Consider the following 121,557-nt stretch of genomic DNA (forward strand, 5'->3'; position numbering starts at 1 on the left):
AGTTTGACATTTTTATTTTGGTTATGGGGCCTATATGTAATTCTTGCCAAGATTGCATCAAACCCAGTGCTTGTAACAGAATTTATTAATGTGTCAGGAGAAAAAAAAACCCAGCATGGAAAGTCTACGAAAAGTTTGTGCCTTCAAGAATTAGTGGATAAGCCTGCAGTGGTGGCACACGCCTTTAATCCCACCACTTGGGAGGCAGAGGCAGGTGTATCTGTGTGAGTTCAATGCCAGCCTGGTCTACAGAGCTAGTACCTGGAAAGCCATAGTTGTTACACAGAGAAACTCTGTCTAACCCCCAGCCCCAAAAAGTAGGATAAACAAAACCATTTACAGTAACAAGAAAGAGTTATAGATTGGGATATTGGAAAGTAACCACAAGCTATGAGACACATGGAGAAAGGAATACAGAGGTGAACAAATATTTTCTTCTAAATGTGGACAAAGTGTCTTGTGATATCCTCAGAAGACCAGATGACCATCTGATGGGGGTCTGAGAGGACAGCCTATCAGTCTCTTTCTGGTAAGTCACTCTTGCCTGGGTCATGGGATTCCATCACTATTACACCTGGGAAGGGTCATCTCTCAGTCAAATGGCCTTTCTTTCTCTGTACTTTGGGAAAGAAAGATGAACAGAATCCAAACTGGCCATAATGTGGGGCTCTGGGTATCATTTTCTGAATCCCAGCAAAATATCAATAGACTAACAAAATGGCAAAATATGATATCAAAGAGCAAGGCTTTCTTCATTTATTTATTAAAATATTTATTTATTTATTTATTTATTTATTATGTACACAGTGTTCTGCCTGCATGTACTCCTGCAGGCCAGAAGAGGGCACCACATCTCATTATAGATGGTTGTGAGTCAGTATGTTGTTGCTGGGAACTGAACTAAGGACGTTTGGAAAAGCAGACACTGCTCCTTAACTTCTGAGCCATCTGCCCAACTCCACCTTCCTAGTTTTCGTACCTGGTTGTGAGAAGTCATGATATGGGGTCTTGATACAACTGGTCTATATAGCAAATACCAGGCCAGCCAGGGCCACATAGTAAGACCCTACCTCAACAACCAAAAGTTAAATAAAAATAATGTGCGCACTTGAACAAATCAAAATAAATTCAGTTTATCAGTCAGTAGTGTATGCTCAATTTTCTTAACCAATATATTTTATTAACAACTTAGTGACCAAGCATATGTCACTTATAACCTGACTAACCAAAACAATAGGAAATGAGGATTAATGGACACAATAACAAAACCGTAAGAATATCAGTTCCGAGGAAGGATTCTCCTGGCACAATCTGCAGGATTTCTTCTGCTGAAACCTAGAGTAACCAGAACCCGGAACCTCAGCAGGAGCCAGAGCCCCAAAGCCTTCCCTCGAGCAGTTCTCTCTAGGAGCGTCGTGAACTGCAGCGATGAACAGCCAAAACTATCCCAAGTCTCCAAAAAGCCCCGCCTCCAGTTCTGGGCTCATTTATATATCTCCTCCCAGAGTCTGGTCACAGGATCTTTTCAGCCGGCAACAATCAAGCTCCCGCATGTGGTGGTTGGTCTTCTAGTGGATTAACCTCACCTGTTCTCTCACAAGACCCTTCCAATCCTGCACTTGGGATCCTAAAACACAGGTTTATCTCTCCTTCACTGTAGTATTTTCAAATGTCAAAACACAAGGTATAGACAGAGAGAATTCTGTCTGTGGTGGAGCAGACACCATACTAACATCAACAACACTTGAAAAATGAAACTCACAAATCATTAAGAGGCAAAATCATGAGTAAGTACTTTAGCTATGGAAACAAATAGTCTGTGAGCATGTGCAAAGTTTTCTCTCAGTAGCATCAGAGGCACATATATTAAGAAAATATATCATTTCACTAGAAGACCCCCTCTCCAAAAAAGGTTTTCATTGCAACTGACAGGAAGGCACTTAAGTTTCCTATCTCCTTGCCATCACTGGGGTATGCTTAGGTACAGGGATGGCTAGCTATGAGGGGAACTACATTTCCCAGAGTCCTTTGTAGCAAGCTGTGACCATGGGACTCATCAGTTTCTTACCAGTTACATCAGTGGAATGTCTGGGTGCTCTGAGTGCTTGGATTTCAACAGCTTGTATCTGCTCTTCCCTTGGGCAAGCCAGAATACAAACTAATTCAAGACTCGGTTTTAGACAGGAAGCCATGTCACAGCTCTAGACTCTGGTAGTACTGTAAAGTAGAAGGAGCCTGAGTAAATGACTGCAGCTAAGGGATCCTAGCAGGGGGACAACACACCTCCACATTTACATGAGCAAGGAAGAGACTTCTCCTGAGGAATGGTGAGAGCACAGTTCTAATCTCAGCCATTCAGGGGCCTAAGGTGGGAGACTGTTGTGAGTCCAAGAGCAGCCTGAGCTACTAAGTGAGATCTAGGCTATCCTGAGCTACACTGAGACTGTCTCAAAATGACAACGACAATGCAAATAGAAGGCTCTATATTTTAGGTCACAGTTTAATATTACTGCTACTACTACTATTACTGTTATTCTCATTTGTAATTAGATATGTGTAAACACAGACATACATATATGTAGGTATGTATGTATAGTCTCATTCTATGGAGCCCTGGCTGTCCTGCAACTTACTATGTAGTGCAGGCTGGCTTCAAATCAGAGTTCTGTCTTCCTCTCTCCTCAGTTGTGAAATTTCATGTATGCACCACCATGTCCAGCGTTTTTCTTTTTCTTGGAACAATCTAGATGGTCCCTTAACTAACACGTTGTTCGATTCTTGTGACTCTTGCATATAGTGTGTTGTGTCCTCATGCTCCTCTGGTAGAAGCATAAAAACCCCAAGTGTAACAGAGGTGTGGAGCGTTGCTATGGTATGACTACTCAGGATTGCAAAACTACAAACAGCTCACATTTCTAGGAAAAGTGGAAGTTCCCTGTGGTGCTTCCATGTCCTGCAATACTACATATCAGAGAATATTTGGTATACTAATGAAATAATGGCTGCTGGTATTAATTAGTTATTGATATGATAAAATTAAGTAAACACCGAAAGTCATAGGAATATATACTGATTATTCCCAGTGCTAGAGATGGAAACTACATTCCTGTCCGTCCTAGACAAACACTTTACCATTATCCTACAGCCTTTGAATTGTTTAACTTTACATTTTGAAAATTTTAAATATATATGTGCATATATGCATATGCAGCTCTGGTTATGAGTATCCATCATTAAAATTAACAACCTTTGATAGACCTTTACATTTCAAATATTACTAGTTACACACTGCGCTCCTGGAGCACAGCGACAAGCCGACACACAAAAGGACCAAGCAGCTGCTCCCATCCTTACCTTCGACTTGACTTTGCTTCTTTGCTACGATCTTCTTCTCATTTTTGAATGTGCTCAGTGTGATCCTTCTCCAGCTGCTCCGGACTTGCTTTCAAAGGACAATTTCTTTCTGCCAGTCCTCCTTGGAGAGCTAAAAGAATCTCCTTTTGGCCTCTGCTCAGACTCCAGCCAGTGCTGGGCTCCTGCCGTGCAGGCCACAGTTGCCTCCCATCCTGCCTGCTAAAAGGAAGGGATGCAGCCCTGGGCTGTCATCCAAAGGGATGGATGGCAGTTACCTTGCGAATTCGCTCAGCGGTTTCGAAGGGCAGCGGGGGTGTTAATGCTCAGAAGCACCTGCTTCAGCAAAGTGGAGTTACTCTGTAAGGAGCCTACTCAGCATCCTCTGCTTCCCAGGTTTCCTGGGCTCTTTGTAGGCTGCAATTTGGCTCCTGCTGCCCCCTAGCGGCCACCATGCTCCTGCCCTCCACCCAATCAGTGCTGTTTGTGCTGGGACTCTGGCAGGGAGAGAATGGCTCTTTCTGGCCTAGACTACCTAGGCCAGGTGTGGCCCTGTGGTGGGAGGAGACAGCACTCATGAGCCTAACCCTGGCCTCTGCTCTTGGGTCATCTTGGAAAATGTCTGCCTTTCGTGGCCAAGCCGAACAAGTCCCTGTCATCCGGAGGTTGATGAAAGCATTTAACTGTGGGACTGTGTACACTGTCAGAAGATGAGGCCACGACCATCCTAAAGGTGAGCAAGGAAACAGGCAGACATATGGCTGGAATAGCAGCTGGGAGCTTTTATCATAAGACAAAAACAAAGAGACTGATAGACACACTCATATAAACACACACACACACACACACACACACACACACACACACACACAGACACACAGACAGAGACAGACAGGGACAGAAGGACAGACAGAGAAGCAGAGACAGAGGGACAGACAGAGAGGCAGAGACAAGAGTGACAGAGAGGCAGAGACAGAGAGAGATGTTAGTGACTGTTTTACAAATGTGTGTGTTCGCAGGATGGCCGACGAAATGGACATCATTAATGTGAACCTGAGCCAGCTAGACAGCAGCTGAGGAGAGGCCGGGGTCACAGGGCAGCCACAGTGGCACAGTGCATTCAACTGCGCGGGTTAACCAAGGCTGCGGGGCCTTGAAACCTGCCTGCCATCGCTCTTGGCGCTATAGACCTTAGCAGAAACCAGCCTGCACCATACAGCAGACCTAAACAGCTCCCTGACAAGTGGCAGCAGGACCTGTTCCACAGAGGCTTCTGGGGTGGAGCCGGCATGGAGATGGGTGAGAAGCTGCTGGTGTCAAATGTCGGAGTGCCAGACGCTGATATTCAGGAACTCTTTGCTGAATTTGGAAAGTTGAAGAGAGCAGCTGTGCACTAAGATCACTCTGGATGAAGTTTAGGGACAGCAGATGAACGGAAGCCCAACGCCCTGAAGGCTATGAGCAGTATAACGGTGTCCCTCCGGATGGCCATCCTATGACATCCAGCTTGTCACATCATAGCGTGATACACAGAGAAGTCCGGCACGAAAGCATTGACAGAGGTATCATGGCAGGAAACCGTGGAACGGTGGTTTTGGTGGCGGCGAGGAGGAAGCCAGGGAAGAGGTAGAGGCATTTGCGGGAACTCAAAGCCACATCTTTCTGCTGAGGAGCTGTATGTACAGCTGGATGCTTAGAAGGCAAGGATGGACACCAGCTACACAGCTGAGCAAATCCGCACGCGTAACTGGACTCAGGAGCCTTGGCCATGATCTCTACAGGGAAGATGGCAACTGCACTGTGTGAGCAATGGTGGGTTTGTTTCTCAGTTTTCCCCCCACTCTTTAAAAATAGGATCTAAAAACTCACGTAAAGGCTTTCCCCTCCCCCTTTTAAAATTCTGAAACAGACTTGTTATGTACTGAGGTATTTTTGAGGTAAGTTTTACTGATTGCAGTTGGGGAGAAGGTATTACTTTCACTTTTGCCATAATAAAATAGAAATGTGTGCAAAAAAATAACAAAATATAAAATGTCTGTTGTTTGCTGTGCTTTCTCTACTCAACTGGCTAGCACCCAAATAATTGAGTCTGGCCTACTATATTTGTGTAGTAAGCTTGACTGCATAAGAACTGAGCAGTGTTAATCTTCTCCTGACACTCTTTGCTAATCTGGCTTCCTCTCAGTGTGAATCCCCAGACACTTGCACTGTATGGATGTCTCTGCTCCAGCTGCTCATTTCTCATGGAGGCTGCTGGACCTCTGCTGTGGCTGAATCCTCTAAGTCCTCTCTCTTCCTTCTCCTTCCCGAGCTGCCAGGAAGTCCATTCCTATCCCCTGCTCGGCTTAGTGATTGGCTGTTAAGCTGTTAATGGTATTAGGAGAGGACAATTGGGGAACAAAGTTTAGACAGCCTGAAGACAGTACATTCTCAAAACAAAGACTGCAACTAGTTTGGGGGAGGGAAGCAGAGAAATAAACATTTGAATCTACACAATACACATTGGACATAGTGTCTATGAGAGAAACAGAGGGTAGTGTCCAATTTTAAATGAGGATATACCATGTGTGTCTCTATGGATCTGGGTTAACTCACTCAGTATGATCATTTCTAGTTCCATCCATTTGCCCACAAATTTCAGGATTTCCTTGTTTTTAATAGCTGAGTAGTATTCCATAGTGTAAATGTGCCAAGTTTCTTTATCCATACTTCCACAGAGAGACATCCAGGTTGGCATTCCAAATAAGGCAGCTATGAACATGATTGAGCTATGGCATCCATCTTAAGGAAAAAAGACACCTAGTTAAAAGAAAACTGATTGTATCATAATGCTAATTTTTAGTTCTTATAAAAGTTGTTGTTTGCTCACATTCTTTGCTCTCTACCAGATAGACGAAAATGCTGCCTTGAGTACACATGAGGTACTTAATGTTCCTTTTTGTTTGTTTGTTTGTTTGTTTTGGTTTTTCGAGACAGGGTCTTTCTGTGTAGCCTTGGCTGTCCTGGATGCCCTTTGTAGAGCAAGCTGGCCTCGAACTCACAGCGATCCCCCTGCCTCTGCCTCCTGGGTGCTGGGATTAAAGGTTTGCGCCACCACGCCCGGCTCTACTTAATGTTTCTTATATTCTCTTCTAATAATCATTTCAACGTTAATATTGTTAAATGTGTTGACAAAACAGGACACATTGGGAGTACACCTCCTACTCCTGGTCTTGTAGTAAGGAGGCTGACCCATGAGAATCAAGAGGTCCAATGGAGCCTTGACTAATAACTGACATGCAAACCAGGCTGGATAACAAACAACATCTCAAGGGAATTGTGAAAATATGAAAACTAAAACCAGGACAACTACCCACCACCTTTTCACAGACATCACTACAGGAAAAGTATGATCACAACCTGACTTATACATAAATGAACAATGGACCACTTAGGTGATGGGATCCCATTCTATACACTACGGCAGGAGAATACCTGTCACCACGGGACAGTGCAGTGCAAACAGAAGATGAACAGAAGACACAGGAAGCATGTAAGGATGTTCTAATAAAGTCTGTAAATGGATTTGCCATGTAATATCTAAAGTCTTTCTCAAAGCATTCATACAAATAGGGTTTTTCTCATATATGAGTTCTTTCCTACTGCCTGACATCAAAGGTGTTAAAATACTTCAGAGCTAGGGACATGACTGAGCAAGTTCATTCCCAGGGCCAAGATGAGGTTTTTGATAACTTCCTGTAACTCCTGCTACAAGAAGATTAAAAGGATTAATCCTCTTGGAAACCAGCACACAGGTACACACATGCTCAGGCTCTCTCTCTCTCTCTCTCTCTCTCTCTCTCTCTCTCTCTCTCTCTCTCTCTCTCTCTCTCTCTCCGTCTCCTTCTCTGTCTCTTTTCCCCTCTCCCTAACACACACATACACTCACATGCACACTGACATAATTAAATTAAAACAAGTAGTTATGCAAATATTTTTACCCATGAATGTTTTTCTCATTCGTTCTTGTAACTCAGGTGTTGAGGCACCTAAAGGCTTGCTTACCTACAGAGTTTTCCTCTATCATGAATTGGTTCATGTAACAGAGAGCAAGCATGTAGGCTTGGAGTCAAGGAAATCAATCCTTCTCAGTTGGTGGTATCATTTGGGAAGACTTAGAAAATGCTGTCCTGCTGGAGGAAATACAGCACTTGGCATACACAACTTTCTCAGTTCCCACTCTCTGCTTCATGCTGCAGGTGGAAGGTGTGAGCTCTGAGCTTCCTGCTTGGACCCCCAATATATCACACTTGTTGCATTGCTGCTTTCATAATGATCCCATATCCCACGAACCATAAGCTGAATTAAACTTATAAATTAACCTTACAAGGCAACTTATAAGTTACCTTAGACATTATGTTTGGTCACAACAACAGAAAAGGCACTAACACACAACATAAAGTTTTACACCTGGATGCGTTATTTTAGGTAATTGAAGGGAACTGTGAAAGCTAAATGAGTTACCTTATTGTTAAATTCACCGGGTGCTGTCCATAGGAGTTTGTAGTCCAAAGATAACAGAGAGGACCTCATACTGTTAGAATAGGTTGTTGATGCATATCCCATTCTTTTCTCCAAAATTAATATTCTATGTAATTCAATGGAAGTCTGTACGCTGAAGATCTTACCAAATACGTTCTAGTCATAGACTCTTGACAGTAGGAATCTTTTCAGGTCCTCAAAAAAATTGTGATATCCAAAGACTTTAACACACTAATTACACACTAAAGGTTTTGTGTTTGTTTCTGCTTTTGGTTTTTTGAGACAGGTTTTCTCTGTGTAGTTTGGCTATCGGAGACTCATTTTGTAGTCCAGAGTGGCCTCAAATTCACAATGATCTACCTGATTCTGCCTCCCAAGTGCTGGGATTAAAGGTGTGAGCACACTAAAGAATTTTCTCTTGTGTACAGAAACCATGATGTGCAAAATATTATCACACCGACAACAATTATGGGTTTTCTCTGCAGCACAGCCTCTTCTCAATATTGCCAAGACTACTGCTACATGCAAAGACTTTATCACATCGCTTATTCCTATGCACACAGCTCCACTACATGTTCTTTCTGCATTAGTAGGTAAGGGTGCTGTGAAAAGGCTTTACCGCATTGTTTACATTTGTATGGTTTCTCTCCAATGTATGTTCTTTTATTTATTTGAAGACGACAGTGGTTTACAAATGTTGGGAACAAGGAGGGGAAACGTATTGCTTTTTAAGCTGGGCGTGGTGGCGCACGCCTTTAATCCCAGCACTTGGGAGGCAGAGGCAGGTGGATCGCTGTGAGTTCAAGGCCAGCCTGGTCTACAAAGCGAGTCCAGGACAGCCAAGGCCACTCAGAGAAACCCTGTCTCAAAAAACAAAACAAAACAAAAAAAGTACTGCTTTTTTGTTGTCAGCCTATGTCTTCCCTAGTGTTACTATTGCTGCAAAGAAATATGACCAAAAGGCAAGTTGTAAGAAAAGTTTATTCAGGATACACTTCCAGATTGTATTCTATCACTGGGGCAAGCAGGCATTGAAGTCAAGCAGGGCTGGAAACTCGAGCCAGGAGCTGATGTAAAGGACATGGAGAGAAGCTGCTTAGTTTCTTGCTCTCCTTGGCTTGCTCAGCCAACCTTCTTTGAGAAGCCAGGACCACCAGCCAAAAGGGGGCAACAGCAACAATGGACCTTCCCCCATGGATCACTAACAGAGAAAATGCCTTACAGCTGGATCTCATGGAGGCATTTTCTCAACTGAGGTTCTCCACGCCTGATGACTCTAGCTTGTGACAAGTTGAAACACAAAACCAACCAACACAGCCTCCATTTAATCATAGGTTGAAACTAAGCTCAAGTTCCCAGGTCCTAGGAGAGCTGTGGACTTCACAATAGCGGACCAGATTTCATTAGTCATCTTTGTGCCTCAGTGCGGTACAAAGCGGCTCTGTTGAGGAGAGATCCTTGGGAATGGGAGGTCTTGAAGCATTGGTGAACATAGATAAGCAAGTTACAAACAGAGCAACTCAAAATTGAGTGTAGTATGCAGCTAAGTAGTCTCAGTTGTTAAACATACATCTCAAAAGCAGGGGGGCTTGTGGTTACATTTTCCCACAGAGCAGATGCAAGGAAGTCAGTGAGCAATCAGGCACACACAGTTCAGGTGCAGAATGCAAAGTTGTTGTGTTGTCATCTTTTGAAGTACAACTCTGAATGAAACAATACAAGGTACAGAACACACAGCAAAGACATCATCACTTCTACGTTATTGGCCTGGGATCAATATGTATGTGTTCCCTTTGTCCAGGGTCAACGTTCTACCCCTAACGAAACCTGAGCCTAGAATGGTGTGCCCAGACAGTTTTTTCCTTTTCTTTAGTTCCATCACCTCACATCTGAGGATCATGATTTGGAATTTTTGAAATACACTCTTTCTTTGTAGGCCATAATATAACTTATTAACTAATGATTAATGTCTACTTACGCCTCTTTCAATAAGAGGAGGTGAAGCAGAACTACTCTGGATGTGGGCAGGACCTGGTTGCAATCCTGAGTCAGTGTCGGGTCATCTCAAAGGAACCCTCCTGGTAAAATGCCCAGATTTGGGAATGAAGTAGAGGTAATATGAAACAATAGATTGGGGGCTGGAGAGTTGGCTCAGTGGTTAAGAGCACCATCTGCTCTTCCAAAGGTCCCCAGTTCAATTCCCAGCACCCACATAGCAGCTCACAACTGTCTGTAAATCCAGGATCTAACACCCTCACACAAATGCATGTAAATTTAAAAATAAAAAAAAATAAAAGAAAAGAAAGAATAGATTCCAGCACAATGAGGAAAAAGAACTACAGGTTTTTTCCAGGCAGAAATGTAAGCACCAGTCCAGGACACTTTCCCCTTTTGAGAGGTCATAGCCTCAGGCCTGTGTAGTATTTGTAATACAGATTCCACTGGAGGGAGGAGTAATGACTTCTCCTAAGCACAGCTTTTCTTACTTTTATTCCTCAAAACATAATGCCTCTTGTTAATCAGACACACACACACAGACACACACACACACAAACAAATCAAAACAAAACAAATGGGTATGATTGGTTAGAGTGTAAACCCTATATTTGGTTTCAGTTGACATAGATCACCTGCATAAGGAAAGCCCCTATCCAAAAATCCTGATGGGTGGCAAAATGTAGCTGTAACTTGCCTCAGATGATTATGGTTTTCAAGTTTAAAAGCTCTGTAACGTTCTGGCTCAGCGGTGGAGGTCTGTGTGTTGTAGTTCAGCTCCCATGTATGTTCAGTGGCCCTGATCGATCAGTAGTGCCTTGATTACTATACACTCTTGTGTGTTTCATTGACTTGAGCTGTGAGGATCGATCAGTAGTGCCTTGATTACTATACACTCTTCTGTGTTTCATTGACTTGAGCTGTGAGTTGTGTTGGATCTCAGTAGACCCCACAACACAAAGGCCTTACCTCATTCTTTCCATTCACAGAACTTCTCTCCAGTACAACTTCCTTCATGATGATGAGCACTATAGAAATGTACAGCGGCATCACCATGTAAATACTTTCATTAGGTTGTTCTTCCTTATGAATTCTTTCATGATGGAATGTACAAAAGCTTCATCATATTCATTGCACTCATGTTTCTCTCCTGTATGAATTCCTTCATGTTTTTGAAGATGTCTGCGACATGCAATGGCTTTACCACATTGGTTACATTCATAGGGTTTCTCTCCAGTGTGTGTTCTTTTATGTATTCAGAGACTACTATGACATGCAAAGGGTTTACTGCATTGATAGGCGTTTTCTCCAGTATGTAATCTTTTATGCCTTTGAAAATGACAGTGATATGCAAACTTTCTACCACATTGGATATTTTCATTAGGTTTCTCTCTGGTATGAGTTATTTTATGTATTTGGAGACTATTTTTTTTACTACACAGAACCTGAATTTGAAACTAAATTAAATATATAAATGTACATGAAAGCTAATGGCAAAGCAATTTTGAGCTGAATGCAAGATTTAATCTAAATGAATATAGAAATATGATGAAAAGATGTAATTTTAAATATAGCTAATGCAAAAATATCAAATGCATCACTACTGGAGAAAGAGGTGTATGATCTTATTGCCTGCATTAAGACAGACAGAAGCAGGGCTGGAGAAATGGCTCAGTGGTTAAGAGCACCGCCTGCTCTTCCAAAGGTTCTGAGTTCAATTCCCAGCAACCACATGGTGGCTCACAACCATCTATAATGTAATCTGATGCCCTCTTCTGGCCTGCAGGTGTACATGCAGACGGAGCATTGTATACATAATAATAAATAAATAAAATCGTTAAAAAAAAAGCGCCGGGTGTGGTGCTGCACACCTTTATCCCAGCACTTGGGAGGCAGACGCAGGCGGATCGCTGTGAGTTCGAGGCCAGCCTGGTCTACAAAATGAGTCCAGGATGGCCAAGGCTACACAGAGAAAGCCTGTCTCGAAAAACCAAAACAAAAAAAAATTTAAATTAAATAAAAGAGACAGACAGAAGCAGTTCCAGAGCTAATGAAGAACTCATTATTTACAGAAGGATGGCAACAACATTCACACCATGTGATCTTGCTGACTGCCGACTGCAAGCTCTTGGCTAGAAGCAACAGAGAAAATGCACCAACATGTTACTTTAGAAAATAAAGGGTCACTTTAATAAAGTAATTCTGCCAGAGAAAATAAAGCCCTGAGTGTAAACATGTGAGCTCTACAACACCAAATATCAACCAATCCATTCATAGTACTAAATATACAAAGTCAGCATGGTCTTTTTAACACAGTACTGTTTATAATAGTTCAAACACAATCCTTACCATGCACAATTTCAAATATATAACAAATATTTTTCTTTTGAGACACAGGGTATTTGTTTATGAATTATAAGACCTATATACAATGAAAGTCATACCCACACAATCAAGTATCTTGATATGCTTCTTAAATGCAGTGACCTTATTCACACTTTTCTGAATTGACCACGTCAGTTTTCAAAATGTATTTGGAAACTATTATGATGTGCAATGTCATTACGATATTGGATAAGTTCACAGGATTTGCTTCCAGTGTGTGTTCTCTCATGCCTTTGAAAATCACTGTGACATAAAAGGCTTTAGCACATTGCTTACATTCATGGAGTTTCTCTCCAGTGTGTGCTCTTTTATGTACGTGGAGACTATGAGATATGCAAAGCATTTACAACAGTGCCTATATTAATACGGCTTCGCTCCACTGTGTATTCCTTTATGTATTTGGAAATTACTGTATTGTGCAAAAGCTTTACCACATTGATTACATTCATAGGGTTTCTCTCCTAGTATGTGTTCTTTCATGACTTTGAAGATGACTTTGATGAGTAAAGGCTTTACCACATTGCTTACATTCATAGTGTTTCTCTCCAGTACATCTTTTTTTATGCCTTTGAAGATCACGGTGCTGTGCAAAGGCTTAACCACTTTGTTTACATTCATATGGTTTTCTTCCAGTGTGTTCTTTCATGATTTTGAAGATAACTCTACTGTGCAAAGGCTTTAGCACATTGTTTACATTAATAGGGTTTCTCTGCAGTATGTGTTCTTTCATGATATTTAAGATTACTGTGTTGGGCAAAGGCTTTACCACATTGCTTACATTCATAGGGTTTCTCCCCAGTATGTGTTCTCTCATGATATTTAAGATGACTGTGTTGGACAAAGGCTTTACCACATTGGTTACATTCATAGGGTTTCTCTCCAGTGTGTGTTCTTTTATGTATGTGAAGACTATAGTGATGTGCAAAGGCTTTACCACATTGCTTACATTCATAGGGTTTCTCTCCAGTATGTGTTCTTTCATGACTTTGAAGACTGCTGTGCTGTGCAAAGGCTTTACCACACTGCTTACATTCATAGGGTTTTTCTTCACTGTGTGTTCTTTTATGTATTTGGAGATTACTGTGATATGCAAAGACTTTTCCACATTGCTTACATTCATAGGGTTTCTCTCCATGGTGTATTCTTTCATGAGTTTGAAGATAAGTGTACTGTACAAAGGCTTTACCACATTGCTTACATTCATAGGGTTTCTCTGCAGTATGTGTTCTTTCATGCTTTTTAAGATGACTGTGTTGGCCAAAGGATTTACCACATTGCTTACATTCATAGGGTTTCTCTCCAGTATGCGTTCTTTCATGAGTTTGAAGATTACTGTGATGTGCAAAGGCTTTACCACATTGCTTACACTCATAGGGTTTTTCTCCAGTATGTGCTCTTTTATGTACTTGGAGATTACTGTGTTGTGAAAAGGCTTTACCACACTGGTTACATTCATAGGGTTTCTCTGCAGTGTGTATTCTTTTATGTATGTGAAGACTATAGTGCTGTGTAAAGGCTTTACCACATTGCTTACATTCATAGGGTTTCTCTCCAGTGTGTTTTTTTTTATGCTTTTGGAGACTATTTTGACATGTAAAGGATTTATCACACTGGGTACATTTATACAGTTTCTCTCCAGGATCAACTCTTTCAAGTCTTTTAGGATGACTGTGATATTCAAAGGCTTTATCAAATACAGGATATTCGAAGGGTTTTTCTCCCGTTTGATTTCCCTCGTTCCTGCAAAGATAATGGGCACATTTGAAAATTTATCACTTTCATTACACTTTGAATAGTTTTATCTGTATGAATTAATTTTACAGTTTGGTCTAATGATAAAAAAGAATCAGACCTTATCATTTTGTTTACATTTATGGTGTTCCCCTGTTTTGGGGGTTGTTTTGAGACTTTGAAGATAACTGTGATGATAAGAGCATTTATTAATGGTTCACGTTTGTAGCATCCTTTTTCTATAAGTTTTCATGTACTTAAAGAAAACAAGAAGAACTCAGAGCTTTACCACGTTGATTCCACTCATAAAATTCCCTAAGGTGTGAGTCATACATTTACAAGGTGAACCAGAACAAAAAGAATCTCCACATTCCTAGTACTCATAGGAATTTTCTGCATCGTGAGTCTCTGGATGGTTCTAACGAAGGTGGAAAATCAGTGAACTGAAAACTTGTATCACATTCAGAAAGTCTACTCAAAAGTGGGGACTACTACATAGCTTCGGTTTGTTCTGGGACACAGAGGTACGGAGCTTCTTTTGATACCGCTTTGCTCACATGGCCTGTATCCATTGTGACATAACATATAGCTATTAAAAGAAGAATAACAAGTGAAAGGGCTCCACATTGCAGTCACACACTTTGATGTTTGTTCCTCATAGACATGTGGTGTAAGGATTAAGTTTTCTCCACAACAACCTTCTTGACTCTCACAAAATGTCCCCTCACTAAACTGCTTTACTATTGACTATGTGCTTATTAGGAAGTTTTGAACATATACTTATCACTTATCCCATAGGTGTACTTTCTGTGCACATTGAGATACATGCTACAAATATAACACGCTATGACACTAAGGGACCAGGTGTGGTGGCACACACCTTTAATCCCAGCACTTGGGAGGCAGAGGCAGGCAGAGTGCTGTGAGTTCCAGGCTAGTTTGCTTGGTCTACAAAGTGAGTCTAGGACAGCCAAAGTTACACAGAGAAACCATGTCTTGAAACACCAAAAAAAAAAAAAAAAAAAAACACGTTGAGTGACATGGTTTTATGAGAATGTATTCATCCCCAATACACATAAAGCAGTGCTTTACTTTAAAATATGCAGTACATATTAAATTTTCTTGGGAGGCATATTCATATCAGCTTGCACATGAGAATTACCTTTCATATCTCCTAGATCTTTGACACTGTTCTTCAATAGTGTGGTCTTGCCAATTGTATCCTAAAACATAGTACCAGAAAATATATGATATATCTTTGGAAATTAGGTGAAAATTACGATACTCCCTTCAGTGAATCTGACAACCATGCCTGACTTAATCACCTCATCCCTCCTCAGTTTCAATTCAAATTACAAAACAGCATCAATAGCAAAGAAACAGTTGCCCTGTATTTTAAAAATTGAAAACAAAACTTTTGTCACAGTCTTACCTATAGTGGTGAGATTCCAATAGGTCTCCACCATCACATCTTTGTAGAGATTCTTCTGGGAAGGATCCAGCAAAGCCCACTCTTCCCGAGTGAAGTTCACATGCACATCATCCAAGTTCACTGCACCCTAAAATGTCCCATACATGTGTACGACAGGAAGCATGATAGTGACCACACTGGAAATGTATAATTCTCTGACATAGAATTCATATAACTCTGGGCTTCGTTCACTTATTTCCTGACACAGAATCGCTAATGTCCTCAGCAGGTCACGTTAGGTGACTTAGGTCACCTAGGAAATAGAATAAGATTCTTCTGTATTATTTTTGAACTCTTTGAATAGGATATAGCCTTTCAAGAGAAATGAAAATTAACAGATAAGGAGAGAGAGAGAGAGAGAGAGAGAGAGAGAGAGAGAGAGAGAGAGAGGATTGTGAGAAGCATCAACAGTCCTGAGGCTACATCAGAATAACTGTATGAACTATTACTGAAGACAAAAAAAGAAAAGAAAAAAGGACAAGCTGGTTTACTGGATCATCTCTTTAATAAGAGGGCTCAGGAGGCAGAGGCAGGGTCATCTCATTGAGTTGGATGACAGACTGGTCTATGCCATGAGTTCAGGGACACACAGAGGTAGTTATTAAGACCTTGACTCCTATACAAAACTCAAGGAATGAAACAGAAAGACCCCAGAGGACTTTACTGAAGTTCCTACAAAGAATTGCACACTCACTCTAGTTCTGTATTCATCTTACAGATTCCTGAAGTGCCCAGCTTAAACTGTAACACTGATAAGATCGTACTAACAGGAATTGCATTTTACACATGGACAGATTTTTGGGAACCAGCCAAAGAAACTAATTCTCAGTACTCTCATTTTTGTTTTCAGATTCTAACCATAAGGATGAGGGGCCTAGAGCATCTCCATGCCACCCCCATTCTGTTGGAAGCCCCCTACTGTAGATTTCCCCTAGTTACAAAAAAAAACATTTCTTGGTCAAAACACTTAAAATATAAATTGCTGCATTGTGAATACAGCCTTGAAGAAAAAGCTCACTTCCCTTCCCATGTGTTCCCTCCCTACTATAGCTTCTGCCTACATCCTGGACAAGCCTGTACTCAAGGACAACTTCTCCATCTTGTTGGCAGGGCCAATCAGATTCATATTCCCAGGTCCAGAAGCCACTCCTATCCTGATTGATGGAAACTTCCTGGCTCAACCCTTGAGTCAAAATATGATTGGACAATGTTCCGGCTCCACTTTCTCCAGCTTTTTGTTCCCATCCTTTAAAAATATTGTACAGTCTCTGTTCAAGGATGCGGTTAAGATCCCAATGTGGCCGCCGCCCTGTGCTCAGGAAATAAAGGTTTCATTTTCAGTTGCTCTATCTAAAGTGAGTTTTCTTGGCTTCTATCCCAAACACAACAAGATGAATATATTAGCAATATAAATGTTGACTTCATTTTTGTTCTATTTTTCCCTTTTTTTTCAAGACAGTGTAGGCTTCACTGTCCTGTTCTTCCTTTTTAGACCAGGCTGACCTTGAGCTCACAACAATTCACCTGCCTCTGCCTCCTTGAGGGATGGGATTAAAGGTGTGCTCCACCACACCTGGCTGCAAAAGTTGGTATTAAATGAGTAACAGGGGCAGGAGAAATGTCTCAGCAGTTCAGAGATCTTGATGATCTTGCAAATAATTAGCTTCAATGGCCATACTTACATGGCTGCTCACAACTACCCTTTATTCCAAGTTCACGAGTTCTGAGGCCACCTACTGACTACTGTGAAGTCCAGGCACACATGGGGTGCACTGTAAACATGTTTTGGTTTTGATCCCAAGTGTGGGATGTGAAACTGTCTTGTGTGAAGGTGTTTGGTGTTTGTCTATTACAAAAAGAACTGCCTCATGCGGGGAAATGTTCTTTGCCATTTGAAAAACATCCTGTATGGACTATGGGAGAGAAAATATAGTCCAAATCAGAAAGATCAATCCCATTTGCATCACTTTATTTGCCTGGCTGCTCAGAATTGCTCCTGCCTTGAGATGCTCTTCAACAGAAACGCTTCTGAGAACTCTGCCAGGTTTCCGCTGTTGTCACTGCAGTCACATTTGCTGAACTTTGGGTTTACTATTTAATAGGTCAGCCGAATCCTGATAGCTAAGAGTGGAACCTCCCTCCAAGGAACTGAGTGTAAGAAGGTGACCTCCATAGTCCCTATCAGCCCTTTTCTCTCCCAATGTGAGGTACTGGGTTGAAAGGGTGAGAGAGGCATTAATGAGCCCCAAATAAAGTAGGATTTCAAAAAAATTATTTACTTACTATTATGAATACATTGTTCTACCTGTATGTACACTTGCAAGACAGAAGAGGGCATTACAGATGGTTGTGAGCCACCATGTTGTTGCTGGAAATTGAACACGGGATGTTTGGAAGAGCATGTGGTGCTCTTAACCACTGAGCCATCATCCCTCCAGCTCTAAAGCAGGTTTTAAAAAGATCAAAGCCTACTGTGCATATTCATGCCCATAGCCAAAGACTCATATTCAGTCAAAAAATTTGAAGACAAACACAACAGGTAGGAAAAATGCCACACACCTGCAATTTAACAATTCAGAAGGCTCATCGAGTATTAATGTTAGGAATACACGCTATCCTGAGAAAGAGAATATATAGAATCTGCCAAATTTCAATATCCAAGATGTGGATAAAAGACAGCACAACAGCATGTGCTTGACAAGTACAAGACCCTACGTTCCAGGCACATCAGACACTAATATACATGAAAAGAAACCAAAAGACAGCAAAGTTGGCCCATATCTAATCCCAGCACTCTGGAGAGAGTCAGGTGGACCTCTAAGCTGGAGGTCAGCTTGGTCTACATAATTACTATCAGGACAGCCAGAGCTAAATAGTTTGTCTTCAAAAACAAAAACAACAAAGCTAACATTAGAACTACATTCAGCTAGCAAAATAGCTTAGCACTGAAGAGCACTTGCATCCACTGTATCTCATGTCATTTAGCAAGACTCTACAATGGTGAGCGCTTGACCAGGGTACTGAGTGATCAGTTTCAACCACAGCACAGTAAACACAAAGACAGGAAGTAGGTTGAGTCTACAGACACTCAAGTCACATCCTGAAAGCCACAAATCACAAACAAGTGTTCAAAGACATCATCCTTTCTGGGAGTGTTTGTGTTTTTATTCCATCTGACTCTTGTCACCTTGGGCTCATGGTCATCCCATGATGAAAATGCATTTAGTCAACTTCAATGATCTGAATTGTCTGCAACAGCCTGGACACTGTCCAAATGTCCAAAGTCTCTTCTGACTCTCAAGACAATCTCTTGATGGCCACATCTTGTCAATTCAGAAAACAAGCTACAACTTTCTAATCTTCACTGGCATAGGATAGCCCTTCCCATTCCAAAGAGAGGAATGTGTGCTGAATGAGGGAAGATAGGACCAAGGCGAGAAACCATGATAGAAGGCAAAGAACAAATCCTCTAAGTCTGTCACAGGGCTTCAGTCTCAAAGGGTTTAGATGTCCCTATCCCTGAAACCGGTCACACATCTCTCAGACTGGTTACTTCCACTCCCTACATGCCTCTTTCCATGGCTGACTTCTCATAGCTCAGTTAACTCAACATCTTGTGGTCTCCAAATACAACCCAGGCTTTTTTATCCTATGCCTTCAGGCAATGAACTCTCACAGTCTCCTCACTGGGGCTATGGCTCTGGAAATAGAGAGCAGAAATAGCGCTGAACTGAAACCACAGAGGAAGAAGCCTCTTCCTTCCAGGAACAGTATAGCATGGGTGGGTGGTGCTGTCAATTGGGCTTCTATATTGGGATGGATCATACCTTGCTTGGACCACAGTTAAAGCAGGTGTTGTATGAAGTTGCTTCCTGGGACTAGAAAAAACTTGGCCCACCCTTCCTTTAATTCAAGACTTAAGAGGATCAAGTGTTACCCTTAGGCATCTTCTTAGGTTTCCAACCAGAGCAAGGGCCTGACCTGGAATGGTGACCACCTCCTTGAAAGTTCCTGCCTTGGTTTCAGCATTGGACTGCATCTGATACAACCTACTGCTGTTCTTTTTCTACAAACCACAGACTTTGTGTTTATTTCTACACCATTTGTCACTTTTTTACATTGTAGTCCTTAATGAGCCACTAGTAAAAATCATCCAAAGAGTCAATAGTCCACTTAGGAAATCAGCCCATTATTTAAAAATTCTGCCTTACTCACTTTCTCAGGGTAGGAGAAGATTAACAAAGATTTTGGACCCAAATATCACACAAATGACCACTAGCTGAAGAATTATGGCGTCTATTTTCTACTGAAATCCTCTGGCCTGGACTTCCTCTGTCTGCATTACTCTCAACATTCCTGATCATCCAGGTCCTACAAGAACAGCTGATTAAACTCTGTATACACATTTCTATGCCTTTGCCATCTCTAGTCCTGATGTTTTCCATATTCATCCAAAAGAGACCATCACCAGGTTCTGTCCGGCAGCAGCATCACTATTTGTGTACCACTTTTTTTTTTTTAAACTTGCTACTCTGCTGCTGTGATTGAATCTTCTAACCTAAAGAAACTCAGGTAGCAAACGAGTTATTTGGATGGTTCTGTGCAATCACAGCCCATTGTTTCAGGAGCTTGGGATACAAACTCATGCAAAAAGAAATGAAGTAAATAACTATGGGCAAACACGGCGTCCTCACTTTCTCTCTTCCTTGGCCACTGTCCCATGCTCAGCCAGCTCCCTTATCCAGCCCACGCCCACTTGCTTAGGGACATTGCCATTCTCATTGGAAGAGCCTTGCCACATCAAGGCTCTTCCTAGTTGTCCTCCTAGTTATAGGGTGTGGAGCCCCACTGATGGCTGAGCCTTATCTGCAGGTTGGTCCTGGCTGTAAAGATGTTGGCAGATGCAGTTGTTTGGGCTGCCAGTGGAACCCGCCCCAAGCTGGAGATTAGGTAGGATGCATAGCATGTTTGCTTTGAGATTAACACCTGAGAAGGGGAGGCACAGAAGCTGAACTGACAAAGAAAAAACAGGACTTTGATTCTGCTGCCAAAAGGCCTTCACTGGGGGGCTGGAGAGATGGCTCAGAGGTTGAGAGCACTGACTGCTCTTCCCGAGGTCCTGAGTTCAATTCCCAGTCACCACGTCGTGGCTCTCAACCATCTATAATGTGATCTGATGCCCTCTTCTGGCCTGTAGGTGTACATGCAGGCAGAACACTGTATATGGAATAAATAAATAAATCTAAAAAAACAAAGTCCTTCACTGGACAAGTAGAAGTGTCACCTCATGGCTGCACATGCTTTGATTTAGCTGTCTGTAGCCTGGGCTCAGACTCTTAGTCTGTCCCTCTGCTCATGCCTCAGTCTTCAGATTCTTCTTGGAAGTTCTTTGGTCTTGTTCCAAAGAAAAACTACTCACTGTCAGGCCCTGTCAAGAGCCCACAGTGTTTACTGTATGGCGTATTGTTTTCACATTAGGTGATCTCTCTCAAAGACTGTGTTTACCTCTCCTTTGCCTTTCTGTGTCCCAGCTAAGCACACAACAGGGCCTTAATCAATGTTTACTCAATGAACCAAGACTGCATGATCCCTTCTACTATTTTTTCATACCCTAAAAAAAGGCTATTCCTGAGTCTTCAACAATTGTATTGATGAATCAACACAATTGTTGACAGACAGAGCAAGCAGCCAGTCTGGTAGGGGCACGCCATCAACTGATGACTGTAGACACAGAAATGTTGAGAAATGAAGCTAATAAGGACACAAAGCAATAATATATCAGAAAGTGTGTAAAAACCTCAAAAAATTTGTTAACCATAGCAATCAATTTTACTACCAATCCAGCAAACACTGATTACTGCAAAAACTAGCAAATACAGATGTGCCACGGAAAGAGGAAAGGGGAGGCTCTGAGATCAAGAAAATAAAACTAAAACTGTTTCTCCACAGAAATTCTTCAAACCAACAAAAACTCAAGGAACTCATAACATAATATAGTAAATCTTTAGAAGACAAAGATAAGTGAAGGTGCAAAGGAACATTGATTCCCCAGATGCAATTGTGAGGCTTCCTCCCTCTGTTTGTTAACCTAGGCCAACTATGTTTCCTGAGTCTTACTGCTGAATAAGCTCACCTGAAGAGACCACATTAAGAGCAGTCAGACTCCATTTTGTGACAAGCAGCTAGACTTCCTTGTTAGCACACAGACCTCTACCCTGGTCCTGGGAGAATTCCCTGGACAAGGTCAGGCTCACCAAGAACTACTGATCACAAATAATGTTCCTACTCTAAGAAAATGGTTTGTGTCTTTAGTGCTGGGAGAATTCTCTGTATCGGGTCAGGTTGACCACAAACTATGTTTATGTTCAGCACACTCTGAGACCTTGTTGATCCACAGACATTCCCCAGCCCCCGCTCCCCAAGACCAACCCCAGGAACTGCATAGAGGAGAGAAGAGAGGTAGATCTGCAGTAGGGAGAACTGAGCAGGCAGTTTGCTTAGGGGAAACCAAGCGTTTGAACAACTAGCTAGAGGAACTAGTTGTTGAGATGGTGAGGAATGGAGGAAAAGGAAATACTCAGGTATAAGCGGTAGAAGCTGAAGGTCTTGAAGCCCAGGAGAACTTTTCTTCTGCCTCTCTATCTGTCTCCATCTCTGTCTCCTTTGCTGTCTGTCTGACTTCTCTCTCCTTGCTTGCTTCCTTGCCTTGTGTCCTGCTAACTAACTTCTTTTTTGCTGTTACCCATATATCCATCCCTCTTGCCATTCCCTATCTATCCCCCTCTCTTGCTGTTCCCCATCTCACTCTAGCTTACTCTATCATGTCTCTTACTTGCTTGCCCCAGATTTTATTGAAATGACGTTCAATTATTATGCTGTTACAGATTACATGATGATTTTTTCCTATCATTAACAATCACTAGGGTAATCAAAAATTAACAGAGTAACAAGGAAATATAAAAGTTCTGCAACCTAGAACAAAACATTTAACAAAAATCAATCAATTTTCAAGCAATGGGCAGAATGACCTCATCTTTATTTTTTAAACAATACACAGGAAAGTTTAATCATATATTTCCCCAGGCTACAGCCAATGTGTTTACAAGGTGCTCAGAGGATCAACATACCTTGAGCTAAATATTATTGAAAGAAACACTTGACCTACTTCCAGTCTCAGACCAACAGCTGTGCTATCCAAGCCTAGGCTAATTGCCAAGGGATCCTCTTTCGTAAAATATCTGTAAAGCATGATGATCCAAACCCCATTCTAGGGCTCTCAAAACATATTCTAACAAATATTTCTACAGGTGACAGTATCTAGCCAGGTACTGTTATGTCAAGGTCTTAACTTTCTTTCCTGCAGGCTCTGCTTGGGTGCTCACAGTCAGAGCAAAAATCTCTATCATTATCTCAAGACTTTTGCAAGATGCCCTTTCAGCATTCTCTGTGGGAAAGTTTTCCCTGTATGAACTTTCTAAGGGAAAAAACAGTTTTAGGAGAAACAGCAGATTTCTAAACAGCTTTACACTTAGACCATGCATAATATTCAGAGACAGTAGTTATCAGCCAGAGATCCTTGGAACTTTGTTAATCCAAGCCTCAACAGCTGTTCTAGAAGTCTAGAGATCATGTTGGATTGTCAGAGGCCTCTGGAATTTTACCAAGCAAATCTTCTATGACCTATCCTCCTGTCTGCGACACCCAGCTACATATGCAGCTGTCCCTGGCCACAAGCTGGCCAGGACCAATCAAAGATCAGTTAGAAATGCTTTGTCTAGTTACTAAAAGGATCTGGAGTCAGAGCCTACTACCCTGTTGTCCTGACAACCCCCTGACTGAGCTGATTGTGGTAAATAATTGATCCCTGAGAACATGATGGCTCACTATGAAGACATTGTGCATGGGACTAGGTGGGATGCCTCCAGATCTTCCCCATTCTCTGGTACCTGAGACCCAGTCACTACTCAGGGTTGACCCTAGAGACGCTTCTTCCTCTCTTCCTGTCATCAGCACAGACCATCCCCATCTGCCCTTCTCCTCCTACCTCATCTCTTTGCCTGAGCCACTAACTATGGACACACACGCCCTGCTCAACCCCAAGCCCTGATGGACAGATGACCAGGTAGCCTGCCCAAAGAGAGCCCACTATGTGTTTCTGTACACCCAATTCTCACACACTGTATAGAATACCTGAGAAAGCTTCCTCCCCACTTTCCATGTCTCCTGTGGAGAAAACAGACCATACCAACTGCCTCATATCTGAGTCAAGCCCCTATTTGGGCAGACACATTCCTGATCAACCACATTCCGTGCCTGCCCAAAGCCTAGGTAGGCTGTCAACAGATCTACAACCTTATCTTCTCAACTCAAACCTTGATTTTCACAATTGCCCCAAGCACTGGACTGGACACCAGAGGCACCTTCCTCTAGCCCATCCCATCCACACCTCCTGTGTATCCCTAAAGCCCTCTCTCCCTGAACTCCTTTTGCCCAGCCTCTAAGAACAACAAACATTCTCCATGAACACAGCAGCCAAGCAGAATAGTAAAAAATCCAATACTCAGCCAAGACACTCTTAGACTATCCAGGGAGCAAACAGAAACCCGGAAACAATGCTCCCACCTCTACAAGACAAACCCAGAAATCAACACCTACACCAATAATCATGTCAAACCTAGATACCTAGATAGCAGCACAGGAGCATAATCAATAACAGCCAGGAGCTGTGTCTCCAACAAGCACAAGCTATCATGGCACAGTAGGTCCTGAATATTCCAACATAGCTGAAGGCACCAGAAAAAGACCTTCATAGAGATCTTTAAAGGAAATGAATACATCCCTTAAAGAGACCCAAGAAAATACAAATAACTGGAGAAACCCAATAAACCCCTTAAATAAAACCAAGATACATTAACAATGCTTGAATGAAGCCATAAAACAGTTCAAAAATCTAAAAATGGAAATAGAAACAATAAAAAAAGCTGAAAATGGGGGAATTCTGGAAATGAAAGTCTTAGGACTACAAGGAAGGACAGTGGCAGGATTCCCTCTCAGATTGTGTATTAAAGGGAACTCTCAGGCACTGATGATACAATAGTAAAAAATGGAGACATTAGTTTAAAAAAATTGATACAACCTAAATTTCCTGGCACAAAACATCTGGGGACTCTGGGATCTTATGAGGAGACCAAAACTATGACTAACTGCAATAGAGGAAGGAGAAAAATACCACCTCAGAGGTCCAGAAAATAGTTTCAACAAATCTATTAAAAGAAAAATTTCCTAACTTAAAGAGGATGTCTATAAAGGTACAAGAAGCATGCAAGCTAGGAGGTGGTGACCAACGCCTTTAATCTCAGCACTCGGGAGGCAGAGGCAGGCGAATCGCTGTGAGTTCGACGCCAGCCTGGTCTACAAAGTGAGACCAGGACAGCCAAGGCTACACAGAGAAACCCTATCTTGAAAAACAAACAAACAAACAAAAAGAAGCATGCAAAATAACAAAATAGATTGGTCCAGGAAAGAAATACCCTATGCCACATAATAATAAAAACACTAGATATGAGAAAGAATATGAAAAGCTGCAACAAAATATAAAACACAACACCCAAGTAAAATATACAGGCTGACTTCTTAGAATTGTATCTGTCTCTCAATGCAGACTCTAAAAGCAGAAGGGCTTGGACACATGTGCTGCAACCAGGATTACTATACAAGAAAGGTTTCAATCACCATAAATGGATAAAATAAGATATTCTCTGAAAAATTCAATTTTTAACAATATTTATCTACAAACATAGCCTGACACAATGTGGTAGAAGGAAAAATCAAACTCAATGAAGTTAACAATGCCCATGAACACAGTGGACATAAATAACCTCACATTAGCAAGACCAAAAGAACAGAAGGTGTACATACATGCCATACACTTGCGACATACACACACACATATATATACACACTAACACACCACAACCAACAACAACAACAAAACACCAGGAATTAATGATCATTTTTCATTCCTATCTGTCAATATCACGACCTCAACTTACCAATAAAACGACCCCAGCTTCCAGAATGGATGCTAAAACAGAATCCATCCTTCTACTGCCTACAACAAATACAGTTCAACAGCAAGGACAGACATCGCCTCAAGGCAAAGGGCGGCAAAAAGAGACTCTGAGCAAATGGACCTAAGAATCAAGCTGCTATGGCCACTTTAATATGTAAAAAATACACTTCAAACAAAAAGTCATGGAGAGATAAGAAGGACACTACGTATTCAAAGAAAAGAGTATCATGATATCTTTTAAATTCTTAACATCTATGTCCCAACAGCAGAGCACCCAACACTGTTAAAGAAACTGAGGCTTAAATCGCCATAGACCTTCATGCATTAATAGTGGTAGACTTCAGTATCTCACTCTTACCAAGAAACAGGTCCTTTAGGGGAAAAGAAAAAAAAAAACCCGATAACTACCCGAGGTAACCAAAGTTAAAAGCTAAAACAAAGTTATATTTACAGAACATTCTACCCAAACACAAAAGAATATACCCCCGTCTCACAACTCATGCAACACTCTCCAAAAGTAATGATACTCAAACACAGTGCAAGTCTCAACAAATACAAAGACATTGTAGTGACCTTGCAAACTATCAGACCACCAAGGATTAAAGGGGCACACCATCACCAACAGACACAAGACAAAGCTAAGAAACTCATGGAAACTGAACAACTCTCCACAGAATGAAAAAAGGGTGAGGATAGCAGTGTGCAGGGTGTGGTGGTGCACGCCTGCAATTCCAGCACTCTGGGGGGCAGAGGCAGGAGGATGTCTGTGAGCTCCTGGCCAGCCTGATCTACAAAGTGAGTCAAGGACAGCCAGCGCTAAAGAGAGAAATCCTGTCTCAGAAACAGAAAAGAAAAAGAAAAAAGAAGAAATACAGTGTTAGTAAACAGGCAGCAATGGAGCCACCCCTAGAGGCACTGATGACCATGGGAAAACGGAAAATGCAAAGCCGCCCAGGAAGCATGTCTTGTGAAACAAGCCAGCACCAGCAGGCAGGATTCAGGTCAATTAAAGCACGTGGGCACCTTGTGTGCATGCGTGTGCACTTTCTGCACACGAGCGAGATAGACTCGTAGAGGGAATTCCTCCCATCCCTTCCACCACACCTGTACTCCAGCACATGAGCTTGCACCTTCTGCACTAAGAAAACTTGTAGAAGGAATTCCTCCCATTGCCCAAGCCATTTCCTTCTCTAGTCAATCTCCAAAGACTGTCTCGGTATTCCCTTCCCATTAAAAAAAATAATAAAACCAACCAAACAAGCAAACAAAAAACTAGTATGGATCTTCACATGGCGGGATTTCTTTTTCAGCGTACAGCCTGGCTGCATACATGCTAACATAAAGACTATAGAAACCAATGACAATGACTCCTCAATCTATGCAAACTAATAGAACACAATGAGCAGTCCCCATTCAGAGGCCACAGTCTGGTCCAAAGAGTGACTAGGACACCCCAGGAAGGACCCGCTACACCAACTCCCACTGCTCAGCTGCCTGCTCCTCCTGGTTGTGGGCAGTGACCCTGTGCTCACCATGTCTCGGCTTCGGAGCTAGCGGGAGCTCCCCTCACAGCACACAGCATTTGCCTCACCACATCACTCCAAACCATTAAGCCTGCTCAGCTAGAGTGGAACCTGCAGCAGGGGACCAGGAATAACTCTCCTCCTCTTCCTGCTGACAATTCTGCTTCAAGGCTCTGATTGGCTAGTGTGTCTTGAGTGACATGAGCAGAAGGGAACCAGCACAGTGAGCCCTCGCCCAGGCTTCCAGCCCAGGCCCAGTCCTTTTCCGAATCTGCAGAGCTTTTCATTTCCATAGCGCTTGTGCCTGTCCTCCTATACTCAACCCCTTTGTCTTCTCACCCTGCCCCAGGGAGGACCAGCCACTCCAGCTCCTGCTGCTCAGCTGCCTGCTCCTCCCTAGGTGTGCAGTGACCACGCCTTCAACGCCTTGGGACCTTGGAGCTTGTCTCAGCTCCCTTCAAGGCCCCCAGCAGGCACTTGCCCTTCTTCCTCCTGGAAGCAAGGAAGATAACATATATGGCCCATTACTCAGCTGCCATGGACTTAACCCTCTGTGTCCCGGCCCGCCAGTGTTGGACTCACGCTCAGGGGGAGAATTTTCCTGTATGAGGACAGAACACAAGACACGAAGAAGGAGGCAAGTGTAGATTCTGATCAACTCCATTTATTGAAAATTTTCAGAGTTTATATAGGCACAGAGGCATGAGTTTTTGTGTAAGCAAGGGTTGCTATGGATACTTAACTCTGGAGTGCTCCTTCCTTTACCGCTGCTCTAATTGCAGGAGAGAAATTCCAGAGAGAGAAAGCAGTTGGGAAATCTGGTTAGTCAGGAAAAAGTTCCCGGAACTGTTGCTCGCAGGCAGCTGGCCTTTAATCTGATCTCACCAGAGTCTTACTGGAAAAGCTAGTTTATAGCCAGAAAGGAGTAGCTCGGGAGTCTTAGAATGACCAGCCCCCACCATAAACCACGACAGGTCTAACTGCCAAACCACGACAGGGCCAGCTGGCTTCGGATAAATGGCAGACTGCTGGAGAAATAGGAACCTAGACTCCGACAAGATGGCTCAACATTGGCCATATAGCCTGTCCCCTACAAGTCTGCCCCACAACTGCCCAGAATGTTAACACTTAAAGAGAGAATTTAGGAAACAAGATTTTTATTTTGTGGCTGCATGCAGGGTTCAGATAAACTGTAGCTACTTTTCACCTGGTACACATTAGACAATACTGGGGGGGGGTGTGGGAAGCAAGATTCCGTGTATGTATGTCTGTATGTGTGTGTGTAGATACTGTAAGGCTCTCTCTCAGCCAGCCTGAGAACGTGACCCAGACAAGCTTGGAAAAATGACCCAGAGAGAATTAAAGGCCAGCTTAGCTTCAGTTTCTGAGATCAAGGTGGCCAACCGAGATAAACAATTTCAACTAAGGTAAGCAATTACCATCTGGAAATTCTCTGGAAACTCCTCAACACCCTTCTTTGCCAAGAACAGCTCCCGAGGCCAACGTCCCCTGCAATAGCCAATAATAATTAGACAAGCACCCCTAGCGACCACCAGAGCCAATCCTAACATAGGGCAGGCAGCCCTTTCTAACCTTTGCGGGTTTAGCCTTTCAAAGTAGTCTGTAACAGTGACTCGGGGTGCCTGCCTCCCGAGTGAGTGCTGAGGCCCCCTGACATGCGTCAACAATGAACCTTGTGCTTTTACATCAACACTGTGGTCCTCGAGTGGTCTCTCGCGACGACCCCCTACTACCCAAGTAAACTCTAGGGTCCAACAATACGTGTATAGGTAGGCAAATGTATCTCTAGGACACAACAAAACAAAAACACAGCTGTATTATGAAGGTTCTCTGCATGAACAGACCTGATATAATGAATCTACATATGTAGAAAGTGGATTTAAGGGCTGGGCAGTGGTGGCACAAGCCTTTAATCTCAGTACTTGCAAGGCAGAAGCAGGAAGATCTCTGTGAGTTCAAGGCCAGCCTGGGCTACAGAGTGAGTTCCAGGACAGCCAGAGCTGTTACACAGAGAAACTCTGTCTATAAAACAAAACAAAACAAACACACCAAAAAGTGGATTTAAGCTGTGAGGGACAGGGAGGTACCCTGGTCAAGTTCCAGGAATCAGGGTGGGAGATGAGAGGCAGCTATAGACACAGGCTCTCATGTCACCACCCTCTCCCTCCTGCACTAATGCTCTGTTTCTCTGTCATTCATGAAGTAGGGGCTGCTAAACTGAGCTCCCCACCCCCACCCCATGCTCTGTGCACTGTCTGGGTAAGATAAGAACTCTGAAACTGCCATTAAAGAGGTGGATCAGGAGTCCAAGGACAGCTTCTCCTTTGAGACCAGGTTACAATGTGAGACTGTGTCTCAAATAAGCAAACAGACAAAAATCCAGAAAGACAGTGCTTTAAAGAAAATGATACTTTTATTTGCTGAGCAAGGTGTCAAGGTTCAAATAGAGAACATTGTGGAATACTGAGTTTCCTTGTGGGAGAGACTACAGGAACTTTTAAAACAGAAGAAGGAGGAGGAGAAGGAGGAGGAGGAGGAAGAGGAGGAGGAGGAGGAAACAACAACATCATAGTCAATCCATTTCTTAGTCCATTTGTGGCTCCAGGCTTCACACCATCATCTTATTTGCCTGGACTAAAGTGAAGGCAGAGGACAATGCCTCTTCCAGATAAAAACCTCAAGACAAATACTACATCTCTGAAGAGCAGTGGAGGCCCAAGTCAATGTGTCCTGACTGGGACTGGCCTGGCCTCCACAGTCCAGCAATTGCTGTGTCTCTTGCCTCTGTCTTCATCCCTCAGCTGGCTTTCTCTCCTCACTGGTGGCTCCTGCTTCTTCCTGCATGGGGACTTCAGGCAGAAGCAGACCAGTGGCCAGCTCCCTCCATTTTTTATAAAAGATTTTTCTTTCATCTTTCAATGGTTAACTGAGTACCAAGAACACACAGGCAACCAAGCAGAGACCTGATGCTCAAGGACTCTCCTTCCTGGAGTGCACAGGTTGGGAACCGGAGCTCATCTGTCCTTGGATGCCCTTAGTGACTCCAGCCTTTCAGCCTTGTGCTGGGGATAGGTGATGCTGATCTCAGGTTAGTAAGAATGTAACCTCAGAGCTGTAGGGCTCTGCTGGTTAAGGTTGAAATCTGGTCTTCAATGGACATCCAATTCTAAGCTGGGACTATGAGGAATGAACTCCCTTTCTCAGCTGAGGCCCCTCACTCTACCTGATCTGGTGGCCTAAGAAGAATCCAGCTCTTCTCTGTAGTCCCTTAGGTTATTCCTGCCCCAGGATCCCATCAAGGACACAGAATACACTTAATCTTTTCCCTGAGTTCCTCTCTCATAGAGCACTATACAACATTTACTTCCAGGACCAGAGTTCATTAGCTGTGCAAACCAGTCTTATACTCTGTGTACTGAGCCAGTTTGATGATTAACACTATTTCTCACAAGAATACTGTACAGTAGGTGTTATTGTCATCATTTGAATGGCAAGGGAAATGAGACAAGATCAGGGAAGGGACGTTACCCAAGGTTAAACTGCTGCACAGTGGCTGGGCTGGGAGTCTGACTCTAGCAGTCCAATTCCCGAGGCTGTGCTCTGAGGTACCAGACTCCACGAAACATGCATAAACCTTGGTCGGTTTCCTTCCTGTAGACGGTCCTACCATACCTGAACATAGCTCCTGCTGAGGGCAGGATGGCAGAGACATCCCGAAGATGAATGGCCACAGAGACCATGAGAGGAACTAGTGTGTGTCAGCACACAGCACTCTCTGTACATTCCCTCACGGACAACCGAAACTCAAAGAAAATGCTGGCCTAAATATAGAATGGTGCATAATTATTTATGCATTAGGTGTGTAAGGAGCAGAGATTGCTGTGTATAACTAAAACTCCCCAGGAACAATAAATGCAGTCTGGAAATCCATCCCATCCAGACATTTGCTCACACATTTGGAAACAGCCATGAGCACTTCAAAATCAAGTGCACCAGTTTCTCAGGTAATCATGCAGTGACAACAGGAAGGCATTTTCCCTCATCCTAGCAGGACAGTATGGAAACTGTCTTTTGAAGAGACACAAAAACACAGATGTGCTCTCTCCTCCAGCCCAGCAAGATGCCCAAGGGAAAGAAAGCCAAGGGGAAGAAGGTGGCCCCGGCCCCCGCCGTGGTGAAGAAACAGGAGGCCAAGAAGGTGGTCAACCCTCTGTTTGAAAAGCGGCCCAAGAACTTCGGCATCGGGCAGGACATCCAGCCCAAAAGACATCTCACTCGCTTCATCAAATGGCCCCGCTACATCAGACTGCAGCGGCAGAGGGCCATCCTCTACAAGCGGCTCAAGGTACCTCCCGCCATTAACCAGTTCACCCAGGCCCTGGACCAGCAGACAGCTGCCCAGCTGCTTAAGCTCGCGCACAAGTACAGGCCAGACACAAAGCAGGAGAAGAACATAAGGCTGCTGGCGCGAGCGGAGAAGAAAACCGCTGGGAAAGGGGACGTCCCGACTAAGAGACCACCTGTCCTTCGAGCACGGGTCAATACAGTCACTACCTTGGTGGAGAACAAGAAGGCTCAGCTGGTGATGATTGCCCATGACGTAGACCCCATTGAGCTGGTGGTCTTCCTGCCTACCCTATGTCAAAAGATGGGGGTCCCCTACTGCATCATCAAGAGAAAGGCCAGGCGGGGCGGCTGGTCCACAGGAAGACTTGCACCACTGTTGCCTTCACACAAGTTAACTCAGAAGACAAGGGTGCTCTGGCTAAGCTGGTGGAAGCTATCAGGACCAATTATAACGATAGATATGATGAAATCCGTCGCCACTGGGGAGGCAACGTCCTGGCTCCTAAATCTGTGGCTCGAATTGCCAAACTGGAAAAGGCAAAGGCTAAAGAGCTCGCCACTAAGCTGGGCTAAATGTACACTAAGTTTACTGTACATAAATATAATTACGAAATTAAACAAACAAACAAAAAACCACAGATGTTTCTTCTCCACATCTGCAAACATAGCACTTTCTGTGTCACATGACTAGGAAGGAGCCCCCAATCTCTGTAATAGCTGAAGATGGAAAAGAAGGAACAGTCAAACCTAAGCCTGACAGCAGAGTCACCACCCATCCTTGCAAGGGAATCCCGTGAGCTCCATGGATGGGGTACAGAAGGCAAGGGTGTCATAGTGTGGCTGTGTGTCTTGCAAAGAAGGCAGAATGGACAAGCTGAGTGGAGTCTTTGAGTGGGGCCTTCCTTGACTTAGTGTCTGAGAGAGGCTTGACAAAAGGGTAAATCATCACGTCTTTCTGCTTTACTGCCTGTCACTGTGGTTGCTTGTGTTACAGACTCTTCTATCCCCAGAGGTTGATGCCTTCCTAGTGAGTTGTACACGGCGTGATATGAGTCAGATTTCACAACTTTGAGAATAGTAAATCTTTTTTCTACCTAAAATACCAAGCCTGAGACATTTTCTTAGAACAACAAAACATAATACAATTGTGATATTTCTTCAATTTCCTCTAGTCAGTTTAAAATTTTTTTAAATTTATTATAATTTATCGACATTCTGTCCCAATTGTTGTCCCCTTGCTCTTATCTTCCCGTCCAACTCTCCCTCCCTCTTCTACCATATTCCCCTCCCCTAGGTATCAGATGACTTGGGGGACAGCCCCCACCTTCTGAGCTCACCCTATCAGTTTTTATGAGGATGCCTGCATACCCTTTCTCTGTGTCCCCCCAAGGCCACCTTGCCAAGGGTCAGTGATCAAATCACCAGCACCTGAGTTCTTGTCAGAGCCAGTTCCTGCTCTCCTTCCCCTGCCAATGTGGAGAATAAGCTGTCTATCTGCTAGGACTGAACAGGGCTTCTGGTTCTCTGTTTGCAATGTCCTTGGTTGGTGTATCAGTTTGTGCAGCCCACACTCACACCCTGGTCCAGATCTGTGGAGACTGATGGTCTCCTTGTGGGGCGCCTGAGCTCTCTGGGTCCTTCCATCCCCATTTTCCATACCACTCTCAGAGCTCTGTTCAGAGTCCAGCAGCCAGACCCAGCATCTGTCCCAATCCCCTGCAGGGTGGAGTATCTCAGAGGACATCTATTTTGGGCTAGTATCTATTTATAAGTGAGCACATACCATTTGGGTCTTTCAGGGTTGGGTTACCTCATTCAGGATGACTGTGTCTTGATCCATCCATTTGTCTGCAAATTTCAAGATTTCCTTGAGTTTGATAGGTGAATAATATTCCAGTGTGTAAATATACCACAGTTTCTTTATCCATTCTTCAGTTGAGGGACATCTAGGTTGTTTCCAGATTCTGGATATTACAAATAAAACTGCTATCAACATAAGTGAGCAAATGTCCTTGTTGTGTGGTTGGAGTATCGTTTGGGCAGATGCCCAGAAGTCGAATAGATGGGTCTGGAGGTAGCACTATTCCCAATTTTCTGAGAAAAGACAAGATTGATTATCAAAGTAGTTATACAAGTTTGTAATCCCACCAACAGGTGTGTTGCCCTTTCTTCACATCCTTGCCAGCATGTGATGTCACTTGAGTTTTTGATCTTAGCTATTGTAAGATGGAATCTCAAAGTTGCTTGATTTGCATTTCCATGATGACTAGGAATATTGAGCATTTCTTTAACTGTTTCTTGGCCATTCAATATTCCTTTGTTGGGAACTCTCTGTTTAGTTCTGTACCCCATTTTTAATTGTATTGTTTGACTTGGTAGTTTTTAATTTCTTAAATTCTTTATATATAATTTGGATATTAGGGGATATTAGCCGTCTGTCAGAAAGTGGTCATGTTAGTTTTTTGAAGTAATGCTGTTATAAAATGGATCCATTCTCTATTTTTCAAATGTTTTTAAAAATAATATTGGAATCTTCTTCACACAAAAAATCTGTGCACTCTGCATTAAAAGTACAATAATTTGAAATTTTTATTTTGGTTATTGGGGCTATATGTAATTCTTGCCAAGATTGCTTGTAACAGAATTTATTAATGTGTCAGGAGAAAAAACACCCAGCATGGAAAGTACATGAAGAGTTTGTGCCTTCAAGAAATAGTGGATAAGCCTGCAGTGGTGGCACATGCCTTTAATCTCACCACTTGGGAGGCAGAGACAGGTGTATCTGTGTTAGTTCAAGGCCAGCCTGGTCTAGAGATCTAGTTCCTGGACAGCCATAGTTGTTACACAGAGAAACTCTGTCTAACCTCCTCCCAAAAGGTAGGATAAACAAAACCATTTAAAGTAACAAGAAAGAGTTATAGATTGGGATATTGGAAAGTAACCACAAGCTATGAGACACATAGAGAAAGGAATACAGAGGTGAACAAATATTTTCTTCTAAATGTGGACAAAGTGTCTTGTGATATCCCCAGAAGACCAGATGACCATCTGATGGGGGGCTGAGAGGACAGCCTATCAGTCTCTTTCTGGTAAGTCACTCTTGCCTGGGTCATGGGATTCCATCACTATTACACCTGGGAAGGGTAACCTCTCAGTCAAAAGGCCTTTCTTTCTCTGTACTTTGGGAAAGAAAGATGAATAGAATCCAAACTGGCCATAATGTGGGGCTCTGGTTATCATTTTCTGAATCCAAGCAAAATATCAATAGACTAACAAAATGGCAAAATATCATATCAAAGAGCAAGTCTATCTTTCTTTCTTTATTAAAATATTTATTTATTTATTTATTATGTACACAGTGTTCTGCCTGCATGTACTCCTGCAGGCCAGAAGAGGGCACCACATCTCATTGTAGATGGTTGTGAGTCAGTATGTTGTTGCTGGGAACTGAACTCAGGACGCTTGGAAAAGCAGACACTGCTCCTTAACCTCTGAGCCATCTGCCCAACTCCACCAAGTCTCCAAAAAGCCCCGCCTCCAGTTCTGGACTTATTTATATATCTCCTCCCAGAGTCTGGTCACAGGATCTTTTCAGCTGGCAACAATCAAGCTCCCGCATGAGGTGGTTGGTCTTCTAGTGGATTAACCTCACCTGTTCTCTCACAAGACCCTTCCAATCCTGCACTTGGGATCCTAAAACACAGGTTTATCTCTCCTTCACAGTAGTATTTTCAAATGTCAAAACACAAGGTATAGACAGAGAGAATTATGTCTGTGGTGGACCAGACACCATACTAACATCAACAATAAATGAAAAATGGAAACTCAGAAATCATTAAGAGGCAAAATCACGAGTAAGTACTTTAGCTATGGAAACAAATAGCCTGTGAGCATGTGCAAAGTTTTCTCTCAGTAGCATCAGAGGCACATATATTAAGAAAAAATATCATTTCACTAGAAGACCCCCTCTCCAAAAAATGTTTTCATGGCAACTGACAGGAAGGCACTTAAGTTTCCTATCTCCTTGCCATCACTGGGGTATGCTTAGGTACAGGGATGGCTAACTATGAGGGAACTACATTTCCCAGAGTCCTTTGCCGTAAGCTGTGACCATGGGACTCATCAGTTTCTTACCAGTTACATCAGTGGAATGTCTGGGTGCTCTGACTGCATGGATTTCAACAGCTTGTATCTGCTCTTCCCTTGGGCAAGCCAGAATACAAACACATTCAAGACTCGGTTTCAGACAGGAAGTCATGTCACAGCTCTAGACTCTGGTAGTACTGCAAAGTGGGAGGAGCCTGAGTAAATGACTGCAGCTAAGGGATCCTAGCAGGGGGACAACACACCTCCACATTTACATGAGCAAGGAAGAGACTTCTCCTGAGGAATGGTGAGAGCACAGTTCTAATCTCAGCCATTCAGGAGCCTAAGGTGGGAGACTGTTGTGACTCCAAGAGCAGCCTGAGCTACTAAGTGAGATCTAGGCTATCCTGAGCTACACTGAGACTGTCTCAAAATGACAATGACAATGCAAATAGAAGGCTCTATATTTTAGGTCACAGTTTAATATTACTGCTACTGCTACTATTACTGTTATTCTCATTTGTAATTAGATATGTGTAAACACAGACATACATATATGTAGGTCTGTATGTATAGTCTCACTCTAAGGAGCCCTGGCTGTCCTGCAACTTACTATGTAGTGCATGCTGGCTTCAAATCAGAGTTCTGTCTTCCTCTCTCCTCAGTTGTGAAATTTCATGTATGCACCACCATATCCAGCGTTTTTTTTTTTCGTGGAACAATATAGATGGTCCCTTAACTAACACGTTGGTCAATTCCTGTGACTGTTGCATATAGTGTGTTGTGTCCTCATGCTCCCCTGGTAGAAGCATAAAAACCCCAAGTGTGACAGATGCGTGGAACGTTGCTATGATATGGCTACTCAGGATTGCAAAACTACAAACAGCTCACATTTCTAGGAAAAGTGGAAGTTCCCTGTGGTGCTTCCATGTCCTGCAATACATATCAGAGAATATTTGGTATACTAATGAAATAATGGCTGCTGGTATTAATTAATTATTGATATGATGAAATTAAGTAAACACTGAAAGTCATAGGAATATATACTGATTATTCCCAGTGCTAGAGATGGAAACTACATTCCTGTCCCTTCCAGACAAACACTTTACCACTATCCTACAGCCTTTGCATTGTTTAACCTCATATTTTGAAAATTACAAATATATATGTGCATATATACATATGCAGCTCTGGTTATGAGTATCCATCATTAAAATTAACAACCTTTAATAGACCTTTACATTTCAAATATTTCTAGTTACACACTCGCTCCTGGAGCACAGCGACAAGCTGACATACAAAAGGACCAAGCAGCTGCTCCCATCCTTACCTTCGACTTGGCTTTGCTTCTTGGCTACGATCTCTTTCTCATTTTTCAATCTGCTCCGTGTGACCCTTCTCCAGCTGCTCCGGACTTGCATTCAAAGGACAATTTCTTTCTGCCAGTCCTCCTTGGAGAGCCAAAGGAATCTCCTTTTGGTTTCTGCTCAGACTCCTGCCATGCAGGCCACAGTTGCCTCCCGTCCTGCCTGCTAAAAGGAATGGATGCAGCCCTGGGCTGTCGTCCAAAGGGATGGATGGCAGTTACCTTGAGAATTCGCTCAGCGGTTTCGAAGGGCAGCGGGGGTGTTAATGCTCAGAAGCACCTGATTCAGCACAGTGGAGTTACTGTCTAAGGAGCCTACTCAGCATCCTCTGCTTCCCAGGTTTCCAGGCACCTGGGCTCTTTCTAGGTTGCCACTTGGCTCCTGCTGCCCTCTAGCGGCCACAATGATACATTCCCTAGAAACCATGCTCCTGCCCTCCAACCAATCAGTGCTGTTTGTGCTGGTACTCTGGCAGGGAGACAATGGCTGTTTCTGGCCTAGACTACCTAGGCCAGGTGTGGCCCTGTGGTGGGAGGAGACAGCACTCATGAGCCTAACCCTGGCCTCTGCTCTTGGGTCGTCCTGGAAAATGTCTGCTTTTGTGGCCAAGCCCAACATGTCCCTGTCATCCTGAGGTTGATGAAAGCATTTAACTGGGTGACTGTGTACACTGTCAGAAGATGAGGCCGTGACCATCCTGAAGGTGAGCATGGAAACAGGCAGACATATGGCTGGAATAGCAGCTGGGAGCGTATATCATGAGACAAAAACAAAGAGACTGATAGACACACTCACATACACACACACACACACACACACACACACACACACACAGAGACAGAGACAGAGAGACAGAGACAGAGACAGAGACAGAGACAGAGACAGAGACAGAGACAGAGCGACAGACAGAGAACAGAGACAGAGAGAGATGTTAGTGACTGTTTTAAAAATGTGTGTTTCCGGGATGGCCGACGAAATGAACATCATTAATGTGAACCTGAGCCAGCTAGGCACCAGCTGAGGAGGGGCTGGGGTCACAGGGCAGCCACAGTGGCACAGTGGATGCAACTGCGCGGGTGAACCGAGGCTGTGGGCCCTTGAAACCTGCCTGCCATCGCTCTTGGCGCTGTAGACCTTAGCAGAAACCAGCCTGCACCATACAGCAGACCTAAACAGCTCCCTGACAAGTGGCAGCAGTGCCTGTTCCACAGAGGCTTCTGGGGTGGAGCCGGCATGGAGACGGGTGAGAAGCTGCTGGTGTCAAACGTCGGAGTGCCAGACGCTGATATTCAGGAACTCTTTGCTGAATTTGGAACGTTGAAGAGAGCAGCTGTGCACTAACATCACTCTGGATGAAGTTTAGGGACAGCAGATGAACGGAAGCCCAACGCCCTTAAGGCTATGAGCAGTATAACGGTGTCCCTCCGGATGGCCATCCTATGACATCCAGCTTGTCACACCATAACGTGATACACAGAGAAGTCCTGCACGAAAGGATTGACAGAGGTATCATGGCAGGAAACCGTGGATCGGGGGTTTTGATTGCGGTGACACAGGGAAAGGAACCCGTGGAGGCAGCCAGGGAAGAGGTAGAGGCATTTGCGGGAACTCAAAGCAACATCTTTCTGCTGAGGAGCTGAATGTACAGCTGGATGCTTAGAAGGCAAGGATGGACACCAGCTAAAGAGCTGAGCAAATCTCCACGCGTAACTGGACTCAGGAGCCTTGGCCATGATCTCTAGAGGGAAGGATGGCAACTGCACTGTGTGGGCAATGGTGGGTTTGTTTCTCGGTTTTCCCCCCACTCTTTGAAAATAGAGTCTAAAAACTCACGTAGAGGCTTTCCCCTTCCCCTTTTAAAATTCTGAAACAGACCTGTTATGTACTGAGTTATTTTTGAGGTAAGTTCTACTGATTGCAGTCAGGGAGAAGGTGTCACTTTCACTTTTGCCATAATAAAATAGAAATGTGTGCAAAAAATAAAAAATAAAAAAAAATAAAATGTCTCTTGTTTGTTGTGCTTTCTCTATTCAACTGGCTAGCATGCAAATAAGTGAGTCTGGCCTACTATATTTGTGTAGTAAGCTTGACTGCACAAGAACTGAGCAGTGTTAATCTTCTCCTGACACTCTTTGCTAATGTGGCTTCCTCCCAGTGTGAATCCCCAGACACTTGCACTGTATGGATGTCTCTGCTCCAGCTGCTCATTTCTCATGGAGGCTGCTGGACCTCTGCTGTGGCTGAATCCTCTAAGTCCTCTCTCTTCCTTCTCCTTCCCGAGCTGCCAGGAAGTCCATTCCTATTCCCTGCTCGGCTTAGTGATTGGCTGTTAAGCTCTTCAATGGTATTAGGAGAGGACAAATGGGGAACAAAGTTTAGACAGCTGAAGACAGTACATTCTCAGACCAAAGATTGCAACTAGCTTTGGGGGAGGGAAGCAGAGAAATAAACATTTGAATCTTTACACAGTACACATTGACATAATGTCTATGAGAGAAAGAGAGGGAGAGAGGGAGGGAGAAAGAGACAGAGAGAGAGAGAGAGAGAGAGAGAGAGAGAGAGAGAGAGAGAGAGAAAATGAGAGAGAGAGAGAGAGAGAGAGAGAGAGAGAGAGAAAATGAGAGAGAGAGAGAGAGAGAGAGAGAGAGAGAGAAGAGGAGAGGAGAGGAGAGGAGAGGAGAGCAGAGGAGAGGAGAGGAGAGAGGAGGCACGTATGTTAACCGCTGTCATTCAAATTACATCAGTCCTTTACTTGAAGCATCTAGAGGATCGAAAAGGATGACTGCTTCCTCCCAGATGTTGAGACTACTCTGGGTACCACAGTCAGCATCTGCCTGCAACCACAGCAACAGCAGCTCACCAGCTTCTGCACACACCAGTGCACACTGTCATTATTATAATCTAGGCTAGTCAGCTTGGTTCTTGTACTTATAGTTGAGAGTCTTGTTGTATACCCAGCTGCCCTCATGGGAATCCTCCTGCCTGCAACACCATTCCCAGCTTTATTCAATTTTAATAGAAAATAATTAAAAATCAGAGACAGGATCTTACCTATCTTCATCTCATCATGCTATCTGTGTTACACACTTATCTGGCTGTTGTCATAAGATATCCTGACAAAGGCAATGTGAGAGTCATAGGATTTATTCTGACTCCCAGTTGGAAAGGAAGTTCCTCCTGGGGAAGGCATGACATCAGGAGCCTGATGCATTTGGTCTAGGGTCCAGAGGTTCAGAAGGTGAACACACCTCTTCAGCTTTTGTTTGCCTTTGTTCAGTCCAGGACCCCAGCCAATGGGATACAGCCACACACATGGCTAAGGTGGGTTTCCCCATTCCAGTGAACTTAATTTAGGAGATCCCTCACAGGCATGCTTGCCCTAGGCTTGTGTCCGGAATCCCTCTAGATCCCAGCAAGTTGACTACATCAACTAGCACAGTGTCCAATCAACAGTCACTATAATATGTTGACTGATCATGGCTTAACATTACTCATTTTAGTATTAGTACCTACGGTGATCACTTTACACACATTCCCACAAGAACACAGAAGTTGGGCATTACTGCACTAATAATACCAGCGAGAATTAGAAGACAACATGCTTGGTACCTAATGTCTAACAAGAAGAATGTGCAAGGCTCATCTTCATGAATACTTTGGCTTGTGCTATAGCTTCCTGGCAAACACCTCTTTCTTTTTAATTTGAATATTTTTTTATTATTATGTATTCAGTGCTCTGCCTGCATGTACAGAAGAGGGCAGCAGATCACATTATTGATGGTTGTGAGCCTCCATGTGGTTCCTGGGGAGTGAACTCATGACCTCTGGAAGAGCAGTCAGTGTTCTTAACCACTGAGCCATCTCTCCAGCCCATAAACAACTCTTTCAATCTTGAGTTGTTGTTGCTTTTTCTTTGTTTGTTTGTTTGTCCTTTTGTGTTTGTTTGCTTATTTTGGGAGACCGGTTTTAAAAAGAAGAGTAGAGAATATCTTACTCTACACTGAGAGAATGTTGTCTTGTGTGGACAGTGGGGTATTGACTGTACATGGGGAATTCCAGGGGCTTTTAACAACTGCAAACAGGATGATGTAGGTTCTCCTATGGACTCCCAGCCACATTCAGAACCTGCCTTTACCCAGAGTCTCCCACTGTGGACTGCTTGATGTCTAAAGTTGAGATGACAGGTTTGTGTTTTTTAAAACTGTCATCATTTCAGCAGTTTAAAAATTGCTGCTCTGGAAGTACCAGGAAGTTTTACTTACATAGACTTAGTTCCTTGTTTCTGCTCTGTAGGACGTGCTTCTGTTCTTTGCCTATTCTCAGATTGACAGGAGGGGATATGTTCCTGTTGCTGTGGACTAGTGGCTGGGCAGCTTCCTTCGTTTCTTACTAATGAAACTGGAGCAGAGTGAAATGTAGCTTGGGTGTGAAGAATCTGGGAAAGATCAACTATGGAAACCTCAGGAAGAAGATCCAAGACAACTAAAGCAGCAAGTGTGCAAAGACTATCAGGAACTGGGTACGAGGAGGTGAAGTTTGCACATGGGGTGAAAGGTCACGAGTGCCCTAGTACAAGGAAAGTGATCAGTAACACCACAAGAAAAGTCTCTAATGTTGCAACACCTTCAGACTGGTGATCAAGTGCACTCTGACAGTCACAGAGATCACACAAGCCCTGTGGACACCTACAGGAAGATGAGATTCTATATTGCGGTTTCATAGATCAGAAACAACACAATCAAGTGAAAAGAATCTGCCTGTCCTCACACAAGGGCAGGACACTAGCCAGGAAAAAGTGAAACGAGAAATTCTGTGGAGAAAATTTCTTACACAGAGAAGAGTCAAAACAAGTTTTCTGGGACAAACACAGGTACAATGTGCATACACGGCAGCAGCAACGCCATTCTCAACAACTGCATCTCAAGACCAACCCCTGAGGCTGGGAAAAGGATAGTGAAGACCAAGAGATGGGCAGTGAACACCACCAGAGCCCTGATGTCACAGCAGGCATGGAAAAGAATATTAGAAGTGAAGTAGCCCCGTGGACACAAGGTGAGATCCTAAGTGCAGCCTCAAACTTCAAATTCCTGGAGGAGACATGCAGACACCAAAGGACACCCAGAGCTCAAACATGACATCATCAACTTTTAAATGAGCCTTCTCATGGAAAGAAATGAAAACCAGAACCCAAGAGTTCACGTATTTAACATGTGATGTTCTCCTACCATTTCCGGAATGTAATTAAGGTAGGGGTCAAACTGAAACAAGGCTTTATGACAAAGACACAGAGAAGGACATTGTGGCTCAATGAACTGCCTGTCTTCCTGAGGAGAGTTGTCAGACCAGGACTTTTCTGATATTGTAGAAAAACAAAGGACAGACTGCCTTTGCTTAAAAATTGTTTATATAATGCTAAAAAGACTGTACAGTATTTCCAAGGAAAGGATGGTAGTTTTATGTTAAATATAAAAAAGTAAAAGCAAAAGAATATTTAAACAAGAGACTGAGATTAGGGCTTCCATAGAAAGATGAGGTATTTGTAACAGGCTAATTAAATGATGGAGGAAAAGCTTGATAGAACAGGTTGTAGGAAATAACTTCTGACCTATTAACTCTCTGCCAAACTTAAAAAGGGCCAAACTAAACAGAGTCATCTTGTCTAGCACTTCTGTAAACTCAAGGCTTATGGCACCAATCTTTTTGTTTGTTTGATTTTTTTATTTAATTAATTTATTCAGATTCCATCTCAATTGGTATCCCCTCACTTGTATCTTCCTGTTCCTCACTCCCTCCTTCTTTCACCGTATTCTACTCCCCTAGGTCTGTGACAGAAGAGGACCTCCTTCCTCACCATAGGGTCATAGCATATCAAGTCTCACCCTGGTATCCTGTTTATCCTTTCTCTGAGTGCCACCAGGCCTCCCCACCGAGGGGAACTGGCCAAATATGGGGCACCAGAGCTCGTGTCGGATTCATCCCCAATCTCCATACAAATGTGGAGAATGTGCTCTTCATTGGCTAGATCTGAATAGGGTGCTAGGTTTACTGCATGCATTGTCTTGGTTGGTAGAGTAGTTTGAGCAGACCCTCCTAGGTCCAGATCTCCCAGCCTTGATGGTCTTCTTGTAGGTTTCTAGGACACTCTGGTCCTTCTATTTCCCCATTCTCCCATACTTCTGCTACCCAGAGTCCCAATAGGAAATCTCCACATCTATCCCAATCTCCTGCTAAGGGAAGACTTTCAACACAGCCCTTTTGGGGTAGTGTCCAATTTTAAATGAGGATATACCATGTGTGTCTCTATGGATCTGGGTTAACTCACTCAGGACAATCATTTCTATTTCCTTACATTTGCCCACAGATTTCAGAATTTCCTTGTTTTTAATAGCTGAGTAGTATTCCATAGTGTAATGTGCCACAGTTTCTTTATCCATTCTTCCACAGAGTGACATCCAGGTTGGCATTCCAAATAAGGCAGCTATGAACATGATTGAGCTATGACATCCATCTTAAAGAAAAAAGACACCTAATTAAAAGAAAACTGATTGTATCATAATGCTAATTTTTAGTTCTTATAAAAGTTGTTGTTTGCTCACTTTGTTTTGGTTAGTTTAATATGCTTATGTAATCAAGGAAGATATTTTTTCACTGTACTATAAAATGTTTGAAATAAATGATCAAAGTTAATGAGGAAATTGTTTTGTGTATAAAGACACAGGTCATCAGAGAAGGCTGATGTGCTTCCTCTCTGTCCATCTCTCATAGAACAATAGCAAAAGGTGTCCCTTGTCTGATTCCTCCATTGCCACTCTTGCAGCCCTGTCCTCACCCTGAGTTGGACTCCAGCACATATGCATAAACCAAGCTGCATTATGAGATCTACAGCTGATTGCTGATTACCCTGCTTCATTACCTCTCTACCAGATAGACAAAATGCTGCCTTGAGTACACATGAGGTAATTAATGATCCTTTTTTTTTTTTTTTTTTTTTTGGTTTTTCGAGACAGAGTCACTCTGTGTAGCCTTGGCTGTCCTGGACGGGCTTTGTAGAGCAGGCTGGCCTCGAACTCACAGCGATCCACCTGCCTCTGTCTCCCGGGTGCTGGTATTAAAGGCGTGCCCCACCACGCCCGGCTCTACTTAATGTTTCTTATATTCTCTTCTAATAACCATTTTAACGTTAATATTGTTAAATGTATTGACAAAACAGGAGACATTGGGGGTACATCTCCTACTCCTGGTCTTGAAGTAAAGAGGCTGACCCATGAGAATCAAGAGATCCAATGTAGCCTTGACTAATAACTGGCATGCAAACCAGGCTGGATAACAAATAACATCTCAAGGGAATTGTGAAAATATGAAAGATAAAACCAGGACAACTACCCACCACCTTTTCACAGAAACCACTACAGGAAAAGTATGATCACAACCTGACTTATATATAAATGAACAATGGACCACTTAGGTGATGGGATCCCATTCTATACACTGCGGCAGAAAAATATCTGTCACCACGGGACAGTACAGTGCAAACAGAAGATGAACAGAAGGCACAGGAAGCATGAAAGGATGTCCTAATAAAGTCTGTAAATAGATTTGCCACATGATATCTAAAGTCTTTCTAAAGCATTCATACAAATAGGGTTTTTCTCATATATGAGTTCTTTCCTACTGCCGGACATCAAAGGTGTTAAAATACTTCAGAGCTAGGGACTTGACTGAGCAAGTTCATTCCCTGGACCAAGGTGAGGTTTTTGATAACTTCCTGTAACTCCTGTTACAAGAAGATTAAGAGGATTAATCCTCTTGGAAACCAGAACACAGGTATACACATGCTCAGTCTCTCTCTCTCTGTCTCTCTCTCTCCGTCTCCTTCTCTGTCTCTCTCTCCCCCTTCTCTCTAACATACACATACACTCACATGCACACTGACATAATTAAATTAAAACAAGTAGTTAAGCAAATATTTTTTACCCATGAATGTTTTTCTCATTCGTTCCTGTAATTCAGGTGTTGAGGCACCTAAAGGCTTGCTTACCTACAGAGTTTTCCTCTATCATAAATTGGTTCATGTAACAGAGAGAAAGCATGTAGGCTTGAAGTCAGAGAAATCAATCCTTCTCAGTTGGTGGTATCATTTGGGAAGACTTAAGAAATGCTGCCCTGCTGGAGGAAATACAGCACTTGGCATGCTCAGCTTTCTCAGTTCCCACTCTCTGCTTCATGCTGCAGGTGGAAGGTGTGAGCTCTGAGCTTCCTGCTTGGACGCCTGATGTGTCACACTTGTTGCATGCTGCTTTCATGATGATCCCATATCCCACGAACCATACGCCAAATTCAACTTATAAATTAACCTTACAGCCGGGTGTGGTGGTGCATGCCTTTAATCCCAGCACTCGGGAGGCAGAGGCAGGCGGATCGCTGTGAGTTCGAGGCCAGCCTGGTCTACAAAGTAAGTCCAGGACAGCCAAGGCTAACACAGAGAGACCCTGTCTCGAAAAAACCAAAAATAAATAAATAAATTAATTAATTAATTAATTAACCTTACAAGGCAATTTATAAGTTACCATAGACATTATGTTTGGTCACAGCAACAGAAAAGGCACTAATACACAACATAAAGTTTTACACCTGGATGCGTTATTTTAGGTAATTGAAGGGAACTATGAAAGCTAAGTGAGTTACCTTATTGTTAAATTCACGGGCGCTATCCATAGGAGTTTGTAGTCCAAAGATAACCAAGAGGGGCATCATGCTGTTAGAATAGGTTGTTGATGCATGTCCCATTCTTTTCTCCAAAATTAATATTCTATGTAACTGAATGGAAGTCTGTACGCTGAAGATCTTACCAAATACTTTCTAGTCATAGACTCCTGACAGTAGGAATCTTTTCAGGTCCTCAAAAACACTGTGATATGCAAAGGCTTTAACACACTGATTACACACTAAAGGTTTTGTGTTTGTTTCTGCTTTTGGTTTTTCAACACAGCGTTTCTCTGTGTAGCCTTGGCTATGGGAGACTCATTTTGTAGACCAGAGTGGCCTCAAATTCACAATGATCTACCTGCTTCTGCCTCCCAAGTGCTGGGATTAAAGGTGTGAGCACACTAAAGATTTTAATATTGTACACAGAAACCATGATGTGCAAAATATTTTCACACCGACTACAATTATGGGTTTTCTCTGCAGCACGGCCTCTTCTCAATATTGCCAAGACTACTGCTACATGCAAAGACTTTACCACATCGCTTATTCCTATGCACACATCTCCACTACATGTTCTTTCTGCATTAGTAGGTAAGGGTGCTGTGAAAAGGCCTTACCACATTGATTACATTTGTAAGGTTTCTCTCCAATATATGTTCTTTTATTTATTTGAAGAATACAATGGTATACAAATGTTGGGAACAAGGAGGGAAAAGCCTGCTTTAAGTATTGCTTTTTGTTGTCAGCCTCTGTCTTCCCTAATGTTACTATTGCTGAAAAGAAACAACATGAGTAAAAAGCAAGTGGTAAGAAAAGAGTTTATTCAGGGTACACCTCCAGATTATATTCTATCACTGGGGCAATCAGGCATGGAACTCAAGCAGGGCTGGACACTGGAGGCAGGAGCTGATACAAACGACATGGAGGAAAGCTGCTTAGTTGCTTGTTTTCCTCGGCCTGCTCAGCTGCCTTCTTTGAGAAGCCAGGACCACCAGCCCAAAGAGGGCAACACCCACAATGGACTTTCCCTCATTGATCACTAACAGAGAAAATGCCTTACAGCTGGATCCCATGGAGGTATTTTCTCAACTGAGGTTCTTCATGTCTGATGACACTAGCTTGTGACAAGTTGCAACACAATACTAACCAACACAGCCTCCATTTAATCATCGGTTGAAACTAAGCTCAAGTTCCCAGGTCCTAGGAGAGATGTGGACTTCACAATAGCTGAACAGATTCCATTAGTCATCTTTGTGCCTCAGTGAGGCTCTGTCTGGGATCGGACCATGGGAATGGGAGGTCTTGAAGCATTGGTGAACAGAGATGGGCAAGTGACAAACAGAGCAACTCAAAATTGAGTTTGTGTCTGCAGCTATGTAGTCTCAGTTGTTAAACATGCATCTCAAAAGCAGGGAAGCTTCTGGTTACATTTTCCCACAGAGCAGATTCAAGGAAGTCAGTGAGCAATCAGGCACACACAGTTCAAGTGCAGAATGCAAAGTTGTTGTGTTGTCATCTTTTGAACTACAACTTTGAATGAACACACAGCAAAGACATCATCACTTCTATGTTACTGGCTTAGGATCAATATGTATGTGTTCCCTTTGTCTAGGGTCAACGTTCTACCCCTAACGAAACCTGCGCCTAGCACCTGTGTGCCAAGACAGTTTTTTCCTTTTCTTTAGTTCCATCATCTCACATCTGAGCATCATGATTTGGAATTTTTGAAATCCACTCTTTCTTTGTAAGCCATAATATAACTTATTAGGTAATGATTAATGTCTACTTATGCCTCTTTCAATAAGAGGAAGTGAAGCAGAACTACTCTGGACCTGGGCAGCACTTGGGTGCAATCCCGAGTCAGGGCCAGGTAGTCTCAAAGTAATGCTGCTGCTAAAATGTCCAAATTTGGGGGTGCAGTAGAGGTAATAAGAAATAACAGATTCCAGCACAATGAGGGAAAAGAACTTCAGGTTTTCTCCTGGCAGAAACATAAGCGCCAGTCCAGGACTCTCTCACCTTTTGAGGGGTCGTGGCCTCAGGCCTGTGTAGTATTTGTAATACAGACTCCACTGGAGGGAGGAGTAATGACTCTTCCTAACCACAGCGTCTCTTACTCATCTTTTTTAAAAATAAGATTTATTTATGACATATACAGTGTTCTGCCTGCTTGTAACCCTGCAGGCCAGAAGAGGGCATCAGATCACTTTATAGATGGTTGTGAGCCACCATATGGTTGCTGGGAATTGAACTCAGGAACTCTGGAAGAACAGACAGTGTTCTTCCCTCTGAGTCATCTCTCCAGCCCAACTCTTACTCATCTTTTATTCCTCAAAACACAATGCCTCTTGTTAATCACACACACACACACACACACACACACAACAAACAAACAAACAAACAAACAACAACAAAAACCCCAAATGGGTATGATTGTTTAGACTGTAAAACCTCCATTTGGTTTCAGTTGACATAGATCACCTGCATAAGGAAAGACCTTCTCCCTAAATCCTGATGGGTGGCAAAATGTAGCTGTAACTTGCCTCAGATGATTATGGTTTTCAAGTTCAAAAGCTCTCTAACATTCTCACTCAGGGGCGGAGGTCTGTGTGTTGTACTTCAGCTCCCATGTATGTTCAGTGGCCCTGATCAATCAGTAGTGCCTTGATTACTGTACACTCTTGTGTGTTTCATTGACCTGGGGGTGTGAGTTGTGTTGGATCTCAGTAGACCCCATAACACAAAGGCCTTACCTCAGTCTTTCCATTCACAGAACTTCTCTCCAGTACCACTTCCTTCATGATGATGAGCACTATAGAAATGTACAAGGCCGGGCGTGGTGTCGCACGCCTTTAATCCCAGCACTCGGGAGGCAGAGGCAGGCAGATCACTGTGAGTTCGAGGCCAGCCTCGTCTACAAAGTGAATCCAGGATGGCCAAGGCTACACAGAGAAACCCTATCTCGAAAAAAAAAAAAAAAGAAATGTACAGTGGCATCACCATTTAAATACTTTCATTAGGTTGTTCTTCCTTATGAATTCATTCATGATGGAATGTACAAAAACTTCTTCATATTCATTGGACTCATGTTTCTCTCCTGTATGAATTCCTTCATGTTTTTGAAAATGCCTGCGACATGCAAAGGCTTTACCACATTGGTTACATTCATAGGGTTTCTCTCCAGTGTGTGTTCTTTTCTGTATTCAGAGACTACTATGACATGCAAAGGGTTTACCGCATTGATAGGGCGTTTCTCCAGTATGTATTCTTTTATGCCTTTGAAAATGAGAGTGATGCCGGGCGTGGTGGCGCACACCTTTAATCCCAGGACTTGGAGGCAGAGGCAGGTGGATCGCTGTGAGTTCGAGGCCAGCCTGGACTACAAAGTGAGTCCAGGATTGCCAAGAAACTCTGTCTTGAAAAACAAAAACAAAAACAAAAACAAAAAGAAATAGAAAATGACAGTGATATGCAAACTTTCTACCACATTGGAGATTTTCATTAGGTTTCTCTGCTATGAGTTAATTTATGTATTGGGAGACTATTTTTTTTTTTACTACAAAGAACCTGATTTTGAAACTAAATTAAACATATACATGTACATTAAAGCTAATGGCATAGCAATTTGGGAGTTTAAGGCAAGATTTAATCTAAATGAATTAAGAAAAATGATGAAGAGATGTAATTTGAAATATAGATTATGCAAAAATATGAAATGCATCAATAACTTAAAGTAGTTTTCAAAGCCTACACTACTGGGGAAAAGAGGCTTATGATCTTAATGCCAGCATTAAGACAGAAAGAAGCAGTGCACAGCTAATGAACAACTCACTATTCACAGAAGGATGGCAACAACATTCACACCATGTGATCTTGCTCACTGCCGGACTGAAAGCTCTTGGCTAGAAGCAACAGAGAAAATGCACCAACATGTTACTTTAGTAAATAAAGGGTCACTTTAATAAAGTAATTCCGCCAGAGGAAATAAAGCCCTGAGTGTAAACATGTGAGCTCTACAACACCAAATCCCAACCAATCCATTCATAGCACTAAATATACAAGGTCAGCATGGTCTTTTTAACACAGTACTGTTTATAATAGTTCAAACACAATCTTTACCATGCTCAACTTCAAATATGTAACAGATATTTTTCTTTTGAGACACAGGGTATTTGTTTATGAATTATAAGACCTATATAAAATGAAAGACATACCTACACAATCAAGTATTTTAATATGCTTCTTAAATGCAATGATCTTATTCACCCTATTCTGAATTGACCACGTCAGTTTTCAAAATGTATTTGGAAACTATTATGATGTGCAATGTCATTACGATATTGGATATGTTCACAGGATTTGCTTCCAGTGTGTGTTCCCTCATGCCTTTGAAAATCACTGTGACATAAAAGGCTTTAGCACATTGCTTACATTCATGGAGTTTCTCTCCAGTGTGTGCTCTTTTATGTACGTGGAAACTATGAGATATGCAAAGGATTTACAAAACTGCTTATATTAATACGGCTTCTCTCCACTGTGTATTCTTTTATGTATTTGTAAATTGCTGTATTGTGCAAAAGCTTTACCACATTGATTACATTCATAAGGTTTCTCTCCTAGTATGTGTTCTTTCATGACTTTGAAGATGACTTTGTTGAGTAAAGGCTTTACCACATTGTTTACATTCATAGAGTTTCTTTTCACTAAGTGTTCTTTCATGACATTGAAGATAACTGTACTGTGTAAAGGCTTTACCACATTGCTAACATTCATAAGGTTTCTCTTCACTGTGTGTTCTTTTATGTTTTTGAAGATTACTGAGATATACAAAGGCTTTACCACATTGCTTACATTCATAGGGTTTCTCTCCAGTATGTGTTCTTTCATGACTTTGAAGATTATTGTACTGTGCAAAGGCTTTACCACATTGCTTACATTCATATGGTTTCTCCCCAGTATGTGTTCTTTCATGATTTTTAAGATGACTGTGTTGGGCAAAGGCTTTACCACATTCCTTACATTCATAGGGTTTCTCTCCACTGTGTGTTCTTTTATGTTTTTGAAGACTACTGTGATGTGCAAAGGCTTTACCACATTGCTTACATTCATAGGGTTTCTCTCCAGTGTGTGTTCTTTCATGAGATTGAAGATGTCTGTGCTGTGCAAAGACTTTACCACATTGCTTACATTCATAGGGTTTCTCTCCAGTATGTGTTCTTTCATGATTTTTAAGATGAATGTGTTGGGCAAAGGCGTTACCACATTGCTTACATTCATAGGGTTTCTCTCCACTATGTGTTCTTTCATGACTTTGAAGGTAACTGTACTGTGCAAAGGCTTTACCACATTGTTTACATTCATAGGGTTTCTCTCCACTGTGTGTTCTTTTATGTTTTTGAATACTACTCTGATGTGCAAAGGCTTTACCACATTGCTTACATTCATAGGGTTTCTCTCCAGTGTGTGTTCTTTCATGATTCTTAAGATAACTGTGTTGGGCAAAGGCTTTACCACATTTTTTACATTCATAGGGTTTCTCTCCACTGTGTGTTCTTTTATGTTTTTGAAGACTCCTATGATGTGCAAAGGCTTTACCACATTGCTTACATTCATAGGGTTTCTCTCCAGTATGTATTCTTTCATGACTTTGAAGATTATTGTGCTTTGCAAAGGCTTTACCACACTGCTTACATTCATAGGGTTTCTCTCCAGTATGTTTTCTTTCATGAATTTGAAGATGAATGTGCTGTGCAAAGGCTTTACCACATTGCTTACATTCATAGGGTTTCTCTCCAAAGTGTGTTCTTTTATGCTTTCGGAGATTATTTTGATGTGTAAAGGATTTATTACACTGGGTACATTCATACAGTTTCTCTCCAGTACCAACTCTTTCAAGTCTTTGAGGATGACTGTGATATGCAAAGGCTTTATCACATACAGGATATTCGAAGGGTTTTTCTCCCGTTTGATTTCCCTCGTTCCTGCAAAGATAATGGGCACATTTGAAAATTTATCACTTTCAGTACACTTATGAATCATTTTATCTGTATGAATAAATTTTACAGTTTGGACTAATGATAAAAAAGAATCAGATCTTATCACTTTGTTTACATTTATGGTGCTCCCCTTCTTTGTGAGTTGTTTTGAGACTTTGAAGATAACTGTGATGGTAAGAGCATTTATTACATGGTTCATGTTTGTAGCATCCTTTTTCTATAGGTTTTCATGTACTTAAAGAAAACAAAAAGAACTCAGATCTTTCCCACATTGATTCCATTCATTAAATTCCCTAAGGTGTGAGTCATACATTAACAAGGTGAACCAGAACAAAAAGAATCTCCACATTCCTAGTACTCATAGGGATTTGCTGCATCGTGAGTCTCTGGATGGTTCTAACGAAGTTGGAAAACCAGTGAACTGAAAACTTGCATCACATTCAGAAAGTCTACTCAAAGGTGGAGACTACTACATAGCTTCTGTTTGTTCTGGGACACAGAGGTACAGTGCTTCTTTTAATACCGCTTTGCTCACATGGCTTGTATCCATTGTGACATAAGATATAGCTATTAAAAGAAGACTAACAAGAAAAAGGGCTCCACATTGCCGTCACACACTCTGATGTTTGTTCCTCATAGACAGGTGGTGTAGGTATTAAGGTTTCTCCACAACCACCCTCTTGACTCTCACAAACTGTCCCCTCACTAAACTGCTTTACTATGGACTATGTGCTTATTAGAAAGTTTTGAACATATACTTATCACTTATCCTATAGGTGTACTTTCTGTGCACATTGAGATACATGCTACACATATAACATGGTATGACGGTAAGGGAGCCAGGTGTGGTGGCACACACCTTTAATCCCAGCACTTGGGAGGCAGAGGCAGGCAGAGTGCTGTGAGTTCCAGGCTAGTTTGCTTGGTCTACAAAGTGAGTCTAGGACAGCCAAGGATACACAGAGAAACCCAGTCTTGAAACACACACACACACACACACACACACACACACACACACACACACACACACAAAGACGTTCAGGGACATGGTTTTGTGAGAATGTATTCATCCCCAATACACATAAAGCAGTGCTTTCCTTTAAAATACACAGGACATATTAAATTTTCTTGGGAGGCATATTCATATCAGCTTGCACATGAGATTTACCTTTCATATCTCCTAGATCTTTGACACTGCTCTTCAATAGTGGAGTCTCGCCAATTGTATCCTAAAACATAGTACCAGAAAATATATGATATATCTTTGGAAATTAGGTCAAACTTATGATACTCCCTTCAGTGAATCTGACAACCATGCCTGACTTAATCACCTCATCCCTCCTCAGTTTCAATTCAAATTACAAAACAGTATCAATACTAAAGAAACACTTGCCCTGGATTTTAAAAATTGAAAACAAAAAATTTTGTCACAGTCTTACCTATAGTGGTGAGATTCCAATAGGTGTCCAGCATCACATCTTTGTAGAGATTCTTCTGGGAAGGGTCCAGCAAAGCCCACTCTTCCCGAGTGAAGTTCACATGCACATCATGCAAGTTCACTGCACCCTAAAATGTCCCATACATGTGTACAACAGGAAGCATGATAGTGACAACACTGGAAGTGTATAATTCTCTTACATAGAATTCATATAATTCTGGGCTTCATTCACTTATTTTCTGACACAGAAGCTCTAATGTCCTCACCAAGTCATGTTTGGTGACTTAGGTCACCTAGGAAAGTGAATAAGATTCTCCTCTATCATTTCTGAACTCTTTGAATAGGATATAGCCTTTCAAGAGAAATGAAAATTAACAGATAAGGAAACAGAGAGAGAGAGGAGAGAGAGAGAGAGAGAGAGAGAGAGAGAGAGAGAGAGAGAGAGAGAGAGAGAGAGACAGAGAGAGACAGAGAGAGACAGAGACAGAGACAGAGACAGAGAGAGACAGAGACAGAGACAGAGAGAGAGGTAAGAAACATCAACAGTACTGAGCCCACATCAGAGAAACTGTATGAACTGTTACTAAAGACTAAAAACAAAACAAAAGAAAAGAAAAAAGGACAAGCTGGTTGTACTGGCTCATCCCTTTAATAAGAGTACTCAGGAGGCAGAAGCAGGTGCATCTCATTGAGTTGGATGACAGACTGGTCTATGCCATGAGCTCAGGGACACACAGAGGTAGTTATTAAGACCTGACTCCTCTACAAAAATCAAGGAATGAAACAGAAAGACCCCAGAGGACTTTACTGAAGTTCCTACAAAGAATTACACACTCACTCTAGTTCTGTATTCATCTTACAGATTCCTGAAGTGCCCAGCTTAAACTGTAACACTGATAAGATCGTACTAACAGGAATTGCATTTTACACATGCACAGATTTTTGGGAACCAGCCAAAGAAACTAATTCTCAGTACTCTCATTTTTGTTTTCTGATTCTAACCATAAGGATGAGGGGCCTAGAGCATCTCCATGCCACCCCCATTCTGTTGGAAACTCCCTGTTGTAAATTCCTCCTAGTTTCAAGAATAAACGTTTCTTGGCCCAAACACTTAAGACAAAAATTGCTGCATTGTGAATACAGCCTTCAAGAGAAAGCTCACCTCCCTTCCTCTGTGTTCCCTCCCTACTATAGTTTCTGCCTACATCCTGACCAAGCCTGGTACTCAAGGCCAACTTCTCCATCTTGTTGGCAGGGCCAATCAGGTTCATGTTCCCAGGTCCAGAAGGCCACTCCTGTCCTGATTGATGGAAACTTCCTGGCTCAACCCCTGAATCAAAATATGATTGGACAATGTTCTGGTTCCCCTTCCTCCACCTTTTTTCCCCCATCCTTTAAATATATTGTACAGTCTCTGTTCAAGGATGCAGTTCAGATCCCAATGTGGGCACATCCCTGTGCTCAGGAAATAAAGGTTTCATTTTCAGTTGTTCTAGCTATAGTGAGTTTTCTTTGCTTCCACCTCAAACACAACAAGATAAAATATTAGCAATATAAATGTTGTTTTCCTTTTTTTTGTTTCCCTTTTTTTTTTCTTCCGAGACAGGTATTTTCTGTGTAGCCTTCACTGTTCCGTTCTTCCTTCTTTAGACCAGGCTGGCTTCAAACACATAGCAATCCACCTGCCTCTGCATCCTTGAGGGCTGGGATTAAAGGTGTGCTCCACCACGCCTGGCTGCAAGGGTTGGTATTAAATGAGTAACAGGGGCAGGAGAGATGTCTCAGCAGTTCAGAGATCTTGATGATCTTGCAAATAATTAGCTTCAATGGCCAGTACTTACATGGCTGCTCACAACTACCCATTATTCCAAGTTCACGAGTTCTGAGGCCACCTACTGACTACTGTGAAGTCCAGGCACACATGGGGTGCACTGTAAACATGTTTTGGTTTTGATCCCAAGCGTGGAATGTGAAACTGCCTTGTGTGAGGCTGTTTGGTGTTTGTCTATTAGAAAAAGAACTGCCTCATGCGGGGAAATGTTCTTTGCCATATAAAGAACATCCTGCATACACTATGGGAGAGTAAATATAGTCCATATATAAAAGATCAACCCCTTTTGCATCGCTTTATATAGCCTGGCTGCTCAGAGTTGCTCCTGCTTTGAGATGCTCTTAGAGACACACACTTGGGAACCCTCCCAGGTTTCTGCTGTTGCCATTGCACTCACACTTCTTGAATTTTGGGTTTACTGTTTAAGGCACCAGCTGTAATCCTGATAGCTAAGAGTGGAACCTCCCTCCAAGGAACTGAGTGTAAGAAGGTGACCTCCATAGTCCCTATCAGCCCTTTTCTCTCCTAATGTGAGTTGCTGTTTGAAAGGGTGAGAGAGGCATTAATGAGCCCCAAATAAAGTAGGATTTTAAAAAAATTATTTATTTATTATTATGAATACAGTGTTCTGCCTGCATGTACACTTGCAGGACAGAAGAGGGCATTACCTCACATTACAGATGGTTGTGAGCCACCTTGTGGTTGCTGGAAATTGAACACGGGAAGTTTGGAAGAGCAGGTGGTGCTCTTAACTGAGCCATCGCTCCAGGCTTTAAAAAGATCAAAGCCTGCATTGCATAATCATGCTCATAGGCAAAGACTCATATTCATCAAAAAATTTCAAGACAAACAAACATGTAAGAAGAATGCCACACACCTGCAATCTAACAAGTCAGAAGGCTCAGGGTGTATTAATGTCATGAACACATGCCATCCTGAAAAAGAGAATATATAGTCTCTGCCAAATTTCAATATCCAACATATGGATGAAGGTCAACAAACAGCATATGCTTGACAAGTACAAGAACCTACATTCCAGGCACATCAGCCACTAATATAAAATGAAAAGAAACCAAAAGCCAGCAAAATTGCCCTACATCTAATCCCAGCACTCTGGGGAGAGTCAGGTGGACCCCTAAGCTGGAGGCCTGCCTACTCTACATATAGAGAAACTTTGACTTCAAAAACAACAACAACAAAACTAACATTAGAACAACTTTCGGCTAGCAAATTAGCTTAGCATTGAACAGCAATTGCATCTACTCTATTTTAAGTCATTTAGGAATAATTTACAATGGTGAGGGCTTGAGAAGAAAACTGATGAGTTTCAACCACAACACAGTAGACAGGAGGACAGGAAGTGGGTTGAGTCCACACACACTCAAGTCACATCCCCAATAAGGAATCTAGAGAGGGTCCGACTACAAAAACTTCCATAAGCTCCTCCCATAACCCACAAATCACAAACAAGTGTGCAAAGACATCATCCTTTCTGGGAGTGTTTGTGTTTTTATTCCATCTGACTCTTGTCACCTTGGGCTCATGGTCATCCCATGATGAAATGCATTTAGTCAACTTCAATGACCCGAATAGTCTGCAACATCCTGGACACTGTTCAAATGTCCAAAGTCTCTTCTGACTCTCTAGACAATCTCTTGATGGCCACACGATGTCAATTCAGAAAACAAACTACAACTCTCTTATCTTCAGTTGCATAGGATAGATGTTCCCATTCCAAAGAGAGGAATGTGTGCTGAGTGAGTGAAGACAGGACCAAGGCGAGAAACCATGATAGAAGGCAAAGAACAAATCCTCTATCTCTGTCTCAGATACATGCGGCTTCAGTCTCAAAGGGTTTAGATGTCCCTATCCCTGAAACCGGTCACACATCTCTCAGATTGGTTACTTCCACTCCCTACATGCATCTCTCCATGGCTGACTTCTCATAGCTCAGTTGACTCAACATCTTGTGGTCTCCAAATACAAACCAGGCTTTATTATCCTTATGCCTTCAGGCAATGAACTCTCACAGTCTTCTCTCTTGTGCTATGACTCTGGAAATAGACAGCAGGAATAGTGCTAAACTGAAACCACAGAGGAAGAAGTCTCTTCCTTCCAGGAACAGTATAGAATGGGTGAGTGCTCCAGTCAATTTGTCTTCTATATTGGGATGGGTGTTACCTTCCTTGGACCACAGTTAAAGCAGGTTTTGTATGAAGTTCCTCTCTGGGACTAGAAATAACTTGGCCTACCCTTCCTTTAATTCAAGATGTCAGAGGATGAAGTGTCACCCTTAGGGCATCTTCTTAGGCTTTCAATCCAGAGCAAGGGCCTGCCCTGGAATGGTGACCACCTCCTTGAAAGTTCCTGCCTCAGTTTCAGCATTGGACTGCATCTGATACAACCTACTGCTGTTCTTTCCCTACAAACCACAGACGTGTTTATTTCTAAACCATTTGTTACTTTTTTACATTGTGGTCCTTAATGAGCCACTAGTAAAAATCATCCAAAGAGTCAATAGTCCATCTAGGAAATCAGCTCATTATTTAATTATCCTGCCTTACTCAATATCTCAAGGGAGGAGAAGATTAAGAAACATTTTGGACCAAAATATCACACAGATGAGTACTAGCTGCAGAATTATGGAGTCTGTTTTCTACTGAAATCCTATGACCTGGACTTACTTTGTCTGCATTACTCTCAAAACTCCCTACCCTCCATGTCCTACAAGAACAGGTGATTAAACTCTGTAAACACATTTCTGAGCCTTTTACCATTTCAAGTCCTTATGTTTCCCATATTCCTCCAAAAGAGAGCATCATCAGGTCTGTCCAGCAGCAACATCACTATTTGTGTACCACTCTTTTTTTTTTTTAAATAACTTGCTACTCTGCTGGTTTGACTGAATTCTCTAACCTAAAGCAACTCAGGTAACAAACGAGTTTTTGGATGGTTCTTTCGAATCACAGCCCATTGTTTTGGGAGCTTAGGATATAAACTCATGTAAAAAGAAATCTAGTAGGGCTGGAGAGATGGCTAGAGGTTAAGAGCACTGACTGTTCTTCCTTCCAGAAGTCCAGAGTTCAATTCCCAGCTACCACATGGTGGCTCAGAGCCATCTATAATGTGATCTGATGCCCTCTTCTGGCCTGCAGGTGTACATGCAGGTAGAGCACTGTATGCATAATAAATAAATAAATAAAGTAAATAACTATGGGCAAACATGGTGTCCTAGCTTTCTGTCTTGCCTGGCCACTGTCCCATGCTCAGCCAGCTCCCTTATCCAGCCCACGCTCACTTGCTTAGGGACATTGCCATTCTCACCGGAAGAGCCTTGCCACATCAATTGTGTTGATGAATCAATACAATTGTTGACTGAAAGAGCAACCAGCCGTTCTGGTAGGGGCACGCCCTCAACTGATGACTATAGACACTGAAATGTTCTGAAATGAACCTAATTAGGACACACAGGAAGAATATATCAGAAAGTGTTTAAAACCTTCAAAAATGTGTTAACCATAGCAATCAACATTGATTATTGCAAAAACTAGCAAACACAGATGTGCCACGAAAAGAGCAAATTTTGAGGCTCTAAGATCAAGAAGAGAAAACTCTTTGTCTCACAGAAATTCTTCAAACCAACAAAATCTCAAGGAACTCATAACATAATATAGTAAATCTTCAGAAGACAAAGACAGGTGAAGGTGCAAAGGAACATTGATTCCCCAAATGCAATTGTGAGGCTTCCTCCCTCTGTTTGTTAACCTAGGCCAACTATGTTTCCTGAGTCTTACTGCTGAATAAGCTCACCTGAAGACACCACATTAAGAGCAGTCAGACTCCATTTTGTGACAAGCAGCTACACTTCCTTGTTAGCACAAAGACCTCTACCCTTGTCCGGGAGAATTCTCGGGACAAGGTCAGGCTCACCAAGAACTACTGATTAAAATAACATTCCTACTCTATGAAAAGTGTTTGTGCCTTCTGTGCTGGGAAAATTCTCTGTATCAGGTCAGGTTGACCATAAACTATATTTATGTTCAGCACACTCTTAGGCCTTATTAATCCACAGACATTCCCCAGCCCCCGCTCCCTAAGACCAACCCCAGGAACTGCATAGAGGAAAGAAGAGAGGTAGATCTGCAGCAGAAAGAACTGAGCAGGCAGTTTGCTTAAGGGAAACCAAGCGTTGTTTGAACAACTAGCTACAGGAACTAATTATTGAGATGGTGAGGAATGGAGGAAAAGGAAATACTCAGGCATAAGCGGTAGAAGCTGAAGGTCTTGAAGCCCAGGAGAACTTTTCTTCTGCCTCTCTGTCTCCTTTGCTGTCTGTCTGACTCCTGTCATCTTGCTTGCTTGCTGTCCTGCTAACTATTGTCTTTCTTGCTGTTACCCATCTACCTATCCCTCTTGCCATTCCCTATCTATCTCCCTCTCTTGCTGTTCCCCATCTCACTCTAGCTTACTCTCTCATGTCTCTTACTTGCTTGTCCTCTCCTTGGGCCAACCCCAGAATTTTATTGAAATGAAGTTCAATTATTTGTTGTTACTAATTACATCATGATTTTCCCCATCATTTACAGTCACTAGGGCAACCAAAAATAAACAGAGTAACAAGGAAATACAAAAGTTGGGTAACTTACAACAAAAAAAAACCATTTTTTTCGTTTTTCAAGACAGGGTTTCTCTGTGTAGCCTTGGCCATCCTGGACTCACTTTGTAGACCAGGCTGGCCTCGAACTCACAGCAATCCACCTGCCTCTGCCTCCCGAGTGCTGGGATTAAAGGCGTTCGCCACCCCGCCCGGATCAAAAAATCATTTTTAAAGCAATGGGCAGCATCACCTGATCTTTATTTTTGAAACGATACAGAGGAAAGTTTAATCATACATTTCATATCAGCTTGCACATGAGATTTACCTTTCATATCTCCTAGATCTTTGACACTGTTCTTCAATAGTGTGGTCTCGCCAATTGTATCCTAAAACATAGTAACACAAAATATATGATATATCTTTGGAAATTAGGTCAAAATTACGATACTCCCTTCACTGAATCAGACAACCATGCGTGACTTAATCACCTCATCCCTCCTCATTTTCAATTCAAATTACAAAACAGCATCAATACTAAAGAAACACTTGCCCTGTATTTTAAAAATTGAAAACAAAAAATTTTGTCACAGTCTTACCTATAGTGGTGAGATTCCAATAGGTCTCCAGCATCACATCTTTGTAGAGATTCTTCTGGGAAGGATCCAGCAAAGCCCACTCTTCCCGAGTGAAGTTCACATGCACATCATCCAAGTTCACTGCACCCTAAAATGTCCCATACATGTGTACAACAGGAAGCATGATAGTGACCACACTGGAAATGTATAATTCTCTGACATAGAATTCATATAATTCTGGGCTTCGTTCACTTATTTCCTGACACAGAAGCTCTAATGTCCTTACCAAGTCATGTTACGTGACTTAGGTCACCTAGGAAAGTGAATAAGATTCTCCTCTATGATTTCTGAACCCTTTGAATAGGGTATAGCCTTTAAGAGAAATGAAAATTAACAGATAAGGAAACAGAGAAAGAGAGCATGAGAGAGAGAGAGAGAGAGAAAGAGAGAGAGAGAGAGAGAGAGAGAGAGAGAGAGGATTGTGAGAAGCATCAACAGTACTGAAGCCACATCGAAAAACTGTATGAACTATTACTGAAGACAAAAAAGAAAAGGAAAGAAAAGAAAAAAGGACAAGCTGGTTTACTGGATCATCTCTTTAATAAGAGGGCTCAGGAGGCAGAGGCAGGGTCATCTCATTGAGTTGGATGACAGACTAGTCTATACCATGAGTTCAGGGACACACAAAGGTAGTTATTAAAACCTTGACTCCTCTACAAAAATCAAGGAATGAAACAGAAAGACCCCAGAGGACTTTACTGAAGTTCCTACAAAGAATTACACACTCACTCTAGTTCTGTATTCATCTGACAGATTCCTGAAGTGCCCAGCTTAAACTGTAACACTGATAAGATCGTACTAACAGCAAATGCATGTTACACATGGACAGATTTTTGGGAACCAAGGAAAGAAACTAATTCTCAGTATTCTCATTTTTGTTTCCAGGCTCTACTCATAAGGTTGAGGGGCCTAGAGCATCTCCATGCTGCCCCCATTCTGTTGGAAACCTGGCTGCAAGGGTTGGTATTAAATGAGTGACGGGGCAGGAGAGATGTCTCTGCAGTTCAGAGATCTTGATGATCTTGCAAATAATTAGCTTCAATGGCCAGACGTACATGGCTGCTCACAACTACCCATTATTCCAAGTTCACGAGTTGTAAGGCCACCTACTGACTACTGTGAAGTCCCGGCACACATGGGGTGCACTGTAAACATGTCTTTGTTTTGATCCCATGCGTGGAATGTGAAACTGTCCTGTGAAGGTGTGCCTCATGTGAGGAAATGTTCTTTGCCATTTGAAAAACATCCTGCATGGACTATGGGAGAGTAAATATAGTCCAAATACGAAAGATCAATCCCTTTTGCATACCTTTATATTGCCTGTCTGCTCAGAGATGCTCTTGCTTTGAGATGCTCTGAGAGATACAGTCCTGAGAACCCTTCCAGGTTTCCACTGTTGCCATTGCACTCACGTTTGCTGAATGTTGGGTTTGCTGATGAAGGGATCAGCTGGAATCCTGATAGCTAAGAGTGGAACCTCCCTCCAAGGAACTGAGTGTAAGAAGGTGACCTCCATAGTCCCTATCAGCCCTTTTCTCTCCTAATGTGAGTTGCTGCGTTGAAAGGGTGATAGAAGCATTAATGAGCCCCAAATAAAGTAGGCTCTTTAAAAAAGTATTTATTTATTATTATGAATACAATGTTCCGCCTGCATGTACACTTGCAGGACAGAAGAGGGCGTTACCTCACATTACAGATGATTTTGAGCCACCATGTGGTTGCTGGAAATTGGACACGGGAAGTTTGGAAGAGCAGGTGGTGCTCTTAACCACTGAGCCATCCCTCCAGCTCTAAAGCAGGCTTTAAAAAGATCAAAGCCTGCATTGCATACTCATGCTCATAGGCAAAGACTCATATTCATCAAAAAAATTCAAGACAAACACAACATGTAGGAAGAATGCCACACACCTGCAATCTAACAACTCAGAAGGCTCAGGGTGTATTAATGTCATGAACACATGCCATCCTGAGAAAGAGAATATATAGTCTCTGCCAAATTTCAATATCCAATATGTGGATGAAGGTCAGCAAACAGCATATGCTTGACAAGTACAAGAACCTACATTCCAGGCCATCAGACACTAACATAACATGAAAAGAAACCAAAAGCCAGCAAAGTTGGCCTACATCTAATCCCAGCACTCTGGACAGAGTCAGGTGGACCTCTAAGCTGGAGGCCTGCCTGGTCTACGTATACAGAAACTTTGTCTTCAAAAACAACAACAACAAAACTAAAATTAGAACAACATTCGGCTAGCAAATTAGCTTACCACTGAACAGCAATTGCATCTACTGTATGTTCTGTCATTTAGGAATAGTCTACAATGGTGAGGGCTTGAGAAGGAAACTGATGAGTTTCAACCACAACACAGTAGACAGGAAGACAGGAAGTGGGTTGAGTCCACAGACACTCAAGTCACATCCCCAATAAGGAATCTAGAGAGGGTCCGACTACAAAAACTTCCATAAGCTCCTCCCATAACCCACAAATCATAATCAAGTGTACAAAGACATCATCATCAGTTCTGGGAGTGTTTGTGTTTTTCTTCCATCTGACTCTTGTTACCTTGGGCTCATGGTCATCCCATGATGAAAATGCATTTAGTCTAACTTCAATGATACGAATAGTCTGCAACAGCCTGGACACTGTTCAAATGTCCAAAGTCTCTTCTGACTCTCAAGACAATCTCTTGATGGCCACATTTTGTCAATTCAGGAAACAAGCTACAACTTTCTAATCTTCACTGGCATAGGATAGCCCTTCCCATTCCAAAGAGAGGAATGTGTGCTGAGTGAGGGAAGATAGGACCAAGGCAAGAAACCATGATAGAAGGCAAAGAATAAATTCTCTATCTCTGTCTCAGATACATGCAGCTGCAGTCTCAAAGGGTTTAGATTTCCCTATCCCTGAAACCTGTCACACATCTCTCATATTGGTTACTTCCACTCCCTACATGCATCTCTCCATGGCTGACTTCTCATAGCTCAGTTAACTCAACATCTTATGGTCTCCAAATACAAACCAGGCTTTTTTATCCTCATGCCTTTAGGCAATGAACTCTCACAGTCTCCTCACTGGGGCTATGACTCTGGAAATAGAGAGCAGGAATAGTGCTGAACTGAAACCACAGAGGAAGAAGCTTCTTCCTTCCAGGAACAGTATAGCATGGGTGAGGGCTCCTGTCAATTTGGCTTCTATATTGGGATGGCTCATACCTTCCTTGGACCACAGTTAAAGCAGGTTTTGTAGGAAGTTCCTTCCTGGGACTAGAAATAACTTGGCCACCCTTCCCTTAATTCAAGACTTAAGAGGATAAAGTGTCACCCTTAGGGCATCTTCTTAGGCTTCCAATCCAGAGCAAGGCCCTGCCCTGGAATGGTGACCACCTCCTTGAAAGTTCCTGCCTCGGTTTCAGCATTGGACTGCATCTGATACTACCTACTGCTGTTCTTTTTCTACAAACCACAGACTCTGTGTTTATTTCTACACCATTTGTTACTTTTTTACATTGTGGTCCTTAATGAGCCACTAGTAAAAATCATCCAAAGAGTCAATAGTCCATCTAGAAAATCAGCTCATTATTTAATTATCCTGCCTTACTCAATTTCTCAAGGCAGGAGAAGATTAAGAAACATTTTGGACCAAAATATCACACAGATGAGTACTAGCTGCAGAATTATGGAGTCTGTTTTCTACTGGAATCCTATGACCTGGACTTCCTTTGTCTGCATTCCTCTCAAAACTCCTTATCTTCCACATCCTACAAGAACAGCTGATTAAACTCTGTAAACACATTTCTAAGCCTTTTGCCATTTCATGTCCTGACGTTTTCCATATTCCTCCAAAAGAGAGCATCATCAGGTCTGTCCAGCTGCAACATCACTATTTGTGTACCACTATTTTATTTTTAATAACTTGCTACTCTGCTGCTTTGACTGAATTCTCTAACCTAAACCAACTCCGGTAACAAACGAGTTTTTGGATGGTTCTCTCGAATCACAGCCCATTTTTTTCGGGAGCTAAGGATACAAACTCATGTAAAAAGAAATATAGTAGGGCTGGAGAGATGGCTAGAGTTTAAGACCACTGACTGTTTTTCCTTCCAGAAGTCCAGAGTTCAATTCCCAGCTACCACATGGTGGCTCAGAGCCATCTATAATGTGATCTGACGCCCTCTTCTGGTCTGCAAGTGTACATGCAGGTAGAGCACTGTATGCATAATTAATTATGGGCAAACATGGTGTCCTAGCTTTCTCTCTTGCCTGGCCACCGTCCCATGCTCTGCCAGCTCTCTTATCCAGCCCACGCCCACTTGCTTACAGACATAGCCATTCTCATCGGAAGAGCCTTGCCACATCGATTGTGTTGATGAATCAATACAATTGTTGACTGACAGAGCAACCAGCCAGTGTGGTAGGGGCAAGCCCTCAACGGATGACTGTAGATACTACAATGTTCTGAAATGAACCTAATAAGGACACACAGGAATAATATATCAGAAAGTGTTTAAAACCTTAAAATATGTGTTAAACATAGCAATCAACATTGATTATTGCAAAAACTAGCAAATACAGATGTGCCACGAAAAGAGCAAAGGGGAGGCTCTAAGATTAAGAAGAGAAAACTTTTGTCTCACAGAAATTCTTCAACCCAACAAAAACTCAAGGAACTCATAACATAGTATAGTAAATCTTCAGAAGACAAAGACAGGTGAAGGTGCAAAGGAGCATTGATTCCCCAGATGCAATTGTGAGGCTTCCTCCCTCTGTTTGTTAACCTAGGCCAACTATGTTTCCTGAGTCTTACTGCTGAATAAGCTCACCTGAAGAGACCACATTAAGAGCAGTCAGACTCCATTTTGTGACAAGCAGCTACACTTCCTTGTTAGCACACAGACCTTTACCCTGGTCCGGGAGAATTCCCTGGACAAGATCAGGCTCACCAGGAACTACTGATTACAAATAACGTTCCTACTCTAGGAAAAGTGTTTGTGCCTTCAGTGCTGGGAAAAGTCTCTGTATCGGGTCAGGTTGACCACAAACTATGTTTATGTTCAGCATACTCTGAGGCCTTGTTAATCCACAGACATTCCCCAGCCCCCCGCTCCCCAAGACCAACCCCAGGAACTGCATAGAGGAGAGAAGAGAGGTAGATCTGCAGCAGGGAGAACTGAGCAGGCAGTTTGCTTAAGGGAAACCAAGCGTTGTTTGAACAACTAGCTAGAGGAACTAGTTGTTGAGATGGTGAGGAACGGAGGAAAAGGAAATACTCAGGCATAAGCGGTAGAAGCTGAAGGTCTTGAAGCCCAGGAGAACTTTTCTTCTGCCTCTCTGTCTCCTTTGCTGTCTGTCTGACTTCTCTCACCTTGCTTGCTTGCTGTCCTGCTAACTATCTTCTTTCTTGCTGTTCTCCATCTACCCATCCCTCTTGCCATTCCCTATCTATCCCCCTCTCTTGCTGTTCCCCATCTCACTCTAGCTTACTCTCTCATGTCTCTTACTTGCTTGCCCTCTCCTTGGGCCAACCCCAGAATTTTATTGAAATGAAGTTCAATTATTTGTTGTTACTAATTACATCATGATTTTCCCATCATTTACAGTCACTACGGCAATCAAAAATCAACAGAGTAACAAGGAAATATAAAAGTTCTGTAACCTACAACAAAATATCATTTTTAAGGCAATGGGCAGCATCACCTGATCTTTATTTTTTAAACGATACAGAGGAAAGTCTAATCATACATTTCCCCAGGCTACAGCCAATGTGTTTACAAGGTCATAGCATCATCATACCTTGAGCTAAATATTATTGAAAGAAACACTTGACCTACTTCCAGTCTCAGACCAACAGCTGGGCTATCCAAGCCTAGGCTAACTGCCAAGTGGTCCTCTGTCGTAAAATATCTGTAAAACATGATGATCCAAGACCCTTCTAGGGCTCGCAAGGCATTTTCTAAACAAATGTTTCTACAGGAAACAGTGTCTAGCCAAGTACTGTTATGTCAAGGTATTAAGTTTCTTTCATGCAGTTTCTGCTTGGCTTCTCACAGTCAGAGCAAAAAACTATCATTGTCTCAAGGCATTGGCAAGATGCCCTTTCAACATTCTCTATGGGAAAAAGTTTTCCCTGTATGAAGTTGCTAAGGGCTGAAGAATAGAGTGAAAAAAAAACAGTTTTAGGAGAAATGCCAGATTTCTAAAACAGCTTTACACTTGGACCATACCTGATATTTAGGGACAGTAGTGATCAGCCAGAGATCCTTGGAACGTTGTCAATCAAAGCCTCCACAGTTTTCCTAGATGTCTAGAGATCATGTTGGATTGTTGGAGGCCTCTGGAATTTTGCCAAGAAAAACCTTTATGACCTGTCCTCCTGTCTGTGACACCCAGATATATATGCAACTGTCCTTGGCCACAACCTGGCCAGGACCAGTGAAAGGTCAATTAGAACTGCTTTGTCTAGTTACTAAAAGGATCTGGAGTCAGAGCCTACCACCCTGTTCCCTGACAACCCCTGACTGAGCTGATTGTGGTAAATAATTGATCCCTGAGAACATGATGGCTCACTATGAAGACATTGTGCATGGGACTAGGTGGGATGCCTCCAGACCTTCACCACTCTCTGGTACCTGAGACCCAGGACCCAGTCCCTTCTCAGCGTTGCCCCTAGAGATGCATCTCCCCCCTCCATGCTTCCGGTCATCAGCACAGACCATCCCCATCTGCCCCTCTCCTCCTACCTCATCTCTTTCCCTGAGCCACTAACTATGGGTGCACACACCCTGCTCAACCACAAGCCCTGATGGACAGAAGACCACGTCGTCTGTCCAAAGATATCCCACTATCTGTTACCACAGACCCAATTCTCACACACTGTACAGAATACCAGGGAAAGCGTCCTCCCCACTTTCCATGTCTCCTAGAGAACACAGACCATACCCAACTGCCTCATCTCTGTGTCCAAGCCCCTATCTGGGCAGGCACATTCCTGATCAACCACATTCCATGCCTGCCCAAAGCCCAGGTGGGCTGTCAACAGACGTACAAACTTATCTCCTCGGCCCAGACCTTGATTTTGTTTTTTTTTTCTTTGTTTTTTCGAGACAGGGTTTCTCTATGTATCCTTGGCTGTCCTGGACTCACTTTGTAGACCAAGCTAGCCTTGAACTCACAGCGATCTGCCTGCCTCTGCCTCCCAAATGCTGGGATTAAAGGCGTGCACCACCACCACCCGGCCAGACCTTGATTTTCACAATTGCCCCAAGCACTGGACTGGACAACAGAGGCAGCTTCCTCTCCCCCATCCCATCCACACCTCCTGTGGATCCCTAAAGCCATCTCTCCCTGAACTCCTTTTGCCAGCCTCTAAGAACAGTAAGCATTCTCCATGAACACAGCAGCAAAGCAGAACAGTAAAAAGTCCAATACTCAGCCAAGACACTGTCAGGCTACCCAGGGAGCAAACAGAAACACAGAAACAGTACTCCCACATCTACAAGACAAACCCAGAAATCAACACCCACACCAATAATCACGTCAAACCCAGATTCCTAGATACCAGCACAGGAGCATAATCAATAACAGCCAGGAATTATGTCACCAACAAGGACAAGCTATCCTATCACAACAGGTCCTGAATATCCCAACATAGCTGAAGGCACAAGAAACAAGCTTCAGGCCGGGTGTGGTGGCTCACGCCTTTAATCCCAGCACTCAGGAGTCAGGAGGCAGATCGCTGTGAGTTCAAGGCCAGCCTGGTCTACAAAGGGAGTCCAGGACAGCCAAGGCTACACAGAGAAACCCTGTCTCAAAAAAACCAAAAAAGAAAAAAAGAAAAAAACCTTCATCGAGGTCCTTAAAGGAAATTAATACATTCCTTGAAGAGATCCAGGAAAACACAATCAAACAACTGGAGAAACACAATAAACCCCTTGAATAAAGCCAAGATACACTAAACAACGCTTGAATGAAGACATAAAACACTCAAAATCTTAAAATGGAATTAGAAACAATTGGGGAATCCTGGAAATGAAAGTCTTAGGATTACAACGTGAACTACAGTGGCAGGAGTCCCCCACAGATTGTATATGAAAGGGAGAATCTTGGGAATTGATGATTCAATAGAAAAAAAGGATACATCATTAAAAATAAGAGCGGATCCAACCTAAGTTTCCTGGCGCAAAACAACAAGGCACTCTGCCATCTTGTCAGAAGACCAAAACTATGATTAATTGCAATAGAGGAAGGGGTAGAATACCACCTCAGAGGTCCAGAAAATATTTTAACAAATCCATAAAAAGAAAAATTTCCTAACTTAAAGAAGATGTCTCTCAAGGTTCAAGAAGCATGCAAAATAACAAATGAATTGGTCCAAAACAGAAAGTCCCCTTGCCACATAATAATAAAAACACTAGACATGAGAAAGAATATGAAAAGCTGCAACAGAAAGTAAAACACAACAACCAGGTAACACATACAGGCTGACGTATTATAATTGCATCTGTCTCTCAATGCAGACTCTAAAAGCAGAAGGGCTTGGACACATGTGCTGCAGGCTTTAAGAAACTACAGATGACAACCCGGATTACTATACAAGAAAAGTTTCAATCACCATAAATGGATAAAATAAGATATTCTCAGGCCAGGCGGTGGTGGTGCACGCCTTTAATCCTAGCACTTGGTAGGCAGAGGCAGGCGGATCGCTGTGAGTTCAAGGTCAGCCTGGTCTACAAAGTGAGTCCAGGACAACCAAGGCTACACAGAGTCCCTGTCTCGAAAAACCAAAAAAAAAAAAAAAAAAAAAAAAAAAAAAAGATATTCTCTGATAAAGCCAAAATTTAACAATATTTATCTACAAATATAGCTTTACACAGGGTGCTACAAAGAAAAATCCAACTCAAGGAGGTTAACTAAACCCATGAAGACACAGGACATAACTAACCTCACATGAGCAAAACCAAAAGAATGGAAGGTGTACATACATATAATACGCTTGAGACATACACATATATACACACACTAACACACCACAACCACCACCAATAACAACAACACCAGGAATTAATAGGCACTGTTCATTGATATCTGTCAATATCACAACCTCAACTTACCAATAGAAAGACACAGGCTACCAGAATGGATGCTAAAACAGAATCTATCCTTCTACTGCCTACAACAAATACAGTTCAACAGCAAGGACAGACATTGCCTCAAGGCAAAGGGCGGCAAAAAGAGATTCTGAGCAAATGGACCTAAGAATCAAGCTGCTATGGCCAGGTTAATATCTAAAAAATACACTTCAAACGAAAAGTCATTGAGATGGGGAAGGACATTGCACATTCAACAAAGAAAAGTTTACCATGATATCTTTTACATTCTTAACATCTACGCACCAACACCAGAGCACCCAACATTGTAAAAGAAAGTGCAGCTTAAATCACCATAGACCTTCATGCACTAATAGTGGGACACTTCACTATCTCACTCTTAACAAGAAACGGGTCCTTTAGGAAAAAACAAAACAAAACAGAGAACCACCCCAGGTAATCGATGTTAAAAGCCAAAACAATCAAATTGATATTTACAGAACATTCCACCCAAACACAAAAGAATATACCCCCTTCTCAGCAATTCAGGCAACTTTCTCCAAAATTGATGATACCCAAACAAAGCGCAAGTCTCAACAGATACAAAGACGTTGTAGTGACCTTGCAAACTATCAGACCACCCAGGATTAAAGGGGCACACCATCACCAACAGACACAAGAGAAAGCATAGAAACTCATGGAAACTGAACAACTCTCCACAGAATGAAAAAAGGGTGAAGATAGCAGTGTGCAGGGTGTGGTGGTGCATGCCGCAATTCCAGACTTTGGGGGGCAGAGGCAGGAGGAGCTCTGTGAGCTCCTGGCCAGCCTGGTCTACAAAGTGAGTCCAGGACAGCCAGCGCTAACCAGAGAAACTCTGTCTCAGAAACAGAAAAGAAAAAGAAAAAAGAAGAAATACAGTGTTAGTAAACAGGCAGCAATGGAGCCACCCCTAGAGGCACTGATGACCATGGGAAAATGGAAAATACAAAGCCGCCCAGGAAGCATGTCTTGTGAAACAGCCCACCACCAGCAGGCAGGATTCAGGTCTATTAACGCACGTGGGCACCTTGTGTGCATGCGTGTGCACTTTCTGCACTAGAGCAAGGTAGATTGTAGAGGGAATTCCTCCCTTTCCCCAAGCCATCCATGTCCTAACCATCCTCAAAGACTGTCTCGGTATTCCCTTCCCATTAAAAGAAAAAAAAAACAACAATCCTCTAGTATGGATCTGTCTCGTGGCATGATTTCTTTTTCAGCATACAGTCCTGCTGCATACATGCTAACATAAAGAATACAGAAAACATTGAAAATGGCTACTCAGTCTATGCAAACTAATGGAATACAATAAGCAGTCCCCATTAAGAGGCCACAGTCTGGTCCAGAGAGTGACTAGGACCACCCCAGGGAGGACCCGCCACACCAGCAGCTCCCACTGCTCAGCTGCCTGCTCCTCCTGGTTGTGGGCAGTGACCCTGTGCTCACCATGTCTCGGCTTCGGAGCTAGCGGGAGCTCCCCTCACAGCACACAGCAGTTGCCTTCACCACATCACTCCAAACCATTAAAGCCTGCTCAGCTAGAGTGGAACCTGCACCATGGGACCAGGAATAACTCTCCTCCTCTTCCTGCTGACAATTCTGCCTCAAGGCTCTGATTGGCTAGTGTGTCTTGAGTGACATGAACAGAAGGGAATCAGCACAGTGCGCCTTGGCCCAGGCTTCCAGCCCAGGGCCAGTCCTTTTCCGGATCTGCAGAGCTTTTCATTTCCATAGCGCTTGTGCCTGTCCTCCTATACTCAACCCCTTTGTCTTCTCACCCTGCCCCAGGGAGGACCAGCCACTCCAGCTCCTGCTGCTCAGCTGCCTGCTCCTCCCTAGGTGTGCAGTGACCACGCCTTCAACGCCTTGGGACTTTGGAGCTTGTCTCAGCTCCCTTCAAGGCCCTCAGCAGGCACTTGCCCTTCTTCCTCCTGGAAGCAAGGAAGATAACATGTATGGCCCATTACTCAGCTGCCATGGACTTATCCGTCGGCCCCACAACTGCCAAGAAAATTAACTCTTAAAGACACAGTTTAGGAAACAAGATTTTTATTTTGTGATTTCATGCAGGGTTCAGGTAAACTGTAGCTACTTTTCACCTGGTACACTTTGGACAATACTGTGGAGTTATGAGAAGCAAGAAACAGATTTTGTGTGTCTGTGAGTGTGTGAGTGTGTGAGTGTGTGTGTGTGTGTGTGTGTGTGTGTGTGTGTGTGTGTGTGTGTGTGTGTAGATACGTGTATAGGTAGGTATATATCTATATATCCAGCACACACCAAAACAAAAACACAGCTGTATTAGTGAATGTTCTCTACATGAAAAGAACTGATTTGATGAATCTACATATGTAGAAAGTGGGTTTAAGGGCTGGGCAGTGATGGCACACACCTTTAATTCCAGCACTTGCGAGGCAGAGGCAGGCAGATCCATGTGAGTTCAAGGCCAGCCTGGGCTACAGAGTGAGTTCCAGGACAGCCTGAGCTGGTACACAGAGAAACCCTGTCTCTCAAAACAAAACAAAACAAACAAACTAAAAAGTGGATTTAAGCCTGGCTGTGCTGCCACATGCCTTTAATCACTGCAGTCAGGAGGTAGAGGCAGATAGATCCTTGAGTTCAAGGCCAGCCTGGTGTACAGTGTGTCTTCAGAGTAGCTAACAGCCTGCCCAAGGTTATCAAGTTCTGCAGGCTGTTCACACTTGCTAGATTTGCTAAGAGGATGGAAAGAAGTAAAGTAACTAAGAGAGGGCTTGCTTGCCTGCGGGGATTAATGGTTGCTACAGGAGCATCGGGAGGGAAATAACCTCAGTGAGTGTCTTCTTATCTGATCATATGACCTCATCTCATGCTCTCTGGGATGGAGGCACGGCAATTTCCAAACTATCATTCTGCAGTGAGTGAGACAGACCACAGAAGAATGTCATGTATAGGACACATAGTTTGATCACACATGCCCTCAAGCCTGGAATATGGAGGGAAAGGCAAACCTGTGTGAAACATGTTTGTGTGCACTGAAGTGCAGCTGAAGGACCGAGGCTGTGCACTGTCTGGGTAAGATTAGAACTCTGAAACCCCCAATCAGGAGGTGGGTCCGGAGTCGAAGGACAGCTTCACCTTTGAGACCAGCTTACAATGTGAGACTCTGTCTCAAATAAGCAAACAGACAAAAATCCAGAAAGACAGTGCTTTAAAGAAAGTGATACTTTATTTACTGAGCCAAATATGAAGAATCAAGGCTCAAATAGTGAACACTGTGGAATAGTGAGTGTCCTTGTGAGAGATGCTATGGGAACTTTTTAAAACAGAAGAAGAGGAAGAAGAAGAAGAAGAAGAAGAAGAAGAAGAAGAAGAAGAAGAAGAAGAAGAAGAAGAAGAAGAAGGAATAGAAGAATGACGACAGCAACATCATAGTCAATCCATTTCTTAGTCCATTTGTGGCTCCAGGCTTCACACAATCATCTTATTTGCCTGGACTAAAGTGAAGGCAGAGGACAATGCCTCTTCCAGATAAAAACCTCAAGATAAACACTACATCTCTGAAGAGCAGTGGAAGCCCAAGTCAATGTGCCCTGAGTGAAACTGGCCTGGCCTCCAGAGTCCAGCACTGGCTGTGTCTCTTGCCTTTCTGTCTTCAGCCCTCAGCTGGCTTTCTCTCCACACTGGTAGCTCCTGCTTCTTCCTGCATTGGAGCTTCAGGCAGAAGCAGACCAGTGGCCAGCTCCCTCCAATCTTTATAATGGATTTATCTTTCATCTTTCAATGGCAAACTGAGTCCCAAAGAATACGCAGGCAACCAAGCAGAGACCTGATGCTCAAGGACTCTCCTTCCTGGTGTGCACAGATTGGGAATTGGGGCTCATCTGTCCCTGTAAGCCCTTACTGACTCCTGCCTTTCAGCCTTGTCAGCCAGGTGATGCTGATCTCAGGTTAGTAAGAATGTAACCTCAGAGCTGTAAGGCTTTGCATGTTAAGGTTGAAGTCTGGTCTTCTCTGGATATCTGATTTCAAGCTGGCTCCATGAAGAATGGACTCCGTTTCTCAGTGGGGGACCGCTTACTCTACCTGATCTGGTGACCTCAGAATTTTGCAAGGAGCATCACATAGGAAATACAGGCCTGACTTGCCTGATATCAAGCCAAGGGAATTCAAGGAAGTACCCTACCCTGTGCTGAGCTCTGAGCCTCCAACAAATGGTCTTTAATTGTATCTAGGCACCAACCCCATTTCCTAACACCCACGATAATTAAATACTGCCTTCCTTCCTGTGATAAAGGCCCATGTTACTAAGACACAGGATAGTGCATCACTCTATTCTGGCACACAGAGCTCTAGCGAATCAGATACATTCACCCTCACTGCCCAGGGTTATAACTTCCTAGTTCACAAGTAAATTTGCCTTAGTCTCCTCACTTCACATGACTGTTGCAGACTCCTCATTCAGGGAAGGACTTTTAGCTGCTTGCTGATGCTCAGAGTTGGCCCAAGGCCAACAACTTGGAAAACACTGGAGGAGACGATGCCTTGTCCTGACAGCCAGTGAGTCACAGGCATTACAGGTGTCCTTCTGAATCGCCTATTGTTGTACCCTGGTCCAAAATGTTGGACCTTGGGAGTCCAATTCTGGAAGGGGGTTGCCGCGAGAGTCCACTCAAGTCACACCAGCTGAGAGATAGGTAAAATTTATTACTGACACACCAGAAGTCCCAATTGTTGATGTGTCAGGGTCCCTCAGCACTGGGGAGGTGAAGGACCTCGAGTAGCTGTTACAGGCTAGTTTTAAAGGCAAAAACCATAAAGCAGGTGGGGTTGCTTATCACTGGAAACCATATGGACATTAGGACATCTGGCCTGGGGGAACCTCTTGTGCGGACATCTGATATCTGCAAATTTGCATGTAACTATTCTGGGAATTAGGGTGGAACTCTTGAGGTTAGCACCACTGGGAGAGCACTGGAGGAGAGGCTGTCTTGTCCTGACAGCCAGTGGGTCACAGACATTACAGGTGTCCTTCTGAATCCCTTATCATGCCAGCCACAAAATGAACCAAAGAGCTGTGACATTTGTGGAGCACCCGTGTTCCCAGTCCCTCTTAAGACCAGTGGTCACATTCCAAAAGAGCTGGCTCAGTTTTCACATACCCCAGCTAGCTGTATAAGTGACCTGAGTACTTTTTTTTCCAAGGGAGAGTTTCTCTGTTTGGCCTTGGCTGTCCTGGACTTACTTTGTAGACGAGGCTGGCCTCGAACTCACAGAGATCTGCCTGCCTCTGCCTCCTGAGTGCTGGGATTAAAGGCATGCGCCACCACCACCCCAACAGTTCTTATTTCTATGCACTTTAAACCTGATGTTTTAAGCCAGGCATGGTGGAGCACACCTCCAACCCCAGCACTTGGGAGGTAGAGGAGTGAGGGTTTCTGTGAGCTCCAGGCTGGCCTGGGCTACAAAGCAAGTTCCAGGATACTGGAGAAACCATGCCTCGGGGGAAATTTTTTTTAAAAAGAAGAAGATAAGAAATATTTTGAGGGTCACTAATGGCATATAGCTTTAAACCCAGCATTCAGGAGGCCGAGGCAATTGTAGGAGGATCTCTGTGAGTTTGAAGCCAGCCTAGTCTTAGAAGTGAGTTGGAGAAAAGCTAGCAGAGAAAGCCTGTGCCAGGAGAGAGGGAAACAAACAAACAAACAAAAACCTGAAAAAAATCAATAACAACAACCCATAAAAAAAAACAAAACACCACCAAAGTCAATAATGTAGTCACTTGCCCAAAATGAGTTGGGTCTTGAATCCACTGGGGCTCCAGCCAGCTCTTGAATTCCACCTCCAGCTGAGACACCATCACTTTCCCTGCTCACTCTCACTGTCCCACCCCTACCTCAGGACAATAGGCCTGTAGGGAGCCATGCTAAATTCTGTCCTGTTAGAAATCCCTTGCTTAGGCTGCATGCTGTGACCTTCCACTTGCTGACCTTTGCCAGAAGAGGCCTTGTGTTCTAGGCTATCCTAGGACTATTTACCTTTGAAAGAAGTAGGGAAGTCCCTACTGGGAACCACCCAAGGGTCAAGGAAGTTCTTAGAGTCAGCTACTCAGGAAGTAGGAAGATTCACATGTTGTTAGTTATTTTTTCTTTGTTTGAAAACAATACTTCTGTGTGACCACAAACCCTCTTGTGTTGGCCTTTGGTTCAATGTTCAGCAGAAGGTAGACTACATAACCTCATTGTCTTATTGAAACACATGTGCCACCTGGATTTTCCTCATCATTTGTAATGGACACTTGATTGACCAGGCCTGCCGGGGTTTAATTAACGCTCGGGAGGAGAATTCTCCTGTATAGGGACAGAAACCAAGACACGAAGAAGGAGAGCAAGTCTTTGATCAAGCTCTCAAATTTTATTGTTCAGGTGGAAGGTTTTATAAGGCAGGGGGGCCGGGTGTGGTGGCGCACGCCTTTAATCCTAGCACTTGGGAGGCAGAGGCAGGCGGATCGCTGTGAGTTCGAGGCCAGCCTGGTCTACAAAGTGAGTCCAGGACAGCAAGGCTACACAGAGAGACTCTGTCTCGAAAAACAAAAACAAAAACAAAAACAAAAAAATAAGGCAGGGGGCAGGGAAGCATATTGCTATGGCAACCCAGCTGTAGGCTATTGCCAGATTCGAGGAATTCCAAGCAGGTCACAAAGTTCTGCCACACTGAATATTTTGCTATCTTTATCAAATCTCACAACTAAACTACAAAAGGGTGGCTCCGTCTCAATTTTATCTTTTGTCTAACTGCTGAACCATGACAGGGTCAGCTGGTTTCTGGTAAATGACAGACTGCTGGAGAGATAGAAACCTAGGCTCTGACAAGATGGCTGAACATTGGCCATATGGCCTACTGTCCCCAACACTTAATCACTTTTGCTATATGTAGCCTCTTCCCTTGATGGCCAAACAAGTGTTTTGTTTGTTTGTTTGTTTGTTTGTTTTTGAGACAGGGTTCCTCTGTGTAGCCTTGGTTGTTCTGGACTCGCTTTGTAGACCAGGCTGGCCTCGAACTCACAGCGATCCGCCTGCCTCTGCCTCCCGAGTGCTGGGATTAAAGGCATGCAACACCATGCCCGGTGTTCAAACAAGTTTTAAAGATGTTTAACATAACAGTGTTGAACAAGATTGTTTTTTCAGCATAGGCCTTTCACAGTGGTTTTACTCTGCTAGTGGAGATGTGGGTGTACAATGAGGGCATATGGCATGGGTTTGATTAATTTTCATTGTTATGTGTTGGTGAATCATCCTTTGCAGCAAGCTGTGAGCATGGGACTTCTCACTTTCCTACCAGTTGCATCAGTGGAATTTCTATGTCTTCTGAGTGCTTGATTTTCAACAGCTTGTACCTGCTTTTCCCTTGCATAAGCGGTTTCGAAAGGCAGCGGGGTGTTTTGTTTTTTGTTTTTTGGCAGCGGGGGTGTTAATGCTGAGAAGCACCTGCTTCTGCACAGTGGAGTTAGTGTCTAAGGAGTCTACTTTGCATCCTGTTTCCCAGGTCTCCAGGCACCTGGGCTCTTTCTAGGCAGCCATTTGGCTCCTGCTGCCCCCTAGCGGCCACAAGGAAACATGACCCAGGAGCCATGCTCCTGCCCTCCATCCAATCTGGGCTGTTTATGCTAGGACTTTCTGGCAAAGAGAGAATGGCTGTTAGTGGCCAGGCCTACCTAGGCCAGGTGTGTCCCTGTGGTGGGAGGAGAGCCTAACCCTGATTCTTGGTCTCCGGTGGTTTTGGAAAATGTATGCCCTTTGTAGCCAACCCGAACAGGTGTCTGCTCATCCAGAGATCATCCTGAGCATGGGCCACATGTGCCTTGCTCCTCTGTGGTCTGTAAGGGGGGCTACACTGAAAAACCCTCTAAAATCTGGTGACACAGCTCTTTGTGCCATTCATGTGTACTACGATGAGGATCTTATTCAGTGGTTAAAGTTCAGACTTAACTGTCACTCATAACATTCTAAGATGTGGGACCACAGGAGGAAAACTGAACACTATATTGTGATGGGCCTCTGGTTTAGACTTTGTCTTTGTTACTGTTGTATTGCTATGACGAGACACAAGGGCTAAAGCAACTTATAGCTTTAGTTGTGTGCACAGTCAGAGGATGAGGCCATGGCCATCATGAAGGTCAGCATGGTAACAGGATAACACACATGGCTGGGACAAGAGCTGGGAGCTTACATCAGGAGACAACAACACACACACACACACACACACACAGAGGTGTTAGTGGCTGTTTTAAAAGTGTGTTTGTTGTGTTTTCTCTCTTAAGCTGGCTAGCACCCAAATAATTGAGACTGGACTATTCTACTTGTTAATAAGCTTGACTGCACAAGAACTGAGCAGTGTTAATCTTCTCCTGACACTCTATGCTAATCTGGCTTCCTCCCAGTGTGAATCCCCAGACACTTGCACTGTATGGATGTCTCTGCTCCAGCTGCTCATTTCTCATGGAGGCTGCTGGACCTCTGCTGTGGATGAATCCTCATAGTCCTCTCTTTTCCTTCCCCTCACCAAGCTGGCAGGAAATCCATTCCTATTCCCTGCTTGGCTTAGTGATTGGCTGTTAAGTTGTTTTATTGGTATTATGAGAGGACAATTGGGGGGAGGGAAAGTTTAGACAGCCTGAAGACAGTACATTCTCAGAACAAAGATTGAAACCAGCCTGGCAGGGAGAGCACAGAAATAAACATTATAATCTTTACACAGTACACATTGACATAATGTCTATGAGAGAAAGAGAGGGAGAGAGGGAGGGAGGAAAAGACAGAGAGAGAGACATAGAGAGAGAGAGACAGAGAGAATGAGAGAGAGAGAGAGAGAAGAGGAAGGGAGAGTAGAGGAGTGGAGGGGAGAGAAGAGCAGAGGAGAGGAGAGGAGAGGAGAGGAGAGGAGAGGAGAGGAGAGGAGAGAGGGGGCACCCATGGGAACCGCTGTCATTCAAACCATGTCAGTCCTATACTTGAAGCATCTACAGGCTAGGAAAGGATGACTGCTTCCTCCCAGGTGCTGAGACCACCCTGGGTACCACAGTCAGCATCTGCCTGCAACTACAGCATCAGCAGCTCACCAGCATCTGCACACCCCAGTGCACCCTATGATTATTATAATCTAGGCTACTCAGCTTGGTTCCTGTACTTATTGTTGAGAGTCTTGTTGTATACCCAGCTGCCCTCATGGGAATCCTCCTGCCTGCAACACCACTCCCAGCTTTAATCAATTTTAATAGAAAATATTTAAAAATCAGAGACAGGATCTTTTCTCTCTCTCTCTCTCTCTCTCTCTCTCTCTCTCTCTCTCTCTCTCTCTCTCTCTTTTGGTTTTTCGAGACAGGGTCTCTCTGTGTTAGCCTTGGCTGTCCTGGACTCACTTTGTCGACCAGGCTGGTCTCAAACTAACAGCGATCCGCCTGCCTCTGCCTCCAGAGTGCTGGGATTAAAGGCATGCACCACCACACCCAGCTAGCATCTTATCTATCTTTCATCTCATCATGCTATCTGTGTTACACACTTATCTGGTTGTTCTCATAAGATATCCTGACTAAGGCCATGTGAGAGTCATAGGGTATGTTCTGATGTCCAGTTGGAGAGGAAGTCCATCCTGGAGAAGGCATGACATCAGGAGCCTAATGCATTTGGTCTAGTGTCCAGAGGGTCAGAAAGGTGAACATACCTCTGCAGCTTTTGTTTGCTTTTTGTTCGGTCCAGGACCCCAGCATATGGGATACAGCCATACACATAGCTAAGGTGGGTTTCCTCATTCCAATGAACTTAATCTAGAAGATTCTTCACAGGCATGCTTGCCCTAGGCTTGTGTCCTGAATCCCTCTAGATCACAGCAAGTTGACAGCATCAACTAGCACACTGTCCAATCAGCAGTCACTATAATATGTTGAGTGATCATGGCTTAACATTACTCAGTTTAGTATTAGTATCTACAGTGAGCACTTTACACACATTCCCACAAGAACACAGAAGTTGGGCATTACTGCACTAATAATACCAGCGAAAATCAGAAGACAACATGCTCGGTACCTAAGGTCTAACAAGAAGAATGTGCAAGGCTCATCTTCTTGAATACTTTGGCTTGTGCTATAGCTTCCAGGCAAATACCTCTGGGAATCATGGGGGGTTTTTGTTTTGTTTTGTTTTCTTTGGTGTTTTGTATTTTTATTTGTTTGTTTGGGGACACTGGATTTAAAAAGAAGAGTGGAGACTAGCTTGCCCACACTGAGAGAATGCTGTTTTGTGTGGACAAGGGAGTATTGACTTTACATGGGGAATTCCAGGGGCTTTTAACACATGCAAACAGGATGCTGTAGGTTCTCCTATGGACTCCCAGCCACATTCAGAACCTGCCTTTGCCCAGAGTCTCCCACTGTGGACTGCTTGATGTCTAAAGTTGAGATGACAGATTTGTGTTGTTTAAAATTGTCATCCTTTCAGCAGTTTAAAAATTGCTGCTCTGGAAGTACCAGGAAGTTTTCCTTACATAGACTTAGTTCCTTGTTTCTGCTCTGTAGGACATGCTTCTGTTCTTTGCCTATTCTCAGAATGACAGGAGGGGATATGTTCCTGTTGCTGTGGACTAGGGGCTGGGCAGCTTCCTTCATTCCTTACCAATGGTAGTATCACCCTGTTCTCTGTCTCCTGAGTGCAACTGTATTATTGCCAGTTTTGCTATTTCAAAGGGACACAGCTCTGGCTCCCTTTATTGTCTCTTCTGTACACAGGGAAGTGTTTCTAGCAGGAGAGTAAGTTGATAACTGGCTGGTATGCAGTCAGGGACCCTCTTGAGGGGAGCAACATTGTAGATTGTAGGGAGCATAGCTCATTTCTATCCTTGCCTGTGTGGAATTGCTCATGGGAGTGGATCTGCAGCTACATAGTCCACAGCAACACAATCAACACAAATTTCTGTCAATACATTTTGTACTTTAATTTTGACTATTTGAGAATTTCATAATGGCACCTTCTTTAATTTTAATATGTGTTTCCCTGTGGGTCCCCCAGAATGCATGTATGTTGTTGATAGTTTGTTTGTTCTTTTCCTTACACAGCCAAGATGATGTGGAACAGTGTGGGAGAGACAGGCCTGATTGCTCAGCACAATGCCTCATGGGAAAGCATCACTGGAGCCTTATAGCATTTGCCTATTAAATATGATTATTAAACTGAATCAACTTGAAGTGCTGTTCACATAGGGATCTACTCAATGAGTCCTTGTGAAGGAGGTACAGATTGTTCTCACTTACATAATTTAAATGTTACTTAAGGCTACAGAAGTGCTCAGACTTGGATGTGACTTTCACAAAGGTCTCCTGCATCGCGCTGTTGTTCATGTGGTAATCACATGTTGATGTCACAGATGTACTTTTCAGTAAGCAACAAACACAGTTTTAACCAGCTCCCCTATGGAGAAAGGAAAGCTAACAAGGAGGATGCCACCACGACCTCCTTTACAAGTACTAAATTTTCAGGAACAAGCATACTGATAGACAATCACTTGTCAGTGGTGGATCCGGCATTCACTCCCAGGGTCCTCAGGTTGAAGAGTGAGATGACACATCACTGGTTAAAGGGCCTGAGTAGGCCGGGCGTGGTGGCGCATGCCTTTAATCCCAACACTCGGGAGGCAGAGGCAGGCGGATCGCTGTGAGTTCGAGGCCAGCCTGGTCTACAAAGTGAGTCCAGGACAGCCAGGGCTACATAGATAAACCCTGTCTCGAAAAACCAAAATAAATAAATAAATAAATAAATAAATAAATAAATAAATAAATAAAATAAAATAATAAAGGACCTGTGTAGAGACATTTGTGCTCCTCCTATAGTTCTGGGCTCTGAGATGCTCCTTTGGGCCAAAGTGGAAGGCAGAAAAGACCTGATATACAGCTGTGGTACCTCTGCATCCCTCTAGTGGACTTATCCTGAATTGCATGGGGGAGAAGCACAGCTCCTCAGAACTGCATACATAAAATGCTATAAGAAGTGGCTTTCTTCAGTTCACCTTATAAAGCTTATTGCAGCCCATGCGTTTATTCATATCATGGGGGTGGGACAACTGCTTGCTTTCCCACAACACTCATAGAGGTCAGAGGACATCTTGGGTGACTTGATTCTGTCCTTTTGTCCTGTGGGGCTCAGGGATTTCACTGAGGTTTTGGATTTTCCAGTGACCAGCTCACCAGGCTGAGCCATGGCATGTGTCCCCTATTTGACTTAAAATTATCAAGTTATAGTCACCAAATAAATGTGCAGCATTGATAAACCACATATGGTATGGATTTTCTGTAGACGCAGTATTGAAAACAGATTGTTGGTAACTGAAAAAAGCAGTTAAAAGCACATTTAAATATCTGGAGTTGCAGCTTTGTTCTCTCTGTCTTGCAGAGTTTACAGAAAGAGCCGTTCCTCTATTTTTAAAGTCTTTTCTCAAATAACAGCTAATTTATTTGGTTTTCTACAATTAAATAATGAGTGTTATTTAGTTCTCTGATACAGTGTAATTGTTAAAGAAAAAGTTTTGACTCAATACAAACCCTTTTTACTTTTCAAAGTGCTTTCAGACTACTGGTACAAAAGATCACAGTGGTTTCCACAGTTTTAGTGTCTACAGAAGTTTGTTGTGCTCTGGAACCATACATCTAACTACAAAGAAAAGTACCTGAACCCATAGGTTTCTATTTCAGTAGGACCAAAGAACTGTAACCTTAAGGAAAAAGCTCAATGGATCCATACACCATACATAAAGTACTCATTGATTCTGTAACCCCCATCTGCCTTCATGTTTTGACTGACCTCAAAGCCAAAAGCAAACCCTACTGATAAAGGGGAAATCTGAGCTCTTCCGCCAGTGGTTTATGGCCTTGGATCAGTGTGGATAAGGTATCTCAAAGTAGACTAAGGGATCCTTCAGCCACCAGGAGGACAACACAAGAGTACCAACCTAGAGTCAGCTGCCAGGTAATTACACTTTGATATCAGAAGGCTGGACCAGAAGTGTCAGCAGGCACCTGAGCAGAGGTAACCTAAGTCCTCACTCTGCATGGCAACTTCAACAGCAGCATGGAGCCATTAGCCCTAAGAATCCAGAGGTGAAATGGAAAGATAAAGAGGGAGCCTGTGCTCTCTCTGAAGAGCCAGCAGAGCTTTGGAAGAGGTTGAAACTGGAGCAGAGTGAAATGCAGCTTGGATGTGAAGAATCTAAGAAAGATCAACTATGGAAACCTCAGGAAGAAGATCCAAGACAACTAAAGCAGCAAGTGTGCAAAGACTATCAGGAACTAGGTAGGATGAGGTGAAGTTTGCACATGGGATGAAAGGTCACTAGTGCCCTAGTACAAGGAAAGTGTTCAGTAACACCACGAGAAAAGTCTCTAATGTTGTTGCAACACCTTCAGACTGGTGATCAACTGCACTCTGACAGTCACAGAGATCACACAAGCCCTGTGGACACCTACAGGAAGATGAGATTCTATATTGCAGTTTCATAGATCAGAAACAACACAAGCAAGTGAAAACAGTGCCTGTGCAGGAACAAGGGCAGGACACTAGCCAGTTAAAAGTGAAAAGAGAAGTTCAGTGGAGAAAATTTCTTACACTGAGAAGAGTGAAAACAAGTTTTCTGGGACAAGCACAGGTACAATGTGCATACACGGTAGCAGCAACGCCATTCTCAACAACTACATCTCAAGACCAACCCCTGAGGCCGGGAAAAGGATAGTGAGGACCAAGAGATGGGCAGTGGACACCATCAGAGCCCTGATGTCACAGCAGGCATGGAAAAGAATATTAGAAGTGAAGTAGCCCCATGGACACAAGGTGAGATCCTAAGTGCAGCCTCAAACTTCAAATTCCTGGAGGAGACATGCAGACGCCAAAGGACACCCAGAGCTCAAACATGACATCATCAACTTTTAAATGAGCCTTCTCATGGAAAGAAATGAAAACCAGATACCCAAGAATTCACACATTTAACACGTGATGTTCTCCTACCATTTCTGGAATGTAATTAAGATAAGGGTCATCCTGAAACAAGGCTTTATGACAAAGACACAGAGAAGGACATTTTCGCTCAATGAACTGCCTGTCTTCCTGAGGAGAGTTGTCAGACCAGGACTTTTCTGATATTGAAGAAAAACAAAGGACAGACTGCCTTTGCTTAAAAATTGTTTATATAATGGTAAAAAGTCTGTACAGTATTTCCAAGGAAAGAATGGTGGTTTTATGTTAAATATAAAAAAGTAAAAGCAAAAAAAAAAATTAAACAAGAGACTGAGATTTGGGCTTCCATAGAAAGATGAGGTATTTATAACAGGCTAACTAAATGATGCAGGAAAAGCTTAATAGAACAGGTTGTAGGAAATAACTTCTGACCTATTAACTCTCTGCCAAACTTAAAAAGGGCCAAACTAAACAGAGCCATCTTGTCTAGCACTTCTGTAAACTCAAGGCTTATGGCACCAATCTTTTTGTTTGTTTGATTTTTTATTTAATTAATTTATTCAGATTCCATCTCAATTGGTATCCCCTCACTTGTATCTTCCTGTTCCTCACTCCCTCCTTCTTTCACCCTATTCTACTCCCCTAGGTCTGTGACAGAAGAGGACATCCTTCCTCACCATATGGTCATAGCATATCAAGTCTCACCCTGGTATCCTGTTTATCCTTTCTCTGAGTGCCACCAGGCCTCCCCACCAAGGGACAGTGGTCAAATATGGGGCACCAGAGCTCGTGTCGGATTCATCCCCAATCTCCATACAAATGTGGAGAATGTGCTCTTCATTGGCTAGATCTGAATAGGGTGCTAGGTTTACTGTATGCATTGTCTTGGCTGGTAGAGTAGTTTGAGCAGACCCTCCTAGGTCCAGATCTCCCAGCCTTGATGGTCCTCTTGTAGGTTTCTAGGACACTCTGGTCCTTCTATTTCCCCATTCTCCCATACTTCTGCTACCCAGAGTCCCAATAGGAAGTCTCCACATCTATCCCAATCTCCTGCTAAGGGAAGACTTTCAACACAGCCCTTTTGGGGTAGTGTCCAATTTTAAATGAGGATATACCATGTGTGTCTCTATGGATCTAGGTTAACTCACTCAGGACAATCATTTCTAGTTCCTTACATTTCCCCACAAATTTCAGAATTTCCTTGTTTTTAATAGCTGAGTAGTATTCCATAGTGTAAATGTGCCACAGTTTCTTTATCCATTCTTCCACAGAGTGACATCCAGGTTGGCATTCCAAATAAGGCAGCTATGAACATGATTGAGCTATGACATCCATCTTAAAGAAAAAAGACACCTAGTTAAAAGAAAACTGATTGTATCATAATGCTAATTTTTAGTTCTTATAAAAGTTGTTGTTTGCTCACTTTGTTTTGGTTAGTTTAATATGCTTATGTAATTAAGGAAGATATTTTTTCACTGTACTATAAAATGTTTGAAATAAATGATCAAAGTTAATGAGGAAATGATTTTGTGTATAAAGACACAGGTGAAAGACACAGGTCATCAGAGAAGGCTGATGTGCTTCCTCTCTGTCCATCTCTCATGGAACAATAGTAAAAGGTGTCCCTTGTCTGATTCCTTCATTGCCACTCTTGCAGCCCGGTCCTCACCCTGAGCTGGACTCCAGCACATATGCATAAACCAAGCTGCATTATGAGATCTACAGCTGATTGCTGATTATCCTGCTTCATTACCTCTCTACCAGATAGACAAAATGCTGCCTTGAGTACACATGAGGTACTTAATGTTCCTTTTTTTTTTTTCAAGACAGGGTCTTTCTGTGTAGCCTTGGCTGTCCTGGACTCGCTTTGTAGACCAGGCTGGCCTCGAACTCACAGCGATCCGCCTGCCTCTGGCTCCCGGATGCTGGGATTAAAGGCGTGCACCACCACGCCTGGCTCTACTTAATGTTTCTTATATTCTCTTCTAATAACCATTTTAACGTTATATTGTTAAATGTGTTGACAAAACAGGACACATTGGGGGTACCTCTCCTACTCTTGGACTTGTAGTAAGGAGGCTGACCCATGAGAATCAAGAGGTCCAATGGAGCCTTGACTAATAACTGGCATGCAAACCAGGCTGGATAACAAACAACATCTCAAGGGAATTGTGAAAATATGAAAACTAAAACCAGGACAACTACCCACCACCTTTTCACAGACACCACTACAGGAAAAGTATGATCACAACCTGACTTATATATAAATGAAAAATGGACCACTTAGGTGATGGGATCCCATCCTATACACTGCAGCAGAAAAGTACTTGTCACCACGTGACAGTGCAGTGCAAACAGAAGATGAACAGAAGACACAGGAAGCATGTAAGGATGTCCTAATAAAGTCTATAAATGGACTTGCCACGTGATATCTAAAGTCTTTCTCTCTCTCTCTCTCTCTCTCTCTCTCTCTCTCTCTCTCTCTCTCTCTTTTTTTTTTTTTTTTTTTTTTTTTTGGTTTTTCAAGACAGGGTTTCTCTATGTATCCTAGGCTGTCCTAGACTCGCTTTTGTAGACCAGGCTGGCCTCGAACTCACAGCGATCTGCCTGCCTCTGCCTCCCGAGTGCTGAGATTAAAGGCGTGCGCCACCATGCCCGGCCTAAAGTCTTTCTCAAAGCATTCATACAAATAGGGTTTTTCTCATATATGAGTTTTTTCCTACTGCCTGATATCAAAGGTGTTAAAATACTTTAGACCTAGGGACATAGCTGAGCAAGTTCATTCCCAGAACCAAGGTGAGCTTTTTGATAACTTCCTGTTATTCCTGCTACAAGAAGATTAAAAGGATTAATCCTCTTGGAAACCAGCACACAGATGCTCAGTCTCTCTCTCTCTCTCTCTCTCTCTCTCTCTCTCTCTCTCTCTCTCCGTCTCTGTCTCTCTCTCCCCCCCCTCTCTAACACACACTTACACTCACATGCACACTGACATTACATAATAAATTAAAACAAGTAGTTAAGCAAATATTTTTACCCATAATTATTTTTCTCATTTGTTCGTGTAACTCAGGTGTTGAGGCACCTAAAGGCTTGCTTACCTACAGAGTTTTCCTCTATCATAAATTGGTTCATGTAACAGAGAGCAAGCATGTAGGCTTGAAGTCAGAGAAATCAATCCTTCTCAGTTGGTGGTATCATTTGGGAACTCTTAAGAAATGCTGCCCTGCTGGAGGAAATACATCACTTGGCATGCTCAGCTTTCTCAGTTCCCACTCTCTGCTTCATGCTGCAGGTGCAAGGTGTGAGCTCTGAGCTTCCTGCTTGGATGGCTGATGTGTCACACTTCTTGCATGCTGTTCATGATGATCCCATATCCCACGAACCATAAGCCAAATTAAACTTATAAATGAACCTTACAAGGCAACTTATAAGTTACCTTAGACATTATGTTTGGTCACAGCAACAGAAAAGGCACTAATACACAACCATAAAGTTTTACACCTGCATGCGTTATTTTAGGTAATTGAAGGGAACTGTGAAAGCTAAGTGAGTTACCTTATTGTTTAAATTCACTGGGCGCTGTCCATAGGAGTTTGTAGTCCAAAGATAACAGAGAGGGGCATCATGCTGTTTGAATAGGTTGTTGATGCATGTCCCATTCTTTTCTCCAAAATAAATATTCTATGTAATTCAATGAAAGTCTGTACGCGGAAAATCTTACCAAATACTTTTTATTCATAGACTCCTGACAGTAGGAATCTTTTCAGGTCCTAAATAACATTGTGATATGCAAAGGCTTTAACACACTGATTACACACTAAAGGTTTTGTGTTTGTTTCTGCTTTTGGTTTTTCGAAACAGGGTTTCTCTGTGTAGCCTTGGCTATCGAAGACTCATTTTGTAGTATTGCTTTTTTGTTGTCAGCCTATGTCTTCCCTAGTGTTATTATTGCTGCAAAGAAACATGACCAAAAAACAAGTTGTAAGAAAAGCTTATTCAGGGTACACTTCCAGATTGTATTCTATCACTGGGGCAAGCAGGCATGGAAGTCAAGCAGGACTGGAAACTGGAGGCAGGAGCCGATGCAGAGGACATGGAGGAAAGCTGCTTAGTTTCTTGCTCTCCTTGGCTTGCTGACTCAGCCTTCTTTGAGAAGCCAGGACCACCAGCCCAAAGGGGGCAACACCTACAATAGATCTTCCCCAGGGATCACTAACAGAGAAAATGTCTTATAGCTGGATCTCATGGAGGCATTTTCTCAACTGAGGTTCTCCACGCCTGATGACTCTAGCTTGTGACAAGGTGCAACAAAAAAAAAACAACCAACACAGCCTCCATTTAATCCTAGGTTGAAACTAAGCTCAAGTTCCCAGGTCCTAGGGGAGCTGTGGACTTCACAATAGCGGACCAGATTCTATTAGTCATCTTTGTACGTCAGTGCGGTACAAAGCGGCTCTGTTGAGGATAGGCCCTGGGATTGTGAGGTCATGAAGCATTGGTGAACAGAGATAGGCAAGTAACAAACAGAGCAACTCAAAATTGAGTGTATTTTGCAGCTAAGTAGTCTCAGTTGTTAAACATACATCTCAAAAGCAGAGGCGCTGTGATTACATTTTCCCACAGAGCAGGCTCAAGGAAGTCAGTGAGCAATCAGGCACACACAGTTCAGGTGCAGAATGCAAAGTTGTTGTGTTGTCATCTTTTGAACTACAACTTAGAATGAAACAATACAAGGGACAGACACACAGCAAAGACATCATCACTTCTACGTTCCTGGCTTGGGATCAATATGTATGTGTTCCCTTTGTCCAGGGTCAACATTCTACCCCTAACAAAACCTGCGCCTAGCACCTGTGTGCCAAGACAGTTTTTTCCTTTTCTTTAGTTCCATTATCTCACAACTGAGCATCATGATTTGGAATTTTTGAAATCCACTCTTTCTTTGTAAGCCATAATATAACTTATTAACTAATGATTAATTTCTACTTACACCTCTTTCAATAAGAGGAAGTGAAGCAGAACTACTCTGGACCTGGGCAGCACCTGGCTGCAATCCCGAGTCAGGGTCGGGTCGTCTCAAAGGAACGCTCCTGCTAAAATGTCCAGATTTGGGAGTACAGTAGTGGTAAGAAGAAAGAACAGATTCCAGCACAATGAGGGAAAAGAACTTCAGGTTTTCTCCTGGCAGAAACGTTAGCGCCAGTCCAGGACTCTCTCACCTTTTGAGGGGTCGTGGCCTCAGGCCTGTGTAGTATTTGTAATACAGACTCCACTGGAGGGAGGAGTAACGATTCCTCCTAACCACAATTTCTCTTACTCATCTTTTATTCCTCAAAACATAATGCCTCTTGTTAATCACACACACACACACACACACACACACACACACACACACACACACACACACACACACAGAACAAAAACCCAAATGGGTATGATTGGTTAGACTGAAAAACCTACATCTGGTTTCCATTGACAAAGATCACCTGCATAAGGAAAGCCCCTATCCCTAAATCCTGATGGGTGGCAAAATGTAGCTGTAACTCCCCTCAGATGATTATGGTTTTCAAGTTTAAAAGCTCTCTAACGTTCTGGCTCAGGGGTGGAGGTTTGTGTGTTGTAGTTCAGCTCCAATGTATGTTCAGTGGTCCTGATCCATCAGTAGTGCCTTGATTACTATACACTCTTGTGTGTTTCAGTGACTTGGGGTGTGAGCTGTGTTGGATCTCAGTAGACCCCATAACACAAAGGCCTTACCTCATTCTTTCCATTCACAGAACTTCTCTCCAGTACAACTTCCTTCATGATGATGAGCATTATAGAAATGTACAGCGGCATCACGATGTAAATACTTTCATTAGGCTGTTCTTCCTTATGAATTCTTTCATGATGGAATGTACAAAAGCCTTATCATATTCATTGCACTCATGTTTCTCTCCTGTATGAATTCCTTCATGTTTTTGAAGATGCCTGCGACATGCAAAGGCTTTACCACATTGGTTACATTCATAGGGTTTCTCTCCAGTGTGTGTTCTTTTATGTACTGAGTGACTACTGTGACATGCAAAGGGTTTACCACTTCGATAGGGCTTTTCTCCAGTATGTATTCTTTTATGCCTTTGAAAATGACAGTTATACACAAACTTTCTACCACATTGGAGATTTTCATTAGGTTTCTCTCTGCTATGAGTTAATTTATGTATTGGGAGACTTTTTTTTTTACTACAAAGACCCTGAATTTCAAACTAAATTAAACATATAAATGGACATTAAAGCTAATGGCATAGCAATTTAGGAGCTTAAGGCAAGATTTAATCTAAAGGAATTTAGAAAAATAATGAAGGCATGTAATTTGAAATATAGATTGTGCAAAAATATGAAATGCATCAATAACTTAAAGTAGTTTTTGAAGCCTACACTACTGGGGAAAAGAGGCTTATGATCTTAATGCCAGTATTAAAACAGACAGAAGCAGTGCAGAGCTAATGAACAACTCAGTATTTACAGAAGGATGGCAACAACATTCACACCATGTGATCTTGCTGACTGCCGGACTGAAAGCTCTTGGCTAGAAGCAACAGAGAAAATGCACCAACATGTTACTTTAGAAAATAAAGGGTCACTTTAATAAAGTAATTCTGCCAGAGGAAATAAAGCCCTGAGTGTAAACATGTGAGCTCTACAACACCAAATCCCAACCAATCCATTCATAGTACTAAATATACAAAGTCAGCATGGTCTTTTTAACACAGTACTGTTTATAATAGTTCAAACACAATCCTTAGCATGCTCAACTTCAAATATATAACAAATATTTTTTTTTGAGACACAGGGTATTTGTTTATGAATTATAAGACCTATATACAATGAATGACATACCTACACAATCAAGTATTTTAATATGCTTCTTAAATGCAGTGACCTTATTCACACTATTCTGAATTGACCTCGTCAGGTTTCAAAATGTATTTGGAAACTATTATAGTGTGCAATGTCATTACGATATTGGATACGTTCACAGGATTTGCTTCCAGTGTGTGTTCTCTCATGCCATTGAAAATCACTGTGACATAAAAGGCTTTAGCACATTGCTTACATTCATGGAGTTTCTGTCCAGTGTGTGCTCTTTTATGTACGTGGAGACTATGAGATATGGAAAGGATTTACAACACTGCTTATATTAATACGGCTTCGCTCCACTGTGTATTCTTTTATGTATTTGGAAATTACTGCATTGTGTAAAAGCTTTACCACATTGACTACATTCATAGCGTTTCTTTCCACTGTGTGTTCTTTCATGATTTTTTAGACAACTGTGTTGGGCAAAGGCCTAACCACATTGGTTACATTCGTAGGGTTTCTCTCCAGTGTGTGTTCTTTTATGTATGTGAAGACTACTCTGATGTGCAAAGGCTTTACCACATTGCTTACATTCATAGGGTTTCTCTCCAGTATGTGTTCTTTCATGATTTTTAAGATGACTGTTTTTCACAAAGGATTTACTACATTGCTTACATTCATAGGGTTTCTCTCCAGTATGTGTTCTTTCATGAGTTTGAAGAGTACTGTGATGTGCAAAGGCTTTACCACATTGCTTACATTCATAGGGTTTCTCTCCAGTATGTGTTCTTTCATGAATTTGAAGATGTCTACGCTGTGCAAAGGCTTTACCACATTGCTTACATTCATAGGGTTTCTCTCCATTGTGTGTTCTTTCATGAGATTGAAGACTATTGTGATGTGCAAAGGCTTTACCACATTGCTTACATTCATAGGGTTTCTCTCCAGTGTGTGTTCTTTCATGAGTCTTAAAATGACTGTGTTGGGCAAAGGCTTTACCACACTGCTTACATTCATAGGGTTTCTCTCCAGTATGTATTCTTTTATGAGTTTGAAGATTACTGTGCTGTGCAAAGGCTTTACCACATTGCTTACATTCATAGGGTTTCTCTCCACTGTGTGTTCTTTCATGAATTTGAAGATGAATGTGCTGTGCAAAGGCTTTACCACATTGCCTACATTCATAGGGTTTCTCTCCAGTGTGTGTTCTTTTATGCTTTCGGAGATTATTTTGACATGTAAAGGATTTATCACACTGGGTACATTCATACAGTTTCTCTCCAGTATCAACTCTTTCAAGTCTTTGAGGATGACTGTGATATGCAAAGGCTTTATCACATACAGGATATTCGAAGGGTTTTTCTCCCGTTTGCTTTCCCTCGTTTCTGCAAAGATAATGGGCACATTTGAAAATTTATTACTTTCAGTACACTTATGAATCATTTATCTGTATGAACAAATTTTACAGTTTGGTCTAATGATAAAAAAGAATCAGATGTTATCACTTTGTTTACGTTTATGGTGCTCCCCTTCTTTGTGGGTTGTTTTGAGACTTTGGGGATAACTGTGATGGTAAGAGCATTTATTACATGGTTCACGTTTATAGCACCCTTTTTCTATAGGCTTTCATGTACTTAAAGAAAACAAGAAGAACTCAGAGCTTTACCACATTGATTCCATTCATAAAATTCCCTAAGGTGTGAGTCATACAGTTACAAGGTGAACCAGAACAAAAAGAATCTCCACATTCCTAGCACTCATAGGGATTTCCTGCATCGTGAGTCTCTGGATGGTTCTAACAAAGGTGGAAAACCAGTGAACTGAAAACTTGCATCACATTCAGAAAGTCTACTCAAAAGTGGGGACTACTACATAGCTTCTCGTTGTTCTGGGCAACAGAGGTATGGTGCTACTTTTAATACCGCTTTGCTCACATGGCCTGTATCCATTGTGACATAAGATATAGCTATTAAAAGAAGAATAACAAGTGAAAGGGCTCCACATTGCAGTCACACACTTAGATCTTTGTTCCTCATAGACATGTGGTGTAAGGATTAAGGTTTCTCCACAACAACCTTCTTGACTCTCACAAACTGTCCCCTCACTAAACTGCTTTACTCTAGACTATGTGCTTATTAGAAAGTGTTGAACATATACTTATCACTTATCCCATAGGTGTACTTTCTGTGCACGTTGAGATACATGCTACACATATAACACGCTATGACACTAAGGGAGCCAGGTGTGGTGGCACACACCATTAATCCCAGCACTTGGGAGGCAGAGGCAGCTAGAGTGCTGTGAGTTCCAGGCTAGCTTGGTCTACAAAGTGAGTCTAGGATAGTCAAGGTTACACAAAGGAACCCTGTCTTGAAACACCAAAAAAAAAAAAAGGCCTTCATGGACATGGTTTTGTGAGAATGTATTCATCCCCAATACACATAAAGCAGTGCTTTCCTTTAATATATGCAGGACATGTTACATTTTCTTGGGATGCATATTCATATCAGCTTGCACATGAGAATTACCTTGCATATCTTCTTGATCTTTGACACTGTTCTTCAATAGTGTGGTCTCTCCAATTGTATCCTAAAACATAGTACCAGAAAATATATGATATATCTTTGGAAATTGGGTCAAACTTACTATACTATCTTCAGTGACTCTTAGAACCATGCCTGACTTAATCACCTCATCCCTCCTCACTTTCAATTCAAATTACAAAAAAGCATCAATACTAAAGAAACACTTGCCCTGTATTTTAAAAATGGAAAACAAAAACTTTTGTCACAGTCTTACCTATAGTGGTGAGATTCCAATAAGTGTCCAGCATCACATCTTTGTAGAGATTTTTCTGGGAAAGATCCAGCAAAGCCCACTCTTCCCGAGTGAAGTTCACATGCACATCATCCAAGTTCACTGCCCCCTAAAATGTCCCATACATGTGTACAACAGGAAGCATGATAGTGACCACACTGGAAATGTATAATTCTCTGACATAGAATTCATATAATTCTGGGCATCTTCCACTTATTTCCTGACACAGAAGCTCTAATGTACTCAGCAGTCATGTTAGGTGACTTAGGTCACCTAGGAAATAGAATAAGATTCTTCTGTATCATTTTTGAACTCTTTGAATAGGATATAGCCTTTCAAGAGAAATGAAAATTAACAGATAAGAAGAGAGAGAGAGAGAGAGAGAGAGAGAGAGAGAGAGAGAGAGGATTGTGAGAAGCATCAACAGTCCTGAGGCTACATCAGAAAAACTGTATGAACTATTACTGAAGACGAAAAAGAAAAGGAAAGAAAAGAAAAAAGGACAAGCTGGTTTACTGGATCATCTCTTTAATAAGAGGGCTCAGGAGGCAGAGGCAGGTGCACCTCATTGAGTTGGATGACAGACTGGTCTATGCCATGAGCTCAGGGACACACTGAGGTACTTATTAAGACCTGACTCCTCTACAAAAATCAAGGAATGAAACAGAAAGAGCCCAGATGACTTTACTGAAGTTCCTACAAAGAATTACACACTCACTCTAGTTCTGTATTCATCTTACAGATTCCTGAAGTGCCCAGCTTAAACTGTAACACTGATAAGATCGTACTAACAGCAAATGCATGTTACACATGGACAGATTTTTGGGAACCAGGCAAAGAAACTAATTCTCAGTACTCTCATTTTTTCTTTTCAGACTCTACCCATAAGGTTGAGGTGCCTAGAGCATCTCCATGCTGCCCCCATTCTGTTGGAAACCCCCTACTGTAAATTCCTCCTAGTTTCAAGAATAAATGTTTCTTGGCCCAAACACTTAAGATAAAAATTGCTGCATTGTGAATACAGCCTTGAAGAGAAAGCTCACCTCCGATCCTATGTGTTCCCTCCCTACTATAGCTTCTGCCTACATCCTGATCAAGCCTGGTACTCAAGGACAACTTCTCCATCTTGTTGGCAGGGCCAATCAGGTTCATGTTCCCAGGTCCAGAAGGCCACTCCTATCCTGATTGATGGAAACTTCCTGGCTCAACCCCTGAATCAAAATATGATTGGACAATGTTCTGGTTCCCCTTCCTCCACCTTTTTTTCCCCATCCTTTAAAAATATTGTACAGTCTCTTTTCAAGGATGCAGTTCAGATCCCAATGTGGCCGACTCCCTGTGCTCAGAAAATAAAGGTTTCATTTTCAGTTGTTCTACCTATAGTGAGTGTTTTTTGCTTCCACCTCAAACACAACAAGATAAAATATTAGCAATATAAATGTTGATTTCCTTTTTGATTTTTTTTTTGTTTCTTTTTTTTTTTTCCGAGACAGGTATTTTCTGTGTAGCTTCACTGTTCTGTTCTTCCTTCTTTAGACCAGGCTGGCCTCAAATACATAGCAATCCACCTGCCTCTGCATCCTTGAGACTGGGATTAAAGGTGTGCTCCACCACACCTGGATGCAAGGGTTAGTATTAAATGAATTACATGGGCAGGAGAGATGTCTCTGCAGTTCAGAGATCTTGATGATCTTGCAAATAATTAGCTTCAATGGCCACTACTTACATGCCTGCTCAAAACGACCCATTATTCCAAGTTCATGAGTTCTGAGGCCACCTACTGACTACTGTGAAGTCCAGGCACACATGGGGTGCACTGTAAACATGTTTTGGTTTTGATCACAAGTGTGGGATGAGAAACTGCCTTGTGTGAGGGTGTTTGGTGTTTGTCTATTACAAAAAGAACTGCCTCATGCGGGGAAATGTTCTTTACCATTTGAAAAACATCCTGTATGGACTATGGGAGAGTAAATATAGTCCAAATACGAAAGATAAATCCCTTTTGCATCGCTTTATATGGCCTGGCTACTCAGAATTGCTCCTGCCTTGAGATGCTCTTCAACAGAAACGCTTCTGAGAAGTCTGCCAGGATTCCGCTGTTGTCACTGCAGTCACATTTGCTGAACTTTGGGTTTGCTATTTAATAGGTCACCCGGAATCCTGATAGCTAAGAGTGGAACCGCCCTCCACGGAACTGAGTGTAAGAAGGTGACCTCCATAGTCCCTATCAGCCCTTTTCTCTCCTAATGTGAATTGCTGGGTTGAAAGGGTGAGAAAGGAATTAATGAGCCCCAAATAAAGTAGGATTTTTAAAAAATTATTTATTTACTATTATGAATACATTGTTCTACCTGCATGTACACTTGCAAGACAGAAGAGGGCATTACGGATAGGTGTGAGCCACCATGTTGTTGCTGGAAATTGAACACGGGATGTTTGGAAGAGCATGTGGTGCTCTTAACCACTGCTCCATCTTCCCTCCAGCCCTAAAGCAGGTTTTAAAAACATCAAAGCCTACAGTGCATATTCATGCCATAGGCAAAGACTCATATTCAGTCAAAAAAAATTCAAGACAAACACAAAAGGTAGGAAAAATGCCACACACCTGCAATCTAACAATTCAGAAGGCTCAGCGAGTATTAATGTCAGGAATACACGCAATTCTGAGAAAGAAAATATATAGAATCTGCCAAATTTCAATATCCAAGATGTGGATGAAGGTCAGCACAACAGCATGTGCTTGACAAGTACAAGACCCTACGTTCCAGGCACATCAGCCACTAATATACACGAAAAAAAACCAAAAGCCAGCAATGGTGGCCCATATCTAATCCCAGCACTCTGGAGAGAGTCAGGTAAACCTCTAGCTGGAGGTCAGTTTGGTCTACATAATTACTTTCAGGACAGCCAGAGCTAAACAGTTTGTCTTCAAAAACAAAAACAACAAAACTAACATTAGAACTACATTCGGCTAGCATAATAGCTTAGCACTGAAGAGCACTTGCATCCACTGTATCTCATGTCATTTAGGAAGCCTCTACAATGGTGAGGGCTTGAGCAGGGTACTGAGTGATCAGTTTCAACCACAGCACAGTAAACACAAAGACAGGAAGTAGGTTGAGTCTACAGACACTCAAGTCACATCCTGAAAGCCACAAATCACAATCAAGTGTTCAAAGACATCATCCTTTCTGGGAGTGTTTGTGTTTTTATTCCATCTGACTCTTGTCACCTTGGCCTCATGGTCATCCCATGATGAAAATGCATTTAGTCAACTTCAATGATCTGAATTGTCTGCAACAGCCTGGACACTGTCCAAATGTCCAAAGTCTCTTCTGACTCTCAAGACAATCTCTTGATGGCCACATCTTGTCAATTCAGAAAACAAGCTACAACTTTCTAATCTTCACTGGCATAGGATAGCCCTTCCCATTCCAAAGAGAGGAATGTGTGCTGAGTGAGGGAAGATAGGACCAAGGCGAGAAACCATGATAGAAGGCGAAGAACAAATCCTCTAAGTCCGTCACAGGGCTTCAGTCTCATGGGGTTTAGATGTCCCTATCCCTAAAACCAATCTCTCAGATTGGTTACTTCCACTCCGTACATGCCTCTTACCATGGCTGACTTCTCATAGCTCAGTTAACTCAACATCTTGTCGTCTCCAAATACAACCCAGGCTTTTTTATCCTATGCCTTCAAGCAATGAACTCTCACAGTCTCCACACTGGGGCTATGACTCTGGAATTAGAGAGCAGGAATAGTGCTAAACTGAAACCACAGAGGAAGAAGCCTCTTCCTTCCAGGAACAGTATAGCATGGGTGGGTGGTGCTGTCAATTGGGCTTCTATATTGGGATGGCTCATATCTTGCTTAGACCACAGTTAAAGCAGGTTTTGTATGAAGTTCCTTCCTGGGACTAGAAATAACTTGGCCTACCCTTCCCTTAATTCAAGACTTAAGAGGATCAAGTGTCACCCTTAGGGCATCTTCTTAGGTTTCTAACCAGAGCAAAAGCCTGCCCTGGAAGGGTGACCACCTCCTTGAAAGTTCCTGCCTCGGTTTCAGCATTGGACTGCATCTGATACTACCTACTGCTGTTCTTTTTCTACAAACCACAGACTCTGTTTATTTCTACACCATTTGTTACTTTTTTTACATTGCAGTCCTTAATGAGCCACTAGTAAAAATCATCCAAAGAGTCAATAGTCCACTTAGGAAATCAGCCCATTATTTAAAAATTCTGCCTTACTCACTTTCTCAGGGTAGGAGAAGATTAACAAAGATTTTGGACCCAAATATCACACAAATGACCACTAGCTGAAGAATTATGGCATCTATTTTCTACTGAAATCCTCTGGCCTGGACTTCCTCTGTCTGCATTGCTCTCAACACTCCTGATCGTCCACGTCCTAAAAGAACAGCTGATTAAACTCTGTATACACATTTCTATGACTTTTCCCATCTCTAGTCCTGATGTTTTCCATATTCGTCCAAAAGAGACCATCACCAGGTTCTGTCCGGCAGCAGCATCACTATCTGTGTACCACTTTTTAAAAAGTAACTTGCTACTCTGCTGCTGTGATTGAATCTTCTAACCTAAAGAAACTCAGGTAGCAAATGAGTTATTTGGATGGTTCTGTACAATCACAGCCCATTGTTTCAGGAGCTTAGGATACAAACTCATGCAAAAAGAAATGAAGTAAATAACTATGGGCAAACACGGCGTCCTCACTTTCTCTCTTGCTTGGCCACTGTCCCATTCTCAGCCAGCTCCCTTATCCAGCCCACGCCCACTTGCTTAGGGACACTGCCATTCTCATTGGAAAAGCCTTGCTATACCAAGGCTCTTCCTAGTTGTCCTCCTAGTTATAGGGTGTGGAGCCCCACTGATGGCTGAGCCTTATCTGCAGGTTGGTCCTGGCTGTAAAGATGTTGGCAGATGCAGTTGTTTGGGCTGCCAGTGGAACCCGCCCCAAGCTGGAGATTAGGTAGGATGTGTAGCCTGTTTGCTTTGAGATTAACACCTGGAGAAGGGGAGGCACAGAAGCTGGACTGACAAAGAAAAACAGGACTTTGATTCTGCTGCCAAAAGTCCTTCACTGGGGGGCTGGAGAGATGGCTCAGAGGTTGAGAGCACTGACTGCTCTTCCCGAAGTCCTGAGTTCAATTCCCAGCCACCACGTCATGGCTCTCAACCATCTATAATGTGATCTGATGCCCTCTTCTGGCCTGTAGGTGTACATGCAGGCAGAGCACTGTATATGGAATAAATAAATAAATCTAAACAAACAAAGTCCTTCACTGGACAAGTAGAAGTGTCACCTCATGGCTGCACATGCTTTGATTTAGCTGTCTGTAGCCTGGGCTCAGACTCTTAGTTTGTCCCTCTGCTCATGCCTCAGTCTTCAGATTCTTCTTGGAAGTTCTTTGGTCTTGTTCCAAAGAAAAGTTATTCACTGTCAGGCCCTGTCAAGAGCCCACAGTGTTTACTGTATGGCATATTGTTTGCACATTAGGTGATCTCTCTCAAAGGCTGTGTTTACCTCTCCTTTGCCTTTCTGTGTCCCAGCTAGGCACACAACAGGGCCTTAATCAATGTTTACTCAATGAACAAAGACTGCATGATCCCTTCTACTATTTTTTCATACCCTAAAAAAAGGCTATTCCTGAGTCTTCAATAATTTTATTGAGAAATCAATACAATTGTTGACAGACAGAGCAACCAGTCAGTCCGGTAGGGGCACGCCATCAACTGATGAATGTAGACACAGAAATGTTGTGAAATGAAGCTAATAAGGACACAAAGCAATAATATATCAGAAAGTGTTTAAAAACCTCAAAAAATTTGTTAACCATAGCAATCAATTTTACTACAAATCCAGCAAACACTGATTACTGCAAAAACTAGCAAATACAGATGTGCCACGAAAAGAGGAAAGGGGAGGCTCTGAGATCAAGAAAAGAAAATTAAAACTGTTTCTCCACAGAAATTCTTCAAACCAACAAAAACTCAAGGAACTCATAACATAATATAGTAAATCTTCAGAAGACAAAGATAAGTGAAGGTGCAAAGGAACATTGATTCCCCAGATGCAATTGTGAGGCTTCCTCCCTCTGTTTGTTAACCTAGGCCAACTATGTTTCCTGAGTCTTACTGCTGAATAAGCTTACCTGAAGACACCACATTAAGAGCAGTCAGACTCCATTTTGTGACAAGCACTTCCTTGTTAGCACATAGACCTCTACCCTGGTCCTGGGAGAATTCCCTGGACAGGGTCAGGCTCACCAAGAAGCACTGATCACTAATAACGTTCCTACTCTAGGAAAATGGTTTGTGCCTTCAGTGCTGGGAAAAGTCTCTGTATCCGGTCAGGTTGACCACAAACTATGTTTATGTTCAGCACACTCTGAGACCTTGTTAATCCACAGACATTCCCCAGACCCCGCTCCCCAAGACCAACCCCACGAACTGCATAGAGGAGAGAAGAGAGGTAGATCTGTAGCAGGGAGAACTGAGCAGGAAGTTTGCTTAAGGGAAACCAAGCGTTGATTGAACAACTAGCTAGAGGAACTAGTTGTTGAGATGGTGAGGAATGGAGGAAAAGGAAATACTCAGGCATAAGCGGTAGAAGCTGAAGGTCTTGAAGCCCAGGAGAACTTTTCTTCTGCCTCTCTATCTGTCTCCATCTCTGTCTCCTTTGCTGTCTGTCTGACTTCTCTCACCTTGCTTGCTTGCTGTCCTGCTAACTATCTCCTTTCTTGCTGTTACCCATCTATCCATCCCTCTTGCCATTCCCTATCTATCCCCCTCTCTTGCTGTTCCCCATCTCACTCTAGCTTACTCTCTCATGTCTCTTACTTGCTTGCCCTCTCCTTGGGCCAACCCCAGATTTTATTGAAATGACGTTCAATTATTATGCTGTTACAGATTACATGATGATTTTTTTCCTATCATTAACAATCACTAGGGCAATCAAAAATTAACAGAGTAAAAAGGAAATATAAAAGTTCTGCAACCTAGAACAAAACATTTAACAAAAATCAATCAATTTTCAAGCAATGGGCAGCATGACCTCATCTTTATTTTTTAAACAATACACAGGAAAGTTTAATCATACATTTCCCCAGGCTACAGCCAATGTGTTTACAAGGTGCTCAGAGGATCATCATACCTTGAGCTAAATATTATTGAAAGAAAAACTTGACCTACTTCCAGTCTCAGACCAACAGCTGTGCTCTCCTAGGCTAACTGCCAAGGGATCCTCTGTCGTAAAATATCTGTAAAGCATGATGATCCAAACCCCATTCTAGGGCTCTTAAAACATATTCTAACAAATATTTCTACAGGTGACAGTATCTAGCCCGGTACTGTTAGGTCAAGGTCTTAACTTTCGTTCCTGCAGGTTCTGCTTGGGTGCTCACAGTCAGAGCAAGAATCTCTATCATTGTCTCAAGACTTTCGCAAGATGCCTTTTCAGCATTCTCTGTGGGAAAGTTTTCCCTGTATGAACTTTCTAAGGGAAAAAACAGTTTTAGGAGAAACAGCAGATTTCTAAACAGCTTTACACTTGGACCATGCATAATATTCAGGGACAGTAGTGATCAGCCAGAGATCCTTGGAACTTTGTTGATCCAAGCCTCAACAGCTGTTCTAGATGTCTAGAGATCATGTTGGAGTGTCAGAGGCCTCTGGAATTTTACCAAGCAAATCCTCTATGACCTATCCTCCTGTCTGCGACACCCAGCTACATATGCTGCTGTCCCTGGCCACAAGCTGGCCAGGACCAATCAAAGATCAGTTAGAAATGCTTTGTCTAGTTACTAAAAGGATCTGGAGTCAGAGCCTACCACCCTGTTCCCCTGACAACCCTCTGACTGAGCTGATTGTGGTAAATAATTGAACCCTGAGAACATGATGGCTCACTATGAAGACACTGTGCATGGGTCTAGGTGGGATGCCTCCAGACCTTCACCACTCTCTGGTACCTGAGACCCAGTCACTACTCAGGGTTGCTCCTGGAGATGCATCTTCCTCTCTTCCTGTCATCACCATATACCATCCCCATCTGCCCTTCTCCTCCTACCTCATCTCTTTGCCTGAGCCACTAACTATGGGCACACACACCCTGCTCAACCACAAGCCCTGATGGACAGATGACCAGGTAGCCTGCCCAAAGAGAGCCCACTATGTGTTTCTGTACACCCAATTCTCACACACTGTACAGAATACCAGGGAAAGCTTCCTCCCCACTTTCCATGTCTCCTGTGGAGAAAACAGACCATACCAACTGACTCATATCTGAGTCAAGCCCCTATTTGGGCAGACACATTCCTGATCAACCACATTCCATGCCTGCCCAAAGCCTAGGTAGGCTGTCAACAGATCTACAACCTTATCTTCTCAGCCCAGACCTTGATTTTCACAATTGACCCAAGCACTGGACTGGACAACAGAGGCACCTTCCTCTAGCCCATCCCATCCACACCTCCTGTGGATCCCTAAAGCCATCTCTCCCTGAACTCCTTTTGCCCAGCCTCTAAGAACAACAAACATTCTCCATGAACACAGCAGCCAAGCAGGACAGTAAAAAATCCAATACTCAGCCAAGACACTCTCAGACTATCCAGGGAGCAAACAGAAACCCGGAAACAATACTCCCACCTCTACAACACAAACCCAGAAATCAACACCTACACCAATAATCATGTCAAACCTAGATACCTAGATCGCAGCACAGGAGCATAATCAATAACAGGCAGGAGCTGTGTCACCAACAAGCACAAGCTATCATGGCACAGCAGGTCCTGAACATCCCAACATAGCTGAAGGCACCAGAAAAATACCTTCATAGAGATCTTTAAAGGAAATGAATACATCCCTTAAAGAGATCCAGGAAAACACAAACAAGTGGAAAAACCCAATAAACCCCTTAAATAAAACTAAGATACACTAAAGAATGCTTGAATGAAGACATAAAACAGTGAAAATCTAAAAATGGAAATAGAAACAATAAAGAAAGCTGAAAATGGGGGAATCCTGGAAATGAAAGTCTTAGGACTACAAGGAAGGACAGTGGCAGGATTCCCTCTCAGATTGTGTATGAAAGGGAAATCTCAGGCACTGATGATACAATAGAAGAAAATGGAGACATTAGTTGAAAAAAAAGGGTACAACCTAAATTTCCTGGCACAAAACATCTGGGGACTCTGGGATCTTATGAGAAGACCAAAACTATGACTAACTGCAATAGAGGAAGGAGAAAAATACCACCTCAGAGGTCCAGAAAAGAGTTTCAACAAATCTATACAAAGAAAAATTTCCTAACTTAAAGAGGATGTCTATCAAGGTACAAGAAGCATGCAAGCTGGGAGGTGGTGACGAACGCCTTTAATCTCAGCACTCGGGAGGCAGAGGCAGGCGAATCGCTTTGAGTTCGAGGCCAGCCTGGTCTACAAAATGAGACCAGGACAGCCAAGGCTACACAGAGAAACCCTATCTTGAAAAACAAACAAACAAACAAAAAGAAGCATGCAAAATAACAAAATAGATTGGTCCAGGAAAGAAATACCCTATGCCACATAATAATAAAAACACTAGATATGAGAAAGAATATGAAAAGCTGCAACAAAATATAAAACACAACAACCAAGTAAAATATACAGGCTGACTTCTTAGAATTGTATCTGTCTCTCAATGCAGACTCTAAAAGCAGAAGTGCTTGGACACATGTGCTTCAACCCGGATTACTATACAAGAAAAGTTTCAATCACCATAAATGGATAAAATAAGATATTCTCTGATAAAGTCAATTTTTAACAATATTTATCTACAAACATGGCCTGACACAACTTGGTAGAAGGAAAAATCCAACTCAAGGAAGTTAACAACGCCCATGAAGACACTGGACATAAATAACCTCACATTAGCAAAACCAAAAGAACAGAAGGTGTACATACATGCCATACACTTGCGACATACACACACACATATATATACACACTAACACACCACAACCAACAACAAAACACCAGGGATTAATAATCATTTTTCATTCATATCTGTCAATATCTACGACCTCAACTTACCAATAAAAAGACTCCGGCTTCCAGAATGGATGCTAAAACAGAATCCATCCTTCTACTGCCTACAACAAATACAGTTCAACAGCAAGGACAGATATCGCCTCAAGGCAAAGGGCGGCAAAAAGGGACTCTGAGCAAATGGACCTAAGAATCAAGCTGCTATGGCCACTTTAATATCTAAAAAATACACTTCAAACAAAAAGTCATCGAGAGATGGGAAGGACATATTCAAAGAAAAGAGTATCATGATATCTTTTAAATTCTTAACATCTGTGTCCCAACACCAGAGCACCCAACACCGTTAAAGAAACAGCCTTAAATCGCCATAGACCTTCATGCACTAATAGTGGGAGACTTCAGTATCTCACTCTTACCAAGAAACGGGTCCTTTAGGGGGGAAAAAAAAACCCGATACCTACCCCAGGTAACCAAAGTTAAAAGCTAAAACAACCAAAGTTATATTTACAGAACATTCTACCCAAACACAATTGAATATACCCCCATCTCACAACTCATGCAACACTCTCCAAAATTAATGATACTCAAACGCAGTGCAAGTCTCAACAGATACAAAGACACTGTAGTGACCTTGCAAACTATCAGAGCACCAAGGATTAAAGGGGCACACCATCACCAACAGACACAAGACAAAGCTAAGAAACTCATGGAAACTGAACAACTCTCCACAGAATGAAAAAAGGGTAAAGATAGCAGTGTGCAGGATGTGGTGGTGCATGCCCGCAATCCCAGCACTCTGGGGGGCAGAGGCAGGAGGATCTCTGTGAGCTCCTGGCCAGCCTGGTCTACAAACTGAGTCCAGGACAGCCAGCGCTAACCAGAGAAACCCTGTCTCAGAAACAGAAAAGAAAAAGAAAAAAGAAGAAATACAGTGTTAGTAAACAGGCTGCAATGGAGCCACCCCTAGAGGCACTGATGACCATGGAAAAACGGAAAATGCAAAGCCGCCCAGGAAGCATGTCTTCTGAAACAAGCCACCACCAGCAGGCAGGAATCAGGTCTATTAAAGCACGTGGGCACCTTGTGTGCATGCGTGTGCACTTTCTGCACACGAGCGAGATAGACTTGTAGAGGGAATTCCTCCCATCCCCTCCACCACACATGTACTCCAGCACATGAGCTTGCACCTTCTGCACTAAGAAGAATTGTAGAAGGAATTCCTCCCATTCTCCAAGCCATTTCCTTCTCTAGTCAGTCTCCAAAGACTGTCTCGGTATTCCCTTCCCATTAAAAAAAAAAAAAAAAAAAAAAAAAAAAAAACCAACCAAACAAGCAAACAAAAAACTAGTATGGATCTGCCGCATGGCGGGATTTCTTTTTCAGCGTACAGCCAGGCTGCATACATGCTAATATAAAGACTATAGAAACCAATGACAATGACTCCTCAATCAATGCAAACTAATAGAACACAATGAGCAGTCCCCATTCAGAGGCCACAGTCTGGTCCAAAGACTGACTAGGACCAGCCCAGGAAGGACCCGCCACACCAGCTCCCGCTGCTCAGCTGCCTGCTCCTCCTGGTTGTGGGCAGTGACCCTGTGCTCACCATGTCTCGGCTTCGGAGCTAGCGGGAGCTCCCCTCACAGCACACAGCAGTTGCTTTCACCACATCACTCCAAACCATTAAAGCCTGCTCAGTTAGAGTGGAACCTACAACATGGGACCAGGAATAACTCTCCTCCTCTTCCTGCTGACAATTCTGCCTCATGGCTCTGATTGGCTAGTGTGTCTTGAGTGACATGAGCAGAAAGGAAACAGCACAATGCGCCCTGGTCCAGGCTTCCAGCCTAGGGCCAGTCCTTTTCCGGATCTGCAGAGCTTTTCATTTCCATAGCGCTTGTGCCTGTCCTCCTATACTCAACCCCTTTGTCTTCTCACCCTGCCCCAGGGAGGACCAGCCACTCCAGCTCCTGCTGCTCAGCCGCCTGCTCCTTCCTAGGTGTGCAGTGACCACGCCTTCAACGGCTTGGGACTGTGGAGCTTGTCTCAGCTCCCTTCAAGGCCCTCAGCAGGCACTTGCCCTTCTTCCTCCTGGAAGCAAAGAAGATAACATATATGGCCCATTACTCAGCTGCCATGGACTTAACCCTCTGTATCCCGGCCTGCCGGGGTTCGACTCACGCTCAGGGGGAGAATTTTCCTGTATGAGGACAGAACACAAGACACGAAGAAGGAGGCAAGTGTAGATTCTGATCAACTCCATTCATTGAAAAATTTCACAGAGTTTATATAGGCACGGAGGCATGGGTTTTCACGTAAGCAAGGGTTGCTATGGATACCTAACTCTGGAGTGCTCATGCAGGTATCTACTTTTAGCGCTGCTCTAATTGCAGGAGAGAAATTCCAGAGAGAGAAAGAAATTGGGAAAATCTGGTTAGTCAGGAAAACGTTCCCGGAACTGTTGCTCGCAGGCAGCTGTCCTTTAATCTGATCTCACCAGAGTCTTACTGGAAAAGCTAGTTTATAGCCAGAAAGGAGTAGCTCGGGAGTCTTAGAATGACCAGCCCCCACCATAAACCACCACAAGTCTAACTGCCAAACCAGGACAGGGCCAGCTGGCTTCGGGTAAATGGCAGACTGCTGGAGAAATAGGAACTAGACTCCGACAAGATGGCTCAACATTGGCCATATAGCCTGTCCCCTACACGTCTGCCCCATAACTGCCCAGAATGTTAACACTTAAAGAGTTTAGGAAACAAGATTTTTATTTTGTGGCTGCATGCAGGGTTCAGGTAAACTGTAGCTACTTTTCACCTGGTACACATTGGACAATACTGGGGGGATGTGAGAAGCAAGAAACAGATTCTGTGTGTGTATGTCTGTATGTGTGTGTGTAGATACTGTAAGGCTCTCTCTCAGCCAGCCTGAGTACGTGACCCAGACAAGCTTGGAAAAATGACCCAGAGAGAATTAAAGGCCAGCTTAGCTTCAATTTCTGAGATCAAGGTGGCCAACCGAGATAAACAATTTCAACTAAGATAAACAATTACCATCTGGAAATTCTCTGGAAACTCCTCAACACCCCTCTTTGCCAAGAACAGCTCCCGAGGCCAACGACCCCTGCAATAGCCAATAATAATTAGACAAGCACCCCTAGCGACCACCAGAGCCAATCCTAATATAGGGCACCCAGCCCCTCCTAACCTTTGCGGTTTTAGCCTTTAAAAATAGTCTGTAACAATGACTCAGGGTGCCTGCCTCCCGAGTGAGTGCTGAGGCCCCCTGACGTGCGTCAACAATAAACCTTGTGCTTTTACATCAACACTGTGGTCCTCCAGTGGTCTCTCGCGATGACCCCCTACTACCCAAGTAAACTCTAGGGTCCAACAATACGTGTATAGGTAGGCAAATGTATCTCCAGCACACACCAAAACAAAAACACAGCTGTATTATGAAGGTTCTCTGCATGAACAGACCTGATATAATGAATCTACATATGTAGAAAGTGGATTTAAGGGCTGGGCAGTGGTGGCAGAAGCCTTTAATCTCAGCACTTGCAAGGCAGAAGTAGGAAGATCTATGTGAGTTCAAGGCCAGCCTGGGCTACAGAGTGAGTTCCAGGACAGCCAGAGCTGTTACACAGAGAAACTCTGTCTATAAAACAAAACAAAAAAACACACCAAAAGTGGATTTAAGCTGTGAGAGACAAGGAGGTACCCTGGTCAAGTTCCAGGAATCAGGGTGGGAGATGCGAGGCAGCTATAGACACAGGCTCTCATGTCACCACCCTCTCCCTCCTGCACTAATGCTCTGTTTCTCTGTCATTCATGAAGTAGGGGCTGCTAAACTGAGCTCCCCACCCCCACCCCATACTCTGTGCACTGTCTGGGTAAGATAAGAACTCTGAAACCCCCAGTCAGGAGGTGGATCAGGAGTCCAAGGGCAGCTTCACCTTTGAGACCAGCTTACAATGTGAGACTGTGTCTCAAATAAGCAAACATACAAAAATCCAGAAAGATGGTGCTTTAAAGAAAATGATACTTTTATTTCCTGAGCCAGGTATCAAGGTTCAAATAGTGAACATTGTGGAATACTGAGTTTCCTTGTGGGAGAGACTACAGGAACTTTTAAAACAGAAGAAGGAGGGAGGAGAAGGAGGAGGAGGAGGAGGAAGAGGAGGAGGAGGAGAAAACATCATAGTCAATCCATTTCTTAGTCCATTTGTGGCTCCAGGCTTCACACCATCATCTTATTTGCCTGGACTAAAGTGAAGGCAGAGGACAATGTCTCTTCCAGATGAAAACCTCAAGACAAACACTACATCTCTGAAGAGCAGTGGAGGCCCAAGTCAATGTGTCCTGAGTGGGACTGGCCTGGCCTCCACAGTCCAGCACTTGCTGTGTCTCTTGACTCTCTGTCTTCATCCCTCAGCTGGCTTTCTCTCCTCACTGGTGGCTCCTGCTTCTTCCTGCATGGGAGCTTCAGGCAGAAGCAGACCAGTGGCCAGCTCCCTCCATTTTTTATATAAGATTTTTCTTTCATCTTTCAATAGTTAACTGAGTACCAAAGAACACACAGGCAACCACGCAGAGACCTGACGCTCAAGGACTCTTCTTCCTGCAGTGCACAGGTTGGGAACCGGAGCTCATCTGTCCTTGGATGCCCTTACTGACTCCAGCCTTTCAGCCTTGTGCTGGGGATAGGTGATGCTGATCTCAGGTTAGTAAGAATGTAACCTCAGAGCTGTAGGGCTCTGCTGGTTAAGGTCGAAATCTGGTCTTCAATGTATATCCAATTGTAAGCTGGGACTATGAGGAATGAACTCCCTTTCTCAGCTGAGGCCCCTCACTCCACCTGATCTGGTGACCTAAGAAGAATCCAGCTCTTCTCTGTAGTCCCTTAGTTTATTCCTGCCCCAGGATCCCATCAAGGACACAGGATACACTTAATCTTTTCCCTGAGTTCCTCTCTCACAGAGCACTGTACAACAGTTGCTTCCAGGACCAGAGTTCATTAGCTGTGCAAACCAGTCTTATACTCTGTGTACTGAGCCAGCTTGATGGTTAACACTCTATTTCTCACAACAATACTGTACAGTAGGTGTTATTGTCATCATTTGAATGGCAAGGGAAATGAGACAAGAGCAGAGAAGGGACGTTACCCAAGGTTAAACTGCTGCACAGTGGCTGGGCAGGGAGTCTGACTCTAGGAATCCAATTCCCGAGGCTGTGCTCTGAGGTACCAGACTCCACGAAACATGCATAAACCGGGGTCGGTTTCCTTCCTGTAGACGGTCCTACCATACCTGAACATAGCTCCTGCTGAGGGCAGGATGGCAGAGACATCCAGAAGATGAATGGCCACAGAGACCATGAGAGGAACTAGTGTGTGTCACTCTCTGTACATTCCCTCATGGACAACCGAAACTCAAAGAAAATGCTGGCCTAAATATAGAATGGTGCATAATTATTTATGCAGTAGGTGTGTGAGGAGCAGAGATTGCTGTGTATAACTAAAACTCCCCAGGAACAATAAATGCAGTCTGGAAATCCATCCCATCCAGACATTTGCTCACACATTTGGAAACAGCCATGAGCACTTCAAAATCAAGTGCACCAGATGCTCAGGTAATCATGCAGTGACAGCAGGAAGGCATTTTCCCTCATCCTAGCAGGACAGTATGGAAACTGTCTTTTGAAGAGACACAAAAACACAGATGTGCTCTCTCCTCCAGCCGAACAAGATGCCCAAGGGAAAGAAAGCCAAGGGGAAGAAGGTGGCCCCGGCCCCCGCCGTGGTGAAGAAACAGGAGGCTAAGAAGGTGGTCAACCCTCTGTTTGAAAAGCGGCCCAAGAACTTCGGCATCGGGCAGGACATCCAGCCCAAAAGAGGTCTCACTCGCTTCATCAAATGGCCCCGCTACATCAGACTGCAGCGGCAGAGGGCCATCCTCTACAAGCGGCTCAAGGTACCTCCCGCCATTAACCAGTTCACCCAGGCCCTGGACCGGCAGACAGCTGCCCAGCTGCTTAAGCTCGCGCACAAGTACAGGCCAGACACAAAGCAGGAGAAGAACATAAGGCTGCTGGCGCGAGCGGAGAAGAAAACCGCTGGGAAAGGGGACGTCCCGACTAAGAGACCACCTGTCCTTCGAGCAGGGGTCAATACAGTCACTACCTTGGTGGAGAACAAGAAGGCTCAGCTGGTGGTGATTGCCCATGACGTATTCCCCATTGAGCTGGTGGTCTTCCTGCCTGCCCTATGTCGAAAGATGGGGGTCCCCTACTGCATCATCAAGGGAAAGGCCAGGCTGGGGCGGCTGGTCCACAGGAAGACTTGCACCACTGTTGCCTTCACACAAGTTAACTCAGAAGACAAGGGTGCTATGGCTAAGCTGGTGGAAGCTATCAGGACCAATTATAACGACAGATATGATGAGATCCGTCGCCACTGGGGAGGCAAGGTCCTGGCTCCTAAATTTGTGGCTCGAATTGCCAAACTGGAAAAGGCAAAGGCTAAAGAGCTCGCCACTAAGCTGGGCTAAATGTACACTAAGTTTTCTGTACATAAATATAATTACGAACTTAAAAAAACAAACAAAAAAAACCACAGATGTTTCTTCTCCACATCTGCAAACATAGCACTTTCTGTGTCACATGACTAGGAAGGAGCCCCCAATCTCTGTAATAGCTGAAGATGGAAAAGAAGGAACAGTCAAACCTAAGCCTGACAGCAGAGTCACCACCCATCCTAGCAAGGGAATCCCGTGAGCTCCATGGATGGGGTACAGAAGGCAAGGGTGTCATAGTGTGGCTGTGTGTCTTGCAAAGAAGGCAGAATGGACAAGCTGAGTGGAGTCTTTGAGTGGGGCCTTCCTTGACTTAGTGTCTGAGAGAGGCTTGACAAAAGGGTAAATCATCACGTCTTTCTGCTTTACTGCCTGTCAGTGTGGTTGCTTGTGTTACAGACTCTTCTATTCCCAGAGGTTGATGCCTTCCTAGTGAATTCTACACGGGGTGATATGTTTCAGATTTCACAACTTTGAGAATAGTAAATCTTTTTTCTACATAAAATACCAAGCCTGAGACATTTCCTTAGAACAACAAAACATAACACATTTGTGATATTTCTTCAGTTTCGTCTAGTCAGCTTAAAAATTTTAAATTTATTATAATTTATCCACATTCTGTCCCAATTGTTGTCCCCTTGCTCTTATCTTCCCGTCCAACTCTCCCTCCCTCTTCCACCATATTCCCCTCCCCTAGGTATCAGATGACTTGGGGGACAGCCCCCACCTTCTAAGCTCAGCCCATCAGTTCTCATGAGGATAGCCTGCATACCCTTTCTCTGTGTCCCCCCAAGGCCACCGTGACAAGGGTCAGTGATCAAATCACCAGCACCTGAGTTCTTGTCAGAGCCAGTTCCTGCTCTCCTCCCCCTGCCAATGTGGAGAATGAGCTGTCCATCTGCTAGGGCTGAACAGGGCTTCTGGTTCTCTGTTTGCAATGTCCTTGGTTGGTGTATCAGTTTGTGCAGCCCACACTCACATCCTGGTCCAGATCTGTCCAGACTGATGGCCTCCTAACGGGGCGCCTGAGCTCTCTGGGTCCTTCTATCCCCATTTTCCATACCACTCTCACAGCTGTGTTCAGAGTCCAGGAGCCAGACCCAGCATCTGTCCCAATCCCCTGCAGGGTGGAGTTTCTCAGAGGACATCTATGTTGGGCTAATATCCACTTATAAGTGAGCACATACCATTTGGGTCTTTCAGGGTCTGGGTTACCTCACTCAGGATGACTGTGTCTTGATCCATCCATTTGTCTGCAAATTTCAAGATTTCCTTGAGTTTGATAGGTGAATAATATTCCAGTGTGTAAATATACCACAGTTTCTTTATCCATTCTTCAGTTGAGGGACATCTAGGTTGTTTCCAGATTCCGGATATTACAAATAAAACTGCTATCAACATAATTGAGCAAATGCCCTTGTTGTGTGGTTGGAGAATCGTTTGGGCATATGCCCAGGAGTCCTATAGATGGGTCTTGAGGTAGCACTATTCCCAATTTTCTGAGAAAAGACAAGATTGATTATCAAAGTAGTTATACAAGTTTGTAATCCCACCAACATAGAAGGTGTGTTGCCCTTTCTTCACATCCTTGCCAGCATGTGATGTCACTTGAGTTTTTGATCTTAGCCATTGTAAGATGGAATCTCAAAGTTGCTTGATTTGCATTTCCCTGATGACTAGGGACATTGAGCATTTCTTTAACTGTTTCTTGGCCATTCAATATTCCTTTGTTGGGAACTCTCTGTTTAGTTCTGTATCCCATTTTCAATTGTATTGTTTGACTTGGGAGTTTTTAATTTCTTAAATTCTTTATATATAATTTGGATATTAGGGGATATTAGCCCTCTGTCAGAAAGAGATCATGTTAGTTTTTTAAAGTGATGCTATTATAGAAATGGCTCCATTCTCTATTTTTAAATGTTTTTAAAAATAATATTGGAATCATCTTCACAAAAAAATCTGTGCACTCTGCATGAAAAGTACAATGTTTTGAAATTTTTATTTCGGTTATTGGGGCCATATATAAATCTTGCCAAAATTGCATCAAACCCAGTGCTTGTAACAGAATTTATTAATGTGTCAGGAGAAAAAAAACCCAGCATGGAAAGTATATGAAGAGTTTGCGCCTTCAAGAAATAGTGGATAAGCCTGCAGTGGTGGCACATGCCTTTAATCTCACCACTTGGGAGGCAGAGGCAGGTGTATCTGTGTTAGTTCAAGGCCAGCCTGGTCTAGAGATCTAGTTCCTGGACAGCCATAGTTGTTACACAGAGAAACTCTGTCGAACCCCCCCAAAAAAGTAGGATAAACAAAACCATTTACAGTAACAAGAAAGAGTTATAAATTGTGATATTGGAAAGTAACCACAAGCTATGAGACACATGGAGAAAGGAATACAGAGGTGAACAAATATTTTCTTCTAAATGTGGACAAAGTGTCTTGTGATATCCTCAGAAGACCAGATGACCATCTGATGGGGGTCTGAGAGGACAGCCTATCAGTCTCTTTCTGGTAAGTCACTCTTGCCTGGGTCATGGGATTCCATCACTATTACACCTGGGAAGGGTCATCTCTCAGTCAAAAGGCCTTTCTTTCTCTGTACTTTGGGAAAGAAAGATGAATAGAATCCAAACTGGCCATAATGTGGGGCTCTGGTTATCATTTTCTGAATCCAAGCAAAATATCAATAGACTAACAAAATGGCAAAATATAATACCAAAGAGCAAGCCTTTCTTTATTTATTTATTAAAATATTTATTTATTTATTATGAACACAGTGTTCTGCCTGCATGTACTCCTGCAGGCCAGAAGAGGGCACCACATCTCATTATAGATGGTTGTGAGTCAGTATGTTGTTGCTGGGAACTGAACTCAGGACGCTTGGAAAAGCAGACACTGCTCCTTAACCTCTGAGCCATCTGCCCAACTCCACCTTCCTAGTTTTCGTACCTGGTTGTGAGAAGTCATGATATGGGGTCTTGATACTACTGCTCTATATAGCAAATACCAGGCCAGCCAGGGCCACATAGTAAGACCCTACCTCAACAAACAAAAGTTAAATAAAAATAATGGGCGCACTTGAACAAATCAAAATAAATTCAGTTTATCAGTCAGTAGTGTATGCTCAATTTTCTTAACCAATACATTTTATTAACAACTTAGTGAGCAAGCATATGTCACTTATAACCCGACTAACCAAAACAATAGGAATTGAGGATTAATGGACACAATAACAAAACCGTAAAAATATCAGTTCCGAGGAACAATTCTCCTGGCACAATCTGGAAGATTTCTTCTGCTGAATCCTAGAGTAATCAGAACCTGGAAGCTCAGCAGGAGCCGGAGCCCCAAAGCCTTCCCTCAAGCGGTTCTCTCTAGGAGCATCCTGAACTGCAACGATGAACAGCCAAAATATCCCAAGTCTCCAAAAAGCCCCGCCTCCAGTTCTGGGCTCATTTATATATCTCCTCCCAGAGTCTGGTCACAGGATCTTTTTTTTTTTTGTTTGTTTTTTCGAGACAGGGTCTCTCTGTGTTAGCCTGGGCTGTCCTGGACTCACTTTGTAGACCAGGCTCGCCTCGAACTCACAGCGATCCGCCCGCCTCTGCCTCCCGAGTGCTGGGATTAAAGGCGTGCGCCACCCCGCCCGGCCACACAGGATCTTTTCAACTGGCAACAATCAAGCTCCCGCATGAGGTGGTTGGTCTTCTAGTGGATTAACCTCACCTGTTCTCTCTCAAGACCCTTCCAATCCTGCACTTGGGATCCTAAAACACAGGTTTATCTCTCCTTCACAGTAGTATTTTCAAATGTCAAAACACAGCTCAAATTTCTAGGAAAAGTGGACGTTCCCTGTGGTGCTTCCATGTCCTGCAACACTACATATCAGAGAATATTTGGTATACTAATGAAATAATGGCTGCTGGTATTAATTAGTTATTGATATGATAAAATTAAGTAAACACTGAAAGTCATAGGAATATATACTGATTATTCCCAGTGCTAGAGATGGAAACTACATTCCTGTCCCTTCAAGACAAACAGTTTACCACTATCCTACAGCCTTTGCATTGTTTAACTTCATGTTTTGAAAATTACAAATATATATGTGCATATATACATATGCCGCTGTGGTTATGAGTATCCATCGTTAAAATTAACAACTTTTGATAGACATTTACATTTCAAATATTACCAGCCACACCCTGCGCTCCTGGAGCACAGTGACAAGCCAACACACAAAAGGACCAAGCAGCTGCTCCCATCCTTACCTACGACTTGGCTTTGCTTCTTGGCTACGATCTTCTTCTCATTTTTGAATGTGCTCAGTGTGACCCTTCTCCAGCTGCTTCGGACTTGCTTTCAATGGACAATTTCTTTCTGCCAGTCTTCCTTGGAGAGCTAAAGGAATCTCCTTTTGGCCTCTGCTCAGACTCCAGCCAATGCTGGGCTCCTGCCATGCAGGCCACAGTTGCTTCCAGTCCTGCCTGCTAAATGGAAGGGATGCAGCCTTGGGCTGTCGTTCAAAGGGATGGATGGCAGTTACCTTGCGAAGTCGATCAGCAGTTTCCAAGGGCAGCGGGGGTGTTAATGCTCAGAAGCATCTGCTACAGCACAGTGGAATTACTGTCTAAGGAGCCTACTCAGCATCCTCTGCTTCCCAGGTTTCCAGGCACCTGGGCTCTTTCTAGGCTGCCATTTGGCTCCTGCTGCCCCCTAGCGGCCACAATGATACATTCCCTAGAAACCATGCTCCTGCCCTCCAACCAATCAGTGCTGTTTGTGCTGGGACTCTGGCAGGGAGAGAATGGCTCTTTCTGGCCTAGACTACCTAGGCCAGGTGTGGCCCTGTGGTGGGAGGAGACAGCACTCATGAGCCTAACCCTGGCCTCTGCTCTTGGGTCGTCCTGGAAAATGTCTGCCTTTTGTGGCCAAGCAGAACAGGTCCCTGTCATCCTGAGGTTGATGAAAGCATTTAACTGGGGGACTGTGTACACTGCCAGAAGATGAGGCCATGACCATCCTGAAGGTGAGCATGGAAACAGGCAGACATATGGCTGGAATAGCAGCTGGGAGCTTATATCATGAGACAAAAACAAAGAGACTGAAAGACACACTCACACACACACACACACACACACACACACACACACACAGAGACAGACAGAGACAGAGGGACAGACAGAGAAGCAGAGACAGAGGGACAGACAGAGAGGCAGAGACAGAGAGAGATGTTAGTGACTGTTTTAAAAATGTGTGTGTTCACGGGATGGCCGACGAAATGGACACCATTAATGTGAACCTGAGCCAGCTAGGTAGCAGCTAATGAGGGGCTGGGGTCACAGGGCAGCCACAGTGGCACAGTGCATTCAACCGTGCGGGTGAACCGAGGCTGTGGGCCCTCAAGACCTGCCTGCCATCGCTCTTGTCGCTGTAGACCTTAGCAGAAACCAGCGTGCACCATACAGCAGACCTAAACAGCTCCCTGACAAGTGGCAGCAGGACCTGTTCTACAGAGGCTTCTCGGGTGGAGCCGGCATGGAGATGGGTGAGAAGCTGCTGGTGTCAAACGTCGGAGTGCCAGATGCTGATATTCAGGAACTCTTTGCTGGATTTGGAACGTTGAAGAGAGCAGCTGTGCACTAAGTTCACTCTGGATGAAGTTTAGGGACAGCAGATGAACGGAAGCCCAACGCCCTGAAGGCTATGAGCAGTATAACGGTGTCCCTCCGGATGGCCATCCTATGACATCCAGCTTGTCACATCATAGCGTGATACACAGAGAAGTCCTGCACAAAAGCATTGACAGAGGTATCATGGCAGTAAACCGTGGATTGGGGGTTTTGGTGGCGGCGGCACCAGGAGAGGAACCCGTGGAGGCAGCCAAGGAAGTCAAAGCAACATCTTTCTGCTGAGGAGCTGGATGTACAGCTGGATGCTTAGAAGGCAAGGATGGACAACAGCTAAACAGCTGAGCAAATCCACACGTGTAACTGGACTCAGGAGCCTTGGCCATGATCTCTAGACGGAAGGATGGCAACTGCACTTTGTGGGCATTGGTCGGTTTGTTTCTCGGTTTTCCCCCCACTCTTTGAAAATAGAGTCTAAAATCTCACGTAAAGGCTTTCCCCTCCCCTTTTTAAAATTCTGAAACAGACCTGTTATGTACTGAGTTATTTTTGAGGTAAGTTTTACTGATTGCAGTTGGGGAGAAGGTGTCACTTTCATTTTTGCCATAATAAAATAGAAATGTGTGAAAAAAAATAAAAAATAATAAAAAATAAAATGTCAGTGTTTGTTTGTGCTTTCTTTATTCAACTGGCTAGCATGCAAATAATTGAGTCTGGCCTACTATATTTGTGTAGTAAGCTTGACTGCATAAGAACTGAGCAGTGTTAATCTTCTCCTGACACTCTTTGCTAATCTGGTTTCCTCCCAGTGTGAATCCCCAGACACTTGCACTGTATGGATGTCTCTGCTCCAGCTGCTCATTTCTCATGGAGGCTGCTGGACCTCTGCTGTGGCTGAATCCTCTAAGTCCTCTCTCTTCCTTCTCCTTCCCGAGCTGCCAGGAAGTGTGGCTAGCGTTACCGTCTCGTCAGCAAGAACGACTCTGCACACACAAACAGGATCCTTCTGCAGTAAAGCTTTAATGCCTCTTGAGAGGAAGAGCATAAGCTTACAACACGAAAAACGGAGACAGAGAGCGCAAACAGCAGAAACCCCTCCCTTATATAGGAAACTGTCCTCCGCTTAGGATGTGTCAGTCCCTGATTGGCTGTTGCTCATCGGGCGAGATGATGCCACGGGAGAGGCAGAGCACAACGAGTGGAAAATCCCTTCGCACATGCGCAGATTAGTTGTTTGTCAGCATGGGACACAGGGTGTCAGCGCCATCTTGTAATGGCGAATGTGGGCGCAGCTTCCCACAAGGAAGTCCATTCCTATTCCCTGCTCGGCTTAGTGATTGGCTGTTAAGCTGTTTTAATGGTATTAGGAGAGGACAATTGGGGAACAAAGTTTAGACAGCCTGAAGACAGTACATTCTCAGAACAAAGATTGCAACTAGCTTTGGGGGAGGGAAACAGAGAAATAAACATTTGAATCTTTACACAGTACACATTGACATAATGTCTATGAGAGAAACAGAAGGTGGTGTCCAATTTTAAGTGAGGATATACCATGTGTGTCTCTATGGATCTGGGTTAACTCACTCAGCATGATCATTTCTAGTTCCATCCATTTGCCCACAAATTTCAGGATTTCCTTGTTTTTAATAGCTGAGTAGTATTCCATAGTGTAAATGTGCCAAGTTTCTTTATCCATTCTTCCACAGAGTGACATCCAGGTTGGCATTCCAAATAAGGCAGCTATGAACATGATTGAGCTATGGCATCCATCTTAAGGAAAAAAGACACCTAGTTAAAAGAAAACTGATTGTATCATAATGCTAATTTTTAGTTCTTATAAAAGTTGTTGTTTGCTCACTTAGTTTGCTCTCTACCAGATAGACAAAAATGCTGCCTTGAGTACACATGAGGTACTTAATGTTCATTTTTGTTTTTTTTTTTTGGTTTTGGTTTTTCGAGACAGGGTCTTTCTGTGTAGCCTTGGCTGTCCTGGACGTGCTTTGTAGAGCAAGCTGGCCTCGAACTCACAGTGAACCGCCTGCCTCTGCCTCCCGGGTGCTTGGATTAAAGGCGTGTGCCACCACGCCCGGCTCTACTTAATGTTTCTTATATTCTCTTCTAATAACCATTTTAACATTAATATTGTTAAATGTGTTGACAAAACAGGACACATTGGGGGTACATCTCCGACTCCTGGTCTTGTAGTAAGGAGGATGACCCATGAGAATCAAGAGGTCCAATGGAGCCTTGACTAATAACTGGCATGCAAACCAGGCTGGATAACAAACAACATCTCAAGGGAATTGTGAAAATATGAAAACTAAAACCAGGACAACTACCCACCACCTTTTCACAGACACCACTACAGGAAAAGTATGATCACAACCTGACTTATACATAAATGAACAATGGACCACTTAGATGATGGGATCCCATTCTATACACTGCGGCAGGAGAATACCTGTCACCATGGGACAGTGCAGTGCAAACAGAAGATGAACAGAAGGCACAGGAAGCATGTAAGGATGTCCTAATAAAGTCTGTAAATGGATTTGCCACGTGATATCTAAAGTCTTTCCCAAAGCTTTCATACAAATAGGGTTTTCTCATATATGAGTTCTTTCCTACTGCCTGACATCAAAGTTGTTAAAATACTTCAGAGCTAGGGACATGGCTGAGCAAGTTCATTCCCAGGACCAAGGTGAGGTTTTTGATAACTTCCTGTAACTCCTGCTACAAGAAGATTAAAAGGATTAATCCTCTTGGAAACCAGCACACAGGTACACACATGCTCAGTCTCTCTCTCTCTCTCTCTCTCTCTCTCTCTCTCTCTCTCTCTCTCTCTCTCTCTCTGTCTGTCTGTCTCCTTCTCTGTCTCTCTCCCCCTCTCTCTAACACACACATACACTCACATGCACACTGGCATAATTAAATTAAAACAAGTAGTTAAGCAAATATTTTTACCCATGAATGTTCTTCTCATTCGTTCCTGTAACTCAGGTGTGAGGCACCTAAAGGCTTGCTTACCTACAGAGTTTTCCTCTATCATGAATTGGTTCATGTAACAGAGAGCAAGCATGTAGGCTTGAAGCCAGAGAAATCAATCCTTCTCAGTTGGTGGTATCATTTGGGAAGACTTTGGAAATGCTGCCCTGCTGGAGGAAATACATCACTTGGCATACACAACTTTCTCAGTTTCCACTCTCTGCTTCATGCTACAGGTGGAAGGTGTGAGCTCTGAGCTTCCTGATTGGACCCCCGATATATCACACTTGTTGTCTTGCTGCTTTCATAATGATCCCATATCCCATGAACCATAAGCTGAATTAAACTTATAAATTAACCTTACAAGGCAACTTATAAGTTACCTTAGACATTATGTTTTGTCACAGCAACAGAAAAGGCACTAACACACAACATAAAGTTTTACACCTGCATGCATTATTTTAGGTAATTGAAGGGAACTGTGAAAGCTAAGCACTCGGGAGGCAGAGGCAGGCAGATTGCTGTGAGTTCAAGGCTAGCCTGGTCCACAAAGTGAGTCCAGGACAGCCAAGGCTACACAGAGAAACCCTGTATCCCAAAAACCAAAGAAAAAAGTATTGCTTTTTTGTTGTCAGCCTATGTCTTCCCTTGTGTTACTATTGCTGCAAAGAAACATGACCAAAAGGCAAGTTGTAAGAAAAGTTTATTCAGGGTACACTTCCAGATTGTATTCTATCACTGGGGCAAGCAGGCATGGAAGTCAAGCAGGGCTGGAAACTGGAGGCAGGAGCTGATGTAGAGGACATGGAGGAAAGCTGCTTAGTGTCTTGCTCTCCTTGGCTTGCTCAGCCAACCTTCTTTGAGAAGCCAGGACCACCAGGCCAAAGGGGGCAACACACACAATGGACCTTCCTCCATGGATCCCTAACAGAGAAAATGCCTTACAGCTGGATCTCATGGAGGCATTTTCTCAACTGAGGTTCTCCACGCCTGATGACTCTAGCTTGTGACAAGTTGAAACACAAAACCAACCAACACAGCCTCCATTTAATCCTAGGTTGAAACGAAGCTCAAGTTCCCAGGTCCTAGGAGAGCTGTGGACTTCACAATAGCTGACCAGATTCCATTAGTCATCTTTGTGCCTCAGTGCGGTACAAAGCGGCTCTGTTGAGGAGAGGTCCTTGGGATTGGGAGGTCTTGAAGCATTGGTGAACAGAGATCGGCAAGTAACAAACAGAGCAACTCAAAATTGAGTGTATTTTGCAGCTAAGTAGTCTCAGTTGTTAAACATACATCTCAAAAGCAGAGGCGCTGTGGTTACATTTTCCCACAGAGCAGGTTCAAGGAAGTCAGTGAGCAATCAGGCACACACAGTTCAGGTGCAGAATGCAAAGTTGTTGTGTTGTCATCTTTTGAACTACAACTTTGAATGAAACAATACAAGGTACAGAACACACAGCAAAGACATCATCACTTCTACGTTCCTGGCTTGGGATCAATATGTATGTGTTCCCTTTGTCCAGGGTCAACGTTCTACGCCTAACAAAACCTGTGCCTAGCACTTGTGTGCCAAGACAGTTTTTTCCTTTTCTTTAGTTCCATCATCTCACATCTGAGCATCATGATTTGGAATTTTTGAAATCCACTCTTTCTTTGTAAGCCATAATATAACTTACTAACTAATGATTAATTTCTACTTACGCCTCTTTCAATAAGAGGAAGTGAAGCAGAACTACTCTGGACCTGGGCAGCACCTGGCTGCAATCCCGAGTCAGGGTCGAGTCGTCTCAAAGTAACGCTCCTGATAAAATGACCAGATTTGGGAGTGCAGTAGAGGTAATAAGAAAGAATAGATTCCAGCACAATAAGGGAAAAGAACTTCAGGTTTTCTCCTGACAGAAACATAAGCGCCAGTCCAGGACTCTCTCACCTTTTGAGGGGTCATGGCCTCAGGCCTGTGTAGTATTTGTAATACAGACTCCACTGGAGGGAGGAGTAATGACTCCTCCTAACCACAGCTTCTCTTACTCATCTTTTATCCCTCAAAACATAATGCCTCTTGTTAATCACACACACACACACACACACACACACACACACACACACACACACACACACCCTAAATAAATAAAAATTAAAAAAACCAAATGGGGATGATTGTTTAGACTGTAAACTCTACATTTGTTTTCACTTGACATAGATCACCTGCATAAGGAAAGCCCCTATCCCCAAATCCTGATGGGTGGCAAAATGTAGCTGTAACTTGCCTCAGATGATTATGGTTTTCAAGTGTAAAAGCTCTCTAACATTCTGGCTCTGGGGCAGAGGTCTGTGTGTTGTAGTTCAGCTCCCATGTATGTTCAGTGGCCCTGATCGATCAGTAGTGCCTTGATTACTATACACTCTTGTGTGTTTCATTGACTTGGGGGTGTGAGTTGTGTTGGATCTCAGTAGACACCATAACACAAAGGCCTTACCTCATTCTTTCCATTCACAGTTCTTCTCTCCAGTACAACTTCTTTCATGATGATGAGCACTATAGAAATGTACAGTGGCATCACCATGTAAATACTTTCATTAGGTTGTTCTTCCTTATGAATTCTTTCATGATGGAATGTACAAAAGCTTCATCATATTCATGCACTCATCATGTTTCTCTCCTGTATGAATTCATTCATGGTTTTTTTTTTCGAGACAGGGTCTCTCTGTGTTAGCTTGGGCTGTTCTGGACTCACTTTGTAGACCACGCTGGCCTCGAACTCACAGCGATCAACCCGCCTCTGCCTCCCGAGTGCTGGGATTAAAGGCATGCGTCACCATGCCCGGCCTACTTCATGTTTTTGAAGATGCCTGTGACATGCAAAGGCTTTACCACATTGGTTACATTCATAAGGTTTCTCTCCAGTGTCTGTTTTTTTATGTATTCAGAGACTACTGTGACATGCAAAGGGTTTACCACATTGATAGGCATTTTCTCCAGTATGTATTCTTTTATGCCTTTGAAAATGACAGCGATATGCACACTTTTGACCACACTGGATATTTTCACTGGGTTTCTCTCTGGTATGAGTTATTTTATATATTTGGAGACTTTTTTTTTTTACTACACAGAACCTAAATTTGAAAATAAATTAAACATATAAATGTACATTAAAGCTAATGGCAAAGCAATTTGGGAGCTTAAGGCAAGATTTAATCTAAATGAATTTAGAAAAGTGATGAAAAGATGTAATTTTAGATATAGATTATACAAAGTATGAAATGCACCAATAACTTAAAAGAGTTTTCAAAGCCTACACTACTGGGGAAAAGAGGCTTATGCTCTTAATGCCAGCATTAAGACAGACAGAAGCAGTGCAGAGCTAATGATGAACTCACTATTTACAGAAGGATGGCAACAACATTCACACCATGTGATCTTGCTGACTGCCAGACAGAAAGCCCTTGTCTAGAAGCAACAGAGAAAATGTAGCAACATGTTACTTTAAAAAATAAAGGATCCCGGGCGTGG

The 121,557-nt window shown here is 43.1% G+C and overlaps 4 protein-coding genes and 2 pseudogenes across 6 annotated transcripts; 3 read left to right on the top strand and 3 right to left on the bottom strand.

The window, feature by feature from the left end:
* Window positions 1-12,834: 12,834 nt before the first annotated feature.
* On the bottom strand, window positions 12,835-27,193 carry LOC311583843 (uncharacterized protein). Its single transcript, XM_084757761.1, has 4 exons — window positions 27,059-27,193; window positions 15,416-15,542; window positions 15,146-15,206; window positions 12,835-13,992 (listed from the first exon to the last, which is right to left on the bottom strand). Exons 1-4 carry the CDS (start codon window positions 27,059-27,061, stop codon window positions 12,948-12,950), a joined length of 1,236 nt encoding a protein of 411 aa, XP_084613887.1. The 5' UTR covers window positions 27,062-27,193; the 3' UTR covers window positions 12,835-12,947.
* Window positions 27,194-31,147: 3,954 nt separating this feature from the next.
* Window positions 31,148-31,997, top strand: LOC311583848 (large ribosomal subunit protein eL8-like; annotated as a pseudogene). The gene has a single exon. The product of its transcript is annotated as a large ribosomal subunit protein eL8-like (transcript).
* A 5,355-nt stretch (window positions 31,998-37,352) lies between these two features.
* On the top strand, window positions 37,353-38,554 carry LOC311583107 (THO complex subunit 4-like; annotated as a pseudogene). The gene is made up of 2 exons: window positions 37,353-37,385; window positions 37,881-38,554. The product of its transcript is annotated as a THO complex subunit 4-like (transcript).
* An 11,634-nt stretch (window positions 38,555-50,188) lies between these two features.
* Window positions 50,189-104,487, bottom strand: LOC311583836 (uncharacterized protein). Its single transcript, XM_084757754.1, has 4 exons — window positions 104,470-104,487; window positions 60,035-60,161; window positions 59,764-59,824; window positions 50,189-51,557 (listed from the first exon to the last, which is right to left on the bottom strand). Exons 1-4 carry the CDS (start codon window positions 104,470-104,472, stop codon window positions 50,339-50,341), a joined length of 1,410 nt encoding a protein of 469 aa, XP_084613880.1. The 5' UTR covers window positions 104,473-104,487; the 3' UTR covers window positions 50,189-50,338.
* LOC311583054 (uncharacterized protein) lies at window positions 90,482-93,947 on the bottom strand (the record flags this gene model as incomplete). The annotated part of the gene is made up of 4 exons (XM_084756405.1): window positions 90,482-91,390; window positions 92,534-92,594; window positions 92,805-92,931; window positions 93,909-93,947. The coding sequence occupies 4 exons, from the start codon at window positions 93,945-93,947 to the stop codon at window positions 90,496-90,498; spliced, it is 1,122 nt and encodes a 373-aa protein (XP_084612531.1). The 3' UTR covers window positions 90,482-90,495.
* Window positions 104,488-108,578: 4,091 nt separating the features above from the next.
* On the top strand, window positions 108,579-109,422 carry LOC311583849 (large ribosomal subunit protein eL8-like). The gene has a single exon (XM_084757767.1). It carries the CDS (start codon window positions 108,580-108,582, stop codon window positions 109,405-109,407), a length of 828 nt encoding a protein of 275 aa, XP_084613893.1. The 5' UTR covers window position 108,579; the 3' UTR covers window positions 109,408-109,422.
* Window positions 109,423-121,557: the final 12,135 nt, after the last annotated feature.

Source organism: Acomys minous (genome assembly GCF_964271855.1).
Source record: "Acomys minous genome assembly, chromosome: 14".
Lineage (NCBI taxonomy): Eukaryota > Metazoa > Chordata > Mammalia > Rodentia > Muridae > Acomys > Acomys minous.

Excerpts from the sequence above, each read along its gene's own strand:
- LOC311583843 (XM_084757761.1), bottom strand. Across the intron at positions 15,207-15,415 it reads TTGGAATCTCACCACTATAG|GATACAATTGGCAAGACCAC; the intron begins GTAAGACTGTGA and ends ACTATGTTTTAG. Across the intron at positions 13,993-15,145 it reads AGATCTAGGAGATATGAAAG|GAACGAGGGAAATCAAACGG; the intron begins GTAATTCTCATG and ends TTATCTTTGCAG.
- LOC311583836 (XM_084757754.1), bottom strand. Across the intron at positions 59,825-60,034 it reads TTGGAATCTCACCACTATAG|GATACAATTGGCGAGACCAC; the intron begins GTAAGACTGTGA and ends ACTATGTTTTAG. Across the intron at positions 51,558-59,763 it reads AGATCTAGGAGATATGAAAG|GAACGAGGGAAATCAAACGG; the intron begins GTAAATCTCATG and ends TTATCTTTGCAG.
- LOC311583849 (XM_084757767.1), top strand. The coding sequence starts at position 108,580 with ATGTGCTCTCTCCTCCAGCCGAACAAGATGCCCAAGGGAAAGAAAGCC.